The sequence below is a fragment of the Lepeophtheirus salmonis genome, chromosome 1, assembly GCF_016086655.4.
Source record: "Lepeophtheirus salmonis chromosome 1, UVic_Lsal_1.4, whole genome shotgun sequence".
Classification (NCBI taxonomy): Eukaryota; Metazoa; Arthropoda; class Copepoda; order Siphonostomatoida; family Caligidae; genus Lepeophtheirus; species Lepeophtheirus salmonis.
In genome coordinates, this window is record NC_052131.2 from 26,138,622 (window position 1) to 26,248,249 (window position 109,628).

Genomic DNA, 109,628 nt, shown 5'->3' on the forward strand with positions numbered 1-109,628 from the left:
AGAAAATTAATTAAAGCTAATTAAAAAAAGTATATATATATTGAATTTTCTTTATATATTCATTTAGGAACAAAAGAACAAGAACTGAGGCCGATGGAAAATATTTTGCAGTCTCGGTTTGACATTGTCGGTTCCAATCCAAGCGGTTCAAGAATCAGAATCGCTTGAACCGCAAGGCCGGAAAGGACACAACCTTGGAGATGGCGTAGGTTTGTCTGACGTTGCCCGGGACATTAAAAATTTAGAATTAATTCTGGACGCTTCTACTTTTTTTTAATAAGGTATAGAGAAGGAAAAAATATTCAAGTTGAACTATCGTTTGGTCCTGTTTTATATTATTGTCAAAATCCTTTGTCTTATTTTCTCTTCTTTTTTTTCTTCACATAACCTTATAATCAATCTCCTTTAAAAAAACTATGCCTGGATAGATACAAACATGCAGCGATAATAATTCTTAAAATTTTACTTTCTTTATTTTTTTATATGAAATAGTTGTTTGTCAGTCAAAGAAATTCATTTTTAGAAAAATGGTATTTAACGGCCGCCATGAACTTAATGAAAAAAAAAAAATACAAAAAAAATGTTTAACAGAACTATCTTTGACCTAAATTTTTTTTTCAGCGAGATCAATTCTTTGGTTTCGGCTTGATTCGTGGACCAACACACATTCACAGACATTTGCATCTAATATATTATATAGATCTTTAAATAAGTAATAGAAATTAATGATTTTGTCTAACAAAAAATATATCATTTAAGTTTACTTTTCCAATAATCGTCAAATTTAAATATTTTTCTATTTGTGTGCTTCGATATATTTCCTCCATAAGCTTCACAGTTTTTTTTTTTTGCATCTTGGTTCTATCTAGGAATATCGTTCATTGATTTATCACATATCCAATTAGTCTTCAGGCTCTTTATTGCCATATCACATAGAATCTGTGAAAGTGAGGTTCACAATTCCATAAAAGCTGATTTATTTTAATTTTGAAACTAAAACTAGATAACTCCACAATAATTAGAGATGAAATCATATCCTGTAACTAAGATAATACGACTGTCTGGGAAAAGAAAAAACAATAAGTAAATATTTTACTTGTGAATTTCATCGTGTTTGACGTAAGTTCGGAAGAATTTTACCCTTGATTTGAGGTCAGTCAGAAGTTATTTAATAATGATGATAGGCCTAGCATAATTGATATAAGTACTTGGAATCATCTCACTATCCAGGGTTTTTGCTTCTGTTTATATCCTCCATTGTAACTTGGTTAAAATCTTTTGGAAGGGATTCGTAGTTCATTGATATATTTTCAATAAATGAGTAACTCAATTCAGGTGTGGCGGATGGCTCGTTAATAAGAAAATTCATGGTATGTTTGAAAAATTTATAAAAAATGTGGTGTAGACAGACAATATTATATTGTAGCCTCTGACAGCCTTGTATACGCTTTACAATCGTATTTATATGCCCAGTATTTACTGCTGTCGTGTCACTGATTATCTTGCAAATATTTTTCTAGGCATCGTAATCATCTATTAATTTATGCAATTCATTGTACATAGCCATTTCACATTTTAAGACAACAAGCAGGGGCGTCCGCAGGATTACATTTTTTGAGGGGGGGAGGGCTTCGTTGAATATAAATAAATATATTAAAATTTTTGGGGAAAAAAATCCAAAATTGAATTTCATTTATTAATTTTTTTTTCAAAAATAGTATTACAATTACTCCATCTGATCTAGGGATCTTTTTTGAAGTCCACAAACATAAAGTACATTTCCTTCTCTATGTACGACATGGTTGCGAACCTAAGCAAATTGAGTTCGTGAAAAAAAAATGCCGAGTGTCCATTATGCTACGTCAATATTTTATTTTTATTTTCTAAAGTTGTTCTGATTATTCTTTCATTATTGAGGAGATAACATATATCTTACGTATAAACCATAAAGTGTAAATATGAATGCGTTTTATTGTGAACGAAGGAGAGTAACGCTGAGGAAATGTAAGAGTAAGTCCTTGTTGGACACAGAGTAGAATTGAGGATCGACATTCGAGTAATTCCTGCCTATATCATTGCTAGATATGTAGTGGTGTTTGTGTTTAAAGGGTGGTGCAGATAAATTGGGAATAATTTCAAACGCTCATACCTCGGCTTCTATCGGTTGTGTGATAATTATTTTATTATTTTCCTTTGCCACGTGTATTGTTAGTAAACAATAATTTAAAAAAAAAAAATCATTCGAGAGTTTGAGTTGGAGCAGACCAGAAGAACCGTTTTATGCAGGAATCACTCTGCATGACATTATCAAACGTCTCAAGTACTCGAAGAGTACAGTTTACTGGATTTTTGATGAATTTGACGCCGAGGGGAAGACCCACAGGAAACATCACAAAATAAGAACGAAAAAAATAAATAATAATAATGATCCTCTAGGCTCGTGGTAAGGCTCAAAAAGTCAATCTATGCAAATCTGACCATCCCCATTGCCAAGCTCGCAAGGACCAGGAATGGAAGCAAGACGACTATCAAGAGAGCCATCAATGTCGACCTGGGATATCTCTCTAGGATCGGAGCACATTTCCTCACTGAGGACAATAAGGCCACCAGGGTATTCAGAGGCAACAAAACTTTCAACTTGAGGATATCAACTGAAGGATTCTTGAGATTTTTTACAAACGAGAAAATTTTTAAGGTTGACCGTTCATCCAACGACACGTAGATCTATTCAGACCCTTCTGAGGCCCACACCATCATGAAGATGAAGAAACCAGCTAGAACCTTCTTTTTTCTTCGGCCTTTATTACGATACATTCTTTATGTAATTAAAAATTATTCAAAAAAAGCTGGAACCATGATCCTGTCATCTCCAGTGAGGGGGACTTCCCCCCACACACTTCTTTATGAAGAGCGAAATAGTAAAGGTGAATGTGTTCCTGAAATTGGGGGTGGAGGTGATCATTCTCTGGATGGATGGATGGAGTTGCCGAAAGAAGAAATAACACCTTCCAACAAGACAGTGTACCGAACCACAAGGCCAAAAAAGTGTAGTATGTCTTAGCCACAAAATGTCCTCACTTTTTGAGCACAGATTTTTGGCCTGTAATCAGCCCATACCTCAACCCATGCATTTCTATCTCTGGGGGAAGGGGGTCAAGTATGAGGATGCCCTAATTATCATTCTTTTGTGGAGGCTCATTAATCTTATAAGGACTTAAACTTATTACTCCATAAATAGCTACTTAGTGTTACTTTCTGTCAATCATGAGCACACACACTAGTCATTATTATATATTCAGATTGTTTCTTCTCGAAAACTAAATAATTATGGTAACAACTTCGGAAATATAAAGAAACATTGTTCAGATCACCAACAACAAAAATCTTTCAATGTCATACTTTATGCTACAACCTCCGAGTAACTTTTTGATATTCATTGATTTTATATTGAAATTTATGTATTACCTATTTTAAACTAGGAACCCCTTTTTGTTTCGTGAAAATATGTATATTTATTTATGGCGGATAATATAATATTTACTATAATGCTTACTTATACTTAATCAGTCCAACTCCATCTAAACCAATTAAAGGAACATAAAAAAAAAAAAAAATGGAGTTAATTTGTTAAGTATTCAGTGAGATGTTAGTGACTTGAGATTTCCCAATGGATTACTTTATCCAACCTCTTGTTTATAGATTTAAAAAAATAATAATTATTCAAAAGAAACCTCCTTATCATATTTTTATAGTGTTGCTAGTTTTCATCACTAAGGGGGGAGGGGCTTAGCCCAAAAGTTGTCAACAGCTTTATATAAATATTTAAATAATAAGTTTATTTTATGTATATTTACCAGCAATGGGTGCCCACTGTAGGGCTGAATGGAGGAGAATAGAAACAAAGAATATAGTTGGCTATTTATGAAGGTGAGACAGCAAAGAAATTCCACGCTTCTGTTTTTTTTTCATAGCCTCGTGGCCTTTCGATAAAAGCCATACATTTTTATTATTTAGGGTATTTTTAAGGTTCAAAGATGTTTTAAGCCCTCTGTGTTGAAACTTTTAATTCGAGTTATCTTTGTTTAAAGTGGAAAATAGGTGCTTTTTATGCAGAGGCTCATAGCTTCAAGACCAATAAATTCAAAAAGTTTAAAAGTATCTCATTTCATTTTCAGAAAGGGTACAAATCGAGATATGATCAAAAGTTCTTCTGTAGAAAGTGATATGCTATGATGGAATATAATGTCTTTTACAATAATTGAGATGGAACACGTTGCCTCCCTGATAAAAGAAATGTTTTACAAAGTATTTTGTTATCAGTTGTCACCGTTTCTCTTTCCTTTTAAGGGTGGCGTGAGCAGGCGCGGGCTGGAAGGGATGTAGCCCTCCCCCAAAATCAAGGAGTTTTTATTTTCATTATGGAAAAATTATCGCTTTGTAAAAAATGTTTAATCTGTACCTATAAATTTTGATGACCCCCATGTTTTTCCTTAATCAGTGTTCTCTGAACGTTGATTAGTGGAATGAAAAGGAACTCTTAATTCAGTTTTACCATATATCTAACTCCCGCCTTCTCCCTGCGCTCTTATTTTCATAAGAAAAATATGAACTCTAACTATTACACAGATTGTATCCAAACAAATTTTACAAATCAGTTCCCCTTCTAACATGATTTCAAAAATAATCATTCAGTAATAACCACCTACTCATAACTTTTTTCAACCCAATTACACCCAAAAAATTTATAAACTAGAATTTTTTTTTGTCTGAATCAAACAGGAAACTATGTGCAAATAAAAAATGAGAAATTGTTTCCAAATTATTCAACAGCATTGACTCGAAATGTGAAACTTTTTTATCGACGTGGCGTGGCCTTTGTTGAGAAAAATGATTTCAATGAAGCTAAAAGAGACTTGAAGAAAGTATTAGAGCTTGAGCCTCAAAATAAAGCCGCTCAAGAGAAACTTCAAGTTCTTCGGAATAAGGTCAAAAACTACAAAGAAAAAATGGACAAACTCCTCATGAAAGGATTGATGTCTCAAACTTGAAATATCTCGTTTCATAAATTATATGTACTAGATTAATTAATATATTTCGTTAGACATCCTTCCCATATTTTTTCTAAATATTCTATAATTCAAATGCGACAGTTCATATTTTTACAGTCGTTTGAAGAAGTATTTATTGCAAAGTGACTTGCTATACATACTTATATTTGATTCTTTCATGAAAAAAAAAGGAAAAAAATATTTAATTTCATGAATATTTAAATTTGAGGTGAAGGCATCAACTTTATCTATATTAAAATTATTGATTAAACAAGGGCAGAGTTCTTATATACAGTAGCTTCCATAATATGCAAGGACATTGACGTACATAGACATAGTGTTGATTGTCATTTTCTCTTTCAAGTAGTACAATTAATAGAGTACGCAGGATAATAATAATATGGAGACCAACAACTTATCTTGGAATTTATCCAAAATATTGGACCGAGAGCCTTACGCTGCTATTATTTTGAACACACCCATCGATCCTGTGGATGAAAAAATATATTCCTTTTGGAAGAAGGCTTTGTTTCGAGCCACAGTAGATGGAGGAACAGATAGATGGAAGGAATTCGTAGGTGAATTGAAAGATGCCCCTGACCCTGATCTTATAAGTGGGGATTTTGACTCTGTTACTCAGGAAACTTTGTCTTACTACAAATCTAGAGGAATTAGTTCCATTGTTCATACTCCTGATCAAGACTTCACGGATTTTACGAAATGTTTAATTGAAGTTAAGAAGCGACGACAAGATCTCAAGTCCTTTTTTGTACATGTTCAACATTCTGGAAGGCTCGACCAGATATTTGGTAATATAGAAACACTCTTCCATGCAAAAACCATTCTTGGCTCAGATTCTTCAATATATTTAGTGAATTCAAATTCAATTTCTTGGCTCTTAACTCCTGGTAAATATAAAATTGAGTATATTCCAACTAAAAACAAGACCTATGTGGGTCTCATACCAATCGGTACACCTGTTGATTCTATTTCAACTACCGGACTGCGTTGGAATTTAGATAATGGCAGATTAGCTTTTGGAGAACTTGTTAGTACATCAAATGAAGTTGATGGAAATGGCGTAATCATAATTAAAACATCTGGAGACTTATTACTCAACATTAGCGGGATGGGTATTTAGTTATTTAATGTGCCTATATATATTGTTAATTTTTAATATATTGGATGTACTTATAATGGACTAAGTTAATAAAGTTTTCATATTACATCTGTAAAGTAATCAAAAATAGTTATAATCTTAAAAATAAAGATTACTATGATCTTTTTATAAAATGGTATAGTTAGACTTTTGATCAAAGTGGTTTGATCTGATGGAATATATAATGTAAAAAATATACATGTTTGAGTTGGTACAGCGTTCTCTTACTAAGACAAAATTGGATAGGTATTTACCGATTCGGATTTTTTTATTTTTTTTTAAATAAGCAAATATTGATTATTTAATTTTGTAAGGGTGTCTACACGACTCTATTGGGGTGGGGGGGGGGAGGTTAGCTCCGAATATGTCATGCTATGTAATACTGCATAGGTACATATAAATCATTTTAAGATAGATCATTAATACTTAATAAGTTTTCGAAAGTCTATCGGCTAATAATGTATATGTTAGGTTATCAACCATTGCCTGGACATGTACATAGCTTTATAAATAAAAAAAGACTTAACACTTACATCCAAATTACTTTATGCCAACGATCAACACTGATATTTGAAAATAATAAAGCAAAAATGTACTAAAAATCCCTATGATAAATCTAAATTTGTACAATTATACTTCTTTTTTGAGCGATTAGGGACTAAAAAGATCGTATATTAGATAAAAAATATATTATTCCTCCCATTGGAATAGTTTATCTTAATCTTCAACACAGAAAGACGAATGTATAACGATATACTAACATATTTTTAATACATTTAATAATATAAAATAAAACTAGGCAATAGAGGTATAGATTAGTAGGGTTCATCTCAAGGTTCTCTAAAATATTTGGGGAAATGAACTTAAGAAATCATCTCGTAGGCATTACTAATTGGCTTTAATTTAATTGGAATACAAATAATGTAAACGTTATAAGTCATTGACGTTTAAATATATATTTACATATTATTAGTCTAATGACTGATATTTGCAATCCTCATTATCTAATGTATGTGCTCATGAGTGAGTTTAGTACTATATTTATTTTTCTCCACATTCATCTTAGATAAAATTGACTCGTCGAAACGTGTTGATACGAATATTCCACAAAAACAAAGATCCAATTACTTATTATGATATAATAAACTCGTTTAATACCTTAGTTTCAACAATCACACTGTTGATGAAATTAAACTAAAAATATATTAAATAAATAGGCTTAAAATCAATAAGAAATTTACTTATTTCATTTTGCAGGTTTTTTAAAAATAAAACTTTCTGTAGATTTTGGAAAAGAGCAAATTCTGTATCAGAGGAACATTTTCGCTTGAACCAAAGAGTTGCTATCTTCTGGGTTTATTAATACAGATTGAGTCATGAGGCTTAATGTTATAAAAAATGGTATAATATATCTTTATTTTCATTGAAACTATTTCATATAAATCAAAATTTACATTAATCCACAACATATGAAACACATTCTTAACTCAATGGCATGAAACATTACACTATTACACATTTGTCAATGGTTAAAAATATATTAATTAATATTTGAGACACAGGTGATACATCAAAATAAATCAAGTCCATTAGGCAAATAATGGAATGAAGATTACAAAGAATAACTTTTTATTCTGGACAATAAGCATCCATCATCTAGACATCCATAAATTATGACAGGATTTCCTACATCCTTATTTCTGGCTCCATGAACACAATATGACTTGTTGCATACGCGTAGTGAAGAAGTGATTCAAAAAGACGGACATTCAAGGGAGTCCTCGGAGCAAATCCTACTGGACAGGGACAGTTTAGCAGGTATTCATTCCTGCACATGCACTTTTCTCCATTGATGAACGCCGATACCGAATTCGGAATTACACTCTCTGGATCTAATAGATTGCATTTCACTTTTTTTTATAACTTCACCCCCCGATTTTTCTTCTTCTCTCTCTTGGTTTCTATCTCTTTTCTTCTTCTCTCTCTTGGTTTCTATCTCTTCTAGCTGGGGCGTCCCAATACATATTAAGATACTTTTATTAAGAGATCAATTCAAAAATGAGTTTCATCCTTGAAATAGTGTCCTGGCCTTATCTCAAATTACAACAATATAAAGCTTTTTTGGGCAAGCTCTTTTTTTCCAATCAAATTTCGTACTTTCAGCTATCAAATGAGATACTTTTAAACTTTTTGAACTTATTCGTCTAAAAGCTATGAGCCTCTGCATAAAAAGCACCTATTTTCCACTTTAAACAAAGATAACTCGAATTAAAAGTTTGATGTAGACATTTTAAAATGGTTTTAAACTTTTTTAGCATTCAGCTTTAAAATATATTTGTCTAATTTATCCCTATCTTCTATACACAAACAGCTTTGAGCCTTAAAAATAGCAAATAATAATAAAAAAATATATGGCCTTTATATAAAGGCCATGAGGCTATGAGAGAAAAAATAAGGCTATATTTTGAATCAGGGGATCAACTTATATGAAATAGAGCTGATGTTGTTCTTGTACCATTTTTGCTATTGGACAGTGTTATTTAAAAAGACTAAAAGAAGTTTCTTGGAAACTAACTATTTAAAGTCTCGATAATTAATGCTTGGTAAGATGAGGGTAGTGGTTACATCCTCTTTTGAGTATCCTCCATTGAAATTCTTTAATTCTTCTTACTTGGATTTTAGAGTGTCTCTTTTCAAGCATTTCCGTTCCAAACACAATGGCCCATTTACTTCCTCATACTGGACTCCTTTTCTAATTCTTATACGTGAATATAAGTGCCTTGTGTCTTGGTTAAAGGCTCTTGTTAGGACTTACTGACCCTACTAAAAATTGCCATGAGCCATTAATTATCAGTCCCAGTTTCCGAGTCCATACAGGTTTCATAGACATTACTTACTTCTAATAGTTGTTTCACGAGCTCTTTCCTTTCGCAGGTTTCCTTACGAAAATCTCTGGAGGATTTCAATTGGCTTACTTAGAACAGAATAGGAATATACTCAATTGCCAACTGAATCTCTTGAAATACTCATGGAGACCCATTTCCGGGGATGCAAAATCAATTCAATAAACGTAAACCCATTGCGATCCACCACCTTCAATATTGACTTTGTGGACGACAACAAAGTACGAGAATCATTTAGGTCCTTCGGGGCTTACAAGAACTCATGATTAGACGGACTAAAGCCAATTATCCTACATCAAGAAGGAGATAACATAATTCAATACAAAGCGATTGTCAATACAGGCTACCCCCCCTACGCTGGAGAGAAATGAAGGTTGTATTTTTTCCAAAACCGGGTAAACATGACTGCAGCTTGTCAAAATCATTCAGACCAATTACTTTGTCTAACTTCTTTCTTAAAGGTCGTGAGAGAATCGTTCAATAGATAGTTGAAGAAGTAATTCCAATATTCTCCTCACAACATGCTTATACAAAGAGTTTATCAACAGAAATGGCGTTGTCATAGGTTACGGATACCATTGTGAAATCGATCTATCAAAATCAATGTACACTCGCAGTGAGTTTTGATTCTACTGGTGCATTTGACTGTATTCAATTCAACTTAGCGAAATGTGCAACGAAAAAAATGGGAATACCAGATAGTATCAGATCCTGGTACAGAGAACTCCTTAAAAAGCAAACAGCGACAGCTGAACTTAAGGGAGAAAAAGTTAGCATAAACTCAACACGGGGTAGTCTCCAAGGAGGTGTGCTTTCACCTATGATATGGAACATGATCATGGATACCCTACTTGTAAAATTTAATAATAATGCAGTCAAGTCTATTGGCTATGCTAATGATATCCTTCTACTAATGAGTGGAAAGCATCCACATGGTTTGACCTTTAACCCAGACAAAACTAAATCAGTTGTTTTCTCAAAGGCATATAAACTGCGTTCTAAATACTTCCCCGACTATAAATGGGTGGAAAACTCATACATTTTTCATCACAAATGAAATACCTTGGTGTTATATTTGATCAAGGACTTATTTGGACAGAACAACTCCAACAAAAAGCTGCTAAATGCGGTCGTCTGTGGAACATGGACAAAACAGTAATTGGTCAAAAGTGGGGTTTACTCTCAGACAAAGTTTTATGGCTCTATGAAGTGATTATAAGATCAATAATTTCTTACGGGAGCCTTATATGGGGCAATGCTATTATAGCAAAAAAAAAAGAAGTGCCGTAAAGTTTTTAAATGGCATTCAAAGAAAAGCACTTCTTCCAATGACCCACTCACTTCGGTCCACGCCGACAGCGGGGATGGAATCAGTTATGGGAATAGTCCCTCTCGATCTTCATATAATAGAACAGGCAACAAAAGCAAGATGGAGAACAAGACACTTCTTACGGGATACCTGGGACGGCATTGGCAACCTTCCAAAACGTCGTTGACACCGTTTCTCCTGTGACAAAATACTCAACCAGCTCCCCTAAACAAACCCAGTGATTACATAGAAGGAAAACTAATTTGGATGGATAACTCTAAGCTTGATAATCCGGACATAATCATGTACACATGGATCAAAGGATGAAGAAGGCAAGACAGGGGCTGGATGGGCAATTACCAGGGTAAATGTTGTAAATCATCACTCCATGACATCTTTGAATATAGAAGCATCCGTCTTCCAAGTTGAGGTTTTCACCATAAACCAATCGGTAGGCGACCTTTTAAAACAAGAAAAAATATCGAATAAAGTTATGATCCGAACTGGCTCTCAGTCAGCAGTTGCTACTCTGATTAATCCACTTACCGCAAGTGATGAACTCAAAAATTGTAAAGAAACCATCAATCTCTCAAAAAAGATAAAGAAATATTCATTGAATGGTGCAGAGGTCACAATGGCATCAAATGTAATAAATTCGCTGACTATCTTGCAAAAAGTGCAACGTGAATATGTTGGTGTATCTCCCAGTTATATTAAGAAAACACTTGATGACTTCTTTTACAAAATGTGGCGTAGTTGTTTTAAAAACAATCAGAGCATAAAGCACATACATGTGATGATGAAAGAGCCAAGATCAAAACCAGTTAAGCTTCGACGTGAATGCCTGAAGCTACTTGTTCAAGCCTACACAGGACATGGACCATTCCTCGACCCTCTCAGTAAATGGAAGAACACAAGTGCACTCAGCAATATCTGCAAGGAAGAGACTCAGAGTGCAGATCATCTTATAAATAGAAGTCCCGCTCTCTCATATGAGAGAATTGAAGCTATGCAAAAAGAGGAAGAAAATCCATGAGTGATAGCACCAAAAACAGACTTATAAATATATATATACTAGAGCAGCAAAACGTGGACTCGAGAAGTTGCTTTAGAAGTACTTCAATATATTTTTATTTTCAATATTAACATAAAAAATAATTTTAGCAAAACTTGTGAACAAGGCATTTACAAACTTGGCCATCTTCATCATCAATCACAGATTTTCAGTTGGCGAGACATGTTCTTAACCAGCTGATCCCGTTCTTCTTTTCATGATAATATATTACATATGTATACGCTCTTCTTTAAAAATAATTTTTACGTCATGACGTCTTAGTATCTTTTATGGCCAGTGTTTCCAAATAACCGACTTTTATCAGGTTAAACCACGGCTCCTTAGGTCTTCATCCCTTTTTGAGTTAATATAAATTATAGTCTATGAGTCCAATAGAGACTTACCCTTATAACTGCCTCACAATTCATCTGTACTCCTCTCCGTCATTCATGGGCACACACGCCATGGGCTGTAGGAAGCAATTTTAAACAGGCGGATTTTGTGACACATTTATATACTTTTTTGGGGTGGGGGCGAGGTATGACAATAGTTATGACATCTGTATAATCAAAAACCAATTATAATTACGTATAAATATATACGTCCCTGAAATAATAATTCATCCTAGTTGTTATGACGCACCATTTTTAATTATGATAGTCAAACTGGTAAGTTTTGATGATTTTTCTTTGTCTAACGGATGTTTCAATGATAAAATATGAATATCTCTTAATTATTTATCTTTTCATAGACTAAGCATGGATAATTTTGTACCTGTATTTTTCTATAAGCTTTTTATTTCAATAAAGATTTTTTAATAATTGCCGAATAAGTTCGCAAATCATTTATTGTAAATATGAAAGTGGTGAAAAACGTCAGACTTTTATCCATCAAATTGATTGGGTTAGACTTACTCGTCCATCTGAAATAATAACTTAAATTTCCACTTTTGCATTTAAAATATTTTTGTATATTTTAAAGAATAAGTCAACTTTAAAAGACACCACTGCCTAAGAACATGCAAAAAAAAAAATATATATTCCTAAAAATTTGTATAAAAATGATAGCAAATGCCCCTCATACTTTTGACATTCTGGAAACAAAGCCTCTTATTGGAAGAAAAATGTTAGATTGTATGTCTAAAAATTTTATTTAATTCATAAAAATTATATCCAAGGAATCAAAAACATTAATGGGGATTGAATATAAAATAAATAATTTATGCTCAAAGGGAAGAGTATCTTTAATGCTCTTAATAGTTTTGTCAAGGAATATTGGAACCACAATAAAAAACTAGTATTCATTTAGTTAAAATATATAATTAATTTATTTTTGTGGAGATCCTATGTCTTCACAATGTTAACATTTCAATAAGATGATAAACAATTTAGTAGTCCATACTCACTAAGTTTTGAAATTGCAATGACATTCATATTTTCCAATGACACAAATGACTCATAAGTAGTAAGGAACTCGAAAGTGAGGCTTGAAGTGTCTAGGATGAAAAGTAATTAATAGTCTGTACAGAGCGTACAGTAGGAATTCAGTCACAGAAATGGAATTACTATCAGACCAGTGTGATAGAGATGATAAATTTCTTTTTCAAGGACACGAAATAACTCGAATCAAAAAAATATTCCTTATAATAGAAGACGAAGTGTAATTGACTGTTGGAGGAATCACTCTAAGTTTTAATTAAGCAACCGTGGATGAAGGATGAACTCCGACTGATGTTTTTGAGCACTCAGCGATTTTTCACAAAGTTGGAAGCCATTATCACAGATCTTAATGCTAAACGTCATCCTTAATATGAATGTGCCTTCCATAATTGGAGGTGAAATACACTGAGTAAGACATGTGAACCTCTTCATAAAAAGATGATATCCCTGAATATGAAGCTCAAGACTGGAGGCGACTGGCTAGGATATCCATATGAAAACATATTAATTCAAAGGAACAATTGGTGGACGTAGGTCCATATACCAAGATATCCATCCAATTAATCAGTATATTGAAGGACCCAACCCTTAAGATATTAATTTATACTACACACACTGACTACATACAAATACAATACACACTTTAATCTCTTCTTTTTGATTTCTCTCTTTTATTTAGATCTAATTTTGTAATTACCATAACCAACATTCCCTTCCCTGTTGTTTTAGTATTCATAGTCTTGACTATTGGTCACCGACCTATATAATAACTGGATACTCAACATATATAATAAAAAGGAGAATCGCCTTTCGGCTGCCGGCAACCATTTTATGTAAATATCTATATCCATGTATATTAATATATTTATCTAGAAAAAGATTCTATATAAACTTCATTTTGATCAGAGGTATTTTTATTACGTTTAAGCATAATTTTTCTTAATGACTTTAATAGAAGATATTTAAAGCTTTTGAATCACTGATTCTTAAAAAAGGATTTGCTTTGAATGGGGCTTCCGAATAAGATCTGTTTTGAATTATTCCAAGATGTAGTTTGCTTCATGATGCAAACGATTTTTATAATTTTAAATTTTAGAACGTGGTTATTTAAAGGTGAGTATTCGAAAGTGTGCGGTTCAATATCCTTAAATATCTTTGAATTGTCATTTCATTTTTGTTATACGTAGTTGGTACTAGCGTTTTAAATGAATGTTGTCTTGGTTTTTAGAACGAAAGGAGGCACATCAAAGTAGTCATGATCACTAATTATCAAATATTTTTTTTTAAGGCCATACTTCTTGATCAATGACAAATCTTCATCATCAAGGAATCGGAAAACTTCTGATGGTTTCCTCTTGTTCTTTGCGGTAGTGAAAAGCGCCGCTGTATATCCAGCCTTGTGCAATTACCACCGCTGTCAAAGACATGATGCCTAAATTTATAGCCACATATATATGTATGAAAAAATGGGACATGTTGGATTATTATCGTTTCCTATATGATACCTTATGGCACAAAATAATAACTATATGATCCTGAAAACGAATTAAAAATTGGAACGATATTAAAGTAGAATTCACATACACTAGGTAATATGTATAAATATCTACCTGAGATAGTTTGTAAGTTAGAAGATACTTCATTCTTACAGATTTAACTAGAGAGTCAAATATGCCGCAAATTGAAGTAATTAATGCCATAAATCCAACAAAAGGAGTTTTTTACGCGTTTTTACCAAAGATTTTCCAAATTCATCCTTCAATTAAGAAATATATAAAAACATATCTTGAATGCTTGGTTTCCAATAGTCTTCTTTTCCAATTCTCAGAGAAGATTTGAATCCTTTTGCTAATGGATTTCTGTTGTCTGTAAAATCACTAAGTCTATCAAATCTTCTAAGAAACTTGAATGTTCCTTCAGAGTTGCTAAACTCCGGTAATTGAAGATCCTTATTACATAACTCGATCCCATCTACTAAAGATGAACTAATGAGTTGAGTAGCCAAGTTTACCTATTGAAATAAACAAATTAATTGATAACAATTTTTTCATTTAAAAAATGTTAACATTTTTCACATACCTTCATTTTCATATTATGGAAGTTAATTTGCTTTTTTCTTTGTTTATTTGGAGCTGGTAGTCCTTCTGACGTTTGAAGTTTTTCCAATTCTTGTAGGTACTTCCATTTAACTCTTCTACCGTATTTATCCACCATAACTTTCGTGGATGCAAATGTACTTTATAAAATGGCATGTGTCTAGTAGCATAAATACTTTTTGGTGACGATTCACTGTGGGGAAATAAATAGGTCTGAAATGTCTCTCCTGGTTCCAAATTTCCTTCCAATTCTGTTAACATTGCTTAGTGATTACAAGGGCCGTCCAAAGTTAAAATAGGCCACATTTATATAAATAGAATGGAATCTTCTAAGACATTCTTTTACAAGATTAGTTTTTTCGGATACAGTCAATCTATGAATGAAAAAAATGAGACGCTGGAACATTCCAATTCGAGCTTATAGAAACAACCATGAATACAAAACCTCAGTTTCACAAATTTATTCCTCGTTAAGCCCCATGTTGACATATCCATTAAAGCCTTTCCCATTTCATTGATTTTTTGAATATTGACATTTCATCGAAGGTCAAATTAACAAGAATGTCTTCTTTAGATTCATGGGCTTTATTGGCCTTAGATTGTAGGATATCAAAGAAAGATTGAGTAAATCTCAGGTCACTATCTACATTAGAATACCAGTTTCTAATTCTACTGAGACTATGTAAGCAAAAGTTAACATTCGTCTTCCTTACATAATTATAGGCTTTAGTTAAGTAAAATGACAATGTCAAAGTGAATACTCGAAGTTTGGGTGAATAGCTGCTACGACATCCCTTTTCATTATTTCCGAGTTGTCTCCTCTTCAAAAGATTTTTAGGTACGTCCGACATTGTTTCAAGAATAGATGCCGCCTCTTCTTACATCCCTCTCTTGGACTTCAATTCACCGACTACGTCAACTAAGGTTGATAACTTCTAACCTAACTTATTTTTTTTTCCATCTGGACTTTTGTGATCTCGATGAAAGGTAGGCAATCATATCTCATTGCAATTGGAGATTCTTTTTGATGTTTTGAGCTGATGAAAGACAGTCGGGATGATCCAACTCTACATCATTTTGAGCTCCTCACAGGAACCGGATATCTAGTGCTGGCTCAGGAAACTTTTCACTACTTTGGGGGATGAGGAATGTCTCTCCATGGAGGACTTGCATTTTAAATTGGTTCTAATGACCTTTTCTTGAAGATTAGAAGGAAATGCTTTAAATATCCTTGGCACAGTGTTGTCTCTTAAACTTATAACAACCAAAGTTCTATTAAAACACTCAGGATCAATTTGTGTGGAACAAATCCTTGAATGCTCCTTTGGAGTAAAGTTTTTCAACTTGAGGTTCCTTACCCATTACCGGCACCTCTCTGAATCCTTCGGAAATCCATGAGATGAAAATTCACTCTTAGCAACACATTTGTTCTTGCACCCACACGGAACTCAAGACCTGATTTGCAATTTCACTTTAAAGCTTAGCTTTGAATAACTTAGGAATACATAAAATGCCTGCCAACAGCTGAAGGACAGGTCTCCTTTTTATTATATAGGTTGTGCATCCAGTTATTATATAGGTCGGTACTATTGGTAAACAAATCGACAGCTGATAAAAAAAATATATATAGGCCTATTTAATATTTTAGTGACTCCCTTAGTCGTCCTCCCAACATTGATGGATGTGAAAACAAAAAATTTAAAGTAAGTAAAGCCCGTAATGAGATATCAGAAGAAAAATCTACCCAATAGAAATTTGTCTCTAACATCACGAGGGGATTTTTTTCACTTTTCCGAAATAACGAGATTCAATTAACTACCTATATACAATCCATACTTCGATAAAAATAAAGATCTTTTATTAGTTTATTGCTTAACCAAAAATAGAAGTGAGAAAACATATTTTTCTATATATAAATTTTAGTGCCAAGAAAGCTCTAATACAATGATACTTAAGACATTACAAGCTCTTTCCTTTGTACCCCCAGACTAAGTCTATTACACACAAAGGTGAAAATCTAGTGTTGATTGGGCATGTTAAAAAAAAAAAGAAACAGAAAATCAAGATGGTAACCTTGACAATTTGAAGAATATTTGGAGGAGAGAAAGAATAATGATCATGACGTTTCATTAGATCGGTTACAATCAGCTCTGACAAGAGAGGAAGGAGAAAAGGATATAAACAAGAACATTTGCTGGAATTACTCCGATTTCAATCCCCAATACTACTCTGAGACCAAAACGGACTTACAATTATAACTCCGTAACAAATCCTCAGGGTTATTCTCCGTCTTTTATGAACACACACGAACGTTCAAACAGGTTTTGAATATAATGGAATCTATTTAGGAAATGGTGTTCACTACTCAGGAATTAAATAATAATGACAACTGCTAAGGAAAAGAAAATTCCTCCTTGATACTACCAATTTCAAATTAACGGGCGAGCTAAAAAAACACACAGGATTTACATGTATATAAATTCAATAGGGTTATAAATGAAATGAATGAAGGAATAATTTGAAAATAATAAAATATTTTGCAACAACTTGGTTAGGTACTTTTCATTGGTGGAAAAGAAGAAAACATCTAATTGAGATATACATATATTTGACGTTTGTTATAGATTGCCGAAAGATTGACCTCGGACCAACAATTATGTCAAAGGATGGTACGATTCATTTCATCAAAGATTCCAAATATGTCATCCTACTGTTGACAGTCTTTTTCGAAAAATCCGGATAGATTAAGGTTCTACTGAAATAATCATTCGTCAAATACAAAATGGAGTCGTAGTAGAAATCAAAAAATTATTGAGATCTGAATCAAAGACTTCAACGAATTTTCATCAATTATAAAAATCATAGATGCATTAAAATATAAAATCTATTGCACAAAATTTTAAATCTAATTTAATACATTTCTAGAAAATGTTAAAACTAATATTTCTGAAAAGTTTTAATAAATATATTTTTGTGGAACATAAAAAAACAAATTTTTAATGGTAATGAATACTTCTAATTTTTAAAAAAGAATAACTACGTGTTTAAAGAATAATCAAGCTACCATAATTTGCGTTTATCTTCAATTTCAAAGTTTATTCAGAAATTCATTCCTCCTAGAAAACGTCTTTTCGACACTTCGTCTTTTGTGATTGTGTCCGAACACCGATAACAATTAATGTCATTACTTTTGTACCAAATGCAATTACTTTTGTGAATAATTTAAAGAGCTATGCATTTTGGAATAATTTTTGTGTATATGTTTGAAGTTAATATATTTTGATTTTTTTCTTATAATTTGGAATTACTTTATGAATGTTATATATATGATAACTTAAATGATTAATTCAAATCATGACTGTTATTATCCTTGCATCATATCAATGACAGTTCCATGATCTTTCCCAGATGTAGTTAATGGAAAAGAGAGCATAAAATATTGCATAAGTGTTAGCTAGTCTAAAAATTTAAAACTGGATTATAGTCATTCTTCATATGCATCTCTCAACCATTCATTCCATTAGGAAAGCAAACAGATGGAACGATAAAGCTCAATATATATCGCGCTCGGGAGAATTTACTCTCTTTATTTATATGTGCGTATGCTTGTGATTCCCCACCGTTCCTAGAGAAGGAAATATACATTTCCAGCGATAGTAACCGGAATTGCTTGGAGTTATTAGGAGCTGACAATAGACAGGGAGAAAAAACTTTGATTTATTAATAAAGAACTGTACTCCCCTTTTCTTTTCTTTCTCAATGTGACTTACTGGCCTTTAGCTACACATGCTTTTTGCTAAACATAATCTAAAGTCACATTCATATTATTTCTTATATGAGTACTTCTTTTCTTTTTTATATGATGCGCTGAGCTATAGCTAAATAAACTAATTTTTAAATTTGAGTACCACACAGACAAATAAATAAAGATACAGACTGTGCTTTATTAATATAGAAGATGTGTATTGACTTTTAAAAAATATTTCCTAGGTTAGATGAAGTAATTACTATTTATAATGTATACTTAAAATGAATCGGTGTAACTCAATCGGACAAATTAAAGTGAAAAAAAAGAAAGAAAGAAAAAAAGAGCACTAAACTATTTACACAATTGGTAGTTGGCTAATTAACTGCTTAAAAAAAAAAAAAAAACAACACACCACGTTTACGAGGGCCTTAATAAGTCGGAATGGGACTACTGGAAAGCGCAAGGTGAAAGATAGAGATTTTTGGGCATACTGAATTTAAACCTTTGTTAATATCAGCTGCCTGTTATATGATTTTGGAGAGGGAAAATAAATGACTGCTATAAAGAGGAGAAAACTTTTTACAAATAAAATATCATTAGTGCACCGAGAATATTATGATTATATTTAAATGCATGTATGTATATATTATCTTGCATTTTAAAGCAATTTAGAGGAAAAGATAGTTATAATTGATAATTATTCTTTCAGAGGGAGAAGTTAACACCACTTCAAACTATTGAATAATGAACAAAATTCTATTTATTTTTCTCAGCGCTGAAACTTAATTCATTCTTTACAAATATCCCTTCTTTATTATAAAGGGAAAGTAATCGACAGATAAACATATGACAGAAAATGAGGAATACATTTTCAGATAAACAAATCTCAAGTCAGGGAGACCCTTAACAGTTGCAACATCCCCTTTTTCTCCAACATCAAAAAGGTTATAGCAACAAAATTTACATTAGAAATAGACAGAGGAGAGCACATTGCAGGGGTGTACGCATGGGGTGTGCTAGAGAGGCTCCAAATATCAAAACCAATTTGTTTTTTGATTTTTTTTTCAAAATAATTACATTTTTTGTGAATAGCTGTGCATTTTTGAATTTTTTTTTCAAAGAAATTGACCTTTTTGTAAATAGCAATTTTTGTAATATTTTCCAAAAAATCGAAATTATGAAATTTATTTCCAAAAAAAATTAATATTTGAATTTTTTTCCAAAACAATTAAAAATGATACTAACTTTTTCCTCAAAATGTTTAAATTTTTGTAAATGGCTATGGATTTTTGAAATTTTTTTGAAAAAAGGTACAAATTCAATTAAAAAAAAAAAAAAAAAAAAAATTGAAATCCTTTTTTACAAAATTTTATTTTTTGTAAAAAGCTGGGAATTTTTTCCCCAACATATTCAATATTTTGTGAATAGCGTTAGATTTTTGAAATTTTTTTCTAAAAAAATTAATATTTGAAATTTTTTTCTAAAAAAATATTTTTCATGAACAGCTATGAAATTTAAAATTTTTTTCCTATAAACTTAATTTATTGTGAATAGGTATGGTTTTTTGGAAAAAAATCCAAAAACCAAGCCCATTCCCTTCAAAATATAATCTTACTGGGGGGGTACACTTGCGACTCGACTTGGAATTGAGAGCCCATATTACTTACTGCTTAACTTGATCTAACAATCAAAGTCTATTTAAAAAGTAATAGATCTTTGTTTCGGGAAATTTGGCAGAAAACAAATTTCAAAAGTTCTTTCAAGTTGGTGTCCCCTTCAGAATATTTTCTGACATCCCTAGGTACTAGATGGCTTTAATGTGAATGGGCCTGGGAAAAATTCGGAGGGGTAGAGGATAGACCTTGTGCTCTTGTGATGACAAAAAATCTACCCTTAATTGTTTATGTTAGTGGGATTACCCGTGTTAGACATAGGCGTAATTTGCATATGTATCTCAAATAGGATTCAAATTCAGGGATTAAATTCATTGGTTGTAGAATTAGAGACTTTTCTATGGACATCTTTTTTTTAATCTTACAATCCATCATGAGAGAAAGAGAGAGAGAGAGAGAGAAAGACAAACTTGTTATTTAAAGACACTTCAGAGAATGAACTCACTCAAAATACTGACCATATTATCAATTCAAGATACATACAAGATATTATAAACTAATAAAGAACTTTACTTTCTGAAATTCGTGTATTGTTTCATATTAGATAAAATCTTAGAACATGCAAGTCCTTTTTAATTTATATGTCTATAAGACACACATATGTACATTTACTAGTTTTTTATACTGCTTCATGTATGTATAAACTTTGGTGAATCGCTAATTGTATTATTGTAATTGGCGAGGATCAGTAATTTCCATAGCACTATAAAACACACTGGGAGCAATTTGGTTGAGAAGGAGCCTCATGTTTCGTTTTACTATTGGAGAAAAAAGGGATGTGAGAATTAGAAAAGTCTTTTCCATACTTAACAAGAGGAATTTCAGAGCTGGAATTGCTCCAACAGAACTCCATAATTGCCACAATCACAGCAACAGCAAGTCCACAAAGAAGAACAACAAAGATTCCACCAATGTTGACTATCCCAAGAGCGTTGGCTTTTACTGAGTCAACTACTCTTGGCTTCGTGGAGCAATGAGTTGAGGAACTCGTGCTCTGACTCTTGTTTCTCCACCATTTATTGTAGTACATTTGAATCACTCCTTTCTCTTGGAGAAAGAGAATGGCCTGTGATATTTTGTCTCTCCATTTTGATCCTTTGGGTGTGGCTATCCCGTAGCCTTTACTATCGATGAGATCACCGATTTGTGTTAGATTACAGTTTCTCTGAACCAAATAGTCTAGCATGGTGGACTCCCCAAGAAATGCATAGTTGCCACTCAGGACTTTCTCTACTCCGCTCTCATACGAAGTGACAAAGGACTCATTTTCTCCTTTGCTTTCCATATATCTCCACATTTTCTGGTAGTTTCCAACCTTAGAGTCACTAAAATTTAATGAGGGATTTATAATATGCTTATACATATATCTAATCAAAACAACTTTACCGAAAAAACGTCATAGTGGAACCACCAGCGAGGGTTCCATATCCAATGTTACTTTGTTTAGCTAAATCCTCTGCGGATTCGATGGGAGTAGCCATACGTTCCACTGTGAGGAAGGCAGCTAAATTTGCGGTATATGACGAAATCATGATGAGAGTAAAGAACCACCAAATTCCACCCACTATTCGTGTTGAAGCTGCCTTGGGATTCACATCAGAGCTAGAAAAATAAAGCTTGACTATGTATTGTCCTCTCAAAAGAGAAAATTAAGAGTACCCCTGCTGCATAAGAGTTCCGATCGCAAACCAAAAGCTATTGGGGAGAGTGAAGTCATTTTGAAAGACAAGACGATTACGATCTTGACAAGGATTAGGATATGCCCATTCATAAGGAGAAAATCTCGCAATGATCCAAATCGTTATGGACACAAGTACGTAAGCAAAGAGTATATATAGCCAAATTTCCAAGGCCAAAGGATTCATAAAAGAGAACAACTGATTCACATGCTTTTTATTAAAGATCAGAAAATCAGAAGTTAAAAACCACTTACCTCTGTGGGTTGAGGCTTCGGTGCTTTAAATAAAATGGATATCCCCAAATTCATAAAAGGTTTCGTGAAATCAATGACTGTTTCCCTTGCATAATTGATTGTCATGGACGCAACAGCCAAATCTGCTCTTTTATCAATAAGCTGTTTAACAATTCCGTTCCATTCTCCTGTTTCATGATTGTAGAATCCATATAAGTTGTCTGGGACGGTATAGAGTCTGTATTTAAACCCCAATACTTCAGCAATGGCCTAATTAAAAGGAAATAAATAATTGTACATAATACTTGTCAAAAAATGTCTATTCATGGATTAAGATAATGTGTCTATCGTTTTTTCTTTTTCCTCGAATAACACGAAATGACTGGTATAATCCAACATACTTTGGTTGAGCGGAATACATGTTTCTAATAATAATCCTACTTTTCTCGTCTCTTATCGATCTAAAAAAATGCTAATTGTAGAAATCTAGTCATTTAATTGTATGATCAATTTAATTCAAGCATCACTGTTTTTCTTTGATATGAAATTATATACAATAAAAGATCCTTTATCTTTTTTTTATATTTGAAAGTCATTTGAGTTGTGTTAAGTTAATTTGTCCATTTTATCTAATAAATATATTAACTCCTTGCTCAAACATTGCGTCAATTTTGATTTATGGCAAAATCTGTGATTAAAATAAAAACACTATCCTTAGCATTCTTTTTTTATTACCTCGAAGTTTTTGCCCTGTTTGTTTGTCATCACCAGGATTAAGGCCAAAGTAACTGATTGATTTTGATCTAACTTAATACGAAGATTAAAAATGGACACTGTTAGTTTTGAGGCGTCAAGATAAAGTTAATACAAAATGTGAATTAAAAATGTAGAAGCGACATTAACTTTGGGACATATTGATATAAAGAAATCTAGTTGGTGGTGTCATTATGTAGTCTAATATAGATGGTTCATATTGCCAAAAAAAATCAAGGACAAGACTAAGGATTAAAGTTACACAAAAGATCAAAAATGTATAATCGAACATCACGTTTGAACAAATTGAGATAAAGAGCTGAAATCAGATCTTTTTGGTACGCAATGCATATATGTATAACACATATTAAAGTATTAATGCAATATATATGAAATTTATTAAATTGATCATTGCACATTTTTGACTTCAATATAGAGAAAAAATGATATTTCATTTAGGAAAAATTATTATAGGAGGAGGTTTACGTTCTACCCAAAGTGTATATCCTAGTTGTTATTTGCCTATTCCGATTCTTTAATATTCTAAGTAATATCATTTCTTTTTTTATCACAATTGATAAAATAAATCAACTTACTTTAACTAATGCAAATAATATTCAAAGTGATGTGTCGCAAGCTGAATATTGCTACTTGAGGATTTTCGAATTTCTAAAAAAAACCTCGAGGAATTATGAGTTTTAATCGTTACTAGCTTGAATACTCTTTAATCACACTAACACTTACGCTCGCTAAAAAACAAACTCGCCAGACAAAAAACAAAAACAAACATATTAATTAAAAATAATTGTTTTAAAAAAAATATGTTATTTTTTTTAAAACACAATTATTTAAACTTGTAATTTAAAAAGTATTTTAGTAATTTATTTTCCAAGATTAACTTAAAAATTAGTTTAAATTATTTGAATCAATCACATCAATATTTCACTATAGTCTGGTTATTACTTATAGCTAATATGCTTTTAGTGGTACTAATGCTTATTAATATGAATGCATATGATAATATCTAGAAAATAAAAAAATTTAGACGGGTAATATTTTTCTTTTACATATTCATCCTTAAAGAAGGAAAGTTGTTTTTAATAAATAATATATTTATCGAATACGAATCTTGTTAAAATTTTAACCTACAGTAAATTCACTTCAAATTATAACTACTATTTAAACAAAGAAGATAATGATAGTTACAAAACTAGTACTCTAGTACTGAAATGCTGCACGTGCTAGAGGCATGGGGATTATGTTTAATCTTCAATCTCAAGGAACACGTCTAATGAGTTGAATAGTTTGAAAATGAAATTTTAACATTCCAATTTATGTTTAAAAGCGGCCCCCTTTTCTAGATCTCTTTACAAAACGTATTCCACTAAATTAACAACATCTACACCGACCGCATGTGCTTAGAACACATTTGTTCATGTTTAGTTTGTGTTCAATTTGTTTCTTATCAGTTTTCGAGCATTTAGTATTATAAATTATTTTACTACAATATTTATCTTCTGTTTAAATATAAAAGAGAGATTATGTGTGTGTAGATGTCCTTTATATGTTCCCACTCCGTTGTACCCAGGAGGATGAAATTTTGCATGGGTGCTTCTTTTGAGCTGGGACAGGCTAAGGCAGGGGTTTCGATTTTTGGGGAGGTAATATAAGGGGGGCTTAGGCTATACCATAAACCCTAAAAACGTTTTTTGCAGCTCAAGGATATTATATTGGGGGTTGAGTTAAATATTAATCAGTGATTGCGTTTCGAATACAACTGTAGAAATTACTACGTTTTCTAAATTAATTCAAAATCAAAAAAGTTATGGGCTAAAAAAATCGATGAAAACTGCAACTTTGTTTATTTTAGGTGTGAAAAAAGGAACTTCCAATGGAATATGGGATTAGTAAATGGAATAAAGTTTCTAGAAATTTTTCTGGAGATTCGTTTGCATATAAATTTCCCAAATAAAAAATTGAGGTTTAACGGAAATATCTGTCATTTTCTGAATAATTTTTCAATTTTTTAAATTTTTTCCCACTTTTTTTCAATTTTCCATCAAACTTCAACTTTCAGTTTTTTAGAAAAAATGACAAAAGATATTCTTTTTTTCAAAAAAATTCCAACGCAACATCTTAAATAGAATATTTTTAATTTTTGGAACATTTCATTATATAATTTTTGTAATATTTGCAAAAATGAAACAGTTATCGAGTGTTATTTTTTCGACAACATTATTCTTCATAACTTTTGTTTTTTACAAGTATGAAAAAAATATTGGTAGGTTTGTGTTTCTTTTACAATTCTAATAAATTCTATTAATTATTTCTTAAAAATATTTGTGCAAAAAAGTTTTTGTAAATTTAGAATATTTTTAATTAAATAAAAAATGTTCCTCATCTAGACAATTTTTTGTACATATGTTGCAAAAATGTTATTTCAAGTTTATAGCGCATTATTTTTGAATATTCATAATAATACTACATATTTTTTTTTTTTTTTTGGGGGTGCGACGAAAAACTTTGTAGAATACCTTACGTAACTAAATAGTTAAATACCAAATCCAAAGCTATTCACTGAAAATTAAATTTTTTGGAAATATTTTTTTTCAAATTAAGTTTTTTTGTAAAAAGCAAAAATTCCTTTATTTAGGGAGACTATAGCCCCTCCAGCCCACTTCATGTTCACTTTTTAACTATTTTTAATACTGTTTAGTAGGTGTTAATTAATAAGTGACCTCTAAAATGATTTTCCTTTGGGGGAGTAGTGATTTTCCAACTGATATCCTCACTCACAATCTCATTTAAAAAAAAAATCCTTTTATAAAAAAAGATTTATTTTATCTTTTCAATGGGGCTCCAAAATTTGTTTTAAATTATACGAAATATTACGACTCGGATATTCCATGGGGATGACCCTCAACTCCTGTAGTATTGACACTGGAACCACTATATCACAAGATTGTACTTAATTTATACTTAAGTGTGCTCTAATGTTAGTTTTATTTTTTGCAATATTTCAAATGCCATTACTAAATCTCGTTAAAAAAAAAAAAAAATATAGTAATACTTTTTCTACCCCTAAAAATAGATAATATATAAGAATGCTTTCTTTAAAAAAAAAATAACTTTTATATCTTTACTCCGCATCAGATAATGATTTTCATCATTATTATCAAAAATTATTGTATAACATTATATGCCTTTTAATAAAAAGGTTCACTTTTCATCATTTTTATATACTAGAAAGGCAATTTTTCGAAGTCAGAAAGAAGTACGGATTTAACAAATCCTTTTTAGAATCTAAAAGTTTGTTCCATTTAATATGAAGATTATATCTTTATAATACGATAGGTTTTAACCAATCAATTCATATATGTCATAACAGGAAATATTTCAGATTATATTTACATATATAAAGTGCATAATTGTGTTTTTGAAGTGTCTTAATACATGGGCAAAACGTAGTTGTAATTTTAAACTTGATAAGGGAAAGTCATCTATTTTGTGGTAGGTAATTTTGCCTTAAACTAATTTGCCTCAAGACATTTAGCTTAAACCACTTCGCTTTAGGTCATTTTGCCTGAAAGATATTTCGCCTTAGTATATAAATAAATGAGATTTACACGTGGTTTTGTTATTTTTGGTTAAAATAGATGTTCTTTTGGAATTTTTAATCCAAATATATAAAAACGGAACATAAAAATCTTCTTATACTAAGAGGCACGTTTCCCACATTTGTTTTAATATTTTTGCTTTTCTTCTTATTTATTTGAAGAATAAAAGTTAAATGACTTGAAATATTTATGGGGCATAAGTGTTGTTTACTTGTATTAATTTTTTTAGAAAAAGATCGAGTCTTTCGGCAAGATAATACAACTTCCTGAATGGTGATATTATTCAATACATTCAAATTCGGATATATTAATAAAAATTGTAATAATAATACGCTTATAGTAAATAATCTTTTAGACGCAGGGCTTCCTCATGATTATATATATATATATATTTTTTTTTTTTGAGGGGGTTTGGTTTTTGGAATTTTTTTGAAAATATGAAAATTTCTAAAATTATAGTAATAAATCTTAAAGATTTAAAAAAAAAAGATCAAATATAAATTTCTTTTGAAAAGAATTTCACAAATACTCACAAAAATATTCACAAAATATTAAATTTTTGTGAAAAAAAATTAAATTTCCAATATTAATTTCCAGCCCTGAATAAGTACTATTGTTTTAACATGATAAACTATTTCGCAAAAAATAAGTATTAATTAAAAAATCTTCACTGTATAGGAGTTCATGAGAATGAAGATTCACATTTTTTATAGATATAAATCTTGGTCCAATTTATTTCCTATACGTTTAGTTTTAAATTCATTTGATATTGCTTTTCAATCAATATGGATACATATCCTGAAAAACACTTTTGCTGAAAGATAGGATAACATTTTCGATGTTTTGTCAAAAAAGGATCTAAGGATGGTTGCCTCGAAGTGAGGGGTTTCAAAATTACTTATTTGATTAAGGATCTATTTTTTTTATAAACTTCGAATGTAAGAGAAATCCGTAGATAGTCTACTTTTCATCTGAAAAATAGTAGTTACCTTCTTTATCCAGATTTGACTGTATAATTGTTACTAAATAAATTTAAAAGGAATTCCTTTATAGGAGTATCTGCATGGGGTTGGGTTTGGCTGGGGAGGTCCTCCCCTTAAATTAACGAATTTTGGATTTTTACTAGAAAATTTAATATTTGATTCTTTTTTTTTCAAATTTAATTTAATTTTTTGAGAGTAGGTGTGGGTTTTTGAAATTTTTTGTGCAAAAAATTTGATATTTAAATTTTTTGTGCAAAAAATTTGATATTTAATTTTTTTGCACAAGAAAATTATTTTTTCAGGAAGATTTGTTAAATGTTGATTTTTTTTTCATAAAATTTAATTTTTTGAAGTTTTTTTCCACAAAAGTTTAATTGTTTGAGAATATCTATAGATTTTGAATATTTTTCTCAAAATATTAATATTTGAATTTTTCTTCAAAAAATTTAAAGTTTTTTTCCAAAAAAAAAAAAAAATTAAAAACTAAGTCCTGTAAAGTATAATTCTTGAAAGTGTTTGCTCAAACCTCTATTATCCATGATCTTCTTTAAGACATTTTCTACTTACATATACACTATCTGTAATGCACAATATTTTAATTAAAGACTATGAATAACTGATAAACACTCAGTCTAGATTTTTTGTGTGTGTTCTTATTCTTTTAAATAACATTTGTTATACAGTGAACATGGAAATGGTTCCTTTGGGAGTTTCTTTAGTAGTAGTATTATTTCATATATATGTTTAGAATTTACATGATTATATATGTCGTATTTTGGACAAGGCATGAAGGCTTGAATACAAATGAATGTGATTAGACAGTTCCCTTTCTTTTTTTTTGAATGTTGACACACTGTACGTGCCTTTTTCTGTGATATCTTAAGCCTCCGTTAGTGAACATTCCTTTTATAAACTTTTATAACTATTACGTAATTTTAATTTTGTATCCCTTTTTTAAATATTTTATCCTTTTTGCACTCGAAATATAAATTGAATCTAGGGTAGGCCTGCACGGCATTGCCTGGGATATTAATAAATTAAAATTAATTAAAAACTCTTCTACTTAATATAGAACAAAAAATTAAGACTGTCAAATTTTAAGAATGATTCTCATTTTGGTTTTATGAGTGTGAGTACAACAATATCTAGGCATCGTATATCTTGTTTCACACGATGAGGAAGTGGTTGCTTTATTCTGGGTCATACGCCGAACTCACAGTCTCGCTGTCGCTGCCCTGAGCATCAAGGATTCCACCTAATATCCAAAAATGCACAGTGGTGCTCAAGTTGTACAGGTAAAGTACTGGGCCAAAATAAAGTATAAACTATACCTCCTCCACGTTTGTAAATACCAAAGAACCCTCATAGTATGCTATAATGCACCCTATCCCACGGATGGTACAGGTGAACTCCTGGGCTCCAGTAAAGTTAAATTTCTCCGCCGCCAATTCCCTGAACATCAATAAACTCATAATATCCCACAGTACTAAGCTCTAAGGTTTTACAGGTGAAGTACTGGGCCAAAATACAGTTTAATCCCTACCACCACCATATTTATACGCACCAAAACCTTTTTAATATTCGGACGTTAAATATACTTAGAGGATTTTTCCATCAATCACTGTTAAAGTAAATTAAAAATGTATGAACGCAGGTGTAAAAATGTATTTTCAAGACAGCTCTCAACCGTGGTATTTCATATAAGAGGGGTTTAAACGTTTGAAAGTGAATTCAAAAATAATTATAAAACTTCTCAAGAAACTTCTAATTTTTTGAATTAAATATGATAAAAACACATTTTTTCATATTACCATTGATACTTTGTCCCATATATGAATTTAAGTCCCATATTTTTAGATTTAATTACTTTATACAAGATATAAGGCAATTATTTACATAGCATTAATGCAATGATTAACCCTGCCACGATTTGATTATTCCCCATAACAATCAATTTAATTAATTAGATAAGTTAACTATATATGTATTTTAAATTACTTATTTAAATATATGAAATATTTTTTCCATTATCGAATCTTGTTTTTGAGAATATTTGATTCGAATTTAGTGAGCATTTTAGCCCTTTAAATAGGTTTGAGCCAAATTAATTTCATTTTTAAAAGTTGGCTAAAACCATTAAAAAAACAAAAATACTTAATTAATTCAAATAAAAATTATCAAAAACTAGATTTGATACGAAAAGAATCATTATAGTAGCAAGAGAGTCCACAGAATTATATTTTGGAGGTCCTTGGTTTTTGGATATTTTTTTTTTTGAAAAAAATCCAAGAATTAAAATTTTTCGGGAAAAAATTTGGAATTTTTTTTTCAAATATTATAATTTTTCGAAAAAAAAATTCAAAAATCCATAATAATTCTCAAAAATTTCGAAAATTAAATTTTGTGGGCAAAAATTTAGAGCTATTCTGGAAAAAAAGCTCAAAAAAAAATTTCAGGGAAAAAATTTAAAATGTTAAATTTTTTGAGTCAAATTTCCAAAATCCATAACAATTCTCAAAAGTTTCAATCATCTACAGTTATTCACAAAAAATTAATTTTTTCTTTTAAAATAAGCTCAAAAATTTACAGCTGTTCATAAAAAAATTAGAAAAAACCCATTACTATTCACAGAAAATAATTTTTTTTAGAAAAAATATGAAAATTTAAATTTAATTAAAGCAAACTAACAAACAAAGAGGGGTACAATCATCCCTTCCCTTCAAATTCGTAATAAAATAAGAGGTAATAAAAGATATACCATGACAAAAATGTACATTTCAGTACCCCTAATATAATTATTGAATCATATTACCTTAATCAAATCAATTGCAAATCCATCGTAGGCGTTGATTCCGATAAGACCTTCTTGGAACATGACATAAGGTCGCTCCTCCTTTGTAACAATGATGAGAGTTTCCTTATCCTCCTCTGGATCTAGAATAGTGTAATCCTCGGGTTCCTCCGTTCCATTAAACAAAGAAAGACCAGAGTCGCTATTCCAAGATCCTAGTTGTCTCACTGAATAGGATTTGGAGGAATAGGCCATGAGTTCTAAATTAAGATACGAACGTTCACCACTCTATATGTAAACAGGAAAAAAGGGTGAAATATGAATTGTGGTTACAAGTTCTACGTATGTTGTACATATATTAGCAGAGGTGTCTGCAGGGGGTGGGCTGGAGGGGCTGTATCCCTCCCCAAATTAAGGAATTTTGCTTTTTACTTTATTTTTTTTTCGTCATTCGGGCCAAATATGCATGAGAGTAAAAACTTGAATATTTGAATTTTTTCAAAAAAAACTTTTTTTTTTACGTGATACTTTTTTCAAAAATATCCCAAAAATCAACATCCTCTCAATATATAATCTTGCAGACGCCCCTCATTGGAGCGAGGCTAGTCCCCAATAAATTCTAAAAATTTAACGGATACCAATGTACCTTTTTGCATATAGTCTTTAAATAGATCGTATTATGACACATCTTTGTAGAGTGTGGTGGGAATACAACTGTAATGTTTCTATAACACCCACCTTCACCTTTGGGTCAATGAATATGGGGGAGGGGGTATGATACTGTTGTTGCTTCCAATGGTCCCTAGGATCATAATGCTGCCCATAAACTTGGTTGGCGTTGGGGACATTAGCCGTTTGTCGTTCTGGATAGTGTGGGATCTGTCGACAGTTAATTGTTTCTCATTCAAAAAACAGATGATTAGGTTACTATGGGACTTCATGTAGTTCAGCAAGTTACTTTCGTGGAAAGCTCGGGTGGGCTTCATTTTGTCTTCTTTTGTAGAGGTGGTATTCCATCATTCTCAGGTCAGTATTAATTTCCTGGAGACTTTTGCACGGCTTATTTGGCACTTTTTGACATGAGCACTAATCGGAGTCCCAAAAGATGCCTTTATAGACCAAGGAATCTGGGAGTGCATTTTTTTATCACTCCGGGACTTGTGGGCTTTTTTCTTACATGCCACCTCCTTCTTCCAGTTTGCTGTAGACGTCGTAGACTGTGTTTTTTGTATCTCTGAGCATGCTATTGACGTACGTTGGGCTGTGTCCCGTATAAGCAAATTCAATGATGACATTCCTCCGGTTCTCTTACATTGTAAATACTTGTTTTGAATTAAATGTTTCCATAACTAACTTAAAGCCAAGGCTTAACCTCTCACTTTAAAATTGAAATAACGGAGTGAAATGCTTTTCTTACTGTTGATAGTCTGGATTTAACTGAATAACACTTATTATTTATGTGCGGTCATGTTAATATTTGAATATAATATAAGCCCTGGTATTAATTTTGTTTGTTTTTATTAGTGAGAGCTCCTTTAGACTAAAGTACTCATCTTTCATCTCAAGTCCCAACAAATTATTTTTTTTCTCTCCAACTCTTATTCTTCTTCTTTTATTCTTGAGGAAAGAACACGTCATATGAATTGATATAAGCATTATTGTACTGAGTAGCTACATGTAGATGTGCTCATTAAAAACGGACAGTAACAGTGAGGATTTAAAATTTGTCTTTTATCCAGCGCCTAATTACTTGGGGTAATGCTGGGCACTATCACTAATAGGTAAATAAAATATAGCCAAGATAATTTTAGTTTGTTTTGGAGAATTGTCCATTTGAACTACATAGAAATGAAAATTGATTACTTTTTTAAGATATGGTGAAATAGGTTTATGTTTCTAATAGATACATTTGTGTAACTATATTCTTATTCAGATCAAAAATACTAAAAAAAATCTACTGAACATGATTTTTTTTTCATATTTACTTACAACAGGCGTATCCAATATTTACACGTCGACGAACAGACAAAGTTTCCTCAGTGTTATTCTCCTTTTTTCATGAGCACACTCCCAAATAGTTACTCAATACCTAAGTTTTCTCTTCTTAAGAATGAAAATAACAGCTAGATAATATAAAAAATATTATTCAGTTTCCCACGAACAAAAATTGACACACTAAATCATGCTTTATATTTACAACTCTAAACATATTTACTCTCCTTTTTCTTTCTTTTTTGATATTACAGGATAAGGCAGGAAATACTTTCGTCTCTAGAGTTACCACCCTGGTTGAGCTGGAGCACCACACACTCGTTTCTAAAACTAATCTAAAGACACCTTCATTATTTTTTATTATATATGATGTACTTCTCGTTTATTTTCTTTTTTTATAAAGACACTCCAAAATGAATTTACGGAAAACTTACATTCAGATAAACCTTGCTTTATTGATATAGATGAAATTCAGAGCTAAAAAGTTAATTCTATTTAATCAATATAAATTTGACCCAAAAGGTCATATGTCAAATACAAGGACATAGCCCAAATCGAGCTAATTTCAAATCAAGTCCAAATTTAAAAATGATTTCATACATTTTTACTGTTCAGAAATACTTTGTTTGTTGAAATTGAAAAACAGGTTCAGAAGATATTCATATTTGAAATTTGGTGTAATTTGCATAAAACTGCAAAAATAATGAGCTATAAAAGAAACATTCTAATATATGTGACAATTTTTTAAATAATTAAATTTTTTTTTATGGTTATTCATACAATTATTTTAGATTATTCTGATTTCCTTATATTTTGACTTTCTTTCTTTAAATACTGTAAGATATAAAGAAAATAGAGTTTTATTTCAAATGTTGAATTCTAAAAATAGTGCAAAAAAGAATAACTAAAATATAGTGACGAAAATCCAAATAAATCCAGTAAAAAAGAGTTTATTTTGGTATTAAATATTGTTATCAAATTATCATTATTTTATTCCAGCAAGCCCTTATTCTTCTGAATAATAGTAAAAAAATGAAAACATTTTTGGTGTTGTAATAGGAATAAAAACCTACAAAGATTATTTTTGTACTTGTGAAAACAAAAATTTATGGAGAATAATGGCGTCAAAAAAATAAACCTCGATAACTGGTACATTTTTGTAAATATTGCAAAAATTATATCATAAAATGTTCTATAAATGAAATATACTTCATTCTCAATGTGCTTTAAGTATAGTATATGCACATCTTGTAAATGATCCCCCAAAAAAAAAAAACACCACCCCTTCAAAAGAGGCACCCATGCAAAGTTACAGCCTTCTAGGCCCGAAGGCTTGGGCATCCATAAAGGACACAGTATTATACAGATATGCAGATTATCTAAATATTTCTAAAGTTAAATAAATATTTTTTGTGTTGAGGTACTACTATAGATAACCCTTACGCTCAATGGGGCTATTGAAAAACAGTCTGCTTGTTTGATTATTGTATGTACCTATATGTACATACTATATTTTATACACATAGTGGCACATCATATATTATTTGTATATTCTATATATGGGTTCATGAATAGACGATAATTTAAAAAAAAGAAAAAAAAAGAAAGATATATGGTACACTTTAGGGTGAACCTTATTTTTAAATTCTATAAATTTTATGACATTAGGGCAGGGCTGCAGAGTCGCTACATAAAATTCCCTACTCAGACTCCACGAATCCGACTCGAACACACATTTGTATGTTTTATAGCCAATATAAGTACAATTGAGTTAATTGAGTCTATAGAATTTAAATATAGGTATAATTTATAGTTATTAGTTAATTGTAGTAAGTAATTGTGCTATTTATACGGATAATATTTGGAATATAAGATATTTAACTAGATGAACAAGAAATGAAATTGATCAAAATACATTCATAAGTTTATGAACATAATTTATGGACTCGTCACCGAATAACAACAATACAAACTACCTCTGACTGCAACGTTGTGCTTTTTCTCTGATGACATTGACTAGTCACAAGACTAAGTAATGCATTGGCACGGCTAGTGTCTATGCCCAACCAACATAATAGTTTAGACTTTAGAAATGTTAGGAAATTGCGATTGCATGGACTATCATAAAGTACGTTTGAAATTTGTGAACCTAAACTTATAAATTAATTAACTTAATACGTTTCATAAATTAAAATTGTACTTAATATCTAAAATTGATAAACATTTAGAAAATAACTTTACGCATACTCAGCATAAGGCTTAGATTAAAAATAAGTTTTGTTTAAATAAATTATAACAATTTTTGTAGTGGGAGTCAGCGTTGGTTCAAATTTTTCGACTCCTGACTCCGATTCTAACTCCACCATTAATTGCAGCCATTCCAACTCCGTTGTCCGGCTTTACAGGCTCAAAATGTTTTTACTCGGCCTCAAATTACCGCAAATATCATTTTGTCTTAAATTTAACTTTTACTAAATCTTACTAATTATTTTCTTCTATTTTTCATATATTTTTGGTTTATTTTATAAAATTTGGCTATGTAGATACTTTTCATAAAGTAAAAGTTAGAAAAAAGGTTGCCAAGGTAATAGTTATCAAAGTTTGTATTTTTATATAAGTAAAAACACATGTAACCCAATCGTTTGACTCTAATACTCTAATGAACAGGCGATTCATTTAACTAGATGTTCGGATATTTGTAAATCATAAAACGACCCGGATATAAGGACAATCTTTACATTTGGTGACATTTTTATTTGATGAATATAAAAGATATAAATTGTTTGTGGAATAAATTTTTGAAGAAATATTTATTTATATAATAATTTTTTTGTATCTATAGTACTTTGTTTCATATTTTCTATTAACATTTGGTAGAGTATTAAATGGATTAGAATAATAAAATTTCTACAACCCTAGGATTTCTTTCTTATTGTTTTGACTATGACAGATGTAGCTGATAATTATGTAAAAATACATTTTATAGAAATTTATTGTCAGCTACGAACAACTAAACATGAGTGCATAACTATAAACCCGTACAAAGTAAAAAAAAAGCATATGGTGACAATTTGGCTCCGGTCCGATGTTGTTACAATAAATAGATCTCCAACGGAGGGTCGATGGTGGGGCCAAGGCTGTCCCACTTTTTGAGAATTCAAAACATCATCAAAAATTAACAGTTTTTTGTACAACATAAATTTTTGAAAAACATTTCAAGAATAAATTTTCAAGTGATAATTTTTTTCTAAGATATTTACGAACAATAATTTTTTTTGGAAAAAAGTTACAAATATGTATTATATTTTTTGCTTTGCTGCTTAATCTGCACGAATTGTGAAAAAAAATCCTGTAACAAGCAAAAATTCTTTAATTTGGGTGGAGATACGGCCCCTCCAGCCCACCTCTTGAGGACGGCCCTGTACCATGGATACTCTGGACATGATTTAAACAGAGGACAGGTCTATTATTTTGTGAGTCCTTGGGAACAAATTATATTTTTACTTTTAATTTGCTAATAGGACAATTAACCGAAAACTTTTTTGCGGGAGGAAAATTTTACGAAGGTAAATTCTGCAGAAAGACAATTTGCTAAACGGGCAATTCGTCGAAGGACCATTTGGGACATTTGGCCGAAAAATGATATATTTTTTTTTTGGGAGGGGGAGAAAGTGTCGGATTTATGATTTTTTTTGTAAATAGCTGTGCATTTTTGAATTTTTTTCTATAAATTTAATATTTAAAGTCTAATTTTTGAAATTTTTTTTCTAAAATATAATATTTAAAAGCTAATTTTTGAAATTTTTTTCCAAAAAAAATAATTTTCTTTTAATAAGTATGGATTTTTGAAATTTTGATCCCAAAAATTAAATGATTCAAAATTTGTCCAAGCAAATGAACACGATTGATCATTGATAACCAATATATTCTCCAATCAGCAAAAAAAAAAAAAAAAAAAAAAAAAAAAAAAAAAAAAAAAAAGCAATAAACAGGTCTCACTGTATTTATATTTTGGAGTTTTAATAAATAAGCTCCACCCTATGCACATACATATAAATAAACTATAAGTCACTCGAGGCATCTTGCCCCTTTCAAGAAATATATGTACATACATCGATTTATAAATATGATGAAAAAAGAGTCTTTGATTTTATCTACAACTCATCTCTTTTTTTCTTGTCTTCATTTCCTTTTTAACTGGTTTGTTAAATAATGATGTTTAATAGATATAGATAAAAATGACTTTAAAAAATAGTGTTGATTTAAATATCATTTTGAAATGAGGAATATGATTCGCATTTTCCACATTTATTATTAGGATTATATCAGTCCTTAATATGAGGCTTATTAGGGATCCACTCCCCCATTCCGTACTATCAAGTCTATTCTACTCCCTCTAAATTGGTCAGGAAAATCAGAAAAATTAAAGGGCCCTCAAGAACAGACTATTTCCACTAATATTATAGTAAAGTACCTCCATTTACTAATGGAATCTTTCATGTACTATAATCGTATCCCATTTTTGTTAATTTAGAACAAGTACTTATTATTCTTTTGGTGAAGATTGATTGATGATGACGTGACTAGAAAATATCTACAAGATCCGCTCTCTAACAACTAACACGATTTTTTTTTAAGAAAATGGATTTTCTCATAAACTAGTAATCTAAATTTAATATTAATCAATAACAAATGAAAGCTGAATAAAAAACAATTTAATATTATTCAATATAATTATCTTTGGGGTCAATAACGGCCTCAATTCGACCTTGGAAACGGGAGCAGGTCTTGATGACAGTCATTTTTAGTAGATTCCATATTTCTCCCGGATTCTAGACATCAGCTCGCCTCTTGTGTTGCAGGAGGATACACAATATACACACTTACTGACAAGCCTTTCACAAGAGTTAAGATCCCTGGCAATTACCCTCATTGATTTGGATGGCTCCTCATCAATGATGTTTTGAAAATTTGCAATGAACTCCTGATCCTTCTGACAGTCCGACCTCTTTTTGTAATGAGCACGCTTTGCTGTTGATTAGTAATCACCTCCAGAGTCAACCAGGTTCCTTCCTGACTCCACCAAATAGAGGAACTATTCAGGTTTAAGAAGTTTACAACGTCAAAATTGTCTCGTCCGGTGCGGATCATAACAAGGATCCCAAATATTCTGTTATACAAGATAGGCATCATTACAAAAGTTTAGCGTAAAATTTTCTAGTCCTTCCAAAGTTATGAGGCTTAGACTAATTGTTATTTATTATAGTTTATAATCTTTTATTACACTTTTCAATGGAATTCTTAGAGATCTGATATAATCATGCAGGCTTTTTATACCCTCACCCGGGGAACAAAAAGGGAGTGATTGTTGAAAAAAAGGAGGAAAATAGTTTATGTCATTATTTATTTACTAGATTCCTTCAAGGGAAGGAAATAATGAAAAACAAATTTATCTTGAAGCGCCATAGTTGCATGGATGTAGAATTCCATAGTGCATATTTTTAAGAAAACATAATTATCTATATTATTTCAAAATATGAAACAAACTGGTAAAAACTTGGAACGACGTAGCTCACCAGATAATGTGCTCGGGCAAAATAATTTTCTTGACCTCAATATAAGTAGCTTAGTATATGGGCCGCTCTAAGAGTAGGAAATATACTTTATGTAAATGGACTTCAAAGAAGATTCCTTGGTCAGATGGTGTAATTGTAATACTATGAATATAACTTTTACTTATAGTTAATCAATGCAACTCATTTGACCAACTAAAGGAACAGAAAAACAAAAGGAAATGATCATTGGTCAATTTTAAATTGTTAAATTCAAAATTGCATTCAAAAGAATTGATTCTCGAAGAAAAAAAATCTTCGTTTTTAATTTGAAAAGTCAAGTCATGAAAGACAAAAGACACAGGGCAGTGAGTCACGGAAAACGAAATTTCCAGTCTCTCCCAAGAATAACATAATTTAAAATTTGAATAGATCATTTATATATCACTAGCAAACAGTTCCTGGCGTTGCTCGGGTGATGAATGGAGCTGGAAATCATATTGACAAGGAAGAAATATTATTTCTTCTTAATTTTGAGACCCCTTCGGTGCGGCCGAGCATTATAATATAGGGACTATATAATATATATAGGTAATATCATTAATTTAAAAGAATGGTTTTATAAACTTCAAATAACATGCCAATGTATATGCGTGAAAAAATTTGTCTGAATGAGGAGTCCATCTCCTATTTTTGTTGAAAAATTGGCATATCAAATTTCTCAAAGAAAATTGGAAAAACTGTTTAGCACTATTTTAGGGGGAAAAAAATAAATAATAGGATTGTAAATATGAACAAAAGCCTACCAATATAGATCGTACTTACAAAAATAAAAATGTTATAGAGAATAATGACATCAAATAAAAATAATATATTGAAATGAAAGAAATTGAAAATACTATTTGATTATACAATTGTTGAGTTTAATGTGTTTATATCCAAAATGCATTGTTTTGTGGCATTTCTACTTAAAAATTGAAAAAAACAAAAAAACCCGGATTTTTATTTGTCAAATTTATATGCAAGTTTTTACAAACTTTATTTTATTTACAAATCTAATATCCCATCGAAAATCCGATTTTTTCACCTTAAAAGAACGAAAATGTAATTTTCACCGAATTCCTTTTTCGCCAATGACTTTTTTTGATTTTTAATAAATTTAATCAGGCTCAAAAGAGTCACTCATCCAAAATTTCAGCCTCCTAGACTCAACGGTGTTGGCACCCATAAAGGAAAAACACAAACTGTATTATACCTATATATTTCTCATATATACAGATAGACTACTTTCAAGGTGAAAATATTGTGGGTAATCTTTTGGAATCAAAAGTTATTTAAATTTGAACTAAATGTGGCATACAAATTATGTTAAGGTTTAGAATGGGAAAATACGTCAAAATTTGGGGATTGTTATATCCTTAATAATTATATGCATATGTTTACAAAGCCTTCGAATACTACTTAATATTAAGACAAGTGTTCTACTCTGCATATAATACAGGAAATAAGTAATTATAATAAGATCTATGAAAATATATGAGTCGTTATTAATTTCTTCGCCATTAAAATGTTTTTCCTTTCATTCTGTCTTTACTACGGACAGATGAAATAAAATGAGACATTTTCTCATTTATTCTTAGTTATACATATTATGAAAGCAAGAAACACAAAAAAGAAACCGTTTCTTAGACATAACTCTTATTTAAATAAAATTATATGCTAAAGGAATAAAAATAATAAAAAAACCAGAAAGCAACATAATTTATCTCATTACTCACACTAAACTTCAACTTCCCAGTGAGGCCCTCGTGTGATATGGTGTTAAGATAATTAAAAAAAGTAGGCCCTGGAGTCCATTCCCTTTTTGTATAGCATGATGTCGAAGGAGAGCTTGAAAAGTCATAGTCGAGAGCTGCAGAGGCGAGGGACACTATGCTAAGAGCATCAAATATCCAAGCAGTTTCTAGATCCAGATCTGTGAAAGGACCTCCGAGAGCAGTGGCCAATTCAACACTGTTAGGATTCTCTTGATCCAATATTTGGAAATAGGAGAAACTGCGAGAGAAGTGGAGGGAAGAAGGTGGAGAGACTTTGAAGTCCAGGCGGAGATGAAGGAAATGGTAGTCCTTGTTGGATAGGCCTACCTTATCACAGAGTTGAAAAAAGGAAAGGGTTTCATTAGAGTTCAAGTCGAGGAGGATGTGATAGTAGTCTTTTTGCTTGAAGCTTAAAAGGATTTCTTCATTGGCATCCTCATTGAATCATGGAAATGAAATAAAAAAAGTATCACCTTAGCATACAGAATTAGTAAATAGAGTTGAAAAAAAAGCGTGAATTGAGATATTTAACTTTCAATGCTTGAGCAGGGGCGTCCGCAGCAGGTGGGCTGGAACCTCTCCAGCCCCCAAATTAAGACAATTTTGTTTTTCTTACTAAAAAATTTAATATTTGATTTTTTTTAGATGTTATAAATACCTTATTTATAAAATACCTTTAATTGATTCTAAATTTTTGAGGGCAAAATATTTCAAATTCTGCACTAAACAGTAACATCCAGTTTGGATTGTATAATTAAGTTAAAAGTTTTAACTTATTAAAGCAAACTGTAAAAGTTACAATTTGTATTTAAAGTTAGGATAAGTATGTTAATTTGGAAGGAAAAACCTACAAAAAACCAAAAAACTCAAGGTAAATCAAAATAAGATTGACTTGATGCTCAACATTTGAAAAATTGTTTAGACCCATATAGTCTTTAAGGGATTTATCTTTTAAATATTAACTAAATAAATGAATTGAAATTATTTCAAAAACGAGTCTTTATAATAATGTATTAATGTGGTTGTTTAAGTGACAAACCTTTTTTGTAAATACTAAAACATTCCTTATTCAAAAATCTACTGTTAAATATTCTTCATAGATAGCTTATCTGAACTTTCTAATAAAGGTATTTCAAACGACATGATATATGACCCGTTTTTCTACTCAAATACCATCTCACAAGGTTCAATTACATCATCCGTCATTTTCATGACTAACTAAAAAACATTGATGCAATCAAGTTATTATGTCTCATTAAAGTTGTGCATTTAAAATATGTACTTGCGAGGGATATAAATTTTGAAGAGTTGAACTTATAATGTGTTACAATCAATTACCAATTCTTAATTTTCATTAAAAGTTGTAAAAAATTACCTTTTTTAATTAATAGTACTCTAAATTCTTTACTAAAAATTATTCATCACATTATTAGCTTGCAACTTATACAATTTGACTTTAAGTGTCAAGGGGGGTTTTGATGAGTGAAGCTTTAAGAAAAAAAAAAAAAAAAAAATTATTTTTGAAAATTCAATACGATTTTTTTGTTTTTTTCCAGAAAGTTTTTTTTTTTTTTTTTTTAAATGATATGTTTAAAATTACCTTTTTTTTATTATAGAAAAGTCGAAATTATTCTTTTACTTTAGAGTCTTTCTCAAGATATTATAAAATTACAGCTACTTCATCTAACCTTGGATGACAATTTGGGCATGGAACCATAGCATCCCCCCTGTGTATATAGTTATCACCACAAAAAAATTTGAATGCCATAATTTTCGAGGAAAAAAAAATTCCTTTTTTTTAAATTGTTATTCTTTCAAATTTAGTATCTTCTGAAAAAAAAATCTGCATTGAAAAAAAAGAGATTTTTTTCTCTTCCAAAAAATAATATTTGTAGAAAAACAAAAATACCTTTAAGTCAAAAATGTCAAAAAAGCACACTGATCCACCCTGCCCCTAAAAATAAATCCTACAGATACCTCTGGTAATGTCATCATTATATAATTTGCCCCCACACACTTGAAAATATATTCTGGCACCGATGACTTGTACAAAACATATATTTATAGTCAAATCTGTTCTAACGGCCACCTTTATTAGGGGTGTCACCGACCACTGCACGAAGTGCCATATTCAATATATTTAGAATGGTCCCAAATAATAAACTTTGTTTAAGAGGTTAATTGCAATAAGCTGCTCCTGTTTCGGGCTTCCTTGCCTGATCGCTTAATACAGGTGGTTTAACTGCATACATGTAATTTGAGGCTCTTTTTAGCATAACTTTTTTATAGTAATGTACAAATGTATATAGTCAGCCCCTTGATTATAAAATATATATATATATAAGAAATACACTTTTCTTTAAAATTTGTATTTATTTATTATGTATTTTGCCGAATTTCAATATAACTTTTTTTTGTTAAAGTCTACCTGTAATTGTAAAAGAAAAAAAATCATTGAATATAATTGTGTCTCTAATTACATTATGGGACTTGATTACATAGCCAAACTTATATTATTTATTCTACACAATATAAAAAGCTAGATTTTTTATATTGTGTGTAATATAACTAAAAAATTAATTTCTCTTTGAGAGGAGAATATAAGGCATTTAATTACTTATATGAACATTGTTAGACATATATTATTATTTGTACGAACTCGTATTTTATAAAATAACTTTTTCACTCTATTCAATATACAATAAATACATTTTCTATTATACCCTCTCAACGAAACCAAAAGCCTTACCTCTCCAATATAGAATCCCTTTGTAAGCGTGTCTACACCCTGTTCCAACAGAGTATTTTGTAGAGAAATGATCCAAGCTGCATTTCCAATACTCGAAGAAACATTAAATGACTCCTCACCAAAGATGAATCCCACACGTGTCCATCCATTTGTGAGAATCACGTCCGTAAAGGCCTGACTCACTTCTCGTAATTGAGGACGAACGTTAAGGGAGAACTCGGAGTGGACTTGTTTGTTGTTCCATGGGGTATTCACATTAATGGTTTCAATGTGTGGAACATCCAAGGCATCACAAATGGATTGGACGTGAGCACTAAAGGGTAATACATTCAAGGGACAACAGCAATGCAGTTAGTTAATACAAAAAAAAAAATCATCGAATAGGAATCATGAAAAGGAGAACGTCCGAATTATTTTTTTCACATCATAAATACAATAAACTCCCCCCAAATTAATTGACATATTTCCGTCAAATTTAGGCTTTATATTTAAATTTCTGGGATGAATGAAGATACCGAACAATGTTAACTTTGGTACAGAATCTTCATTTAATTTATGAAATGAAATTTGTCCAAGATATGCAAATTTTAATATATTACAATAATTTCCTAATGTGACAATCCATTTCTTCTACTTTAAGTATAATTTTCAGCGCTTTCAAATGGTTAGTATAAATAATTTGTTGATAAAAGTCAACACTTATTCGTCAAATAATACATTTACAATAATAAGATTGTGTCCATTCATGTTTTAGATTTCTATTTTTTTGTTCTATGGGTTTTATTTCACAAAAATATGCATCAAACATAAATAACATAAAAAAATTAATTAAGTGGGAATACGATAATAAAAATCATAAATAAACATTCTAGTTTAAAATCCTCCCCCCAATCATAGCCCACCATCCCAACTGTAATTCTTTGATACAAAAAAGGCCGAAAAACAATTTTTATAAAAATATGCAAACATTGAGAGATATATAAGAAACACGTATTGGTTAAAATAAATTTGAACTACACAACTTAGCCACAACCGCAAATCTAGATTTAAAAAACGTATAAAAAATATTGGTTTCATGTGGTTTGAAGGCAAATTGACCAAGTCCAAGAAATCAGTATATTGAATATAATGATTCCTTTAGAAAACCCTTATTCAAGAACAAATTAATGCGGGATGATATTTCCCTGAAATGTTTGTTTTTTGTATAGAAGGTATGAGTAAAGTCATTCATAATATTACATCAACATCAAGGAAACCAAAGGCTTTAGTATTACTTACATTTACAAAATTTGCTTAAAAATCTCTACCTACTTTGAGCTTTACGTTGAAATCTCCACCCACTCTGCTTGAAATGATTGACATAAGTCTCACTTCGAAGAAGACTGAGTCATCGTTGTTGGGGCCGTATATACCAATCATGTCAAAAAGAGTACAAGAATATTCGACTTGAGCTTTTATGATTTTTCCATCTCGACATCGGACTAAAACTTTTTCTTAAGCGGGTACTCTCCCAAATGTTCAATCAGCTTTTGAGCATAATGAAATGTAGTAGGAAATGAAGTTACCTACTCAGGGGTTAAATATTGATGAGAACAACTAAGGGAAAGAAAATTCATTCTTCAGATTACCCATTCCCATAAAAAGGCGAGCTAAAAAATAAATACGATTTAAATCACGATCAATAAGACATCCTCATGAAAACTAATACTTGGTTTTGTATTTACCTAGTAGTCATAAAGGAGTTATACCCATGATTAGCTATGCGCACCCTACCTATCTTCCTTGTAAAGTATCCTTTTTTAGATAAGAGAAAGGAAGTAATTAAGGAAAAGAACATTAAAAGGATTTCTGTTAATTCGACCATCTTCATCAAATCCTATTATGCATGAATGTAAAGGAAAAAGGAACAAGTTTCAACTTAAAGGTCTTCTTCAATAGATTTCAAATATTTGCTTATTACGTTGTAATATGTACATATTATGTAGTTAAGAGGGGAATCATACCATTAAAGCAATGATTTTCAACCTTTTCATCGCAGCAAAGCGTTCAATTTGTCGCGGGTGAGTGGAATATTTTTTTCCTGAAAATAACTTGTGGCTAAAGTTATCCAAGTCTTCGGATGTTGACGGGTGTTCTTGTCCTCCCTCATCACTTTTTATCTCTTAAACTCGTGTTCCCCTTCCTCAACTTTATGCACGGTCTTGACGTTCACACCCAACCTCTTGGCTCTGTCCTAGAGCTAAGCACCTGCCTCGATACACACTGCAATTTTTGTACAAAGAGCCTCCATTTTCAATTGTTTGAGCAAACGGCTTTTTATTTAATTTACATTAGGCTAAAGAATAAATTTGAAAGCGAAAAGATTTCAAATAAATTCTCGAAAAATCTGTCAAAATTTCAAATCCGTTTCTTTGCACAGAACCTTGCTATGAGTTTATAAAGTCACATCTACGGAATTTATACGCACCCAGTATAGCATTTTTTAAATTCTTGCAGAATATTTATATAATCATTCACAGAGTACAACGGCCCTGAGGACCTCCAGTTTGGGACCACTGCATTATAATCTAATTTATTAAAACCTTTACTGTCTCTTGCAACCTTTCCTTTTTTTTTAAATAGAAACGGACAAAACCTAACCTCAGTTGGTAGTAGTTAGCCCATTCTTTCTTATTAAAGCGGTCAAAAGGAAAAATTCCTTAATTTGGGAGGGGTATTTCTTTTTTAATAAATCCTTATTTTAAAATCATCTTAACAGCATGAGTTTGGGGTTTCAAAGAGATGTAATTTATTATTCTTAAAGTAGAAACATTAGATTAAAAAAAAAGAAGAATACAAGAAATCAAAAGGAACAACATTTAAGTAAACCAATTAATCAAATTAACTACACCTCAATTAAAAATTTCTATAAAAGGCATTATCTAGACGAACCCAGAATTGCATTTAATCAGATTTAATATTTGAGGTGCATAAGTAAAAGTGTAACTTAAAATATATAAGAAGAATTTTTCTAAATCTCAGCGTGTATAATATCCCAGTTCAACAACGGAGGGATAGAAATATTAATTGATTTTGTATATTTTATTTCGATAACAAAACTTCATAAAAAAATTATTATAAAAAGAATAATTAACTTCAAGTTTAAAAAAAATTTATGGAACGGTTCGTAAAAAGACAAATTCAGGGATTATTCAAAGGACATAAAAAAAACATTTCACTTATATTCTTTACTTTTAAAATGTTGTACATTTGCTTAAACAAACTATGATGAGAAAAACATTTTCTGGAGGCTTATACTTCTTTGAAAGTTTATTAAAAATACCTGAAGAGTTGCCATTTGAACTTGGTTTCAAAAACTTTATTATAAATTATGCAAAATTATGTTATTTTGTATTTCCGGCCATTTTTTTTACTAAGTTGTATATTTATATATGATTCATTATTGGTCACATTGAAACATACGATAAGTTACTGTAAAGGTGTGACTGTATAATATAAACGCATCACCGACAGTATGGCGCTTTCTAGTTCAAGCGTGAATTATCGGACATCGAGTATGAAGGTCTCAAAGGACTACCAGTTACTACCTGTAAGGAAAAAACACGTCAAAAGCGAGCAAGAAAATTTGCTATGTATACAGGCCGATATTCTTTCGGTTCGAGCGCCTGCTCAATTCTGCCCTCTACTGTGTACAACTCGACCGTTTGAAGCTGGAGGTAGAACAGAAGCCGTCAGCATTTGAGAATAGGGAACAAGAAGACAACATCAATATAACGTTAGGCCGTGCACATCATCTCAAGCAGCTGGGATGGGAGGTTTTATGCATCCACCCTACAGTCCATACTTGGGACCATGTGTCTACTACCTATGGTGACCCCTTTGGAGGTACCAATTCGGCCTCAATACAAGCCTGTGAAAATTGGTTGTCCGAGTTTTTTACCAGTAAGGTCAAGGGCTTCTACGAAAAGGGCATTATGAAGTTGGATTATCGTTGACAACAAGTTATCGAACAGAACGGAGCATACTTGGGTTAAATCGGAGGATTTTAAGACTTCTTATACAGTATTAAAATTAAGCGAAAAAAACGAAATTACTTTTTCCCAACATATTATTTTTAGAAGAAATTGCAACTAGATCTCCAGACTTCAAAAAGAAAGAAATGATACCGGTCAAATACCAATTATGTAAAACTTAAGAAGATTAGTTTCAAAGTCGACTGCCTTTGAAAAGTTATCATAAAATACATATACCTCGAATTCTACAAAACTCTTTCTAAAATTTAAATCAAACTGTCAATTTATCTCAAACACTAATTTACATTTATAGGGAGGAGATATTGCTGGGAATAAATCTTTTCTTGAAGGAAAAAATTTAAATACGGTTTAGATGTATATATTGAATAATCATCATTTAGCTAACATCTATTGAAGTCACATATTTAAAATATCATTTAAAAAATATGACTTTTTGGTTAAATTGTATAAGTTTACCTGTACGTCGAACTTTCTTTTTTTATCTCGAAATTGTAAACAGCGACAGCAGATAGTTGAAATTCAATGATTGCTACCTCTTAATGACAAGGAATAACTTCGAAAGCGAAGAATATACTATTCATCATTGGAGTTTGTAAAGTATATTTCTATATATGTATGTTTATAGTAATTTTCTGTTTGAGAAGCTAATGGATTTGTTGACATGGAAGTTCCTCTCCATGATACCTATTACGCTCATCCTGTAATTGGTATTGTAATGGGTCATGGTAGATACAAGAAAAAGTATTGGCGCAATATTTGATGAAATGTGATCTCTTCCAGAGTTAAAATGTTGCCATAATTGAATTTCAACAACCCACTGCCTCTGTATCCAGTTTCGAGATAGAAAAAGGAAGTATGATATGTGTGCAAAGTTACATAATGTACCCAGATTTTGAAGGAGACTCTACATGCCTTCGTTGACTATCCTGATGTGGGCATTTTAAAATCCTTGGTAAAGCGAAATATAAAAGGATTAGAACAAACTAATACTAATTTTGCCAAGGTAATAGTAAACAGAATAAAATATAATAATGTCATTACATCCTCAGGAGTTAAGAGCAATTGTTATTGCTGTAGCGGTATGATATGAAGAAATGAAGTATCTTCTGTCAACTTCAAGATACCCCTCAAGGGCTTTGAAAAGGATCTTAAGACAATCTAAAATTTAAATTTGAGAAATGTTTTGAATATTTTTATCAATTACTTTAGTTTTATTATAAATGCCGTAGTTTTTTACCTGCAAAAGAATTCTTTTTATCAGTTTATACAGGTATTTTTAGTAACATTAGAAAGGAATCTTCACCCTGAAGCTTTGATATTTTAATGTTGGAACAAAAAAAAAAAAATTACTTACCCACGAAAATTGGCCCTTTTGATAAGCCTAAGATCTACAAAACTCATGCTTCATTAAAAGAAGCTTAAATAGTTCTCTCAAATAAAGCCACACTAGTTGGGATCAAACTTCCGGTTTCCTTTTTAGATGAAGTTGATGTTATATTATTAACGTACTCAAAATTCAATTGCATGGTGTGAACAAACACTAGAATCTATAGAACTAAAACTTTAGTCGAGAAGGAAAGCTGTCAGACGCTACACTAATTGTATAATCCTTGGCCCATGGGGTCACACCATCATGTAACTAGGACCCAAGATGTATTTTCCTCTCATACGTTGAAAACGCAATGTATGAAACTGTTAAATCCCTAGTTGATCCAAAAGTATAATAATAAGGCTTCCAAACGAGATGCTTCACGTTGAAATCGGTGTTTGCTTAGCTAAGTAATTGAAATAAAACGGGAACATTTTGCAGTTCTCATGGTCAATTAAATTTTTGAAAGACTGTAAACGTGGGTAAGACCCTTGTGTACAAAGTGAATGAATTTGTGGAGTTATGAGAAGGACTCAGTCGCAAGTCTGGGTATGACCCACAGTCCAATTTCATAAATAGGGGTTTAAACGTATTAGGATAAAAATATGTTTCTTTCAAAAAACGGTATTATGCTAAATAGATATTGGAACCCATTCTTGCGATGTCGTTACGTTATGAATAAATTGCCCTTTCAACCTCATAATCCTACAAATTTCTTATCTAGAAAAATTACTTCATAGAACAAAGCATAAATGAAATAATTTTAAATAACGTCATGAAATAAAATCCCCCTTGACCACATTTTGTTCTCTATTTCTAGTCGAATAAATATCAAAAAGTTTCAAAATACTAATAAGAATTTTACCGCGATTAAAGATTTATATATGTTTTCATAAAAAATTAGTGGACAGGTGAAAATACTTAAATTCTTGTTTTTTTTATGAAAAAAGGAATGTTGGACATTTTTGTTCTAGTACATTTTATAGATCTATTTGCTTGTAAATAATTTTTTCGCCCTGTTTTTTATTAATCTACAGCTTTTTTGATGAATGGAATATCCTAAAACCACTCAACATCACGTTGGACAATCTTTACATTAATACAAATTATCACGAACACACATTTTCCAATTATTTTCAATATTGAAGAAGAAAAAAAGGTAGGTAATTGGTTCTGTCTTTATACAAAAGGTTTATATACTTTTATTTTTTTATATACATTTGTTGGCGGTGGTTGTGGATGGTGGTTTTTTGACTTTGTCATTTTGTTTGTTGGGGGGTAAATCATAGTAAATTATTCTTTAACTCGCCCCTCTCCCTACATTGCATACATATAAACAGTCATTCAAGACAAAAGCAAGAATGAATTTTCTCTAAATGGAGTCAGGATGATATTTGTATTCTTCAATAAAAAATCGTCAATTTCTATTAACAATTTATTACTATGATTTATCCATTGTAAGTACCTCAAACATCACTTCAAGTTAGCAAAAATTTATTATTACAATAAATAATTTTTTAATTGTTAGATTTTTTATATTTCAAAGCCCACGTTGGGGTCAAATACAGTCGCAAATGAATACTCTAAATTAAAGGTTTCCAAACTTCTTTGAAGTCCATATACACATAGTATATTTACTTTTCTAGGAATTACTGCGTCGCGAACCTACGCATATTGAGCTCAAGAGAATAATTTCTCCGGATCGTGCTGTCCTCTGAGCTACATGGTTCTATTCATTTTTTTGTTTTCCATATACCCCATATTGAAATTTCTTATTCATTACCTTCGCCAAGGAAGTTGAACGGAGGTTATGTTTTTGCTAAACAAACTTTTTGATTAATTTTTAACCAATCAGGAATATAGGTATTATGCCCCTTTTGAAGCAACAACGCCCCCAAATCATGAATGCCTCTTGTTTTTGCACTTTATAGATAAATTTTTGGGTGGATGGAATCAATGACGTCATATGTTTTTGTCAAGACTTTGTCATTTTGTTTGTTGATTGTCCAACTTAGAGTAAATAACTTTTCGTGATAGTAAATCATGCTGACATTCTTATGTACTACATGCCAGTTGAGCAAAACTTTGGTTCTATCATTTCTCTTTGCAATGTCACCCTCTGACAAAAGATGACGATACTGAATGTTGTAAGTTTTGATCCTAATGTAATCTTTAATAATTGTGGTTCTGCTTACATTGTGATCCTGGGCCATATGGATCTTCGTGGATTTCGCCGAATTTTTTCACAGACAGCCTTGACCAACCTTGGAGTTGTCACAATTTTGGTTCTTCAACTCTGATTAAACTCAATTCCATCCTCCAATCGCTTTTTGCACATGTAACTAATTTTCCGATTGACCTTGACAATCTCCTGGATTGACTTGGAAGTGTGCCCAGTTTTTAATGGAGTTATAATCTGTTCCCTTTGAGATTTTTCCACTTTGTGCAAAATTTATTTGTTTCAGGGGAATCATGAAAGTTTAATGTTTTGTTAAATATATTTTTTCCGAAAATATATTTAACAACAAAACTTTTCAGACAGTAATTTTATGGAATACAAGTCTTTAAAATATGGGACAATTTTAAAAAGCATCCCTGTTTATCAATGTCTAAATACTTATTTTTTGACAGCTGTGTGCCGCGTCACCCCCTTTAATAAACGCTACTTTAAACTATAATTAAGACTCTTGGATATCTCAACTCATCCCATAAATATAAAACTAAAACAACAAATTTTATCTGCAAGGTGCTGTGACAATCTGTTGCTTGTTTAAAAAAAAATTGGGAATAATTTTAATAGGGCCCTTCATGTGAGAGGCATCCGTAATGTTATTTTTATTATATAATATTATCATAGAGGTAGTTGTTTTACTTTACTATAAGGTGGTACCACTCTCTGTTTACAAACGAATATATATGTAAACAATGCTCATGCCTCATTGGACTGAAAGTACCTAAATAGGAAATTTCTTCTTTTCATGACTTTAGTTCAAAATTGATTTTTGCGTTCACTCACATACAGATAATTTAATCAAAAAATACCTTACCTCAACAATGGGTCCGAAGGTCCAAGGATTACATGGAATCCCTTGTTTTCAAAACCATCACAAAGGGATTTGGAAATGTAGTAGCTAGAAGTGTTTGTATAGGTAAGGGAGTCATAGTTGAGATGAATAATGGAGTCTGCATTGGATAAATCATTTAGACGATTGATGAGTGAAACTGAGGCCTATATCCATGATGACATAAAAAAAAAAAAAATAACCTAAATGTAGAAAGAAGTGGTATTGATATTTAATTGTGATTCCATCAGTGAGGGTTCTAGGAAGAAGGGTGTTAATGTTTAAGGAATGTCTGAAACAGTTATTCTTCAATGGAGAAAGATTCCCATACAGGGGATTTGGAATGGTACTTTGGGGAAGGGAGGATTGAAGTCTCGTATAAAACGCCTTCTACTTAATTAAAAAATATTTGCCTTTAAAATAATGTTACTGAATTTTTAAGGTTTTTATTTAAAAAAGTCATTTAATTTCTGAACACAAAAAATATCAAAGGAATAACTTTATTGAGATTCTGAAATTTGGATAGTTGATGAGTACAAAATTTGGGAAGAACTGCTGTAATACAATATTACGCTTTGAAAAGGATATTAGAAGACAATACATCCAAGTGAAAGAAAGCAGTAACGATCACTATTGGAAAACAATCCTTATGTACTCTAAGTCCAAGTGGTGCCTCATGTCTATTCCCACAAATCAAAGTCCTTGATTATTCTCATCGAGTGCACTTTGAGTCCTTGAAGAATTTTTTGAAGTTCAGTCTGAGTCCTTCAATTTCTTTTGAGCACATTTCAAGTACATAATATGAGATCCGTAGTGTTAAAGCTTACCTATGTTACAGTATAAAATAGCTTTTGAGTCTTAAGTCTTAGCTATGGAGTCCATGTAAAGTCTTGTGCCTTCGATTGTGAGATGAAGTCGTGTCAGCAAGGCTTCAAAATATGGAATCGAATCCAAATAGAGTCTCAAGTCTCCCCCCCTCGGTAACTGGTCACTCTAATTTATAGTCATCTTACCTGAAAACCTTTGTAAGAAAGGCCGGCGAGCTCATTTTCATGAAAAATGGCTCCTATTTTGATGGATATGGCTCGTTTATAAAAGGAGGAAGAGGTTGAAAGGTATAGGAGATCTCCACTCGAGAGGAGAAGGAAGAGTAAGGACCTAAGGAACATGGTCCAAACGAACACATCAAGAGGATAAGAAGAACTATCACAGCTCACTTTTTTTTAACTTTCTAAAGGAAAAAGAATGAATTTCCCTCGTTTTATCTCTTTTTACGAGAAGGAGAAGGACGGACGTACTACACATGTAGATTATGGTAGGTACATTAGGATATTATGATGGTAAAGAGGGTTGCTCTTGGTCATGGAGAAAAGGGTTTACTACCTTAGAGAGAGTTCTTTGGAGGAGTGAGATTCTTGTTGTTGCATAATCTCGTTACTGTTTAGCTACGAGAAAAATAATCACAATAAAAATAACAAAATCCCTCAAGTTTTTTTACTCCTTCAGCTCTCTTTAAGAAGTTTTACACTTTTTTTTACTTCTCCTTCTTCAATCACAAAAAGAAGGGGGAGAAAAAAAAAGAAGAAAAAGAACTTTTCAAACTACTTTTAGAAATAATTTTTGATGAATTAGTTTCTTCTAATAGAAATTATTTATTTACATACAATGTATAAGAGACACTCCTTTTTGTCCTAATTAAAGCTTATTTGTACATCAATATAGTAATAGGCGTAAACTAGACAGCTCCTTTTTGGAGAGTAATGAAAAAATGACTTTGCCGAAACTTAAATGGCTTCTCAGGTCATTTTGAGTGTGGTACTTACCATTTTAATTTCTTAAAAAGGAATTTTCCCTGGTTTATCGTACATTATCTTACTTTTTTTTTTTTTCAAAGATATCCTTATACAGTTAGTATTACATTTTATATGCTATGTTTGATAAAACAAGAAAATCACAAATTAATCATTGAAGAAATCTTAAAACAAGACTTTTACGGTTAAACGAAATACTAAAAAATATAACAGGGGCGTTGGAAGGATTAAATATATATTTATTTTAAGGAAGGGCTTAGATTTTTTTTTTTTAAATCCAAAAATAAATTATTTTTATAAAGACATTTCAAATATCCATAGCTTTTCACAAAAAAGTCTTTTCCTTTAGGAAAAAATTTTAAAAGTTAAATTTTTTGGAATGATTTTTTGAAAAGTCAAATTTTTTGGAATTATTTTTTTGAAAAATCAAAATTTTTGGAAATTTAAATTATTTTTTTTCACCCTCCGTGGACTTTTCTGTATAAGTAGTATATTTTTTGACTGATACATATTTAGAGTAGTATTAGGGTTTTGAAAGTGGTCAATTTTGACCCCAAACACGCATTTTTTTCAAATTAACATAGCTTTCACCACGTCAAAAATCAGCTAAGAGGCCTTAAACTCTGGCAAATTCAGATTTTTGATTGCCTTCTGGCGATTTTTTTTTTGTGTAGCGGGGGCACACACACCCCATAGAAAGTGCAGTTAAGTATATAGACGAATAAAGAAGGGTTAGGAATGGCCTTGTGTATGCCAAAAGCTTTTCCGATCCGCTAAAAACTCCATCGTAGACACTGCTGTTGGACGGCAGATTTGAACCACACCTAAACGCATTAGTTTCTTAATGAATTTAATGTCCTTAGTTAAATGTTGTGCCGTCCCAAAGGCTGCTTTTTTATTTGTGGGCGAGGCACACGACGTTCCTTGTCGTCGTCGTCTCCATTTCTCAGATATCCCTTTAGTGTTCCTCATTTTCTTTTTTTCTTCATCCTCCAAAATGGGTGCAAGTCCAAATCGGAACCTGGTAATATATTTATCCAATTTGTTCTCAACTCGACGAGGGTATCCAATCTTTTGAATTACAAGGTCCAAATCCTCATAACCTTTAAAGTTTTGATCATTACAACAGTTTTGTAATGAGAGAATGGTCTGAAAACGAAGAAAGCATATTTTTGAAGCACTGCGTGTGTAGGTTAAAAGAACCTAGGTATTATTTCTTACTTTTCGAATCCCTGCTATGATGATGGGGCAATTGGAACGTCGAAAAAGGGACCGGTAATAAAACATTAGAGCCTTTTCAAATTCTTTCATTGCGTAGAGAGCCTCAGCCTTTCCAGTGAGGGCTCGAATGTAGTAAAAGTCCAGTCTAATAAAAATAATTATTGCTATTGAGATCATAGGTTGTATCAATACAAAAAATAAAGGCGAAACAAAACCCTTCTGGCACAAATGAAAAATCATTATACTTATATATTTTTCAGTCATCATTTTTACCATTGGAAACTCTTAACTCCAATACGAGGAAAGTAGTTGCGTTCCGCAACAGCATTTTAGATTGTATGTAGATCCAAGAAGAGGGATACAATCCCAGGGGTTTCCCAATGAAAGGGGTAGAGCGTTTTTAATGATGTCACAACTGAACAGACAGTACCACAAAAATGTATTATATGTCCTTTAGTAACTACGAGATTGGTCTGAAAAGTTTCCGACCTCAACAAGATAATAAAAACAAGTCACATCTATTTCACATCTGTTAACAGTTACTCACCAAAGTTTCAGCCATTTTGGAGGTGCAGTTATTATGTAGCAGTCGTTTGAGTGAGTTGATGTGAAAAGCAAGCTAGAAGGATTTTCTCAAAATTGAGTGTGTATTACTTTTGTATTATTGACGAAATATATCCCATTTATATAAACAAATTATTCCTATTAACCCTTTGGGTGGGTGGGAAATTGAATTTAAAGTAGACTACATTGATTGTCACAGTAAAATGATGTAAAATTGACAGATTTTATTTAACTCATAAGTCTCTGATATAAAATGATGGTTCTAAACTATAGTTCAAACTATTGGGTATCTTAACTCGTTCTATAATTGACTTAAATGTGTATTTGAAATATTGGGCTGCATGTACACTTTTGAAAACAAAACAAAAATGTTTTCCTCATTTTCATCAATGTTTATGACTTTATTAATATTGTTTACTTTAATCCGATGAAAATTATTAAAAAAAATATATATATATCCAAAAAATATTTTTTTAATTATTTGTCTGTAAAAATGCAACTGTTGAGACCAGGCTTGATTTCATATGTAATGTTTCTCTCTGGAAAGTATGAGAGATTGGTAGTTAATTCCTTCACAATTTTTATCATTCTATCCTGAAGACGCAAGCCATTCCTTCAGGACAGAGATTAATCGGAAGAAAGTTTGTTTTTTAACAAGACAACGGCCCAAAATATAGATCCAAGGTCTGCAAAAATTTATTGGAAAAGAAATAAGCCCCTCAAATCTGATCTATTATTATGCAATAGCCAGTTAGTTGTTTCTTATTTTTTATTTTGTTGAAATGTCTGGTTCGCCGGATCAAAATCCGTTCCTATTGATTAAAAAATACAATTGGCAAGGTTTCAGTGCAATTGAAAAGTATTTAGAGGTAGCTCAACGGCCTCAAAGTTTTGAAAATTGCCATTTTTTTTCAAAAAAGTAACTTTTTTTTCAACTATTAATAAAACTGTTTAAGATAAAGCTTTTTATATTCAATAATTTTTTAAAGATGACTAAATTTAATATGAGATATATTAATGTTTTATATGAGTAAATATTTTTTTGATATGAATTATAATGAAAAACAGTGGAAGAGAAAAATAATACATTGTCCGCCATGTTTTTATATTTTTTCTTTTTTTCCCTACAAATTTTATGACATATTTTCATTTGGGAGAATAGTTAGAGATTTAGAATGACAATTAGTTTTTTTTATAAAAAAGAATACCATTGGTAAAGTGTATATTTAGAGCGGTTTTTATATTGATAATTAGTTAAGATAAAAAAGTGAAACTCACTATCCTTAATAATTATTTATTTTGCTTTGTCTTTATTAGTTTATAACTTTATTAACATAATATAATTTAGACCATAAAAATAATAGTTTCTACTCTATCAAGCATTATTATACAATTTGCATATTAATAAATGGTTATCCTTTTTTCTAATATACTAAGGTATCCCAGATACAGATTTTTTTTTCGAGTCCAGGTACATCTTTCGATGCTCTTCAACAAACTTGCAATAAAAATTGAAGTTGCGACTCGTCAGTTGTTAACAATCCAATGTATTCTTTAATAATACCACTCCTATGTGTTTGCTTGGTGATTGACAGCTTGAAGAGCATCAATTATTTCGAAGGATTTCTTATAATCATCGTTACTTAGCCACAATTATGGATCAACTTTTAAAAACTCTTCTAGAAGTTTCAGCATCTCAATGATTTTTTTTCTAACAAAGTCTTTTAAATTTTTTTTTATAATTTTTTTCGTTGAATTTTGGTTTTGTTTTTCCATATTTTTCATTCAAAATAATATTTCTTTTTTCGTTGCCAAACTTACTTGACGATCAAATAGAGCCAAAAAACCAAGCTTTTCAGATAAATACCATAAATGGTTTTAAAATTTTTGAAATGCCGTTTCCGAATTAAAATATTGATTCCGGAATAATTATTTAGTGATTTTCTCAAAATGGAATCATTAAATGGAGCACCTAAGGCTGTAGGAGTAAAGCTCCATGCATTCAAATATATTTTTACAATAAAGATACGAATATCACGCAATTCTTGTTCTTCTTTAGAAGTTATCTTAAATTGTGACATAAATAATCAAATTTTTAAACAATACAATACTTTAAACAACCAACGAGTGTGGTGGATTGTACCTGGAGACATATTTATATATTTAAATACACCCAAGAAATATTATTGCAACATTCAAAAATTATTTATAATCATCTCTTGGAAGACTCCGTTGAAGATGATTGTTGGCAAAATTGATAATTTCTTCTCAATAATCTTTTGTGTGACATGCTATTTCAGTATTTACTTTTCCAGGCTCGTAGTTAGTTTTGTATATCATTTGCAAGAGTATCTCCCATGCATGCATGTAAATAAAACTAAGCTAATTATTAATTATATAATGTTATGTCTACATGCAAGCGGTAATAACTTTTAATCTAGCATTTTCTCAAATAAAAACACAAGTTCCAGCTTTTCTACCTGTGTTTGAGCTGGTTGTAAAAAAACAACACATAACTTTAATATTCTCGGCTACTCCCCAATCTTGAACGACTTCAAAAATTGCAGTAGCTTGCAATTAACCTGTACCAGATGGAAGCTTGGAAACACAAGGTATATTTATATTTAATTCTCTTAATACGAATAGTATTTTGGTTAGAGTAAACTCATTAATGTCTTCGCACATACTCTAGACTGATTCTGATAATATATAAAAAATAGCTTTTTAACTAGACACTTTTGTGCAATCAAGAGCTGATGCAACTTCTGGAGTAACTAAAGATTTTCTTCCTCCTTAATATTTTCGTATAATACTAGTAGCCAATTCATGTCAAATGAATTTAAATTGTAAGTTAAGTACTCCAGATGTGCATATCAGAAATTATGCTTCATAGAGGGCACTGTGATATTTTGGACACCTTTGTAGGACCGATAAATGGTACAAATTTAACATACCAAATTAAGGAATAATACAATTAAAACAAAGAATCATGTATTGTAGAAGAAAAATAGTAAATAGGTAGAAACATTGCATGCAACAAGTTATATATATGTATTAGTTATCTCTTCAACTATTTTGCATTGTAATTCCTATTATGATTTTTTTTTTTAGAATAGCAATAATATATCTTAGAGTAAACTAAACCATTTTTAAAAAAACTGTCAAACATAAAAAACTGTAGTATGAACTGTTTTCAAGATAATCGAGGAAGAGGTAATTTTTTTTGAAAAAATTGGCAATTTTCAAAACTTTGAGGCCGTTGAGCTATCTCTAAATATTTCTCAATTTCGAGGAACGTATTTTGACCTGGTAACCTGGACATTTCAACAAAAAGAAAAATAAGAATCACCCTAATGCCCAACTTAATCTCCTAATTTGAACCCGATGGAGCTATTGTGGGAATACCTAGACAGAAAAGTTCGGGACAAGTGCCCCACGAGTAAGAATGAGTTGTGGAATATTTTGAAGAATGCTTAGAATGATATTACAGCGGCCTATCTTGAAAAACTAAAAGCAAGAATGCCAAAAGTCTGTAAAGCAATAATAGCGGCAAAGGGAGGATTTTTTGATGAAGCTCAATTTTTAACAAAAATTCTTTGATTTAAAAAAAAAAAAAATGTTATACACATATTGAGCCTTCATCTTAATAGCCTAATTACTGTGTTACCTGATGATGCAGTCATAAGTAGTTAGAAAAATAATGGAAATTCCTTTTTTTTCAAACTTTTTTTTGCTGTGTATATTAAAAAATTGGGATTTTTTTGTTTTCTTGAGTTTTGTTCAAGATTTTTCCAGAGAGGATTTTGTCTATCGAGGGGTTATGTACCATTTTAGAAATACGTATTATAGTCCTCACCTTTCTAAATCCGTGGTCAATTTCTTAGAGGATATTGACTCATGATCACCCATGAGTAGACTGTGACTAGTTCTATTGATAGATATGGCTTTCTCAGAGTCCTCAAGGGCTTTTTTAGGTTGATTCAAAGCCAGAAAAGTCTTACTTCTATAAATATAGGCCTCTTCGTGATCATTTTCCTTTCGTATGGCCTCATCAAAACATTTTAGAGCCAAATCATAGCTTCCCTTTTTAAAATTGAGAAGTCCCTCCTAGAAAAAGATGGAAAAAAAGTAAGATTACTTTTTCAAAAACCAAAATAGTCATCAGAAAACCTTATAATGAATGTCCCAACTCAAATCTACTTGACTGTTTCCGGAGTTGAGCATTTTTTTCTCAAGCCTGGATACTTGATTGAGTAAATCCATTTCTCCTCCACCCGTGACGGCCAAGGCTCTCGTTTTGTCTATATAAAACAACTCGTTATGTGTGCTCGCCTCAATCTGGTTAGTCTTTTGGAGACGGATACGCCAGGAGGCAATGTCTCGTTGGATTTCACTAAAAAGTCGCTTACCAGAAGTGCCTTTAGAATATAAAACAAAATTGCAAGTTTTTGTCAAATGATATAATTTATCCAAGGCAGGTTTTAGAGAGGGATTGGTTTTTTTTTTAAAAGGTCATTTTAGAAATACAAAGAGAAATAATTTTTGAGAAAAAAACAAAATCATCAAATGGAATATGGACCTAAATGGTTAAAAAATGCCATAACAAGGTTATTATCACCGCCAACGAAAGTTTTGTTTTTAACCCTCTTTGATGTTTCATTAGTCAGCAGGATTACGGCAAAAATTACAGATAAATATTGATCAAACTTAATACGAAGGTATATATGGTCACAGTAAGGGGCTATTCAAGTTTGGGAAGTCTAAGTCACGTTAACACAAAACGTTTAAAATGCACAGTCGACCATAACTTATGATCAAATTGAGAACCATAACTCAATTTGATTTTAGGCGGAGGTTTTAAGCTCTACCAAGTGCCCATTCTACTTTTATAAATAAAGTAAAATATTATCATCTTAAAAAAAAGCATTTGATTCGTTATTGCATACAGTATTTTGAATTATAAAGGCCAACTTGAATATTTTTTTCTATCTTTCTAAAAAAATAATATCTTATCCTTATATGTATTGACTCACTGTTTTGTAGAGATGAAAATTTGTTTGAAATGGGATCAAAGTTATCATTCATTTTATTCTTGACCATGGCCAAGTAGTTGTTAAAGCTCCTGAAAAGATTCCAGATATTACAATTTAATTTTAACATCAAAATGATACTTACTCTTCATTATTACGTTTGTTTCCCCGATCTCCCGTGCCCAACATAATTTGATGACTTAACAGCGTAGGTAAAAATAGGAAACTGATTTGTTTCCCCTTCCTTTAAATGGGTTAAGAGAAGGAGAGCTTTCAAGAGATAGGAATTGATTTCCTTTAACTTTCCCCAGGGTAGGGTTTTACGACCCTTGTTGTTTGAAAAAGAAATTCTAGTTCTTATAGAGGCTTATAGACATTACTTCCAATTTTCTCACTTTCATTATTAGCGTTATGCGCTACTTTGACCTCTCAAAATTTAATGGCCTCTTACTGTGACCATATAAAATCTTCCTACCAAGTTTGGTCAAAATAGATCTGTATCTTTTGCCGTGATCCTGATGACCAAAAGATAAACAAACAAGCAGAAGCAAAAACATAACCTCCGATCAACTTCCTTGGTGGAGCTAAAAATGTCACTCACCTGGACTTACAGGGATGTTCACAGGAGGAGGTTAGCCAAGGAGTTATATAATGTGATAAAGTGCGATTTTAATTCTTGTTTTGTTTCATAAAGGACCAGTCTCTAGTTGGGTGTTACCTTACTAACACAAACAATGCAAACTCTATTTTGTCGTGAGTTGTCGTGTCGATTTTTCAGCTTCTTTTTCTCTTATCATTGCTCTGAACGTTGATTCATTTTAGAGTTGAATTAGTTCATCTTATAAATTGAGGAATTCTCAACAATGATTGAATAATTGTTCTATTGATACTAAGACTTGAATAACTGATACTAACTGATTTTGGCTCTTTTTTATTTGTTTCATTTCGTAGTGAAGGTATAATAAAGTTAACGGCGTGTATTGAATAACCCTCATAGACAAATGTTACATTAATGTATTTAACCAATTTTTCATTCCGTGTTGGGGTGGTTTCGGATATTAATATCTGTAGATTAAATAAAAAAATAATATAGTATACACCATCAATAGCAAACCATTTAAGAAATAAATTAAAATTGCCAATTGTCAATATATTGTTACTATTATTTGATATTATCATTGTAAACAAATTAGTTTTACCTTTTCTAAATAGCAGATGGATTCTTCATAAGAAGATCCGCTCCAATGGTGATTCATTTTTGAGTATCTTCCCATATATGAATCTAAAACTGAAAAGAAAATACAAACTTTGATAGCAAATAGGTTGAAAAGAAGGAACACAAATTCAAGAATATGGTTTATGATTATTGAGCATTCAGATTTCCCTAAGTATGTATAATTTGATAAACCGGTGCAATAGGGCATTGATTACTTAACATCTGGATAAACTATTTATTTTCAAAATCATGCATCCTCTCTATTGAAAGTATTTTTGTTTTGATTAAATAAGTTATATAAACCCATTCTTTTATCGTCAATTAGTTATAAATAAATATTATTTTGCATAGAAATGGATTATTCTTCCTAGACGTAAAATATGCCTTCAAATTTTGTGGTTCCTTCTTGCCACACTGGTAAAAAAAATTGTTTGAAAGTTCAATCATAATAAAATAAAAAATTCCTTGCATAATGTTTCAACATAAATAGATGGAAATTCTTAATAAATGACAATCATCCTAAACTAATTGATTAGATACCTGGTTAAAAATACTACATATTTATTTCAGTGATAATTGATGAGTGTTTATATACAATTATTATTGTTGATATAGTATACATAGATATGGTAAATTCATTGGTAACTCTAACAAAGTTGTTTTTCTCTGCATTTTAAACATGACATTTTTGAAACAGAAACTTAGTGAAAAAATAGAGAACCATAAAAAAGTATCTTAAGAAAAAGAGTTATCCTATCTTTAAGATTAAAAACAAAAGAGACAATGAAACAAAGTACAGTATAATGTCAATGGATGAGCTGAGGCGTAATAGGAAAAGTGATGAAATTTAATTAAGTGGGGAAATTTTTTTAAGAGAGGAGGATGTTTCAAATTTGTCGGATCTTAAACAAAAATTAAATTTTAATTTCTTTGCCAACAAAAATAAGAATGGATTGAACGGCAGATAAAGTTCAATTTCTGTACATAACAAAATCAGATTAACGTATTTTGCACAACACAGGATATTATTGAAATGATAACTCTCTTTTTTAGAAGATAATTAATTATTATTTTGATTTTTGATTTGATTAATGATTGATAACTAGTTTTTATTCATTTAAGGTGTCCAGTTATTGGAGTTAGACTAATAATTCAAAGAAACTTGAAATATCTAATGTGAAATACTGCCAATAAGATTTTAATCAATGAAATTAGTCATTTGTGGTTGCAGAGCGCATAAATACATGTAGCAAAGTTTTTAAATTACCGGTGGTGTTTTTTTAAGACTAAGTATGAAGACGTTACCGAACAAGATACAATAATTAGAATATAGAGCTTCAATCAAACCATTTCTAATCTAGCAATGAAAAAATATCATTTGTTTCAATACATGATAGGATTTCAAATAAAAATAATAGTTATAGCACTAACCAAGAAATAAGTTTATTTGTTACTTGTTTGGGAAATTACTCTACATTGAGTGATCAATGTAATCATGAGTTATTCCAAATAAAGATTCATAGCATTCATATATAAGTATTATGTAATCTAGAAGTAAAAGTTGAAATTGCTGTCACAATAAATTATCAGAATCAATTTGAAATTAAATAAATATCAACCCAACTTCATTAGGTGTCGTGTTGTCATTGAGTAGTGGCGATAATAACGATTTGTTACATTAAAATAGGTAAAATATGGACTAATTCATGCTTCACAAGCTAAATAATCCAGACTTTGGTTCTCTATCCATAATATAAGTTTAACATTTCTGATATTAAAGGTACATGTTCAAGCAAATATCATCTTTATATATATAAATGGACAGGGGAGGATGTGGCATCCTTGATCATAAACTCTTCAAAGATGAAACACAAGCATTTAATCATCTAGGAAATTATATCAGAAACACTTGTTTCTGTACCTTTATTGAATTAGAAAAGGGACGTCAAATCCAAACCAAAGATGTAAGTCAGGAATGACTTAATGTGAAGTTCTTTTATCGATGAAAAAAGTTTCATCAAGAGACGCTCTTCTACAATTTAAGAGGAATATAATGAACTAAGAAGGAACTGACAATCTCAAAACTATTTTATGGATATTCCTTCTAAATGTATTCCTTTGATGTGGTTTAATGAGAGGCCCTTCCTCCAAGCTCACTAATAAGGACGATCTGCAATTAAAAGTTAGATCTGAAAGGAATAAAAGTAAAACTTTTTTTTTCTCTTATGGTACTGAAGAGAAGATACGTACTTCTTAGCCTCTTGTGATTTATTTCAATTTAAGTTGTTTAAAATTGAGAGGGTAAAATTTTTTCCAAGATTCAAAAATACTCAGGACATGCCGAAAAGGTTATTGACAAGTCCTGCAAGCGAAGACCCCAAGGGAAAGAGTGAAAAAAATTGATAAATATGTAAATAAACATGTAAAGGGTTACAGCCTTTTAATTGAAATTTAATATGCCAAATACAAATAAGAATATTATAAGTAACAATGCTCCGCAAAAATACAAAACCTCAATGATATCAAGAGATTATAACCTATTGAATAAAAAATCCAATTTTAAAATTTTCTTTCAAAATGTACGACCTATTAAAACTTATCAAAGAAGAAACAATTATATTGACTACCTTCAATCTAGAATGGAAGACATTTTTTTGTATTCAAAAGCATAAAACGATGAACAAAATCGTAATTGTAGAGAAGACTGTACAAAATGTGACCCTAAGAAATTAATTAATTATTGGAACTGCATGGATAACAAAAGAGGGACGTGAACGTTGATCAGAAAATGGCCTGGAATCCGAACTAAAAGACTACGACGAAAAAGTTATTTTTATGGTACGGATGACATGATTTAAATTAAAAAAACAAGATTCGAAATTTATGGTAGTCAACACTTATGGACCAAATGAAGATAGAGCGGAATTCTATGGAGAAATTTTTAAAGAATTAGCCGAACTAGACTATGACAATCTAGTGTTGGTTGTTTATCTTAATATTTTCTTTGACAAATGAACGGATTCATGTAATTACAAAGGGGAATATATCTTAAAATCTTGGAAGTTTTTGGAACTGATGATAAAAGATCTAGGAATGGTTAACGCAGTTAAATTTTGGCATAGAGACAGTTTCATCGATACATGGTTGACTAAATCGAAGAAAAGTCGCATATATCACTTACTTATTCATTCAGAGCTGACAAAGAGATTAAAACATATCAAGACCATTAATAACGGGAGATGAGACCATAAAGCTCTTGTAAAATAGCTTTCTCTGTGTCCTCAGAGGAAGAGATGGATAATGCACAAAAAGATTTTGAAAAATGGAAGGTTCATTGATAGGACCTTATAACATTTGTACCGGGTTATAGTTAAACTAAAGACTAATGGACAAAATACAAATGAATTTGTTGCAGACTGTTTAATGGAATTAAGAGAATGTCGATAGAGGAAATTCGAGATGAAAAAAACAAAACATATCACAAAATGAGACAACTAGAGACCCAGCTTCAATCCACTGAGTCCTATATTGAACAAATTAAACAAACACAAATATTAATGCTTGAATATAAAATATTTTCTTTCAAAAAATACTTGAAACGCCTAAGAGAGTTAAATGAGGATGCATATCGTCTTGAAAAATATGTGCCTGTCTTTGAGAATAACAGAAATCAACAAGCTCAGAATATTCCTGGGAAAATCAATTTAGGATTTAAACATAGGAGATCTACACAGATATTTTATCTGGAAAACAGATCGGACTACGAAAGAAACTGGGGAAAGAACAAAACCATATTTTTTAAGAATCAGACTTTAATTTTTACATCAGGAAGCATTTGAAAGGAAACAAGTCACTGGGCTCTAGTAGAATTATTTCTGCGTTTTTAAACATTTCTGCAACCTAATGGCAAAGATAGAAGGTCTAATAGCTGAGGAAATAAGGAAAACAAGAGATATGCCTTTTATTCTGAAACGAGAAATTTTTACCTTAATACCAAAATCCGATAGTAAAGCAGCTGATCCAAGAAGTTTCATTCGATACCCTATTGGAAGTCTTGTACATAATAATATCAGTTACAATTATGCAAAATATGATGCCCCACTTATCAAAAATAATTCCTGAAGAGCAAGTGGGTTTCATGCCTAAGCGACACATTTATGATATTACGCAGAAAACAGATGGAATTATTAAAAGTTCTAAGTCAAAGGTGGGAAATAGTGCAATAATAGCAGTTGATTTCCGCAAGGCTTTCGATACAATAAGCCACAGGCTGGTTTTAAGACAAATTGTAAAAATAAACTTTAACGATGAAATATACAACATGATAAGAGCCTTTATTTCAAATCTCTACATAGATGGTGTCTTCTCAGAGCAATAATCTCCATACCTTTTTAATTTGCCACTTGTACCCCTCATGGACAAAGTAAAAACAATTAAATGTTTGGAATCAATTTCGGAGGGAAGAAAGTCTCATGTCAATTTTACGCAGATGACAACTATATTTTCTTAGAAAGCGCTTCGGAAGAGGAACTGAAGAATAAAGTAAGTGTATGCCTGAGACTGTACGAACGTTTTAAAAAGATATCTGGTCTTGATATCAACAAAGTTAAACAAAAATCCTTGATATTGGTTACAATAAGTGTAATTTACCAACCATGGCTGAATGTGAGGTCATCAACCATATATAAACATTCTCAAGTCATGGAACAGACACGAAATATTGAATGGAAAATATGAGAAAGATTGAATGCAATGCAAAAATAATCAAAAGCTGCCAATAGGACTTCTCCAAGAGGGTATGCTGGTGGAACTTTTAGGCGAACTCCAAGTTCATATACCACGGTTACCCAACTGGGGACTGGAAAGGTGCCCTCAGTATTGGGAAAAGTTTCCGAAGTATAAGAAAAAAAAATCCTAGACAAAATATTAAAAAATTGGAACTTCCTAAAAGTATGGGCAGTTTTGGGCTGAAGAATTCTCCATAGAGAATAATTGCGAAGAGGTTTTTACAAGAGAACATGATTTTAGACTAATTTTATTTGGTTATGAGTATAATTTTTTAGCGTCTAGATTGGAAGACTAGCATATTCTGTACTTTTGGAAGAAACTTTTATACGGACCAAAATGTACAAGAAAGGAATCCCCCCCTTTATTTGTGAGGGTGGAGGAGATTTTGGTGAAGAGGAGAGGAAGAAAGAACGTGGGAGCAGAGGAGACGGCAGTAATTGAAAAGAAGACGGTACTGAAAGGAATCATCAAATATGAGGATCTTGTGTCCGAATTAATGGAAGATGACCCAAATAAACTCCTAGCCTATCCAATTGCAAAAATGCTAAACGAGCTGAATATCCATATTAAAAAAAATCGACAGCATCATTTAATATATTCCTACCAAGAGCTGTATAAATTTCAAATGTTTAAAAGATTTTACCATAATAAGACTGTCTCACGGATATGACTCCCTTAACACCTCCTTCTCCTTCAAGTCTAGGGCATCTGCACAGAGAACGTCCTCCCAGGAAATGAGATTTGCCGAGTGAGTTATAAAGAGAGGAGATCCCTTGGACATAAAGTTGAAGAAAGGATCTGAAAGGAGAGGATTGGGGATCCGAATGAAATGGAAATGCAGATCTATACATCCGAATTCTTCGTACGATAGATCCATCCAAATCACTGAATAAAATGTTATTTCACACAGTTTCAATTTTTTCCCCGCTTCTCTCACCTCCCTTCCTCGACTGAGTAATTCGTATTTCGTACGAAAAAGGATCAAGAGGTGTCGTGAATGAATAGGGTAAAGTTGGACAGCAACCCAGTCTAACTAGGTGAGTGATGCACAGAATGACGCAATCGGACAAAAGGGCAATAGAGAATGCGCAAAGTGGATCTATAATTTCATAATTCTACTTTGCACCTTTGCCCGATGCTCCACCCAAAATTGACCTATAGTATTGTGTCCATGACAAGGCGAAGAAAGCACAGACTATTAAAAGAGGAATCTAGGAACGACCGAGAGAAGGACGTGGAGGAATAAGACTATGATGTAATTTATGTGAACATGTATATTTTAGACATAATAGTTACTCAAAACTACTCTACAAATACATAAGAGTCACAGATATTTATATTACTAATAAAGAGGGTAAAAAGGTACTTTGTATACATATTGCAATAATAAAAAGGACAAGAAGAGGGAAGGAAAGGAGACATGAATACATAATATATAGTCTCATTTTTATTAACAAAATTATCATTGCATTAGCAAATGGTATTCAAATTTGGGAAAAAAAATTCTGTATTTAAGATTTGTGGGTTCACTTTTAACGAATTGTGGGCTAACATTTTATACTCATTAATTGTCTATTTAAAAAAGAGAACATTAATGAAGATGAATATTGAGACTCCTCGTTAATTTTTTTCTAATCCAATTATACCCCAATTACTGCAAGTAGTTATATAATATACAAACATAAATATAAAAATCCTTTTAAATGAAATCCTCTTATTTGCGAGTATGTAGACATAAGCATTTACATTTCATTTCATAATAAGGCAAATTTTTGCTCAACTCTAAGCCAAGAAGATCTAAATCCTAAATTGTCCCTTTAAGCTTAAGGAGATTCATGGTCTTCTTGATATATTTTTTCCAATACGTCGCTTTTTATGATACCACTTTAATATTTTCCTTTAATTCAGTTAAAAGGGCTAATATACACTATAAGAACCTATAATACTAGAAAAACTGAAGGCTCAAGTGCGTCAGCTGAACTGGGAAATTACTACAATGAGATAACATAAGTGCAAAAGGCCGTTTGTCATATTTTTATCGAAAAAAAGTATTTATGAGATTTCAATAGTCAAATCTATATAAAAGTCAGGCCTGTGAAATTAATAAATAATAGTTTTTATGTAATTAATTAATTCCAATATCAATTAAATAAATCAATAAAATTCAGTCTAGAATGGTCAAGTAAAAAAAAACAAAAAAAAACCCGAAAATCAACATGGTAACCATGACAATTTGAAGAATATATTAGAGGAGGGAAGAAAAGAATAATGCTCGTGATGTTTCATTAGATTAGCTGCAATCATCTGTGACAAGAGAGGAAAGAGAAAAGGATATCAACAAGGACATTTCTAGAATTACTCCGATGTTGATCCCAATGCTACTCTGAGTCCAACAAGGACTTATAATTATAACTCCGTAACAAATCCTCAGGGTTACACTCCGTCTTTTATGAGCACACACGAATGTTCAATCAGGTTTATGCAATTTCGGAAAGGATATTTACAACTCAGGAAAAGAAATAATAATGATAACTGCTATAAGGAATAGAAAATTCATTCTTCAGATTACCAATTCCAAAATTAAGACGGGCCATCCATAAAATACACCATATTACAAAAAATTTTTTGTGGTACTTAAATCTCTATCAATAATGGTAACAAATAAATATTCAAACTAATGAATTCTTTGATAAGCACTTTGTATCTCCAATTCAATTTCAATTAACATTCCAGTCAGGTATCTCTATCTGAATCATATATCGATAACATTGCAGTTTATAATTTAAGTGAGAATACTTGTGATAATCCGATCGTGAACAGAAATGGGGAGTATAAAAATATCTCATTAGTACCAGCTCAGTACTAGGAGCTAACCTTAGACGTAAAAATTGACAGGGGTGACAAAACCATAGCTATTGTGGCAGTTATGTCTTTATTGTCCCGCCACGGACTGGTAATCCCAGAATCCCCTCAGCTTAGCCCACAACAAATCTATTTACTACACAGCAGTGTAACTCAAGACATATAGGTATACATAAATAAATAATTACATAATAAAAGAGGACAACTTAGGAGTGAGCAAACAAAAAAGGTGGAGAAAGATTTTGGACCTAGCTTATTTATGTCAATTTGGCTACAAGGCCTAAATGCTGGGAGGCCCAGCAGATTTTACTGGACAGACAAATCACGTAAAAACAAGTAATTACCGAAAAACATAGAGTTTTCATAGTTGCCATCCATCTCTCAAAGTATCCAAGACACGCACTGTATAGACCCTGTACTTCAGCATAGAAATTTTCAAATCTTGAATCAAATCCATTCTTTTACTTTTGTACCAGCATGCCCTTGACTTGTTGTTTGTCTTCAGTTCATGAAGCATGACGTGGACCTTGTAAAGAATTTTTTAACTTCCACAACTGAAATGTTCTCCCTCTCTATGTCCTGAATGTGCGTCTGAAATATACACGTCAGAGAATGCATTTGTAATAGGTAAGTTTCACTGAACTCATTTAAAAAAAAACTTTTGACCAGCAACTGTGGTATTTTCTGAGGCAAAAAGAAAGTTTTCAAGGCTGTATATATCTGCAGCAATCTCTCGATACCTGGGAACAATGAAAGCCACCATGTCTTGCTGTGAGAAAGGATATTTCTGTACTCCACATCAGCAAACTCACAGTATTCCTTCAGGTTCTCTGTGTGCACAGTATAGATATGAAAATGTTGATACATTTTAAATATGATGTTCTGAATGTCAGCATCCAGTGTGTCTGCTCCATAGTGAGCACAATTTTTTGAAAATACGTGCTGGACAACCCACACCAATTATAGGTTTGTTCTGCATTGGTTTTTTTAAGTTTTCAAAAACATTCCTTGCTCCCTCAGGACGTGGGATTCCCCCAAAGTTGGTATTGAAGTTGTCTCCTGTAAAAAATATATGCAAAATATCCTTTTCTTCTCCATTGTTTATCGGATGTATTCTGTAATATTGTCAGCTGATTTATTTGCTGTGCTTTTTATTTCAATTAATTTACTTTGCAGACCCCCATTTTCCCAATTAAAATATTGAATGAGGAGAGGGAATATTTTCTTAGTTCCATGATTGCTACCATAAGTAAACACGCTACTGGATTTCTTCGAGTACTTTCGGAGTAACTTCGATGAAATATGGGGCTATCACGTCATTAACAATTGCTTCTGTCTTGGTGTGAGCACTGAAGATTTTTTGAGATATCACCGAATCTTGAAAAATATTTCTAAGCAAACCAAATGTACAGTCTATTGATCTGTAGCTGCTGTAACGTAATTGCCGGTTTTACTTACAAAAAAAAGTATGTCACTTTACTGAACGAGCTTTCTCCTCTTGCTGCAGTTTTGAGTTTTGCAGAGGGAACGTGAGCTGCCAAATCGCTGCCACATTTATTTGCCACTGAAACATTAGTGCCTGGTCTGCATGTCATGCACTAAGCTTCTGAATCGTCACAGCCGATGCAAAAACATGGTTTTTTAGTTTGACCGCGAACTTACATTAACGGTTAGGCATAACGATAGATGTAATGCACTTTTGTAAACACCACACGGAGTGGAAGCTCCAAGGTGCTCAATGTAACTAGAAAGCTATGTGAAAGATGTATAACCTTTTTTTATGCTTCCTTTAAATAATCTACTTTCCAAGGGTTCAGAGAGGAATATAGCCTTGTGGGCGTGTAGTCTGATTTTTTAAATCGTTTTTCTCAATTTCAGTGTGATAAAATATTGCCATGTCTCTGATTGTTTTCATAAACTTTTTTAGAAGCCTCTGTAACAAGTTGTACATCTCTTTCAATGGATTGAGAATGAGAAGGATAGTTTTCAAGTTGCAAAGGCCTATCTTCTGCTTTCATAAGGTCTTTATGGGACCAAAATTGTAATATAAGAGAACAGGTAAGGTGATGGTTAACATTTTTTTTTTCATTCTCATTAAGAGATTTAACAACTTTTGTCTTGTCAATCCTTGAGTCGAAACCAATATATCTTAATTTACACGGTTCTTTTTTGAGATTTCATCATTAAGTCTCCTTATTCTCTGCCTCTCTCCTTTAACTTTTTCCGATAAAGGGTATTTGAAGGAATTAGCCATTTCATGTCTTCCAATAGAGAATTGCAAATTTCTGCCACTGCTGTATGAGAGAGTCTAAATCTGTCACTCAAGATTTGGGTAGTTCAGTTTATTTATTTTTAATGGCTTCTTTTTCTTCTTGCTTATTATTCTCTTCTATTGATAAATTTTGGAAACATGGAGGTGGAATATCGCTGTCGGTAAACGGTTTCTAAAGAAGGCTGTGATTCTCTTTATATTCTCTGTCTCTCTCTCTCCACTTAATTGAATTCTAATCCTTTTGCATAAAATTTTGTCATTGGGCCTAAGTATACCAGTCCTATTTTTCTGCTCAATATATTCTTGCTACTCTTTCAAATGGATCTTTTTAGAGCAACGACTCAAATCCTGGGGTATTCCTTTTTTTATAATATTGGCATGAAGAAATGTCAAACATATCCTCACTCTCTTTGATCATTTGCTTAGCTTTGATATTTCTTTATTTAGTCCACTTTTATAGAGTCCATTGACATTTTCATCCCGTTTTTGTATTTTTTTTTTTACAAGCTTTAGGTCAATTTTTCGGTAGAGCAACGGGCAATGTAGAACTATGCCTTATTACACCATAATGCAAAATATTTCAATAATAAAATTGTTTAACTAATAAACCAAGACATACAAACATTTTTTAAATATGTTGTGTTTAGGTTTAGTCTATTTTATATGGGTCAAGCAAAGTGTAATTACGAGAAGATGAGTTAGAGTATATAACAGAACAATGGAAAAACTTATTTCACATTATTTGGGCGGCAAAATAGAATTATCTTTTACAATAGGGCGAAAATGTTTTTTGTACTTTTTCTTTTTACTATCAAGTTATAGAAGCCCTATTTTTTTCTTTATCAAATGGTACACGTGCAAGAATTTATTGCTCATTGTACCCTCGGAAAAATCCTTGATAATTTAAAAAAAAATTAAATAAGGTATTGATTATATGATAAAAAAAATATTTTTAATAAAATTATTATTCTTTATATGGATATCTTTGGGGGGGAAGGGTTACCTGGGAAGGTAATTCCTGATTAGTGAACATCATTTCCTGGATAAATTCAATCATATTCAAAGCCTGCTTGAATGTTCGTGTGTGCTCATAAAAGACGGAGTTTAACCCTGAGGATTTGTTGCAAAGTTATAATTGTAAGTCCTTGTTGGACTCAGAGTAGAATTGAGGATCGACATCCGAGTCATTCTTGACAATGTCCTTGTTTATCTCCTTTTCTCCTTCCTCTCTTGTCACAACTGAGTGTAGCTGATGTAATGAAACGTCATGAGCATTATTCTTCCTCTCTTCCATAACATTCTTCAAATTGTCACGGTTACTTTCTTGATTTTGGTTTCTTTTTTTTTTAACACTGGATTTTCACCTTTGATATTGACTATAAAAATCCGAATCTAATACAATAGGTTTATTCCTATTTCTCAAAGAAAAAAATAACGTGATTATTCATCATAGACGCTATGCAATAGCAAGGAAAATTCTTGATATAGTTTTTTTCCTGGTATACGCTCCAAAATTTTGTTAAAATTAAGTGCATAACTACATAATTTACAGTGCTTGATAATTAAAATACTAAGTAATATATTTAATTAGTTGTTATCTTGGATGAATGAGGCTGTAGAAGTTATCATCAATAAAACCTACATAGTATAATTACTATAAGAATCCAAATATCAAGATATATATACTCGTATCTACCTATATTTATAATTAACATTCATGATTTTTAAGGGTGAACTGATGCATCGGAATAGGCAAAAACACACTTTTTTAAAGTATCAGAATCGGCTCAATTTGCCAATTCCACCGATACCTATCTATAATTATTTATACAACTTATTTGAGCTTTTTTTTGCTCACAAAAGTACACTTACTAAGCAATAAAGTAGATGACTACACGATATCGTTCAGAGAAATAAAAAAAAAAAAAAAAGGGGGGAGGTACGAAGTACATAGAAATATTATACAAATTTGTAGGGTTGTACAGGAAATTTACTGGAAAGTAACAATTTAGAAATAGCCACATTTTTAGTACCCCAACAATGGAATTGTATCCCGAGTCGTTTAAAAAGTCCGTAACGATTCCACTTGCGTTGAGCGCTTTACTCTGAAACCATTAAGTAATTTTTTCACCAAATATTTATTTTTTGTATGTTTGCTGAATAATATTGCCTATAACAGAACTGAAGTTGAGTCCATTTTTTTAAGTCAAGTTCGAGTCATAAGTATACGTCCCGGGGCCTTTAAAATGAAACGAGTTCGGGCTCGAACACTGGTTTATACGTATTTCAATTTCTAGAGCGATCAAGCATATATAACACTCTCTTAGTAACTGGAGATAGTTCAATATCATTTGATCTCATGTGGGCCAAACCAGTAAACTAATAGTAAATAACCTTATGTTAGTATCGCAAATATTTTTAAAATATATTTTTTTGTCTAAATAGTGAAAAATGTCTCTATGCGAAAATTGTCCAGAATTTCTACAAATCATCCCATATTTTTCCCCACCTGATGCATGAGAGAAAAACTGAGATACGAATTGGATTATGCACTAAAAGATTAATTCTATTATTGGTAGAAATTTTGCGTTCCCCAGCGTTATCTATGTATTTTTTTAATCATATACATATATCTTTAGGTACTTCTGCTTGGAAATTTATAAAATATTATTTTTTGAGAAGGAAAGTTTATAATTTGGTTCTCACATCTTCGTATACAATGATTTTTCAATATTTTAGCTATAAGATTTAATTATGTAATAGATTATTTCCTAATATAGTTTAGAGCGGATAAAAAGGCTCAACGTGTGAAGTAATGTATTCATCAAAACTAAAATGGCAAAAGCGGAATCAACAGTTTTGAACCGGATTAAAGGACTTTTTGAGTCAAATCAATTTTTTGACGTTACATTCTTGATAGGAGGGGAAATGGAGGAGTCTCCTGAGAGGATTTCTGCCCATCAACATATTCTATCATCAGCCAGTCTGGTATTTGAATGGATGTTCTATGGAGACTTCATACAGTGCTGAAAGAAAGGTGGTGATCTTGAGATTGAAGTTCCAGATTTATGACAAATTATTCTAAACAACATATATTTGTTTTGATGGACAAATAGCAATAGAATTGTATAGAGTCCGTCTTCAATTTGAAAATTGAGGATTATTTTAATGATGATAACTATGAAACAACAGTTCGAAAGGGGAGATTCCCTTTAGGGAAACAAAGTTGAAAAAACAAGAAACAAAAAAATTCCACGTTCCTTCAACTCCATTGAATGTACAGTTGAAGTGCGTAACATTTTCCGCTTTTATTAAAATAAATTATTTATTCGGAGAACGTTGCTTTTTGTCATTTTATTTTTACAAATTTGACCAAATGATCAATATTTTCAGGCTCGTAAGTGTTCCGCTTTTTTGGTGTTCCTTTGAATCTATTTTGTTAGTGTTCCGTGTAAATTGGGCTTAGAAGCTGCATATATGTAAGGCTGAATTGGTGGGTAGATGTATATTCTCATACAAACTTAGTGAAATAAAATTGTACAACTGATAATAAGTTTTTATTTCAGGAAGAGTCATAGTATGGAATTAATTTGAATAATAAAGATTTTAACATACGCTAATTTCATTTATTACGACTTATAAGTATTTGTCTTAGCCTAACTCCAGCAAATAAAATTTGAAACACCACTTTAATGTATTAGTTCTAGAAGGTGATTAAGTCTAGGCCAGTGCTAGAAAGCTCGCCTTTAGAACCTCATTTTACCAAGACCGTTACAACTAATCAATGACATGCTCCTCGATTGAACAACTTATGAAAAATAAGTTGACGATGATGTTATAGATTATTTGTAAGTTTTACACTTACAAATTGGAAGGTATTAATGTTTTGACTATTTAGCACTCCTTGATCCAAGGATTAAAGACAGATTATTCTGGAGGAAGAGTTATGGAAGAATTTGCTTCAGAATTGATCACACTTTATGAAAATAAAGATTCTAAACTACTCATGAAATCCCTGCATTAAATCATTCATATGAATCTTCGAGTCTGTTAACTTCTTTCGACGTATAAATTATCCTCCAGGAGAGAAAGCAAATTTTAAAATCTTCTAATCCAGAAATTGATACCAAAAATTACTTCAAAATGTGACTACAGGCTTGAACTTCAAATGATCTGCAGAGGCGGCACTAAGAAGGACAAAAAAAGATTTCCTCATATTTTTCAACTTGCTATGAAATATTTGTAAATACCAGGAACGTCTCATAATTATACATATATTGGAATACCATAATTGTATAGATTCCTATATTTTGACCAGAGAACCCACAGGTTCGCCCAAAACAAGCTATATCATAGGCCGACTTAGCCCAAAGCCAGATATTTTCTATCCCAATCCACCTCTAATTTGTTCTAGTTTAGAGTTCAACTACCTAGTTTCTACAATTTTATCAGGAGACCTGATATCAATTGGCTTTGATTCATTTGGTTCAAATATGGTGTGAAGAATTATGAATCCTGTTTCTATTTGGTAAGGGTGATTGGTAATAAAGATTTTTTCATAAGCTAATTTTATATCTTATGATTTATACATATTTGGTCCTGGGCAAACTCCACTAGAGAAAATTTTAATACTATATTAATGCATACGTTCCAGTTTAGAGCTGAACTACTTCGCAGAAATAGTAATATTAACGGACCAGATATGGTCTTGCTTTCAAAAATATGATCTGGAGCATATTTTAACGACTCAAAATCTGATTTTTAAAATTTTAATAACCTTATTAAAATCATTTATCTACTTCTCAACATTTCAAACAATTCTATGTCTTCTCCATACCTGTTAATTTAAATTATATCGGATAATCAGGTAACTTTAGAGTAGTTCGGTGTAACATATATATTATTGATACAACTTGGCGTTACCTTGCTAACACAAAAATATACAATGTATTTTGTTGACAGCTGTCGATGATTTTGTTTCTTCACTCCTAATCAGTATTTTGAACCTAGATTGTTTGAATTATAATTAACTCCTTTTAAATAGTGAACAATTCTCAACAACCATTGAGCAATGGTTTCATGGTTGAAAGAATTGGCTCACTACCAACAGATTTGGGGGCTTTTTTCTTTCTTTTTTTTAAAGAAGAAAGGTTGTGTGGTACAGTAAAAGGAAAGATAACTATTTGGGAGATGTTTGTATTTTTGACAACCCGTCCCACCTTGAATAATTGAAGTTGTCAATTACGTCTACAGGGGCTGGCTAAAGCTTATAATGGATGTAGAAAATTTGTTACGCCTATTCTGTTGCTACAGGGAATATATATGTATATCTGGAAAGGTATCTTCATGTATAAAGAAAAATAATAAGCCCTTTCGAATTAAGACGTGAAATTCTCAGTAAACTACACGACGGACATTTATAAATGGTTCAAACGAAAATGAAGACAAAGTTGGCCATATTTTGGTCTGGGATTGGAAAACAAATTTAAAAAAACAAATATTCCACAGCGTATGAAGGACCGAAATGATGTGAAAACTCGGAAATTAGAAAACAGCATAGATTCTACTCCGAAAATCATAATAACAAACGAGAAAAATCCAATGTGGATACAAAGTCTATCTTTGTGATTTAAAAAAGTCTTAATGTATTACTCAAAGAGAGGATATAAGAGTATTTATTAGGATTCGAGAAAAAATGTACGTAAGGACGTTGGTTCAAGTAATGAAAATTTAAAGTTTAAGTCAGTATTGTCTGAGCAAAGAGAAAGGACGTCATATTTTACAATTTTTCTTCGAACAAGGAGAAACCAAAATCCAGGTGGCTATAAATTTGAATAGTGTTTATGGCCCTCATACTGTATCAGCCAACCATGCAGTATTTTGTTTTTGTCGCTTCTGTTCCGGTAATTTTGATGTCAAAGATGCACAACGTTCTGGAAGCCCAATTGTTGATAATGTGGATGAAATAAAGGCGATTGTCCAGTCCGACAGTCATGTATTCACATGTGAGTTTAAAATGTTTATTTTTTATTTTTTCGAATAAGCAACGTTTTTTCTATTGACTCTCACAACCTTTCTTCCGTAAAAAAAAAAAATGAACGAAAAAAAGATTGAAATGATAATTGTGACTCATTCAAACTGTTGGGTACTTACTTATTAAAAAAAATTTCATGGCTTTTCTTAGATATTCATTGTTTTGGCAAATCTCCCTTCAAGATTTGGTGAAACAAAAATGTATTTAAGTATTTTATAAATTGTGGAGAGCTTATAAAGCAATCCTTAGAGCAGGAATGTACTACCTTTTAATATAATGGGCCGCATTGTCACTTGAAATATTTTAAGGGCCACAGAACCTATTAAATTAAATTTCATGAAAAATGGCTTTATGAAACTATTAAATAAATATTTGTTTCAAATTTAGGCCAAATCCAATTTTTCAAAGCTAATCTGTCAATCCTGTTCAGAGGCATCCGCAGATTTTTTTTGAAAATCTTAAAAGAAATTCCTCCTCTGGATAATTTGATTGAATGACCTCGGAGTAATTCCTGCCTATATTTGTATTTATTTCGTTCATTTTACGACAGTTTCAAACTAATCTACTATAACGCTATGACAGCTAAGCTGCCCTTTTACCAACAATTATCAAAATTGTGAAAATTTCCAATTTAATTTTCAGTTTATTTTATTTTAAATACGACATGGATTGAGATTCAAGCCTGGTTTCACTGCCAAAATTGCAAAAACATCAAGTTTTGAATTCATATAAGCGATACATATTTTCTAAGCCAAATTTTGAAGTCAAACATACAAAATATGGAGCTTTTTAGATAAACCTATTTTTGGTAAGGTATGTCTAATCTAACGGGAATAAAAATCTCTTCAGCATTTTCAAGTTCTACAAATGAATCAATAAGTCAAATACCTGTGGTTTTGAGTGCCTGAAGTTGTTTTGCGACAAATTTGATAGTTTAGTCAATATCAATTTGCTACTCCTGTGCAATATCATGTGTAGCGAAACATGGATATTTTGCTCAAAAATCAAGTTTCTGTTGCTCCCTAAAAAAAAAAAATCAAAAATATTAAGTACTTTGACTAATATTGTATATACTTTTCATATATTTTGAGCATAACCGATTAACTTTTCACGAATATTCCTCAATCCGTGTTTTTGTGGTGGCCTCTAGTAATACAAAATTTAAAATTTCGTAAAAAAAAATTCACAAATATTATCTGGTAAGAGAAAGTTAAAACCATTGGCTTGAAGGATACTTTTTCAGGTAAAAACTATTAAAATTTTTCTTGTATAGCTCCTTACGTTTTTATGTTCCATCCATTTTAATGAAGGACGGTATTTTTTTTTTACAACTCAATAAAATTAGGGAGTATGGGTGATATTTTTATATTTTTTAAATGTTCTGGTCCAATATATTGTAGTATAAATTAGGTATAAACCTAAAGCTGATTAAATTTCCAACAAAATGATAGGTAAATCAAGCTTGTATGCCTTTCCTATTATTAGATATGGCTACCTAAAGTCAGGAATTTATTAAAAAGTTTGAATTTTTGGAGTCACTTGAGACATATTTTTTAAACGGCCATTGCTCAAAAGTTATGGAAGAAAACAACTAAACAAACAGTTTTATTTTAAAGTCATGGCCACTATCTATCATTTTAACATAACTAATAATGGTCTTTTTAATGAAAATTGTAGATTCTATAGTTCTACAAAATTGGGATGTCATAGTGTTTGTCGCGTAGAAATAGGCATTTTTTGGTAAATTTGGTCATAAATTAAAATATCTTGGATGATCGACACAAAATAAGTGATTCCCAGAGAAAGAAATATACTATATCTATATGGGTTTCACCAAAAGATTCCTAAGGTTAAATGAAATACTGTAATGTTTACTTATACTGAATCAGCGCAACTCCATGTAAACAAACAAAGGAACATTAAAAGAAAAAATATATATATAGGATTGAAACATAAAAAATCATAATCTACAGACATTTTTAACAAAGAAAAGCCTTATTAACCAATTATCAATATTTATTTTCTACCTTAAATATTTTGTCACTCTTTGGGCCGTGAAACAGGGGTCAAATCTATCACCTTGTCATAACGAGATGTATTACATTAGTATTTATTATAAAAACGACATATTGAACTGAAACCATCAATCAAAATCTACCTTCTTTTTACTAGCAAATCTTTTAAAGTTGTAATATAAATTATATTCTTTAGTTTTACACGTAATATAAAGTAATAAAAAAATAAGCTTCCAAATATGATCCTTCATTTTACTGGATTTTTGTATGATTAGACACATTTTGTAGGAATTGTATTCTAGATAACTTTATAATTATTTTATTTTTTGTACGCCGGAATGTTTTTCATCAGCTTTTATTAACTTTAATTTTCATCTATATAGTTACTTACTTCGATGCATGGCTCTGAGCCGAAATTATACTCTAAAAACTTGATTTCTTTTATAAAAGTTCAAAAGGCCAAACCAAATACAGTTTATAGGTTAATGTTAATTTTGTGTTCTACACTTAATTATTCGAGGTCCTTTTTTATCTTCATTTAAAAGAAAGAAAGGAAAAGGGAAGTAATGGAGATGATTCTGTGATAATGGTGGCAAAATCAATACTAATTAGCTTTGACTTGAAAAATAACTCGCTTATTTCATAGGTTCTTGTCTAATTGTTGTCCTTTAAAAATATTCGTAGATCCTGAATAACGTATATAATATAATAATAGGTTGTGGGAAAAGTAATTTCGTATTGCCTGCACTTTTTTAACAAAGTATTTAGTGTTCATTATTGGTCACATCGGATCATAATACAATATGACGTTGTAAAGGTGTATAATATAAACGCATTTTTGACAGTATTGCACTTGGCCAGTTCAGTAGTGAATTATCGTGCGTCGAGTATGGAGGTCTCAAAGGAAGAAATTCGCCATATTTTACATTTTGACTATCTGAAAGGGAAAAACGCTTTGAAGGTGACAAAGGAAATTTGCTATTTATAAGGGGCCGATATTATTTCAGTTCGTGTCGCACAACAGTAGTTCGAGCGATTTTGTTATAGTACAGTGGGCATGCATCATGCACAACCCCCTGGCTGGCCTGTCGTCAAAAATTTCGATAAAATCATGGAAAATATCGAAATAGACTATCATGTTAGTAGTCGTAGCATTGCCCAGGAGCAATCGATCATAAAACTGTTTAGAACCATTTTCAAAAGACTGGTACAAAAAGAAACACAAATAGAAGATGAATCACAAAGTATACCTCAACCTACCGATTCAGCCTTACATATAGCTGACAACTCCAATTTGTTTTTTTTCTTTATTAATTGAACTCTGAACAGAAATCTAAAAACGGCTGAACGCCAGCAAAAAAATGGAATGCTGAAAGAAACGCCAAAAAAGTTGTACGCATATAAGCCTGGATTCATTCTTTGGAGGGCCAGGGCGTTACTAAGATTGTTTTATTCCAAAACTTGAAGGACAATTTTTCCAAAAGTGTATTTTTATTTTTAAATTGTGACGGAAAAACACAAGCAAATATTGTCAAAATAAATTTGTTTTTTGACAAGAAAAAAACCCAGTTCTTTTCGACATATTTGGCAACAAAATTTTAGTCAAGGATAGTGTAGCATATATGTTGGAAATATGTACCTATATATAGTGTTGGGTCAGTCCATGTTTAGGACTAAAAACTGCCGTCCAGTTCAGTCCCGGTCCGGTCCAATTAAGCCTTACATTTCAGTTCTAAAAACTTGCAAAGTTCGGTGCTTCATGACGTCACTCAACTATATACTTTTTTTTATCAGGTGTATTACTGACAGAAAAAGTTAGGACCGGCAGCCTTAAAGACCGAGCCCAATGACTGATAGGACTTGCCTTAAGATTGGACTGGACTGAATAAACAAGTACTGACACTATATTACCTAATAGTGATATAAATCAACCATATAATTGATGGAATACGTGTCAGACTTCTAAAAATGTATATGAAGAGGCATTATAATATTGTAAAGTCTAGCTTTAACTAATTCGAAATTGGACGTCCTCAATGAACTTGAATTTGAAGGGATGAAATAAGCATGGGAGGTTTTAAATCCCCCGTCCGTATGTTATTCCATAACATTCCTTTAATATATATACATATGATTTAAAATAAAATCAATCTTATATGCTAAAAAACATTCCAGCCAACGGCAAGTTAAATTCTTGCACCGACGCTTCTCTGAGTATCAAGAATCCCTTGCAATATCTCATAATACAGTTAGGTTCACTAGATAACTTGATACAAAAGTTCTAATGTCAGTTCAACATTCCTTATATCCTAAAACTTCCAATATCACACAAATAATGATATAACATCTTTGACTTTTTCTCAAGTTAACCCATTACTAATTTTAGTGTTCATTTTAGTTAATGAATGATTATTGGTTAAGATCACCTTCACAACCCATGGCCGGGGGTGTATTTTTGGATACTACAAGAGGTCGTTGATGCTCAACCAAGAGGACACAGGGAATTTGACCTGCTTTGGGACCCAACACTTTGCCTGCACAACCCGTGGATCGGGGTCTATTATAGCATATTAGAAGAGGTCCTTGATGTTTAGAAGCGTAACGGCGGTTGATTTTAAGTACCTAAGAGCTCAGCACTTTACCTGCACAACCCGTGGGCTGGGGTATATTTTTGGATATTAAAAGAGGTCATTGATGTTGAAAGAAGTGGTTGCGGGGAAATTTAACCTGCCTTGGGGCCCAGCACTTCACCTGTACAACCCAGGGTGTATTACAGGTGCGCGCGTCTAAAACTGAACACTCCTTTAAATTTTACGCCATGTACATATTGGTGATTTCATTGAGTTGAAACCGGTTTATACTTCGAGGCAAGGGTTTTGACTAGTCATAAACAAAACTCCAGCAAAATCTAAATAGCAACAGTGAAACAACAGCCGATAATATGAAGGGACGTCGAGTCGCAATTTTGGAGCTTTCCGCCCGGGAAAAAACTCCCCTGAAATTACCAAGGTTCTGAACTGCATCCGCAACACCGTCTGCAACGTGGTAGCCAAAGCGACTCCTGAGGCGACAACAAGATCTAATTCAAGGCCTCGAAGGTCGGACGAAATGGTTAATGCCATGGAAAAGTCTGTCGAGGACAAGAGAGGCCGGGTCACTGTCAGCAGCCTCTCCAGGGAGTTCAACGTCAGCAGAACGACCATGGACCGTCTAGTTAAGAAAGATCTTGGCCTTAAGGTCCACAAGAGAACCCCTCGTCAAGCCCTCAAGCCTGTAGACAAGGAAAAACGCCTAAAATTTAAGTATAACGTTTTAAAAGAGGTCCTTAGTGCTTAAAAACGTGACGGCGTGGGTTCTAAACTACCTTGGTCTCAGCACGTCACTTGCACAATCTGTGGGCCGGGGTGTATTTTTGGATATTACAAGATGTCCTTTTTATGAATCAGTTCTTTTAAGAATTCAGTTCTTTTGATGATTTTTTCGTTTAAAGATTCCGTTCTTTTAATGATTCGTTCTTTTAAAGATTCAGCAGTTCCCCCGGCCGTTTTCCTTTTGGATTAAGGACACTGAAAAATGAAAAGTAAATGAGCTAAATCTTATTTGTTGAAGTAGATAAATGATTTATGAAGCCATTAAAATGTGGAAGCGATATTAAAGTGTACTTTAAGGGACTTAAAGTTTATTATAACCAACTTACCTAATTAATGTTCGTTGAAATATTTAATTTTTCGCAGATTTATCTACTTATCTGTCCTGATGATACACATCGAACGTTTGGGGGCGCTATTGTTGCACATTTGACAATAGCGCTTGCTTGTAGCTAGACCTATATATGTATATGATTTGTGGTTCTATTTACTTCGTGCATGCAGTATATCTGCTTTGAGCCTTGAAAAAGACTCATATTATGCCAGAGTAGTCTGACCCCTCAAGGAACGCAATATTCAATGTGCATTCTCTCATAGTACCTCGAAGGACGAAGTTAGAACTACTTATTACTGTTCCAAATCAACATGTTGGAAAAGCGGATGAAACCCTTCCGATGTGCTGAGATTTAAGTTTACTCTCACCTAACAAATTAAGAGGGAAAATAGAGACAGTGTTTTAGAGATTAGTACTGGTAGAGATGAAACCGGAGTTTTTTAATTATTCTGCCTTGTGATTTTGTCTATTATTCTTTAGCGATATATATTTTTGAAAATATTTAAATGATACTCAGGAAATCAAATTTTCTAAGGCATCCCTACTTTGATATTTGTTGAACAGCTTGTAATGTAGACTAATAATATTTATACAACCGATATCAGTAAGAATTTTGATGATTTGTACTCGCATGCCTACAATTACAATAATGAATTAGTATTTGATTGTAGAAATTAAGTCGACGAAATCAATAAGATACAAAACTCATAAATAGGTAGTTTAAATTTTGACGAATATCTTTGCTCTTTTATTTACTTATATAACCAAATCATATTATCATTTTGTTACATTTTAACTATCGTCTTCAATTAAACACTTTATAACTAGCGCTCATGGAAAACATTTTGTAAATATCTTTAATAAATCTATTTGTGTGGAGATCCTAGATCATAGCAAGAGTGATATTTTAATATGCTGACAAGCTGTTTAGAAAAGGATTCCCGAATCAATAAGTTTGGAAATTGCAAATACATTCAGATATTCCAATTTAAGTATGGATAAGTTAAAAAATCACTTATATTTTTTTAAAACACATAATCTCTTTAAAGTTACCAATAACTATTTATATGTAATAATGTAACAGAATTGAATATGCCTTGCAATCAAAACGTTCGAGAAAAGAGAGATATAATTATCTTTAACTTGTTTTCCAATGACAAAATATACTCACAAGTAACAAGTAAATCAGCAGTGAACTTCAAGTGTTATACAAATTATACATATAGACCGTACATCATAAACTAGATCTTATAAATGGAATAATAACAATGTGATTGATATGAGTGGTTTCTGCATTTCAAGACACTGAAGGACTCTTATCAAATAGGGTTTTCTTAGAATAGGAGACAAATCAGAGTTCATTTAAGGAGGAATTCACTCAATAATTTCATTGAAGGAGCTGTGGATGGATAATGAGAAATCTCTCTCTGATCCTCACTGTGTCTTTCAGTCGATTATTTTGTCTTTTTATCAAACTCCTTAGTTCTTATAGATATATACGATGATTCCTTACAAGATCAGGAGGAATTTATGTATTGAGTGTAAAGGCGATGATTCACGAGATCAGAAGTCACTATCAAAGAGTTTGATGTGAAGAGACATCTGCACAATGAATGATCCCTCTATTAAAGGAGACCAGATTCCCAGAGTTCAGCATAAATGGGTGAAATCCGTTGAAGCAAGGATTAGAAGGCATGTGACTAGGATATCCAAATAGAATCATATTAATTCTTAGGAATGGAAACGATGGAGGTATATGTAACTGAATGCTTCGAAGGAAATATCCATCCAACTTCTCTTCTTTAATGGTTCATTTTTGGGATAAATTAAGGGTAGGCCTCAGGCTTAAGTCTTTGTGTTTTCTGTACTTTAGGAGTATAAAAATAATATTTTTTGGTTAAAATGTAATAGCAAACTACAGAATTAGACGTAGGTATCTATAAGGTTTCGCGACGGGTCATGTTGATCCATTTATGCTTACGAATTAAGGATTAGGGAAATCGATGTAGTCTGACGCCAGAATGTATTGTCCTATCGGCTCCAGTTCGACATCCAACATACACACACTTGTAAAACAATAATAATGAATTATTTTATTATTAAAAGATTAATATCTATTAAATAAATATAATATCATTTGAATGAAACTGATACTGCATAATCTTGAAAACACGAACTGAAGTTGATACTTTATTTTTGAAGGGCAAATTTATCCGTTTAAATAATTAGTTCAATTTTTTTTTTGACGATTTACTTTAGAAAGCCTTTTAAAAATATATACTTTGATTTTGAGCTGTGAACGTGAAGTGAGTCCATCATTTTATATCAAAAACAATTTTTAGGAATTTAAAATGCTAACCCAAAATGGATGAGTTAAATAAAACACCACGTGATGTTGTTAAAAAACTGCAACGACTACAAACTATAACTGCTTTATATTTAGATCATATGAGTTTACCAACAGGAATTTGTTATAAAAATTTATGCTTATCACTACAACAGGTTGCGTGATTGGAGTTTGTGCTCCTCCAGATAGTATAAGAACTCATTGGCCAACTCCCTTCTCTCTCTTAACATCAAAGTGTTTTTATATCATTTTATTATTACTCTTTCAACAACAATAATGTATATATTAAATGTTTCCTAAGTAGCAAGCAATAAATGAGTCAAAATTTACATATTACAAACAATTTACATAACATTTTTTTATTCCCAGTCTCATTTCTACCCATCGTGCGTGAGTCCCAAATATGATCATGTACAGTACATACATTCAATGACGCCATTCTACCATTATTAAAATTTACTTTATATTTTTTTGCAGCCGTCGATTGTTATACTAGTTACAGTCCGAAGGATCTGATCCATAGAGATAGAGATATAAAGTTTTTTTTATCTCTATGATCTGATCCTAAGCACTGTTAGAACCTGTCCTAAGACTGCACTGTACTAAATGGATAAGGACTGACAAAAAACTACAGACAGGTCACCACTATTAAAAATTTTAAGGGATTCAGTATTCTAGATTTCTTGCCATTTGAAAGATTTCCCCCAACTTTTTCAGTGGCCTTTATCCATTTATCTATCCCCTTGATATTCGATGGGAAATTATAAAACATCCTGGATCACCTGTTTTAGGTTTTGGGACAATAAAACGCACTGGCATTTTCAAACAGATTAAAATATAAACTTTATTCAATTTTATGAGTGAAATAGCTTATTAATATAATATTGTAACTTACCCATCCATAGTACATTCAAGGGAGTAAGTATGCACATACATATATTAAGAATGTTAAGAAAAGATGGCGAGATTTTATTAAAATGATATTATACCTATCACCAATATAATACATATTAAGATAACAGAAAAATTAACAAACTCGACAGTTATTCGAATGGAAGAAGTACTAATTGCTTAGTAATCCGATATCAATTATAATATCCTAAGAAATGATGAATGATTCATATTGGGCAAGACTCATGGATTGACAAAGAAACATTAGTATATTATCAGGCAAAAGAAGTAATTTCCAATTTGTTATGATGCAAGAAATGTCAGAAGAAGAGACGATTGACTGTTGTGTGAGACAATTAATATTAATATTACAACTCTATATATTCAATCCAATTTAGAACTCCAACTTCATTAACTTTTTAAACGAATATTAATTATAAATTTCTAGGCAATTTTTAATTCAATCAATATGTTTATTTATTGAATAAATGTAAATATATATTTCACTACGACAGAAATGGTTTTTAAAATATTTATTGACACTTATATAATTATCTAATTTGATGAATTGCAAGTACGTATGGTTGGGGAAGGTATGAAACCCTCAAAGATTTCCAATACCTTATATTTTGCAATATATAAAGCTAATGCTTGTTTGCCAATCCATGAGTCTTGTCCAATAGGAATGATCCGCTGTCAAACTTTTCTTTTATCTTTATATATATTATATTGGTGATCGGTATTATATCAACTTAAAATAATTTTCCCATTTTTCAACTGCCATTTTTTCCTGAAAATAGAAAAGAAAAAGGGAATGTATATCAGCCCGACAAACATTTTCTCTTGTGTAATCCATGCATATCCTTAATATTCTTGTTAATAATAATGTAAGTCTGTCAAATGAACTATTCCGAAATGAATAAAAAAAACTCAATCTATATTATAGTTCTACATTCGGTATAATCATGCAGGCCATGACTTAAAGAATGTACGAATAAAGGAGTTGCCGAAAAGTTGACACGAATTAATGTATACACAATAAATTAAAAGCATTTAACACGCAGTCTTGACCGACCTCAAGTTACTGACAGATCCATTGAATAAACTCATATATGAAATATGTACATATTATGTTTAAATATATTTCATTTTTTTTAAATAAAGAGGGAGAAACAAGCTCCCTTCTTCTCCCAATGAAATCCTATAGCCCCCGAGTAAATGATACTTATAATCATGCAACTAGGTAACTAAATCAGATTAACTGTAAACAAAGAACTCATTGTCATATTATTATATTTATAGGTTAAACTATAATTAACAACATTATAGAGTCTCTTATAAAACGTAACATTTTAAGTATGCTTTGTAACGAAACCTCGATCAAGATGTAAATTGAACGTTAAAAGTTGTTTGACTCTCATTTATAAATAATTACCTTTATATTAGTAGTATATAACCGTAAATACATATTGACACATTCGTATTAATTATATTTATTTTTGAGGAACACAAGGCACCGTTGCAAGAGTTCCTTATTTGCGAACATCAAAAAATCTACTACCACAATATTTACATTTACATTCACAAGAGAAATTCATAATTACATCATTTGATAGATCTGCACCGAATAATAAAAATTTATAAACAGGAGATCCAGTAATACCATTCCTTCATTCTAAATGTGATTCAGGCACAATGTTTGTAAAAATCTTGATGTAAATTTTTGCCAGAATACTAGACAAAAGAACCAGTCCTCCTCCTAATTGTTTGCAAGGCCTCTTTAGGGTATTAATATAGCTATGATCAAATAAAAGCTTTCTTCTTCCCTTAACACTTTTTCAGCTATAGAAGGGATGGCTGTAGCCACATATAATATTTCCACAAATAATTTAGTTTTATATATAAATCAATTCTTTTACATAAGTGTTCCTCTGCCATACTTGACACCACTTTTGAGACTGGGAGTTTAACTTTAGCCAATTGGAGAGGGCAAGGCCGCTTCTGTCCTACTCAATTCCCGAGACCTTAGCTTTATTTAAAACCTTGCACCCACCAATTTTATCAGAAGGTAAAAGAAACCACTGACCTACAAGGAGAATAGAAGTTTTTACACATTAATTTTAAGTCCTAAAATACTTGAGAATTTTTTAAAATAGGACAGAAGTATTTTAATTCTTCTTGACAGCTGTTTTTCTGAATTCTCTTTTACCATTAGAGTAATATCATCTGCGTATACATCCATGAAGTGTCTTTTTTCACCTAAATAGATTCCGAAGCCTCCCTACTTAAGTTTCAAGGAGTCATTTAAATACTCCATTGCAGTAACGAAAAGTAAAGGAGAGACCGGACATCCTTGTCTGCAGCTTTTACATAGCACTATCGGGTCACTCGGTTGACCATCTAACATATTTGATTAAAAAATCTTTTCGGGAGATATTTCTTCACTGAAGAAAGGATACAATTATGGTGGTATACTGTATCAAACACATTACTAAAATCAAATTGTAATTAATGCTACAATTTTTTCTTTTTTTCGTTGACTCAATAGCCGACTGAATATTTATTGAAATAATCAAATGGTTTGTTTTTAAATTAGTAAGGTAATCACAATGTCTTAAATAATATTCAAATTATCAGAAAATCTAAATATCTTCGAGTATCTCAGAATATTATCACAATAGTTCTAGTTTAACAATGCTAATCAAAAATTTAAAATGAAAATTCTAAATTTGTTTTTAATTGGTGTCCTCAATGTTGATACTGATAAAAAAACCAAATCCCAATACTCATGAACTGAATCTTGTTGATGTGGTTAATATTTCTTTACATACTAACAGCTTTTAAACGAAACATATAAAATGTATATGACAATCGGTTATAGTGCATGAAGTGAATGTTTGTAAAAAAATAGATTCAAACAAATTTCGTGTGTTGATAAATGACTGCTTCTTGATGGGAAAATATACTGTAAAGGGAAAAATTTGGTTTGATAAGTGTTATAAGAGAAAATAAATGGAAAATAATTCAGAAAATGACAGATATTGTAGTTAACCATGAATTTTTAAGGGTCTAATTTATATGTAAACGAATTTCCAGACCAACTTCTACAACTTTTACTTAATGTACTACTCCCAAATTTCATTGGAAGTTCATTTTTTTTTTCACCTAAAAAACAAAATTCCAATTTTCACCGATTTCTTTTTTTGCTCATAACTTTTTTAATTTTGAATAAATTTAGAAAACGTAGTTAATCGTATAGTTGTTTTTGGAAACGCCAATCACTTTTTGATTAATAAATCAAGCCCTTATCGAGTACCCTTAAGCTGCAAAAAAACGTTTTTGTGTTTTGGGTATAGCATAAGCCCACTTATACGACTCCCTCCCCCCAAATGTTCAAATAGGGACCTATGCAAAATTTCAACCACCTATGTTCAACTGTGTGGGAATGCATGAAGGACACCTTCTCTCTTTTATATATATACAGAATATATTATTAGTCTTTCCAATAAAATATTCACGTTGATTCGTTGTTGTGTTGAAGATTCAATAAACATGGCAGTGATGGGGAAGTTAACTTATTTTTTAACTAGTTAAGTTAAAGTTGACTATTATTGTATTTTTTAATAACTTGTACAGTCAAAGTTAATTTTGTTATCTATAAAAATTAATTAAATTTAGAGTAATTCAAGTTAATGTAACTTACACCACCTTGGTCAGTTAACGTTAATTTTGATATTGAAAACTAACTAATTAAGTTAAAGTCAATTGAGAAATTTATCAAAGCTACATAATGAAGATTATTTTGTCAGTCTGTCTGGCTAGGATTTATCTGTAGGTTTATCTGTATAGAGCTGCAAAAAGATAAAATATACCTCTAAGAATCTGTCAAGAGGATTGTCACGACTCATTCAATGAGTTTCAAAATGAAATAACAGAAGGCAACACCTTAATGAATGGAGGTAAGATATATAGTTTGAGACCACATCCTTATTCTGAGAGGTGCATGGCCAAAATGGAAAGGAAAAAAAAATTCATTCATATAAAACGAATGTCGTTCATTTAGAAGAAATTCAGGGAATCCCTTTTTTTCACGTACTCGCCGTCTAACTCCTAAAAAAGAGACTATAGTGAGGAAATAAATTTCTAAACTATTGGCAGCTGGAATTATACGCAGGTCAAAATCCAATTGATCTTCTCCAATTCATTTGGTACCAAAGCACGATGGTTCATGGCGCATGGTTGGTGACTACCGACAGTTGAACTAAGAGTTACCCTAACTCTTCCAGACCGTTATCAGTTGCCTAATATTAATGATTTTATAAGGAATATCGGAGGCTGTAAATTCTTTACTAAATTGGATTTAAAGCGTGCATACTATCAGGTACCAAAGTCAAGCGAAGACTGTAAGAAAACTGTAATAACGACGTGCGCAGGGCTTTACGAATTCACAAGAAAGCCCTTTGGACTAGATAACGCCTGCAATACTTTCCAAAGATTGATGGATTCCTTTTTTGGACATTTGGACTATGTTTTTGCCTATATCGACGACATCATGATAGCTTCTCATTCCGAAAAGGAACATCATGACCACATCGAAAAAGTACTTTCAATTTTAAAAGATAACGACCTGGCCTACAATATGGAAAAAAACAAGTTTTGCAGACCGGAGATCGAGTTCCTTGGGCACCTAATTAATCAACCGGGTATCCGTCCCATTGAAGAAAAGCTTAAGAAAATCGTGATGATTGATCGACCTGGTAAGGGCAAGGACCTTCACAAGTTAATTAGAATGGTCAATTATTATACTACATTTATTCCTAGCCTGGGGGAACGTTAACTCCTCTATATAAATTAATCCCTACAGTTCAAAGTTCCAAGATTGAGTGTACTGAAGATGCCAACAAGGCTTTCTTCAAATTGCAAAGCACCCTCTCCAAAATTGCGACTTTGAAGCATTATTCTTCGGACGGGGAGCTTTTCCTTACGGTCGATGTATCTGACCAAGCGATTGGAGGCGTTCTCGAGCAGCAAGAGACTTCCTGCCATTAGGGTTCTTTAGTAGAGCTCTGAGCCCTACAGAGAGGAGGTTATCTACATTTGAAAGAGAGCTATTTGATGTTAGAGAAGCCCTGCGTCATTTTCAATATTTTAGCGAAGGACGTACTGTAACTGTCTTTACGGACCATAAGCCACTCATCGACGCCCTCAAGGCTAAAAATCCTACGTGGTCTAACAAAGTGCACCGATATTTCTTGGAAATGTCTGAGTATGGAGCCACGTTACGACACATCAGTGGCAAGGACAAAATGCCTGCAGATTTTCTCTTTAGACTCAGCCATATCCTAGTCCACGTGGTGGATTGGGAAGAATTTTCGTCACTTCAGGCGCAATAAGGTGTGATCTTAGATGAAAACAGTCAAGATCGTGATGTCAATCGATTCAATGTAGTTTGTGACATCCGTAATCCTGTCCCTCGTCCAGTTGTACCCCCGTCGTCGGTAACTAAAATTATTGCTAGAGTTCACTATGAAAGTCACAGAGGGACACAAGCCACAGCAAGGAAAATAGCTTCCTGCTATTTTTGGGAGAATTTAAAAGAAGATGTAAGAAAGTTCGTCTATGATTGTAATACTTGTGCCAAGACGAAGATCACAATCCACGTGAACAAAAAGTCGTCAGTGGTTGATGGATCTAACAAGAAATTCTACCATGTCCATGTCGACTTAGTTGGCCTTTTCACTCAAGTAAATGGAATGATATATCTGCTTACTATAATTGACAGAAGGACTAGGTGGCTAGAAGCAGTGCCTCTTTCGAATACTACTGTTCCAGTGATAGCAGATGCATTTCAAGTAGCGTGGGTGTTCCGATTTGGTGTCTATAATGACCTCAGACTTGGGAGGACAATTTATCTTTAAAGTGTGTAGTAATTTGGGAATGGAAAATAAATATACCGCGCCATATCATCCAAGATCCATTTGTTTGGTGGAAAGAGCACACAGTACGTTGAAGGAGGCCTTGAGGAGTTGTCTTTCGGAGAACGAGGAAGATTGGATTAAATCACTGAACATGATCTTATTGTATCTGAGAACTACTCCTCGAACAGATTTCGGCGTTTCTTTGCTCAAGAAGTTTAAAACAAAGATATTCGTTCTTACTCTCTCCCTGATGTGTTCAAAAGGGAGAAAACATCAAATAATAATTTTAGGACAAATCATCTCTCTTCATTGGGCCAAGAGACTTCACCTGAAAAGGAAAAGTTACGATTAGCCAAGAAAGCCTTCATAATGAGTCTCCCAATCACAGTCAATTAATCGCTTAAAAGTAGCTTATCTTTCTATTTAGTTCAGTATTTTGACGTTTTATTTCATTTACAATTTTATAATCGTTATTTTACCCGTGGTTCGTAATTTCAAATGGAAAGCGTAATTGAAAGGAAAAAATAAAGAAAAAACTCAGAGGAAATTATGAAAATTCCAGACAAAGACAAATTACGGGATGAAAACTTGGACACAAAAAATAAATCTGACACACCCAATGAAAATCAAATCGGATTTTTAGGCATTGATTCGAAAAACCCGGCTGTGGGAGATATAGCTACTGAAAAACAGCAAGGTGCTTTAGAACCCCCAAAAAAAAAAAAAAAAAAAAACAACAACAAGAAAAAACACACTAACATATGTTGACATTACAACCTAGAGCTGGGTCTGTTTCAAAGAGATCATCCCCTGATACAGGATTATCACCGATAGTGAAGAAACGCCCCACAAAGTGCCAAAGAGCTAGGGTTGCAGTGATTGTTATTCAAGTTTAAATCTATTTTATAATGATACAGAATGTGAAAGAAGCTATCTTACTTCATATGACTATGGAATATTATTCCTGCAGATTATATTTAGATGATTTTGAGATAAATAATTGTAGGAGAAGATTAGTTCACTTAAACAAAAATTCACAATTCGAGGAGAGAAGAAACGAATTAAAAACGCAAATAATATGAAAAAACAGACTGGCTTCGGATCTAATTGTGTACAGATAAATATGGGTAAAAGATCCCTGGCAGGTTACAAACTGTGTAAGGTGATAGGTAAAAATAGAATAACAATGGTACTTCTTACGGAGGCACCTAAAAAAAAATGGCCATTTAGTCTATAGGCATCCCTGTTATGACAATTTTTTACATCAATATTTGACAGGATCGAGCGTAAGGGCGGGTATTATGGTTTTGAAATGTTGCTAGGCGGTTAGCTTAGTTGATATGGTGAAAAACATTGAACCTGAAGAAACCTCGGATTGTTGTGGTATCATATTACACGGGTATTATGTTAGAATGCGCCTTTCCATTCCTTGAAAAATTTGATACAAAAGTGTAAAGAAGAGCGCAAACCCATTTTGATAGGTATGGATACTAATTTCTATTCCACATGTTTATATTAAAGTTTTAAAAAAGCTGGACCAGATGGACTTGCCCTGTAGTTTTCCAAAATTTATCAGATGAGTATTATGAGAGAATTGCTTTTTTGTATAAATTATCAATTAGATTATCGTATGTGCCAAAAATCTGGAGTAATGTTCGGTTAATTTTTCTACCAAAGCCTGATAAAATTGACTGCAGTGTTTCAAAAGCCTATAGACCAATCACAATAAAAAAAAAATACCATATTAAAGGGAATTGAGAGAGTAATTTATTGGCATATTCAGTCCCTGAAGTTGAACGTTTCTAGGATAAATCAATTCGGACTTCGAAAAGGAAAGTCACAGATTCGGCGATAGGAAAAGTGGTAGATAAGGCTGAATGTGCGGTACTTCGTAAAAACATGCCATAATAATGTTTTTTGACATAGAAGGAGCTTTTGATAATCTTCCATTTAAAGCTATAGAAGAAGCTTTTGTTAAGTTTGGCATTGATGATTGTAGAAACAAATGGCACGAGTACTTTTAAAAATAGAAGAATTGAAGGTTCTCAACAAGGATGTAAAGTCTCATTTACTCCAACAAAAGGATACCCGCAAGGAGGAATTTTATCCTCATTTGTGTGGACCTGTACTATTCAGCATATGATTCTACCCAAGCCTGGACCAATATTGACTGTTGGATTTGCAGATGATATAGCTGTGATAATGACTGGAAAAGATATGTGAGCTATGGGTTCTATCATACTAAAACGGGTGAATGAAATACGCAGATCTGTCGAAAAAAATGGTCTTAAGTTTAGTGAAAATAAAACGAAAGCAATGGAAAATGAATACACCAATATTATATATGAAAATAACAATTATATAATGAGTTAACGAGTACAAGTATCTTGGTTTAGTTATCGATAGAAAATTGAATTGGAAAGCGCACTGGGATTACATTATCAAAAGGGTAAAAGGCTCTATTCTCTGCCCATAAAATGATTGGGACGCAGTGGAGTTTAAACCACTATACACTAAATGCATACGTAAGGCCTATGTCGAATCGCGTATAATAACGAAAGAATGAGAGGTTGAGAAGAATAAATAGATCAGCATGCCTACTGTTTTGTAGTGTGATGAGATCTACACCAACTAGATCTACGGAAATCTTGGTCAATGTTGAACCTTTACACCTAAGCATAAAACGACAAATACTAGCAACCCGTAGTATATACATTAGTATAATCTGGATCCCTACAAAAAAAAACGAAGGAGGGGCTTGGCTGATCCAAGAAGAGTTGAAATCAAATTTAAATATATTTAAAGCACCAATAGAGCTTACTGAAAAAAAAAAAAAAAATGGCGTATTATTTCACTTTAAAAAGAAAAGCAAGGAGGAATTATTAGTTCAAAATTCCTCAATGTTTACACAGATGGTTCAAAAATCGATGACAAAGTTGGATATGGCTGGTGTATAACCTATGAAGATATCTGTGTTATGGAAGGCTGTGGCAACTTAAAATGGTACAATACTGTTTTTAAAGTAGAACTGGAGGATATTTTAAAGGCATTACGTGCTTTCAATAGTATGGAAAAGTTCGTTCAATTGCCTATCAAAATTTTCCTGGACAGTTCAGCTGCTATTTGTTCTATAGCTAAAATTGAAGGCTTCTTCACAGATCAACTTGTTAGGGTGATTGAATAAATAAAGTGTTTCAAAAGGAATGTGACATTAACATGGATAAAAGGTCATTGGGATTATACAGAAAATGAATAGGGAGATGCGCTTGCCAAGAATGGGGGAACTATTCAAGAAGAATTGGAAGTTCCCAAAAGTGCAGTTTTGTCCGAGATGAATAAGTACATAAGGAAAACATGGAAACGGGAATATATAGAAGACACAGCTTGCTGACAAGCATAATTATTTCTGGAGGGCCTCGTTCGGAATGGAAACCTTTTAAAAACAGGAGAGCCTCTATAAACATTATAGTTGGCTTCATTACAGGGCATATTCTCTTAAGGAAACATCTAAAAGTAATGGGAATGGTGGAAGATACATCATGCAGATTGTGTGGAGATACAACTGAGACTCCAATTCTTTTATAGGTGGAGTGTGATGCTCTGGAGAGTATTAGGAGGCAAATATGGAAGACTCGACCTAATAAAAAAGAAATGTTACACTACATTTAAGCCATTAAGAAGACTGGCTATTTTAATGACGTTTTTTAAATTGGTGTTGTTATTTTGATAGACTACTTTAGGGCCTTGTTTTGGTCTTATAAATTTTTGTTGTAAAAGATATGATTTTAGTATATCAAAATATATCCCAGTCTTAGGGGTATATGTTACACGGGTTGCCGCATTTAATTGGGGGTTTAGAGGTAGGTGGCTATCCCGTCTACGTACTCTTAAGGCGCGTAGTAGTAAAAAACCTTAAGTTAAAGTAAAGATAATGCTGTTTAAAGAATTAACTTGTTCAGTTAAAAGTTAATTTTGATAAATTAACTAGTTAATGTATAGTTAAATAAAGGTGTTTAAAGAACCAACTAGTTAAGTTCAAAGTTAAGTTACAGTAACTTGCCAAACTCTGAAACATGGGTATAGAGCAAATAACTTTTTTTAATGTTACTAAACTATACAAATGAAATTAATAAGATGTACATAATGAAAAAAATATTGCAAATAAGTGAATCTTTGGCAAATTATCCCTTGATTCCAAATGTGGTCCTAGTTTTTCTTTATGACGCTTAGAGTCTATATAAAAAGGCCAAAGGATTGGGGAGAAAAACGTGGTCACGAGGGGTTGCTCTAGAAATACATCAATAATTATAAATTTTCAATAATAATTTTAGCATAACTTGTGAAGTAGGCCAGGAAGAGGCCACATCTCTTTACCATCTTAAGGAATGTTTATTATAGTTTGTTTATGAATAAAGGATGGCTGAACCAGAATGTAAAAAAATGATCACTTAACCTTCCTATATTAATGAGAAATTAACAGTCCACGTTTGATTGCTCAGACCTGTATATTATGTTTTTGGTATTTCCGGCTATTCTTTAGCTTCCAAGTGTTTGCAAGCGCTTTGTGTTGAAGATAAATGAATAAATATATTTCAAGGCATATTTAAAGATTTAAAAACCTATTTATTATGTATTGAAATCAAGTTATCTTTGTTCCAAGTTAAAAACGGATACTTTTTATTCAGATGTTCATAGCTCAGAAAAGAATATATCCAGAAAGTGTAAACACATCTCATTTGATAGCTGAAAGTTTGACCTATAATTTGACAAGAAAGTTCATATATAAATGGACCATATTGTTATAATATTTTAATAATACAAAACATTTTTGAGAGGATCTAATAATATCAATTTATTCATTTATTTAAGGGGCATAGGAAGGAAAGAATTAAGAGAACATAAGAGGTAGGAAAGAGAGATAGAGAGGGAGAAAGAATCATCCTTAGAACTCAAAAAGTGTCAGATTAAATCCCTCTTGAGAGTGAAATTCCAAATTTGCGATCGGTCTTCATATGTGATTCAGGAATATCCAAGGCCCTCTACAAAATGTGATAGTTAGAAAATATACGAATTCATTCTTCCTAAATCCACTTGGATCGAAAAATAAATGGCATGGAGATTAAATGAGCTAACTCTCCTGATGATGATGGACTCAAGAGGAAAATTCGTAGAATACCTTGGACTCAATAGAATTTCGCCTCCATGAAGTAAATAAATGGATATTTGAATTGAATCTTGAATTTATCATTTTGACTCATTGAAAATAAATTCAAATGATAAATCCACATCTTTATTAATATTTTAATATATTACATTTGGACTATAAATAGAAATCTATTATATTATATTATATCCAGATGAGAGGCTTCGTTGCACCTTTTTCCAAGATGAAGCAATGACAACTCTAATTCTAAACATAATATGACATTTTCATATGGGTTTGTAATATTTCAAATTTCAACAAGAGAACTATTCTTAAAAAAACTATTAATTTTGACATAGTTTGTCGTTTGTATCGAAATAACAATGACACAATGCATTTTATCTTATTTATCATAAAATTACTCAAACCATGTTTGAGAGGTTCCACTCTTCAAAAAATCCTATTTTTCTGCTAAACTGTTGGAGTGGGGTGTTCGAGACAAAATTTGATTTACATCTAAGCTGTTTTGGTTTTTTTAAGAATCTAAATATCCTATAAATAGAGATATTACATAAAATGACATAAAAATGGCATTGGCATCATAATTAAAGTAAGCAAGCCCATTTTATGCGACCATCCCCCCCCCTCTCATAAGATAGTATTAACTATATCTCAGCTATTATAATGGGTAGATACGCAATCTAAAAATATTATTTGGGCGTTTTATTATATATAAAATGCCTTAAGTCATATATTTGAATTCTTAAATTCAATTTTAGTTAATAATTATACGAAAATACCATCATTTTTTTTTTTTTTAATTAGCATAGTTACTATACATAATTTGAAAACAGTATCATAATTTGATGATTTCGATCAACTTTTAGAGGAGAAAAGAGATCACAAGTCGTTCAACCTCTACAAGGAATGGGATTCACTCGATTTAGTTATCAGTCGAAAACAACGATTTTATATCAGCAGCATTTAAAACTCTCACCATCTTCACATGCTACATTACACTGCCATTTCTTATCAGTGTTGAAATTTCAAATCAGGCAGCATTGTGCAAATATCATTCGTTTTTATATATATACCTAGAAGAGAGGAAAAAAATTAAAATTATTTTTTTTGGAAAAAGATTTAAAATAGTCAATTATTTTCAAAAAAAAATCAAAAATCTACTGTCATTCTCGAAAATCCATTGCTATTCCTAAAAATATTTCAAACAAACCACTATTCATCAAAAATTAAAAATTTTGAATAAAATTTCAAAAATTATATTTCAAATATCAAATTTTTTGGAAAGCAATTTGAAAAAAATAAATTGCTTAATTTGGAGGTGTGGGTGTGAGTCTACAAGCCACTCCAGTCCACCTTCTACGGACGCTTCTGCTCTAAAATGACCCTTCATACTCCTATTAATAGACCAGAGTAATAATTTGAAACATTAAATATTATTTACTATGAGCTTTATGATAAATATGAGGTAGTATTGGAATTCTTAGGCTTAAAAATCTCAACAACAATATTGATCTCAGCAAAATCTCTGTTGACAAATTCTGGATGTCCATGAAGAAGAAGTACACCTGGAGTGTGTAATTGATTAAATTCTATTGATGTACGCTCAATTAAAATAAGTATTAGTAATTAACCTGTCAAAATTCATCAAGATCTTTATTATGAACATGATTTGATAGTTAAAAAAAAGTTTTCAAAAGCAGAGTATCTATAATTACTATTATAATAAAATATTGGATCCTAATGTCACATGGTGGATTAATGATAAGGTCTCTGTCTGTTACCTATCATTATGTCACCAAACAAATATTGTTACATGCATAAATAATTTATAAAATGACGAAATTTTACTTGAGTGATCTATTATTGGATGATTTTATTCCATCTGTTGCTGAGGGAACTTAAAAAAAAAAAATTATCTGTGTAGCTATAGATTTTTGAAATTTTTTTCAAAAAAATATAATTTTGTCTAAGAAAATATGGATTTTTGAAATTTGTTTCTAAAAATATAATTTTCTCTGGGTAGCTCTGGATTCTTAGTAATTTGATTTTTTTTTTTAGTTGAATATTTAATTTTTTAAATTTTTTTTCCCAAAAATTTAATTTTCATGTAGTAGCTATGAAGTTTTTAAATTTTTTTCCAGAAAAATTTAATATTTGAAGTTAATATTTAATATTTGAATTTTATTTCTAAAAATTTAATTCCTCAAATTTTTTTTCAAAAGACTACATTTTGTTTGTATAGCTATTGATTTTTTGAAAAAATCACAAAACCAAAAAAAAAAAAAAAAAAACTCCTGATGGTTACATTAAGAAAGATTCAACCAATAAATGAAGTAGAGATACAGGACAATTGTGAAAACCAGCTTCCAGTAATTCGGTCAAAAGCCAAATAAAAATTTAAAAAATGTCACAACCTTATAGCTCCTTTATAATGCCCACTTAGTAGAAACCTGCAATCATACGGCCAAATTTTGGTAATTTTTATTATTACCATTAAGAAAACTAGCGAGTTGTTTAAAAAAAAATTAACGTCAAAATATTTTAAAAAAATGATATAAGCTCTCCCCCAAAATCCGGACCTCTTCTGATTAATGGTGAGTCATTCATAGTGGTGGGGTCCCCTCACTTCTTTGTAATGTATATAGTAACAACAATCTTGTAGGAAATAGGTAATAATAGTACATAAATTATATTTTTGCTGAGACATAAGCACAAAACATTATACATCCCTTTCCTGACGACTGCCATGAGCCAACCACATAGCATTACAAAAAAGTTGAGCTATTGTATCACTAAAATATAATCCTGATTGGAAATATAAATCGAGGAATCAATTCATATGAATTTGAAGATAATTAAGTGAGGGGAGTTTACCCTTGAGCCGTGATTATGTACCTTTGTCTTTATATTTGATCCATTTCCCCCAAAATATGGGAGGGAACAAAAAGTTTTGCATGCAGTGTTGTTTGAGATACTCAATTTTCCCTAATAGTCGTTTTTTTCTTCTTCTACAAAATAGTACCGCCATATACGTTTATTAGAAAAATTGGACTAAAATTAAATTCACTCATTTTTCTAAATTAACACTCCTACCTACTACAACGACGTTACCTCAATAACATAATAATTTACACTATTTTTTTTAGCTGTCGATGATTCCGCTATTTTATCCTAAGCAAATTGCTCTGAACGTTGATTAGTTAAATTAGAAAGATCTCTTGCTAAGCTGTAAACAATTCCCCAAAGATATTGGCGAAAATTGGCTAATTAACACCAAGGATTTCCTGCAAGTAGTTTTAATTTCAACCAAGCTTCTGTTCCGGCATGGTTTTTTACCCGCTGTTTTTCTGCTCAATCTGGAATGTATATGTTCCGTAAATCAGCATACTGTATTTTTTTACAACACACTGATTCAATTACCCATCATTTAAGGCTTGCAAACAAAAAGTAGGAAAGATTAAAATATATGAAAATGGACCAAAATTAAAAGCAACATTTTATAAAACAAGCTACTTACATAGATCACCATATTTGAAGTGAAAACGAAACGCATATTTTTAAATGGCGCTTTCGACATCCACGCTTTTTCTCAATAGTTTTTAATTTTAAATTACGGGTTAGGTGTCCGGTAGACTCTCCAATCATGCTGAATAACCATTTATCCTTGCACTGAGTATTTTTTTTCTCTTATCTCTGTTTTCATCTTTTATTTTTCCATCCCATGGTCAGGCCCGGCCTAGGAAGACCTTGATTGTTACCAACTGATTTTGGTCATTTTATCTGTTTCTTTTTAGAGGAAAGGTCGTGATATACAATAAAGGTAAGGACGTACAAAATATTTAATGTCCAATTTTCTAGTAAAAATAATCATTCGTATTTGTTTTGCATTAGCTATAATTTACAAAGAGAGCAATGGAATTAATGGGGTCAGAGGCCGGGTGAAATAAAACCCCCTTTTTTTCTTAGGGGTCACAAGGGTTAAAAAGGAAGATATTGATTAGATATGGCGGATCCCTTATCAATAATAATGTACGTAACATGTAGACACAACATTAATTAGAATATATTTTAATTTTGCAAGACACGTAACGTTGAACTACGCAAATTTACCCTCTACTAACATATCTATAGTGGAAGAAGCTTTAGCCTTGTATATACTTAATATATTATTTTATAAATGAAGGAACAAATACCTCATACTTAGTAAAGGAAAAAATAAATTAATAAGGAATACATTTATTAAATAAACAGACATTTGATTGAGGCATTGAAAGTGTTTGTCTTCTTATGTATATTAGTGTTGGATTCAAGTCAAAATCTTCGAATTCTGCATTCAACTATTGATGTGTTTGCAGTCTGAGTTATTACAGGGCACTATGAGAAATGGATTGTGAGGTGCCCAAATTACAATTTGTGTAGGGTTATATTGTCGTCTGCAGGATTATGTCTATATATAAATATATTTTTTTTGGGGGGACTAGATTTTTTCGAAAAATTTGAAAATTAATTTTTTCGAAAAATAATTTGAAAAATTAAATTGGTCCAAAAAAATATTTTAAAAATTTACAATTTTTTAGAAAAAATTTGAAAAATTACATTTTTCTCAAAGAAATTTCCAAAAAATAAAGCTATTCTAGATAATTAAATTTTTTAGACAAAAAATTCAAAAATCCACAGCTGTTTACAAAAAAAGAAAATTTTTCAAATAAATTTCTAAAACAAAATTTTATATAATATTTTTTTTCGGAGAAAAATTTCAAAAATTCTTAACTATTCATAAAAAATAATCAAAAACCCAGGTATTCTCAAAAAATTAAATTTTCGGAATTTTTTTTCCAAAATCCAGAGCTGTCAAAAAAAAAACCAGAATGTTTTGTAAAAAATTTATAAAATTATTTGAAAAAATTTCAAATATTATTTTTTTGAGAAAAAATTCATAACTATTTACGAAAAAATACATTTTTTATAAAAAAATTTCAAAAATTCATAAATATTTACAAAAAAATACATTTTTTATAAATAAAAGTTCAATTATTAAATTTTCTGGTAACAATAAAAAATTCTTTTATTGGGGGGAGGGGAGGGGGCTACAGCCCCTGTTGCCTTCCCCCTCGGGACGTCCCTGGGTTAAGAATAATAATTGATAACTGAGGCCTGCGTAAGTTTTAGAGTGAGTGGGGCCTGTAGCAAATATAAATGTGTGTGTGTTTTTTTAGTAGTACAATTTACATTCAGAAAATTGTCAACTTGAGTAAAAGCAAGTTTTTTTCGAGTTCGACGAATACTTGAATACAGATCCTATAACATATATTGTATTATCTTAATGAATCCGTTGTTTGATCCAGGTAAGTACATATTTACATGCTTAAATAAACAATTATCATAAGACATATACAATATATACTTCCACGCAAAACAAAGCTATTATGCACTTCCTCTCCTGCTTGGAAATAGAGGCCAGTATATGATGATGCAATAGTCCTCCTCATTCTTTTCTTTATGATAAGGCTTAGTAAGTTCTCATAAAAATACCGAGTGTTTTTATCAATAATTTATTGAAGAAAATACTATAGATAGGGGGAGAGGATAGTTGACACAACGGCAGTCAATCAATAGCTTATTTTTGTCCGCTAGGACAGTTGCATTTACCTTAATATTACGATAGAGTTCCATGAATTCACCCTTCTAACTGAAATCACAATTAATATGGAAGAAGAGGCAACCAACCCGAAAATAATTCACACAAACCCCTTTACTACTTGGTCAATGAAGTGGTTTCGGCGATATACACCAGCAAGTCGAATAATACGTGCATGTTTTTTTCTACATAGAAGCTGTAGAATCTTCGTTCCCCCTATTTTATTTCTGTGATCGAGTGAGACCTCTTATATTGATGGTAGAGAGTATAACTACTGATATGTTTGGTATAAGTCTCAAGGCGTTAGATTGGCTCATTGTTCTTACAATGAGAAAAGAAAAATACTTTAAAGTGGAACCAATAATAGTATAGACTCTCAGAATACTTTATGCCATTATGACACTTGACTTCTTATCCATTCAGTTGCCTTATATTTTGGGAGAAAATGTTCCGGGTTCTCTTTTTCAATTTTATAGAAAAAACATTGCCTCTCTTCCAGAGTATTTCCATAAATGTTTTCAAACGGTTAAGTATGTATTATGGTTCTATTAATGAACCAATGAATGGAAGTCCAGTTTTTTACGATGCCATATTGCCTTAACGAAAGCATTTTAGACATTTGTTATAAATACAAGGATCTGTAATCTCGGAATCTGTTGATTTAAGCAGGGTGAAGGCTGGAGCGGCTGTAGCCCCCCCTCAAATTAAGGACTTTGTTATTCTAACAAGAAAATTTAATATTTGAAATTTAATTTAATTTTGCAATTTTTTTCCCAAAAAATTTATTTTATTTGACAATAGCAATGGATTTTTGAAATTTTCCTTCTAAGAATTTAATTTTTGGAAATAGCTATGGATTTTTAAAAATTTTCTCCTAAAAATTTAATTTTTTGGATATAGCAATGTTTTAATTACTAAATTTTTCTACGCAAAATTTAATAATTAAAATAATTTCAAATTTTTTTTTAGAAAAATTAAATTTTTCATTTTAATATTGAAAAAAAACCAAAAACCTGGCTATCTTTTTATTTTCTTCTCTACTAGCTAGGATTGAGTAATATAAAAACTACGAAAATAACGATTGATAGCTAGAATATTTAATAATAAGTTCTAGCTTTAAACTCCAGATATCTTGAAAGTGGTTATGTTGAACAGCTAAATAAGCAGCTTATTAACTATGCCATTTTAGCTGTTTTAATTACAATAAAGTTTTTGTCCTAGAACCGACAAATAATTGATGTTAAGGTTTTTTTGACCGGTCCAACACTACAAATAACTAATAGGATACTTTACCGATTAATTCTATTGAACTTTTATATGATCACAAAATAAAAAAAGTTGCAAGAATGTAATCTATGTAATACGAATTAATCCAAGTTTGTAAATTTAGAAAAGGGTTGGGTATATTTATCACTCTCAGAGAGATGCTAATCCATAGAAATTGGTAAAATTCAGAAAAAAATAGTAGTTTTGAAATAAGAAAAAATGAAAAGTTCAACAGATGAAGAGACAATGGCTATTACTTAATACTTATTCAAGAGACAATCACGTGTCTCAAGTTAATTTTCCACTCAATACAGAATACGGATTTTTGATAGATTTGAATCAAGTTGTAATGAACGTTTAAATTCACCGAAACACTTCATTAGATTTAAAGAAGATCAACCCGTCAATATCCACGGCTTTGGAGTAAGCAATCCTTCAGTAGAAGGCTCAAAATGGAATGGAATTATTTGCCTGGAAAGTGTTGATTCCATGATTATGAGTTTAGCTTCTGAAGCATTTAATCTAGAATAGGAAAAATATTCGAAACACCATATATATTTCTTTTGATGAAACAATAGCAATAAAACAAAATACTTTGTCTTCAACACGACGAATCGTTATTAAACCGAAGTATTGTGAGTGGAAGAAAAGTAATAAAGAAAGTGATACAAAATGGAGTTCAATTTGACTTTGGGGATTGTTCCAATGATGATAATAATTTCTTAAACTGTTGAAGTGGCTCAAATTTCTATTATTTATTTTAGTTGACATACTTTTCTTATAATATTTTTACAAATTTGATCTCCATAAATGTCACCCTAACCAAAGCTATAAACCAAGTGGGGGAAACGAAGAACACACGATCAATATTTGTATAATGTAGGGATGTTAGCTGGCTTAACCTCGGTCATACTTTTTCCGTTCACCATTCATTTTTGAAAAAATCAAGTTCATTCGTTAGCTGTGTAATAATATGGCGAAAAATCGAATCAAGTTGGTTAAAAAGTATTGAAGAAGCCCGAAAGGGGACCAAAAAAAAAAAAATCTATAACATGAGTGAGTTTAAAAAAAAAATTAGAATGGAGGATTCAAGATCACTAATGGATCTTGAAGATATCCCAAAAGTCAATCTATGCTATATTGGGTACTTCAGAAACAAATTTGAGCTTAAACTTTATATACAGGTTCAGAGAATTAATGAATTCAAATATAGTTCGAGTACTCCAATAATGAAATTTTAAGTATGATGTCCATCCTCACTTACAATGTTAGTTCAATTGCAAACCTAGGGAGAAATAAGAGTTTAATATTATTTCATTACAGGGCACTAGAGTTGAAGAATCAGGTAATATTAGGGGTCTGTTCCCAAACTGTCACGAAGTTTTTAGGGCAAAAGCACAACATCTAGCCTCACACCCTTCTAGAGGTGTAATTTTGTCAATTGACAAATCCTTGAATCCAACTCTGAGAGCTCTTGAAAATTATTTGGTAGTTGGCTTGGTTATATTTGATCAAAGAGTTTCATTATACACTTTATATGGACCAACCGATAAGCCAGAGTTTTCCTCAAAAATCTTCAAAAACACGAACAGAAAAGAGATAACCTTCTTCTTGGGGACCTCACAGTTACCAGATCTGCAAAGAGAGATGCAAAGGCCTATGAGGGTTCAATAAATAGAAAAATGCTTCTGACCTTGAAAGGATTATTCGGGAGCTCAACGGGAGTCTCCCTTCTGGAGGACAAGAAGATACATAGAGAGTATTATAATAGAATGTGTTAGCCATAAGAAGGAGACAGGTTCTTCAGCAGTCAAAGCTCTCGAAAAAATAGAGACCAGATGTCGCTCACTATTATTTAAGAAAGGGTGTGACACAGCAGCTGAGAGAAAAGCTTGAGATAGATTAGAGGTCCTGAATGATTTACATTTCAAAAGTAGCAACAATTCTGAGATTATCTTTCTCAATTCTCGATCTGCCTGGCAATTTCTTAAGCAAAAAAAGTAAAAATAAAAATTTTGAGAGGATGCAAGCAGGGTGACCTACACTTTCAAAAGTAGCCTTTTATTGCTCATTTATAGTGCTCATTATGCCCATTAATCTGCTATATGAAAATGAATTTCTAACACATTAATCAAAGGTCTTAAAATAGGAATGAAGTCATTGAGGATAATGCTATTCGCTGAGGCCGCCTCTGTATTTATTGCTCCTTCACGTTAAAACTCATTCAATTGATAATTTGAGGCAGTTTACTCTAATATTAGTGAAGATAATCGATTATAGAGCGTGCTTTAAATTGTAAATTGTGGTGATTGTTGTTTGGAATTTCAAATATTAAATTTTTTCTAAGAAAAAAATCAAAAAATCACAGCTATTCACAAAAAAATAAATATTTTGGGGAAAAAAATTAAAAATTCACAACTATTCATAAAAAAAATAAATTTAAAATATTAAAAAAATCAAATATTAAATTTTTTGGAAAATCCTATATTACATTTTGTAGTAATAATTTAATTTTCCTTTATTTGGGGGATTGGCTACAGACCCTCCAGCCTGCCTCCTGCAAACACCCCTGGGATCCATTTTAAGCTACATATTAAAAACCCATGTAATCTATGAAAGGCTCGACCTTTTCTACAATAATGTCATTAAATGAAATATACAAACTATTGCACGCATTAAAAATGTAAAATATCATTTGGAATTCTGCCAAAAAGAAGATACCTGTATTTTAAAATAAAGATGGAAATTATTCTATGAAATCTAACTTTTTGATCAGTTTATCCTTCACCTCAAACATCCCCTTAAACTATCCATGTGAAAAGATCCTTATATTAATCGTTCTAAGTAAGTAAGAAGGAATTGACAATAATATATCATGACAGAATGACATTTCTTTATATTTTCTTATTAAAAAAAAAAAAAATGGTTGGTCCACTTGTATATAGTATATAATAATGATGTAACAGATCATTAAATCTCTGTTACGGATTATATACAGTTCTTTGCTCTGGCGGTTCCCAGTTCTGAACATATCATCATCTAAATGTTAGCAGTTCTGATCCGTTTCATCCATTAAACTGGAGATCCAGTTCTTTCTTAACCTATTTTCCATAAAAATTATAATTTAAATAGTATTTATGTAATTCTAGGGTTGCCAAAAGAGTATTTTGGGCATGTTCAAAAGAAGAAACCGAAAATCAACATGGTAACCCTGACAGTTTGAAGAATGTTTTGGAGGAGAACAGATTAGCTGTCATGAGCTTTAATTAAATCAGCTACAAGTAATTGTGACAAGGAGAAAGGAAGAGATGGAAATTTACATGGATGTAGGTAAGAATGTCTCCGATGTCGATCCTCAATTCTACTCTGAGTCCAACAAGGACTTAGAATTATAACTAAGCAACAAATCATCAGGGTTACACTCCGTCTTTTATGAGCACGCAAGAACGTTTAATCAGGTTTTGAATATAATTTAATCTATTTAGAAAAAGAAGTTCACTACTCAGAAATTAAATAATAATGACATGAGCTAAAGGAAAGAAAATTCATTCTTCAGAGTACCAATTCCAAAAGAACAGTCCAGCTAAAACATTGACACGATTTACATAACTGATTGCAAATGTAGTGACATATTCAAATGTAATCCTCAGTGATGAAAATCGAGCTTTAAAAAAACAACACCAAAAATCTTCCAGGTAACCCTTACGATTTGAACAATGTTTTTGGAGGAGAGAAAGACGTTTAGTTAGATCAGCTACAATCAGTTGTAACAAAGGAGTAAGAAAAGAATAATAATGAAAACAATTTAGGAAAAAAACATTAATTCCTCATTTAGCTGACATAAAAAAAAACGGGCAATCTTAAAAATACAGCGGATTTTCATTACTATTAATTGTTAATTTCTTAGCAATATTTTTCTTTGTGCTAGGACTGTTGAATATAACTAATTTCTTAGCCTTCATGATTTCAACCTTTTTTAACAGAATTAACAATGTAAATTCGCTAAACGACGAAAGTTAAATATAGAAAAAATAAAAGTGACCAAAAAGATACATTGACGTCATCTGTAGTAAAAAGCAACATCTTGTCATAGAAATAACAATTTCATGATGACCACCAATAGGTGCGTGTGTTGCTTTGTTATTAAAGTGTTAGGGCGTCCCTATTGTCATAAGCAAGATAGGCAGTCCTCAGAGGGGTCGCAAAAATTATGCAATTTGTTTTTTTTCTCTAATTTTTATAGGATACATTTCATATTTTGAATATGGGGGCGAAAAGCCACTATCAACCACTACTTTTATCTTAAATGCTGATTATCCTGTAAGTCTGAAAGACGGAGATCACACACTACAAATATGAACGATGAGTAGAGTTGGTATCTTTGAAAGGAATAAGAGATTGAGGAGAGGGGAGGAGCAAGGCATATCGTACGACTGAATTAAGACACATGTTAACATCGGCTGCTTGTTGCATGATTTCTTTGGGGAAACTGAATTACTGCTTTAAAGAGGATAATCTTTTACGTTTAAAAGAGCCTTATTGCGGTGAAAATATTATTATTATATTTATATTCATATATATTCATTTTATTATGCATTTTTAAAACAATTTACACCATGGATTGGGAAAACCACATATTGCAGAGGGAGAAGTTAAAACCACGACGACGTTCATAAATAATGAACGAAAAAGAAGAATGAGCATACGCTACGACAATTTTTCTTTTTCTAATCCTTAAGCTTAGTTTTTTTCCCCACAAAAATGTCAACGCTATTTATGAGTAATGACTAGAGATAGTTTTTTTTTTTGTAAGAGTGCGAGGAAAAGGCAGGAGCATGCCATATGTCACTACTGAAGTAAGATTTTTGTTTATATTAGCGGCCGTTTTTATGTGTTTTTTTTTTTTTTGGGGGATGAATTACACCTATAAAAAGGAGAACCTTTTTTCATTGAAAATAGTATAACTTTAGGGAAAATATTGTAATGATATTTAAATTCATAAATATTGATTTAATGAATTTAACATCCCCCCCCCGACCTATTAAACAATACACATTAAAGAAGAAAGATCACTTACATCAATTTTTTCTCTTTTTCTAATCAATAAATTTAGTTTTTTCATTACACAGATACCTTCTTCAGTCATCACTAAGGAAGGAAACTTTGTATTGAAAAAACCCTGTTTAGAAATTAAAAAAGGAAAAACGATATTTGCGTGAATTCTTGTTTTTTTTTAAATATTTATTATTTAATAAATCGTGGTGGTCTTAAAATCTCCCTCCAAAAGAAACATTCTCCCCTATCTTTGATTTAAATTGTAATAATAAGGCATAATGTTCCAATCCTAGTGGTAGCATTACCCGGAGTAACTAGGCCTCGGCTAAAAGACAAATTTTGCTTAAATAATATAGAATATAACTTCCCAAGTAATCATCAATGTATCTCTACGTTTTTCATGAGCACACTCACACGTAACCACACAATACTTATAACAATTCATATGATGTAATCCCTCCTCAAAAATTAAAGAATAATAATAAGAGTTCGAGAAAAAGTAATTAATATCCTGGGATGATTGATGACTGCCACTACTTTAGTACATCCAGCACTCACTAAAAAAAACAATGTTCCCGTAAGCTATATACGAAACACCTGCAAGAGTTAATTCATTTCAATATACCATTGTCAATATTTTATTCAATCTAAATATATACTGCAAATGAATATGAATTATAATAATATACATAAGAGCCCAATAGCAACAACAAACAGAAACAGTTCTCCATATTCGATGCACATGTTTGCAATATTTCATTAATACAGCTACAT

The 109,628-nt window shown here is 31.5% G+C and overlaps 3 protein-coding genes across 3 annotated transcripts; 1 reads left to right on the plus strand and 2 right to left on the minus strand.

Moving 5' to 3' along the window:
• Positions 1 to 5,372: 5,372 nt before the first annotated feature.
• LOC121125777 (thiamine pyrophosphokinase 1-like) lies at positions 5,373 to 6,189 on the plus strand. Its single transcript, XM_040721033.2, has one exon. It carries the CDS (start codon positions 5,449 to 5,451, stop codon positions 6,187 to 6,189), a length of 741 nt encoding a protein of 246 aa, XP_040576967.1. The 5' UTR covers positions 5,373 to 5,448.
• A 14,755-nt stretch (positions 6,190 to 20,944) lies between these two features.
• LOC121120753 (glutamate receptor ionotropic, kainate 1) lies at positions 20,945 to 52,499 on the minus strand. The gene is made up of 9 exons (XM_040715932.2): positions 52,074 to 52,499; positions 51,046 to 51,227; positions 42,596 to 42,908; positions 39,808 to 40,281; positions 30,507 to 30,773; positions 22,363 to 22,611; positions 22,089 to 22,306; positions 21,816 to 22,031; positions 20,945 to 21,754 (listed from the first exon to the last, which is right to left on the minus strand). The coding sequence occupies exons 1-9, from the start codon at positions 52,227 to 52,229 to the stop codon at positions 21,133 to 21,135; spliced, it is 2,697 nt and encodes an 898-aa protein (XP_040571866.1). The 5' UTR covers positions 52,230 to 52,499; the 3' UTR covers positions 20,945 to 21,132.
• A 417-nt stretch (positions 52,500 to 52,916) lies between these two features.
• LOC121125859 (outer dynein arm-docking complex subunit 4) lies at positions 52,917 to 86,596 on the minus strand. Its single transcript, XM_040721141.2, has 9 exons — positions 85,818 to 86,596; positions 77,747 to 77,880; positions 60,886 to 60,974; positions 59,832 to 60,751; positions 59,690 to 59,778; positions 58,827 to 59,074; positions 58,513 to 58,763; positions 54,093 to 54,237; positions 52,917 to 54,020 (listed from the first exon to the last, which is right to left on the minus strand). Exons 4-9 carry the CDS (start codon positions 59,873 to 59,875, stop codon positions 53,604 to 53,606), a joined length of 1,194 nt encoding a protein of 397 aa, XP_040577075.1. The 5' UTR covers positions 59,876 to 60,751; positions 60,886 to 60,974; positions 77,747 to 77,880; positions 85,818 to 86,596; the 3' UTR covers positions 52,917 to 53,603.
• Positions 86,597 to 109,628: the final 23,032 nt, after the last annotated feature.

Excerpts from the sequence above, each read along its gene's own strand:
- LOC121125777 (XM_040721033.2), top strand. The coding sequence starts at position 5,449 with ATGGAGACCAACAACTTATCTTGGAATTTATCCAAAATATTGGACCGA.
- LOC121120753 (XM_040715932.2), bottom strand. The coding sequence starts at position 52,229 with ATGTTCCTTAGGTCCTTACTCTTCCTTCTCCTCTCGAGTGGAGATCTC. Across the intron at positions 22,612-30,506 it reads TTGCAATTGATTTGATTAAG|GCCATTGCTGAAGTATTGGG; the intron begins GTAATATGATTC and ends CCTTTTAATTAG. Across the intron at positions 22,307-22,362 it reads CGAAGCCTCAACCCACAGAG|TTGTTCTCTTTTATGAATCC; the intron begins GTAAGTGGTTTT and ends CATGTGAATCAG.
- LOC121125859 (XM_040721141.2), bottom strand. The coding sequence starts at position 59,875 with ATGTTGGGCACGGGAGATCGGGGAAACAAACGTAATAATGAAGA. Across the intron at positions 59,075-59,689 it reads ATTTTCATCTCTACAAAACA|GCACTTCTGGTAAGCGACTT; the intron begins GTGAGTCAATAC and ends TATATTCTAAAG. Across the intron at positions 58,764-58,826 it reads GTTGGGACATTCATTATAAG|GAGGGACTTCTCAATTTTAA; the intron begins GTTTTCTGATGA and ends ATCTTTTTCTAG.